Genomic DNA, 121,896 nt, shown 5'->3' on the forward strand with positions numbered 1-121,896 from the left:
TTGCTCATCAATTTCAAGCTTACGGGTCCTCCAAAGCAAGAGGTGTGGCCATCTTAATAGGTAAATCAGTCCAATTCACTTTTGAAAATTCCTCAATTGACCCTAGGGGTCGGTATATTTTTATCAATGGGGTCTTTAATGGTAGCCCTTATACTCTGGCATCGGTGTATGCTCCAAATGATGGACAAATTGCATTTATTAAAGATACGTTGTCACAACTTCAAACTTTTCATAAAGGGCCCATTATTTTGGGAGGAGATCTCAACTATGTTGTCAATCCTTCTTTAGATAGATCTCAAAAAAGCCTGCTACCTCTATCTGCCAATAAATGGTCTCAATCAAAAGATTCGAATGGCCAAAATGATTTAGCTCAAATCTTTCAATCCTATAATCTGTCAGACATTTGGAGAAGCAGGCATCCAAAAGAAAGAGATTATACCTTCTTTTCTTCTCGTCATCAAACTTATTCCAGAATAGATTTTCTTTTAGTTTCGGATTCTATTTCTAACCTTTTTTTTAAAGTAGACATTGGCCCAATGATTTGGTCTGATCATGCATGGTTGGAAGGTTATATGTCAGGAATCACTGAAAGATCTTTTTCTTTTAATTGGAGATTGGATAGTAAACTACTGTCTATGAAATCGGTTACAGATTCCATTGAAAAAGACATTAAAGAATTTTTTCAATTCAATACTGAGTGTGGAGTACCTCAGCATATAGTTTGGGACTCGTTTAAAGCTGTAATTCGTGGCAGATTTTTGGCTATTGCCTCTTCGTATAAAAAAGAAAAAGACAAAATTAGATCAGATTTGGTTGCCAACATTACCAAATTGGAAGAGAAATTTAAAAAATTTGGTAGCAAAAAAACTTATTCAAAACTTCTTATAGAAAGGAAAAAATTAGAATCTTTTGACGTCTCCAAGATTCAAAAACAAATGGCTTATATAAAACAAAAATATTGGTTTCGAACTCCTCAATCCCTTAAACTCCTATCATGGAAGGTTAAAAAGAGAATATCCTCAATGGCTATTTCTTCCATTCGTTCTAAATCCGGTACCTTGAAACATTCCACTAAGGATATTGTAGGAGTTTTTAAAAAATACTATTCATCTCTATATTCCTCCCAGCATCCAGCATCAGACCTTATTTCATCTTTTTTAGACACTCACTCAGTTATTAAGCCTGTTTCTCCTGAGGTTAAATCCCTTTTGGACAAACCTTTTACTGCACTTGAAATACAGGAGACTATCAAGTCTATGAAATCCAATAAATCTCCAGGCCGAGATGGCTTTATACCAGAATTTTATAAATTTTTTAATACTTTGTTGGCTCCCATCTTGGCGGACGCCTGTAATCAGTTTGTACAGTCTGGTTCTTTTCCAGTTACTTGGTCACAGGCAAAAATCATTCTTCTTCCAAAGAAAGACAAAGACTTGCTAGACCCTAGTTCATACAGGCCGATATCGCTCCTTAATTGCGATTACAAGATTTTTACAGCAGCCCTGGTGGCTAGGCTTAATACTTTTATAGGGAACTACATTCATCCTGACCAATCGGGCTTTATCCCACACCGTGAGTTAACGGACAATACTAGAATGGTCCTTGATGTTATTCAATACTGCCGGAAATTTAATATTGAGTCTTCCTTTATCTTGTCTATTGATTTTGAAAAAGCCTTTGATTCCGTTGAAGTTCCTTATCTTACAACCTTACTGCAGAAAATGAATTTTGGCCCGAATTTTCTGAAGATAATCCATTCTTTATATAAGTCGCCTTCTGCTATTCTTTCTATTAATAATTTGGATTCTGCTGAATTTAATCTTTTCAGAGGGACGAGGCAAGGTTGCCCCTTGTCTCCTCTGCTTTTTGCAATCGCAATTGAACCTCTTGCTAATGCTATCCGTAATACCAATATTATTGCTGGTATCCCTATTAGAAAGAAACAAATTAAGGTGTCTTTGTTTGCAGATGACCTAGTGCTTTTTGTTACAAAACCTAAGACTTCTTTACCAGCTGTCTTTGATTTATTATCTGTATTTTCTTCTATATCGGGTCTTCGAGTAAACCCATCTAAAACCATTCTTTATCCCATCACAATTTCAGATGCTCTCCAAGATTCCATCTACTCAAATTATCACTTCAAAAAAATGGATAGATATTGGACATATTTGGGGATCAATATACCTTTAAAATTGGGAGATATTTTTAAAGTCAATCATCATTTATTGATTAAGGACATTCTTACTATGCAAAAGAATAAAAATTCTTCACTCATTCCCTGGAATGAAAAAATTCAGATTATTAAATCTTTTATTTTTCCCAAATTTCTGTTTTTATTTCGAGCCATTCCTATTCTTATTCCTGAGGACTTATTTGTGGGTTGGCGTCGTTCGTTCTTAAGATACATTTGGAACAAGGGCTTATCTAGAATAGGGTATGCAACTCTTATTCGTTCTAAATCCTCAGGTGGTCTGGCTCTTCCGGATCTGCATAAATTTTATGAAGCTGCCATTTTAGGAGGCCTTGTCAGATACCATGATGCTGATTTAAATTCAGGCTGGAAGGTCCTAGAAGATACCTATCTAAATAACAAATCGTTTCAATCTACATTATGGGAAGTTCCAAAGAAGAGACCTCCTAATATCTCCTCCAACCTTTTCCTTAAAGCCATTTTTCAGATTTGGGACAAACGCCGCCTCTTTTTAGCCCCTCCTATGTCTCCACTATCTCATTTTATGGATGTTTCTTGGTTTCAACCGGGGTTTTTTTACAAGTCTTTTCCAATTTGGAAAAAATATAATCTTTATAGGTTTGTGGATATTTTGTCCAATGGAAAAGTGCTCGACAAAAAATCTTTAGAAGAGAAAACTGGTGGGACAAAAATCCCATGGTTTGAATACTTGCAAATTAACAACTTGGTGACATCACTCTCAAAGAAATACAATTTCAATCGACCTCTTACTTTCTTTGAATCCTTGCTACAATCTCCTTTTTTAAAGCGGAAGGGACTGATTTCATTTATCTATAAGGGTTTGCTAGACATTGATGCTGTTGATTTGTTATCCTATCAAGAAATTTGGCAAAGGAATAGTTCAATTAATTTTCAGGAGGATGTTTGGCAACAAATCTGGTCATCTCCTTCGTTTGTTTCAAAATCATTGAATATACAATTACAAACTCAAAAAATTTTGTTCCGGTGGTATTTAACACCTCAGAGATTAAGCCATATGGCGATAAATCAATCCTCCAAATGTTGGAAAAATTGTGGAGAGGTGGGCACATTTATACACTGCTGGTGGTCTTGCCCGAGGGTGCAGTCGTTTTGGGCAGTAATTGTGGCAAAAATCAAGGATATCACGGGCTATAGTTTACCCTTAAGATTGGAACTCATTTTGCTTGACTGTTGGAAAGGTATTTCTATTACTTCTCTCAATAAATCCCTGATATCCCTTTTACTAGCTGCTGCTAAAATGGTGTTAGCCCAATTTTGGAAATCTCCCAATATTCCTCCAGTTAAAGCCTGGTATGCTAAAATCTGGGAGGTCTATGCTATGGACAAGATAGCAGATAGTTTATGCAATATAAATAATTCAGAAGGTAACGATTCTCTGATGTACAAGTGGCTTCCATTTCTTAAATTTTCTTTTAGTCCTGTAGATCAGATGCGTACATGTATTCCTGGTAGATATTATGACATTATTAATTTGATGTAATTAACATATGGACAGAGTACTTATTTTTTAATTCAGCTGCCAAGTATGTATGTATGTGTGAATGTATGTATGTGTTGTTTTGTTTGTATTTTGTGTATATATATATATTCTGTTTTCTTCTGGTATGCTATGCTTATACACAAAGAATGATTGCAGATACAGTCATTGATTGCTTTATTTGTATGTTTACTAAATTCAATAAAAAAGTTTTTGGACATTAAAAAAAAAAAAAAAAAAAAAAAAAAAAGAGCCACACAATATGTATGGAAGATCCACTTGTGGCTCCCAAGCCACAGTTTGGCCACTCTTCCTCTAGGAGGTGGTTGGTAATCTCCTGGAATGACAATTGATCCACGGATGTCAGCCGCCAGGTGGGACCTGGGGATCCCCCGGAACTGCAGCTCATCTCCAAGCTACAAGCAGTTCCCCTGCAGAAAATGGGATGCCTTGGAGGGTGGACTGTACTGCATTATGCTCCACTGAGGTCCTGTCCTCCCCAGGCTCCGTCCCCAAATCTCCAGGAGTTTCCCAACCCAGAGTTGGCAACCTTACCCCCTCCATGCTCTGCCAGTGGCCAGGGGGGACCTGGCGACCCTAGATCTCAAGGTGACAAGAGATTAGTTCTCCTGGAGAAAACGGCCTCTTCAGAAGGTGGACACGATGGCATCCTACCCCCACTGAAATCCTCTTCCTTCACAGGCTCCACCTCACAAATCACCAGGTGTTTCCTAACCTGGAGCTGGCAGCCCATGATAACTCCTTGTACGGTTGCCAACTCTGGGTGAGAAAATTCTGGCGATTTGGGGGGTGGAGCCTGGGGAGGACAGAGACCTCAGTGGGGTAAAAAGGAAAAAGTAGTCCTCTGCGCAAGCACCAGTTGTTTCCAACTCTGGGGTGACGTGGTTTTCATGGCAGACTTTTTACGGGGTGGTTTACCATTGGCTTCCCCAGTCATCCACCCAGCAAGCTGGGGACTCATTTTACCGACCTTGGAAGGATGGAAGGCTGAGTCAACCATGAATCCAGTTTACTATCAGGATTGAACTCAGGTCATGAGCAGAGCTTGGACTGCAGTACTGCAGCTTACCACTCTGTACCACGGGGCCCATATCATATCAGTACGGTATGATGCCATAAAGTCCACCTTCCAAAACGTCCATTTTCTAGCCATGACCTGGATAGCCCGGGCAAGCCTGTTCTTGTCAGATTCCAGAAGCTAAGCAGGGTCAGCTCTGGTTAGTAGTTGGATTGGAGACCTCCTTGGAATACCCAGTTGCAAAGACAGGGGCAGGCTCTGTTCAGCCACCTCTCTGAATATCCTCCAGGCCCTCAGTAGGAGTCGGTCACCAGAGGTGCACAGAGCGCGACAGAGAGAGAGGGGTCATTTTATAGAAAAAGAGGTGCAGAGCTTGTAAGCACAACTTATTTGCATGACAAATTTGCATATGCCGCACACCCCTGACATCACCGGAAGGTGTACTAAATTATATCAGCTCAGCATCTACCTTAAAACACTTCTTGAATTATAATTGCCTTAATAAAACCTTACTCCCATCATTCTTTTCCAATGACTTTCTCCTCTGTGGCCACAGTGGCATGAGGGAGATTTCCATCTGTCTGCTTTATATAATTTTGGTTATTTCCCCATTTTTTGTGGGGAAAATATTAGAAAGTTTGTAAAATTCAGCAAAAGTCTCACCGGAGGGGGGGGGGGTTGAACTATGGAGCCCAGAAGCAAGTATGGGACGGGGAGGTAAGAAAGAAAGAGCACGATAACGTTTAGAAATTCTGGAGCTCTGGTCCTGTGAGCTCCTGCCCAAAATGAGGCCTTGCACACACAAAAAATATATACACAAAAATACCAAATAAATATATAAAAACATCAATTTTCTTTAGGGGAACTGATCTCTATAGTCTGGAGATAAGCTTCAATTCCAGGGGATTCCCAGGACCCACCTGGAGGTTGGCATCCCTAATTGTAGCTCTCTTGCTGACTTAACTCAGCATGACTCCCTGGAACTTGACCCTGCCTGCTTTCCACCATATGCCTCCGGCCCTTGTCCCGGCACTGCTGGCTCAGATTTCTGACCCTAGGTTGGATCACAGCCCCACTTCTTGCCTCTGGCCGAGTGGCCTTGAACTTCAGCCCGGCTCCTGACACATAGAATCTGAGGCTCTGAGTTTGAGCGCTGGTCAGTTCTGACACACGTCAAGCCCCAAGAACCACAGTCATCATCCATTTCTTTCCCAGCTGCATTCCTTCCTTCTGTCTCCAAGGTGGCACAGAGATTTGATTTAACCAGAATAATTGGAGAGAGAGAAACCCCCGGTCTGAAGTTGGCCACTGGAAAGAAGAAGAAGATAAGAAGAAGATATTGGATTTATATCCCGCCCTCCACTCCAAAGAGTCTCAGAGCGGCTCACAATCTCCTTTCCCTTCCTCCCCCACAACAGAGACCCTGTGAGGTGGGTGGGGCTGAGGGGGCTCTTACAGCAGCTGCCCTTTCAAGGACAACTTCTGCCAGAGCTATGGCTGACCCAAGGCCATTCCAGCAGGTGCAAGTGGAGGAGTGGGGAATCATACCCAGTTCTCCCAGATAAGAGTCCACACACTTAACCACTACACCAAACTGGCTCTGATATTGGATTTATATCCACTCTGAATCTCAGAGTCTCAGAGCAGTCACAGTCTTCTTTACCCCCCCCCCCACATAAACACCCTGTGAGGTAGGTGGGGTCGAGAGAGCTCTCCCAAAAGCTGCCCTTTCAAGGACAGAGTCTCAGAGTGGCCTACAATCTCCTTTCTCTTCCACCCCCGCAACAGACACCTTGTGAGGTGAGGTGGAGCTGAGAGAGCTCTCCCAGAAGCTGCCCTTTCAAGGACAGAGTCTCAGAGTGGCTTACAATCTCCTTTCACTTCCTCCCCCACAACAGACACCCTGTGAGGTGGGTGGGGCTGAGAGAGCTCTCCCAGAAGCTGCCTTTTCAAAGGCAATTCTGTGAGGGGTATGGCTGACCCAAGGCCATTCCAGCAGCTGCAAGTGAAGGAGTGGGGAATCATACCTGGCTCTCCCAGATAAGAGTCTGCGCACTTAACCACTACACCAAACTGGCCCAGAGGACCCAGCTCATCTGATCTTTTTCTCCTCCATTTTTTTTTCCTCATATAACACTGTAGTCATATAACACACCAGTCCCCAGGTGGTGACAGGGGATCTCCCAGTCTGGAGGCTCTCTCCCCTCTTCAGAAAGCAGGGCGGTGGTTCAATGACTGCTGGGCTCTCAATTATATCCTACGGAGACTGGTCCCTATAGGGTATAATGGAGAATCAACCCTTGGGTATTCTGGGGCTCTGGGGGGGCTGTTTTTTGAGGTAGAGGCACCATATTGTCAGCATAGCATCTGGTCCTTCTCCTCAAAATACTCTCCAAGTTTCAAAAGGATTGGACTAGGGGGTCCAATTCTGTGAGCCCGCAAAGAAGGTGCCCCTATCCTTCATTATTTCTAACGGAGGGAAGGCATTGAAAAGGTCTGCAGTCCCTTTAAATGTGATGGCCGGAACTCCCTTTGGAGTTCAATTGTACTTGCCACAACCTTGCTCCTGGCTTCACCCCCAAAAGCTCCTGGCTCCAACCCCAAAGTCCCCAGATATTTCCTGAGTCGGACCTGGCAACCCTATAACACTGTGTCCATACAACAGTGTGTCAATTATACATTGCTATAAACCGGGGGTGGCCAAATTGTGGCTCGGGGGCCACATGTGACTCTTTCACACAAATTGTGTGGCTCTCGAAGCCCCCACCGGCCCATCAGCTGATTTGGAGAAAGTATTTGTCTCTTTAAATCACTTCTGGAGAGCCAATTTGTCTCTTTAAATCACTTCTGGAGAGCCAGTTTGGTATAGTGGTTAAGTGTGGAAGAACCGGGTTTGATTCCCCACTCCTCCACTTGCACCTGCTGGAATGGCCTTGGGTCAGCCATAGCTCTGGCAGAGGTTGTCCTTGAAAGGGCAGCTGCTGTGAGAGCCCTATCAGCCCCACCCACCTCACAGGGTGTCTGTTGTGGGGGAGGAAGGTAAAGGAGATTGTGAGCCGCTCTGAGACTCTTCGGAGTGGAGGGCGGGATATAAATCCAATATCTTCTTCCTCTTCTCCAAGCCAAGCCAGCCAACAGCTTGGAGAATGCTTTTAAAGTTAACGTTGCTTTTTTTCTACCTTTCTCTCCCTTCCCACCATCTATTTGCCTTCCTTCCTTCCTTCCTTCCTTCCTTCCTTCCTTCCTTCCTTCCTTCCTTCCTTCCTTCCTTCCTTCCTTCCTTCCTTCCTTCCTTCCTTCCTCCCTCCCTTCCTTCCTTCCTCTGACTTTCATGTCTTGTGGCTCTCAAACATCTAATCTTTATTCTGTGTGGTTCTTATGTTAAGCAAGTTTGGCCACCCCTGCTATAAACCATTATAGTATACATTTACAATATAGGTAAGCCCAAGAGCAGTGAGTGATACTGACTGAGTTAAATAGCTCATCCTCTCTTTTAGCAGAGAACAGGTCCAATTTGCATCATCCCGCTTGGATCCTGCCCCCTCTCCGACTGAGCCCTGACACTGGGAGAGAAATGTCACCTCCAAGGTTGATCTATCAAGCGCACAAATAAATTACACTAGATAGAAGAGGGAAAATGATGAGAATCCATGAATATTCAGGAGGCAATTCAAACAACCCCAATTAATAAGGAAATTAATTACCAGAGTGATTGGGGCTGCCAGTTCCTTTTATCCGAAAAGTACCAACAATTGTCTCCACAGGATCCTTTTCGCTTGAGCATCGTAGGAGGAACACAGCCCCACAATTCCTTTCCTGTGTGGGCCATGTCAGAAGGTGGGTGAAAAGGTAGGCAGGGAAAGGGAAAGAAGTTTGGGGGCACCATTCAAAAGCAGGAAAGGGTCAATTGTTTTGTTTATGATTGTAATTTCTTAACCTCACTTGAGAAGGGCACCATTTGGAATGTCTGCTTCAGTCAACCCCTAAAACATCTTGAGCAGACCTCTGGAGTTATAGCTTTGTGGTATGAGAGATTATTGGCATTAGGGATGCTATAAATGGAAGGTCGCAAAAGGGAGCAAGTGTAACGCCCTCCCCATTTTGGAGCTATATATCATTTACCCTCAAGATGGCCAGTTATTGTAAGCAATTAAATGAGGCTGTACATGGCATATTCAGTGACGGCAGGAATTCCTTTGCATTTTTTAAAAACACCAATGACATCCTAATAACTGCTAGAACAGCCATTGCAACATGTTGGAAGGAAAAACATGCTCCCAAACTGGTTCCAAAAGATTTGGGACCACTATATTACGGCAAAAATTATTCACAATTTCACACAATTAGAGCCAGTTTGGCATAGTGGTTAAGTGTGCAGACTCTTGTCTGGGAGAACCGGGTTTGATTCTCCACTCCTCCACTTGCACCTGCTGGAATGGCCTTGGGTCAGCCATAGCTCTGGCAGAGGTTGTCCTTGAAAGGGCAGCTGCTGTGAGAACTCTCTCAGCCCCACCCACCTCACAGGGTGTCTGTTGTGGGGGAGGAAGATAAAGGAGATTGTGAGCCGCTCTGAGACTCTTCGGAGTGGAGGGCGGGATATAAATCCAATATCTTCTTCTTCTCTACACAGGACGACTTTGCTGTGATATTGTTTCCTCTTTTGGAGCATCTAATACGAGAAGATGTGCTTCCAAAAGAAATCGAGGATCTTCGTCTCTGGTCATTTATTTAAACAAATTTATATCCCACCCTCCCCTAATGGGCTGTAGCTACTATAATTCTCCTTTAATTTCCCACTAGATGTGGCACCTTTTGGATAAATCTTTTTATTATAACCAGTTGATTTCAATGTTGGGCGGTTCTTATATGAGTTAGGGTTGTATAAGTTGTTTGTAGTTTATCTGTTATTACTACAGATTAGCACAGTACGTTCATTATTGTTTGTATGGTCATCTAATTCTTACGGTGTTTCTCCCCAATGCTCAATGCTTTATATTTTAATAAAATGTTTAAATGGTGGGAGGAGACCAGTGATGTTTATTTATAGCAGCCTCATGGGATGCTATGACTATATATCTAAGAGCAGTCTTTTGAGCCTTCCTCCACAATGCACACAACGCAACACTGTTGCGGTTCAGAAGGGCTTTTTTGTAGCAGGAGCTCCTTTGAGTATTAGGTCACACACCCCTGATGTAGCCAATCCTCCTGGATCTTACAGTAGGCCCTGTACTAAGAGCCCTGTAAGCTCCAGGAGGATTGGCTACATTAGGGGATGTGGTCAAATATGTAAAGGAGTTCCTGCTACGAAAAAAGCCCTGCTTCAGCTTCAGGGGGCAGCCATGTTACTCTGCAGTGAAAGCTCCAGATTCGGGAGAGCGTGGACTCTATGGCATTGTACCTTGCTATGGCCTCTTGTTGGAATAGTCCTCTGTAGCTTAATCTGAATGGAACGAATAACTGCAGGTGGAAAGGGGGCTGATATATTGTGTGGTGTCTGTTTATCCCCTGCTGATGAACTGGCCCCTCCCTGCTGTGAGCGAACATTCTTTTCTGTCAGCTGGAGAAGTAACAAAACATGTCTTCCCTCTCACGATTTGCTTCACTGCATATAGTTAATAAACAATGTTCAATGTTACTTAAGCCAATGCATGTGCTGAGTGATATTACTTCACTACTCAACTACACACTCTGCTATAGAAGACGAGGTGGAATATCCTGTGCCTGGAGAGTAGGAGGAGGATTGCCAAGTCCAATTTAAGAAATATCTGGGGACTTTGGAGTGGAACCAGGAGCAAGGGTGTGACAAGCATAATTGAACTTCAAAGGGAGTTCTGGCTATCCCATTTAAAGAGATTCCACACCTTTTAAATTTTTTCCCTCCACTGGAAATAATGAAGGATAGGGACATCTCTTTTTGGGGGCTCATAGAACTGGACCCCCCGGGTCCAATCTTTTGAAAACTTGGAGGGTGTTTTGAGGAGAGGCAGCGGACGTGATGCTGCAAATATCTCAAAAAACAGCCCCCCCAGACACCCGCAGATCAATTCTCCATTATACCCTATGGGTATCGGTTTCCATAGGGAATAATGGAGTGTCCAGCAGACATTTCTCTCCACACACCCCCGCTTTCTGATGACTTTGAAGCTGGGGGAGGGCTTCAAAATCAGGGAATCCCCTGCCCCCATCTGGGAATTGGAAACTCTAGAGTGAAGGGATACTGCTGGATAAGGAGGATTAGTTGGCACATTTAAATACAGAATATATATACCTCCCTAACACCTCTCCTCTCCCCAAACCCAACCCTTTCCCAGATCCACCCCCAAAGTCTCCAGGTAACACAGATCTGGCAACCCTACATGGAGTCCACCCTCCAAAGCAGCGCTTTTCTCCCAAGGAACTCTCCGTCATCTGGAGAGAGTTCTAATTTCAGGAGATCCCTGGACTGCACTTAAAAGTTGGCAGGTTTGGTCTTACTACCTGCAGCTCCTCCCTCTTAGCCAGGAGAGACCCTTTGGAAACTCCCATCTTCAATGTTCCTTTAAGGACGCATCTCTAAACTACATCAATCGCTACAGGAGGGTTGTGGAATTGAGTGCTGCTCAGGGCATTTTTTTCGGTGGAAAAAGCCCAGCAGGACTTCATTTGCATGTTAGGCCACACCCCCTGACACCAAACCAGCCGGAACTGCGTTCTTGTGGGTTCCTGCTAAAAAAAAAAAAAAAAAAAAGCCTTGGTGCTGCCACTTAAAAGTAGCGTTTAACTCAGCTCACCTCCCCCTGGTGGCTACAGGAGAGCTTCCACCAGAAGCCACCTCACGCTTTATTGTGAAGAAAATGAGATTTATATTTTCGCCAGCAGTTGAGTGCAGGAACATATCAGAACCACGTAGGGCAGGGGTGGCCCAGCTGTGGTTTGAGAGCCACATGCGGTTCTTTCATACATATTGCGTGACTCTCGAAGCCCCCACTGCCTGTCAGCCAGCTTGGAGAAGGCACTTGTCTCTTTAAATCACTTCTCCAAGCCAAGCCAGCCAGCAGCTTGGAGAGTGCATTTAAAGTTAAACTTGCTTTCTTTCTACCTCTCCCTGCCTCTTCTCATTTCCCTCCCTCCCTTCCTCATGGCTCTCAAACATTTGATGTTCATGTCTTGCAGCTCTCAAACATCTGATGTTTATTCTGTGTGGCTCCTACGTTAAGCAATTTTGGCCACCTCTGACTGCTAACTCTCTGTTGGGAAATTACTGGAGGGGAGGGGCCTCAGCCGGGTATAATATCACAGAATTCGTCTGCCCAAGCACCCATTTTCTCCAATCTCTGTTGTCTGGAGAGCAGCTATAATTCTGGGGGGTCTCCAGGCACCCCCTGGAGGTCAGCAACCCAGCATCACATTGAAAGCAAAAAGCAGGCTGTCGAAAGGATGGGAGGGGGCAGCCAGAGAAGCCAGTCTGAAGACTAAATCAGGGCTGGGATTTGCAATCAAATACTGTCATACGGCCAATTAATATTGTCACATTTCCTGCCTCCGATTCAAAGGACTTCTGCCCTTCTTTATCGCTTTCATCTAAATGTGAACGAAGCATGTCCGGCTGATGTCTCACTACCACACTCCCTGGGAATTTTCTATGGCCCAGAAATATTCCACGCTCTGCCAATTACTCCCTCTCCCCCTTTTCTTTGGGGAGGAGGCTGTTCTGCAAGCTCGAGCATACATTATTCCAATCACGACGGAGAGAAATTAAAAGTTCAATTGCCAGAACTGAGGGAAGATTGATGTAGCCATGGCTAGAGAGCACGGATTTTGTGTGTTTTTTTTTAAAATATGCATTTATATTTATACCCTGCTTTATTGACTGCCGGGCTCCTCAAGGTGACTGGCGACAATAAAAGCTGACAGTTGAAATCGAATATCAAATGTTCCAGAAAGCTACGCAGTGACGTCGACCGTGTCATTAAACACCGTGACCCATAGTTTCCAGCACCAAATTTGCAACCAGATTCTCTTTTAACTGAGCCTAGAATTGGAAAAGGTCCAGAAATTTTTAAAGCTCTCCCTTGGGGTAGGATGACAGAAATGCTGGGGAAAATGGAAACCTATGCATTTCTTCCTTCTCGAACCTAAACTTATTTTACTACTTTAATGTCATAAAATTACACCATTTAGAATTTATCATACAAAAACCAAACTATTGGACACATTTATTAGATTTTAAAATATAGCCGCCACGGTTTTTTACAAGCAGTCCTGCAAAGGAACAGCAAATGGATAAACGTGATGCTACCTTAACGCATGTGTCTTATTCCAGGGGTTCCCGATGTTTTTGGGCCTTCTGGGACCTTCGGAATCCTGACACAGCGTGATGGGCGCAGCCGCAAAACGGCTGCCACAAAATGGCTGCTGAAGGAGGCGGACACAGCGTGATGGGCGCAGCCACAAAACGGCTGCCACAAAATGGCTGCTGAAGGAGGTGGAGTCAGCTACAGAATGGCTGTTGTGCCTTACCTGGTGCGTCACGTGGTGAAGATCCTTGTGTTGTGGTGGCAGCTGCTACCAAAGCAATTTTTTTGAAAATCTGTACAATCAAGTCCATCAGTTCATTATTGGCCAATCATTAGCTTTGCTGGGCAAAAGCTTTACCTGGGCCCACCCACTTTTTAAACGCACTTTGCAAGCACCAGGAAAAGTGTTAGCAGACGTCATGGTGACCGTGGGCACCCTTAGGGTGCAATCACATGAGCGATTTGGCCCGCCATAGCTGTGGCAGGATTTTTTTTGGGTTGAGTCTCTTATGAAACTGGCAACAAGACTTCTAAACTATCCAGCGCTATCATATTGCTAATATCAGGCACTTAGACTGAGCCTAGGCAGAGAATCTAGGTCAGTAGAAATTAAGTTAAAGTTGAAAGTTATTTCAAGACAGGAATGTCCTTATATGGTATGGGGAGGAATCAAGATAACCGCTGTCTGGATTTGCAGCTGCAGTAACTGGAATTCATAATATTAGATAAGGTAGAGATTAATTGATAAGGTTCTGGGGGGGTGGGATAAGGCTTTATACCCCCTGGGTTTTTGAACAGAAGCTGCTGGCCTGAATGAGAGACTGGGGGTCTTTCTGCTGGTCACACCAAGAAATTAGCAAGCCTTTGCTGATTTCAGCCTGGGCTGACTTGGATAGAGACAGGAGGATCTATGCTTGGCTGTAGAACTATGCTTTATGCTTGACTATCTTCTGCAACTGTGTAACTGTTTTCTGAAATGTACTAAAGTTTCTAAGCTGTTTTGCCTCTCTGCCTATATTTTAAGCCTTCTCTCTAAAAAGAGAAACCAGGGGCGTTTTCGCACTGACCTTAATCAGCAGCGACGCCCCTCTTCACCGCGCACGATCTGCGCGGATTTCGCACTAATTGCCGCGGAGCACCCGGAAGAGCCGGAAAGTCCCGCGGCTTTTGCGGCGCAAATGGAAACTGGTTTTTGGCGGTTTCCGTTTGCGCCGCAAAAGCCGCGGGACTTTCCGGCTCTTCCGGGTGCTCTGCGGCAATTAGTGCGAAATCCGCGCAGATCCTGCACGGTGAAGAGGGGGGTCGCTGCTGATTAAGGTGAGTGCGAAAACACCCTAGGAGTCTAATAAAGCCTATCTGTTATTAAGCGTGTATTAGCCTTCTGATAACTGCAGGTTGTTTTGTGTTTGGGTTACTGAAGATACAGTAAGGTGTACAAAAGTAATCCTGCGTCAATAGCCACTCCTCTCCGGATCAAACAAGCACAATCACACGCGCACATCTGGCCCCCATGCCACTCCCACCTCTTCCTCGTCCTGCGATGTCTCCCACATGTTTTAAATTTCTAAATTTAAATTTACTAAATTTAAATTTAGTAAATCACTGAAGGGCTTGCATGGTGCATTTCTGGGCTGCCTGAAAGGTTGGGGCACATGCGCATGACATGAGTGAGCTGAACGTTCTCATAAGCACACGTGTAGCCCTTGCTTGTGTCGAGCACACTCTGATTGTCTCTTTCTGGGACGCTTTTTTAAAGCTAAGAGACCACCGCGGCAAATTCCTGGTATGATCCCACTCTTAGTCTTTGCCATCTTGAGGAAGAAGTGGAAATAAAAGTTGGAAAGAGAAAACAAATTTTGAAGGAAGTTTATACTTTGAACCAGGGTTTTTTTGGATCAGGAACACCTAGGAACGCAGTTCCGGCTGGCTTGGTGTCAGGGGTGTGGCCTAATATGCAGATGAGTGCCTGCTTTTTGTTTAAAAAGCCCCGGGCGGAACAATGATGACATCAGGGGGTGTGGCCCAATATGCAAATGAGTTCCTGCTGGTCGCTTCCACAAAAGCCATCCCCCAAACAATGGTGGCATCAGGGGGTGTGGCTTAATATGCAAATGAGTTCCTTCTGGGCTTTTTCTACAAAAAAAGCCCTGCTTTGGACAGATACTGTCAGGCATAACAAGACTAGCAGTGTTTCTGCATATCAATTGGGGTTCCTGAACTTTTTGAGCCACAAAATTGTCACCTCGGAAGGTGAAGCCAGCCCTGTCATAAAACGGCACCTTAGGAGGAGAAGCCAACAATGCAGGGGGGTGGGGAATGCAAGGGATAATAATAATAATAATAATAATAATAATAATAATAATAATAATAATAATAATAATAATAATAATAATAATAATAATAATAATAATAATAATAATAATAATAATAATAATAATAATTTTTAAAAACCATGAAAGAGGAATGAGGGAGCGAATAAAACCAAGCCTCTGATGGTGGAAGTTGCCAGCACAGTGTTAATTTAATCCGAACAGCCAGTCAGAGTTCCACTGCCTAACTGGAAGCCCTGCTGGTTCCACCCACTTTCTAAAAACACTTCTTGGGTCCCAGGAAAAGTGCTGGAAGGGCCATGGTGCCCCCAGGGTCCACTTGGGGGGCTTTATAACATTGAACTAGGGTTGGCAGCCTCCTGGTGGGGCCTGGAGATCTCCCGCTTTTACAACTGATCTCCAGCTGGCAGAGACCAGCTCCCCTGGAGAAAATGGCTGCTTGTACCATGCTGAGGCCCCTCCCCTCCCCTCCCCAAACCCCGCCCTCTCCCAGATCCAGCCCCAAAGTCTCCAAGTATTTTCCGACCAACACAGACCTGGCAACCCTGCAGCATTATCATCATTTACATTATAGCTCATAAACGGTGTGCAAAATGAGTCACATTTAAATCGATCCTTAAAATATGGTGCCTCTCTCTACAGCACACAGAGAAATTACCATGATCTAACGCTGTCATTTCCCAACATAAACATTTTCACGCCACGCATTTCGAGTGAGTAAAACTTGTTTTAAAAAAGCATTTTACTCATTCAGAAAAGAAACCATTTCATGAGAGTGATTCCCCCCCCCATCTCTTCAACGATAATTTTTTTTTTTCTGTTGGAAAAAATGGGGTGGGGGGATAGTTCTGGGGGAAAAGGGAATTCCCCGAACGTTACTAGGCCTTCACGTCTTTAGCCAAGCCTGTCGAATCAAAAAGACCTTCACTTTAAATGTCAGCAGGGAGGGAGCCACGCTGCGAGTGAGTTCTGAGAAACAGAAAATGCCAGAAAAAAAAAAGGTAAGTAGACTCTCCCCATGTGCTGGAAACTGACTAGGACTGAGGGTGATTTGATGGGTAAGCTCACCCCTAGGTAGCCACACTACAAAACTTCTCTCTCATCAGTAGTAGCCAGATAGCGTTGCCAATCCCCAGGTGGGGGATCCCCCAGTTTGGAGGCCCTCCCCCTGCTTCAGGGTCATCAGAAAGCGGGGGGACAGAAGGGAAATGTCTTCTGGGAACTCTATTATTCCCTGTGGAGATTTATTCCCATAGGAAATAATGGAGACTTGATCCGTGAGTATCTGGGGCTCTGGGGGAGCTGTTGTTTGAGGTAGAGGCACCAAATTTTCAGAAAAGCATCCAGTGCCTCTCCCCAAAATACCCCTCAAGTTTCAAAAAGATTGGATCGGGGGTCCAATTCTATGAGCCCCCAAAAGAAGGTGACCCTATCCTTCATTATTTCCTATGGAAGGAAGGCGTTTAAAAAGCGTGTGGTCCCTTTAAATGTGATGGCCAGAACTCCCTTTGAAGTTCAATTATGATTGTCACACCCTTGCTCCTGGCTCCACCCCTAAAGTCCCCAGGTTGCCAATCCTCAAGTGGGTTTGAAGAAAAGCAACAGCTCCGTGTATAAAGTACCTCTTGTCCGACGATAAGTATTCACAAAATTTCTCAATAAAGATACTTTCTCCAATGAATGTAGAAATGTCAATTTTTTTACTGATATCAAAAAAGTTCATATACCATTTATAGAAATTCTGGATTAGCTCATTGTATGCCAAGGTAACTCAAATACATTTTCCAAGCACCATCAGCTTTCAGGCATATCTGGTCTGAACTCTTGTTTCGCATTACTGCTTTATCCAAGCTCGAATTTCATACCTATAAAATAATCATTTAATAAATATACATGGTACACAATACTCTTACATTTCAAAACATGCAGGAGGTGGAGCCAGGAGCAAGGCTGTAACAAGCATAATTGAACTCCAAAGGGAGTTCTGGCCATCACATTTAAAGGGACCGCACACCTTTTAAATGCCTTCCTTTCATTGGAAATAACGAAAGATAGGGGAACCTTCTTGGGGGGTTCATAGAATTGGACCCCCTTGCCCAATCTTTTTGAAACTTGGAGGGTATTTTGAAGAGAGGCACGGGATGCTATGCTGAAATGTGGTGCTTCTACCTCAAAAAACAGATAACCACAGATCAACTCACCATTATACTCAGCCTGGGGGAATCGGTCTCCATAGGGAATAATGGATATGTGCAAAGAATATATAAATAAATATGTGCAAAGAAGAAGACTGCAGATTTATACCCTGCCCTTCTCTCTGAAACAGCGACTCAGAGTGGCTTACAATCTCCTATACCTTCTCCTCCACAACAGACACCCTGTGAGGTGGGTGGGGCTGAGAGGTCTCTCACAGCAGCTGCCCTTTCAAGGACAACCTCTGCCAGAGCTATGGCTGGCCCAAGGCCATTCCAGCAGGTGCATGTGGAGGAGTAGCGAATCAAACCTGGTTCTCCCAGATAAGAGTCTGCACACTTAACCACTACGCCTAGCTTTCATCCAGGAATATCAGCCTGGGCAAATTTTGTACTTTTTCAGTTAACCTTTTTTAGAGGGAATCCCCTGTGCTCACCCTCACTGCCATGATGGCTGGGGGGGCCTAGGGCACCAGAAACCCTGGCACCGGACCTGGGTAAACCAAGAGTAGGAGGTAGGTGATGTTGTGGCACTGAAGGTAGACAGTGGTGGGAGCTTCAGCTTAGCGCGCTACACATGTGCCATGGGAAACAATGACACCATTTTGAGTTTGAAGGACGGTCTACTAGGGTTGCCAATCCCCAGGTGGGGACAGGGGATCCCCCGGTTTGGAGGCCCTCCCCCCGCTTCAGGGTCATCAGAAAGCAGGGGGGAGGGGAGGGAAATGTCTGCTGGGAACTCTGTTATTCCCTATGGAGATTTATTCCCATAGAAAATAATGGAGAATTGATCCGTGGGTATTTGGGGCTCTGGGGGGGGCTGTTTTTTGAGGTAGAGGCACCAAATTTTCAGTACAGCATCTAGTGCCCCTCCCCAAAATATACCCCAAGTTTCAAAACGATTGGACCAGGGGGTCCAATTCTATGAGCCCCAAAAGAAGGTGCCCCTATCCTTCTTTATTTCCTATGGAAGGAAGGCATTGAAAAGGTGTGCTGTCCCTTTAAATGTGATGGCCAGAACTCCCTTTGGAGTTCAATTATGCTTGTCACACCCTTGATCTTGGCTCCACCCCCAAAGTATCCTGGCTCCACCCCCAAAGTCCCCAGATATTTCTTAAATTGAACTTGGCAACCCTACGGTCTACAAATGCATGGCAGCAAACTCAAAAACCACACAAAGCAAAACCAGTAGGGGAATGATTCATCGATATAAGAGGATCCTTCAAGAGGCCTCAAACAATATGTGAAGGAGATCACTCAAGGGAAGGAGCCAGACCTCCCATGCGTACCTTCTATGTGCTCTCCTACATATAAAATTGGCATTCACAGGTCCTCATTTATCAGGGTTCACTTATATATAAATGGCCTTCTTCATACAGATTATGTGGAAAGCCGCTCTTTGATTTAAAAGCTAGTTCTAGTCAAACTATAAAAGTAAAAAAAGAACAGCCTTCCTCTTTAGGTGGGCATCTACGGGAAATCTGTGCAATGAGCAATTAACGTTTTCCAGGGAAAGCAGTTTATAAACACATGCATTAAGCTATCTTCTACAGAATCAGAATCTTGGTCCATCAAAGTCAGTATTGCCTACTCACATTGGCAGGGTCTTTCCCATCATCTACTACCAGATGCTTTCAACTGGAGATGCTGGGGATTGAACCAGGGACCTTCATGCCAAGAAGATGCTCTCTGTGGAGAAACGCCATCTGAGAGTGTTGGTGCTTCATCCAAAAAGGCAGGGATCAGTAAATCCATTCAGCCGGCTTTGTAGCCTTCCCCTCACTCCCCCCCTCCCTTCCAGAGCCAAACCAACAACGCTAGGGGGAAAGTCTCCTAGAGAGGCAGGAAGGGCTGTTGTTCTTGCCATGTGCTAGGCAGGAAGAGTTTTTCTCAGTTTTGCAGCAGGCGCTCGGGAAGGGAGGCTGCTGGCCTGTGGGCTCCGGCCTGTGGGGGAGGCCTGCTCAGGAAAATGAGGCCTCCAGGCAGTAAGACAAAGTAAGTCATTCTCTTAGGCAGATCAAGTATAGACCAGGGACAATACGATGCGTTTAAAAACCATCTTTATTTTGTTATGCTGTTTGCTGTGCTTTGCTGTGCTGGGCTGGGCTGTGCTAATTTGGTAGATGCAACTGTTTTTGTTTTGTGTTTTTCTTTTCCTATCTGTTTCTCTTTTTAAATAAATATATTTTTACTGTTTAAATGCTGGCAATCAATCTCTGTACCACCTAGACCCCCAGACCGCTTTAGACCACGCTGTTTTTGAGAAGGGGGCCCCGGGGAGGGAGGAAGGCATGCAGTTGGATAAGGTGCCAATCCTCCAGGGGTGCCCCAAAGAAGCGCTGAGGTCTCTGTGAAACCCAAGTGCAGGGTGGCAGAGGACCTTGAGGCCTGGCCTCATAGCTGGAGAGGGGGATTGGGAGTCCTGTTCCTCTCAATCTGAACCCCGGGACTGAGCAGGTGGTGGCAGCGCGCCCAAGGGGCAGGAGGAGACATAGCTCCCTCCAGGAGTTGGCGACTCCGTAGGGAGCTGACGGGACCGGGTCTGAAGGCAGAATCGGGCCGGTTCCGCCACACTTGGCGGCAGCGGTGGGATAAGAACAAACAGAGAACTTGATTGGCCAGGCATTTTTGTTTTTTTTATACGTGCAAGCACCCAGAGAAAGCAACAGCGGTTTTGTTTTATTTTCGGGTCAACTGGAGTAGGGAAAGTTTAGTTAGTTAGGATGGAGCGTGCTAAGAGGCTGGAAATCCTGGAGATGACAAAGCCACAGCTCCAGGAAGAGTGTGCAAAGCACAAGCTGGAGTGTGACAACATGACTGTAGTAGATATGCAAGACCTCCTGTTGGAGTATCATCAGCATGCAGGGGCACTTGCAAAAGTGTTCCCCACCCAGTCAGAAGAACTCTTGCGGCTACGGTTGGAACTGGCAAGAATACGTACCAAGGCGTACCAAGAGCGCAGACAGGAGGAACGAGAGAGAGAGGAACGACAAGCAGAGAGGGATGCGATCCGCAGACAGGAAGAAGCAGAGATCCACAGACGGGAGCGGGAAGAGCAACGTCGCCATGAGCTTGAGGTGCTACGTCTGGAAGCTGAACTAAGCAAAGAGATCCAAGTCACCCCCAAGGACTTTGCAGTGTACCAAGAGGGAGAAGACCCCTCCATATACCTCTCCAACTTTGAGAGGGCAGCCAAACAGTGGGGGATTGCAGAGGAGGACTATATGTCTTACCTCTGTAGCAACCTGACTGGAGAGCTTTCAGCCATCTATTACAGCATGCCTATGGAAGATGGGGGGATAACTTTTGCGGCCTATAAGGCCACTGTATTTAAAAGGTTTAAACTGGGGCCAGACCACTCCCGAAAGCAGTTCAGGGGTTTGGCTCCACAAGAAGGTAAATCCTATTCTGAATGTGGGGTAATGAAGGAACAAACAGTTCCAGTGTTATTGGGCCGGGATTTGGTGGTTGGCCAGTACCCTATCAAGGCTGTACCCCGCAGCCAAACCCCCAGGGGAAGGTGGGAGGAGGAAGGCAACTTTAAGGAAGCCGCCTCACCACCAACCAGGGAGGGGGAAATAGCCCAGGTTACTGAGGACGAAGAGAGGGCAGTCACCCGGGAGGGGGAGGACCAGCCTATCTCAAGCCCTGGAGTAGGGTGTTCCCAAGGGGAAGAGGGGTGTAGCTTTCCCCAAGTGCAGCAAGAGGCTGTGGATGTTCCTAGCGAGGAAGGGAACCTGTCTAGCGTAAAGGATGTGCAAGCTGAAGAGACCGAGGTGGAGAGTGGAGATTTCACAGGAGGTTCTGAGAGCAGCAAGGCTAATGTGGGCTCAGAGGAGCACATAGCTGAAGGCTTGGGGGAACGGGAGCGGTTCCAGGAGGGGGTCCGGAGCGGCCTTAGGTTGGAACCGGTTCACCAAGTAGCTGTGGATCAGGAAGTGGGATCGTCCGAGACGCTCTCAAAACAGGTCGTCTTGAAGCAGGGCAGACAGGAGTCCTGGGAAGCTGTGGGACCTTCCAGGCAAGAGGGGGGTCAGTTTGGTAGTGCTGAAAAACCAACCGAGGGGACTGAGAACCCAAGCCAAACCCTCAGGGGCAGGTGGGGGGAGGAGGGCAACTTTAGGGAAGCCACCTCACCACCAACCAGGGAGGGGGAGGACCAGCCTGTTTCAAACCCTGCAGGAGGGTGTGCCCAATGGGAAGAGGGGTGCCAATTTCCGCAAGGGCCGCAGGATGCTGTGGAGCGTTCCAGGCAGGAAGGAGCTCAGTTGGCTGACACTGAAAAACCAACTGAGGGGGCGGAGAACCCAGATCAAACGTTGGCTGGGTGTTCTGGAAACAGTGGGACTAGGGGTGGCTTGAAGGAACAGATGATAGGAAGTCTGGGGCAGCCAGAAATGTTCCTGTCTGAGGTTCAAAGTGACCCGAGGCTGGAACCACTGTGTGAGTTGGCAAGGGACCAGGAAGTGGAGTTCTCAGAAGTTGAGACAGGGGATAGGGTGATGGTTTTCCTGCCCCTTCATACTGGTGAATGGAAAGTGGAATGGGAGGGACCCCATATGATTGTGGATGATCTAGACGATGCTAACTGTGTGGTGGCTATGGAGAAAATGGGAAAGGCAGTTCAAGTGGTGCAGGTGAATGTACCACAGCCAGTCTCTGCGAGGTCCATGGTGTTGCACATAGGTAGGAAGGAAGGAGACAAAAAGAAGCTGGGACAGCAATTGGTTGCAGCACCAGAGGTAGTTTTCTGGGAGGACAGAGTGGACAGAGGGAACATTCCACCAATGAGGGATAAAGAAGAAGCAACTGTGTGGGAACTGGGCAGTTTCCAACTTCAGATGTGGGGCCAGGAATTTGCTCCTTTGATGGGCCACTCACCCCAGCCACAGCAGCAACGGAGGGAGAGCACCAAACTCCAGAGGTGGTCCTGGGAGACGGAGGAGTACATCTTAAAGACTGGACATTCCTTCTGAATGCAGCATGCAACGTGTTGTCCAGAAAGGACATGAGCACCTAGGGTGCTGGACTTTGTGTATTATTGGAGAAATACCTGAATGTTTGTGTAATGTTTGTGTAATATTTTGGTTAATGGGTTTCTCCTTGTTTGTTTGGATTCTGCTACGGGGTCACCTCTGTAGGAGGCAACCCCTCCGGCTCAGAATTTAAGGAGGGGGACGTGTGGAGAAACGCCATCTGAGAGTGTTGGTGCTTCATCCAAAAAGGCAGGGATCAGTAAATCCATTCAGCCGGCTTTGTAGCCTTCCCCTCACTCCCCCCCTCCCTTCCAGAGCCAAACCAACAACGCTAGGGGGAAAGTCTCCTAGAGAGGCAGGAAGGGCTGTTGTTCTTGCCATGTGCTAGGCAGGAAGAGTTTTTCTCAGTTTTGCAGCAGGCGCTCGGGAAGGGAGGCTGCTGGCCTGTGGGCTCCGGCCTGTGGGGGAGGCCTGCTCAGGAAAATGAGGCCTCCAGGCAGTAAGACAAAGTAAGTCATTCTCTTAGGCAGATCAAGTATAGACCAGGGACAATACGATGCGTTTAAAAACCATCTTTATTTTGTTATGCTGTTTGCTGTGCTTTGCTGTGCTGGGCTGGGCTGTGCTAATTTGGTAGATGCAACTGTTTTTGTTTTGTGTTTTTCTTTTCCTATCTGTTTCTCTTTTTAAATAAATATATTTTTACTGTTTAAATGCTGGCAATCAATCTCTGTACCACCTAGACCCCCAGACCGCTTTAGACCACGCTGTTTTTGAGAAGGGGGCCCCGGGGAGGGAGGAAGGCATGCAGTTGGATAAGGTGCCAATCCTCCAGGGGTGCCCCAAAGAAGCGCTGAGGTCTCTGTGAAACCCAAGTGCAGGGTGGCAGAGGACCTTGAGGCCTGGCCTCATAGCTGGAGAGGGGGATTGGGAGTCCTGTTCCTCTCAATCTGAACCCCGGGACTGAGCAGGTGGTGGCAGCGCGCCCAAGGGGCAGGAGGAGAAATAGCTCCCTCCAGGAGTTGGCGACTCAATAGGGAGCAGACGGGACCGGGTCTGAAGGTAGAATCGGGCCGGTTCCGCCACACTCTCTACCACTGAGAAGAAGAGATTGGATTTGTACACCACCTTTTACTTGGGAATCTCAGAATGGCTTACAACCTCCTTTTTGCGTATTGTTGGAATTTTCTGTCTGGGGCAAGTGATGCTCTGTATTCTTGGTGCTTGGGAGGGACAACAGTGTGAGGACTTCTAATGCCCTGGCCCCGCTGATGGACCTCCTGATGGCAACCTGGGTTTTTTTGCCACTGTGTGACACAGCGTGTTGGACTGGATGGGCCATGGCCTGATCCAACATGGCTTCTCTTATGTTCTTATTTTCCCTTCCTGGCTCCACAACAGACAACCTGTGAGGTAGGTGGGATTGGGAGAGCTGTCCAAGTAGTGCTCTTGAGCAGAACAGCTCTGAGAGAGTTATGGCTGACCCAACAGCTGCAAGTGGAGGAGTGGGGAATCAAACCCAGTTCTCCCAGATGAGAGTCCGTGTACTTAACCACTACACCAAACTGGCTCTCCACAGCCCTGCCCAAAATGGGAGTTTACATGGAGTCTTCTATGACAAACTACCAAGAGAATACATTACCACTAACCTAATTAGTGCAGTTGACTGGGAAAGCCAAAACATTTCTCACTGTTATCACATAGAAGAAAGGAAAGGAAAGGTCCCCTGTGCAAGCACCAGTCGTTTCTGACTCTGGGGTGACATTGCTTTCACAATGTTTTCATGGTAGACTTTTTACGGGGTGGTTTGCCATTGCCTTCCCCAGTCATCTACAAGCTGGGGACTCATTTTACCGACCTTGGAAGGATGGAAGGCTGAGTCAACCTTGGGCCAGCTACCTGAATCCAGCTTCCGCCGGAATCGAACTCAGGCCATGAGCAGAGAGTTCAGACCACAGTACTGCAGTACTGCTGCTTTACCACTCTGCGCTACAGGGCCGCATGTAGAGGGGTATCATTAAAGTCACCCTAGTTTCAAGACCAGTATGTTCATTTGTCCCTAACCTGACCAGCCCAGCCTGACCCAATCTTATCAGATTTCAGAAGCTAAGCAAGGCTGGCCCTAGTTAGCACTTGGTTGGGAGATGACCAAGAAAGTCCAGGATAGCTAAGCAGAGGGAGGCAATGGCAAACCCACCTCTGAATGCTTCTTGCCTTGAAAACCCCACAGGGTCACTGAAAGTCAGCTGTGACCGATGTCCCCTTTAAGCTGTGGAGTCTTGTGAGCAAAAATTGCACATTGTGAGCTACTGGCATTAAAATTCTGAGCTACTGGCATTAAAGTTGGGGGCCACTGCATAAATTTGCTTGCGCTAGGGTCATTTTTCCTGAGCTGAGACAAAAATGTGTGAGCTGGAGGCGAAAATATTGTGAGCTAGCTCACACTAACTGAGAGCCAGTTTGGCGTAGTGGTTAAGTGGGCAGACTCTTAGAAGAAGAAGAAGAAGAGTCTCAGAGCGGCTCACAATCTCCTTTACCTTCCTCCCCCACAACAGACACCCTGTGAGGTGGGTGGGGCTGGAGAGGGCTCTCACAGCAGTTGCCCTTTCAAGGACAACCCCTGCCAGAGCTATGGCTGACCCAAAGCCATGCTAGCGGGTGCAAATGGAGGAGTGGGGAATCAAACCCAGTTCTCCCAGATAAGAGTCCACATACTTAACCACTACACCAAACTGGCTCTGGGAGAACTGGGTTTGATTCCCCACTTGCACCTGCTAGAATGGCCGTGAGTTAGCCATAGCTCTGGCAGCTGCTGTGAGAGTCCTCTCAGCCCCACCCACCTCACAGGGTGTCTGCTGTAGGGGAAGAAGATAAAGGAGACTGTGAGCTGCTCTGAGCCTCTGAGATTCAGAAGGGGGGGCGGGATATAAATCCAATATCATCTTCTTATAACTCAGTTTAGAGGGAACACTGTCTGTGAGCAGTGTTCCCTTTAAGCTGAGTTAGCGTGAGCTAGCACACAGATTTCTAGTCTTCAGCACACACATTTTTGTCTTAGCTCAGAAAGGATGACCCCAGAGCACACTAATTTATGCAGTAGCTCACAACTTTAATGCCAGTAGCTCACAAGGTAGAATTTTTGCTCACAAGACTCTGCAGCTTAGAGGGAACATTGGCTGTGAGAACCAGTATGGTATGAGATTTCCGAACAACAACTAAGCACTTTGACCTGCTGAGTGAAAAAAGTCCAAACTGATAACGGGATGGCACTGTTCACTGCCCCCAATCTGAGGGCACATCTACACCACAGACTGAATCAGGTTTCAAACTAATTCCCTCTTCACAGAGAACTGGCTTGGATTCTTCACGGTATACCGAGTTTCCTCAGTAAACCACACCTCACAAGAACCAGGTCGGGGTGTGCGGGAATGCCACTTGAACTGGTGTAAGAGCAAAGATAAACATGTGGCATAGAGATACAATCTGAGTGGATTTATCAGCAAAGGTACATGACAAAACAGGCAGAACCTCGCTCAGAGATTTTTTCCTGGGAGAAAATGCATACAAGATGAGAAATTGTGACCAAAGTTTTTTTGTGTAAATCCTTCAATACAAATAGCTTCCCATTTCCCCTTGACTACTATTGTACAGAACGTCAATGGAACTTGCCATTGTGGATGCTATTGATAATACCTAACATGCCATCCTAGGTTTGGGGTTTTAAATGAGCTTTTCCCTCCCATAGAAGTACGTTAAAAAAAAAAAACTCAGCAGTTTCTTTTATGAGAACAATATCGGTTGATGCGCTTTGGGTAACTTTAAAGACATAGATCAGGGGTGTCAGACATGCAGCCCAGGGGCTGAATCAGGCCCCCGGAGGGCTCCTATCAGACCCCCGAGCATCTGGCTGTCATCTGCTTCCTTTTCCCTCTCTCTTGCTTCCTTCTGCATCGCAGCTTGCTTTGCCAGGCTTGCTCAATTGCACAGGAGCTACAGAACAAAGCCTCTATTTTCTCCATTGGCTGAGGCTCCTCCCTTGGGGAGGAAGGGGGGGGAGGAATAGCTTGCTTTGCCAGACTCTCTCAATCCCACAGCAGAGCTACTGAGTCAAACCTCTCTTCCTTCTATTGGCTGAGGCTCCCCCCCTCCAGTTCCCTGGGGAAGGAAGAAAGAGCCCCAGCTTCTTTTGCCCAGTTCTCTAAATCATACAGGAGAGATACAAACAAAGCGCCTTTAAGACCAAGGAAAGCTAATGTTTCAAGCATGTTTTACTTTAATTTTTTTAAAATAATCTTTGTGTTTGTCCGTGTCCTTTACAATGTTTATATCTCTGCTACCTAATGGGCCGGCTCGACAAAGTCTCGTTTATGTCATATCTGGCCCTCATAACAAATGAATTTAACGCCCTGATAAATATTTGCATTTTTATCCTTTCCTTTGCAAAGCACGTAGGCTGACCACATCGTTCTTTGTCTGTAAATGCTTAATAAGACCAACTTTACTATTTATCATTTGATTTTTGAGTATGAGTTGTCTGCCCAATAATAATACACAAATAAATTCGACTGCCAATTAGGAAAAAGCCTCTAAACCGATTCACAGTCTGTACGTAAGGGGTTCCTCATGTTTATTTTGTGCAGTTAAAACATATCAGCTGTTTGCTTTTAAGCTGCCACGTGCGTGCCTTTTTTCTCTTCGCTGTCTCTTCTGTGTTTGTTATAGCCAAGCCGAAAGTATTACAATATTGATGATGACAGCCCTGGAAGTAATCCCATGGGAACGTTCCTTCTGAGTACTCATCATCTTTTGGCTTGGGCTCCAAAGAGATCCGTTTCCTCAGTCATTTTTCTCCCATCTAACTGCTGATACCACCATTAGTCATACCAAGAGATCAAATATTTCCCCCACACACACACACTTTCTCCCTAGCTGTTGGCCTCACTTGTCACAAGATAAACACACCTTTTATGAAGAAGCATTTGTTGGTATCATTTTCTCCTTCTGAATTTATCACAGAGATCATTGGGAAAAGTCAACATGCCAACACTGCTTTTCATGGCCCATATATTCCACTGCAAACTTCTTTTACCCTGTCAATTTATCAACATTTTGCTTTTTTTTTTTGCATTTCATTCAGTCATTTCCTGCCGCTTTGTAGACTTGGGGTTTCCCAAAAGCTTTCAGGCGAGATACCTCAACAGACTCCTGAGCAAGCGGAGTAGTCATAGATTAAAAATGGGTTAAATAGCAGGAAGCAGAGAGTAGGAATAAATGGGCAGTTCTCGAAATGAAGGGAGGTGAGTAGGCTTCCCAACCCTCCCGCCCTGGCGGGGGACCCCAGATTTTGCAGCCTCTTCCCCCGCTCCCCAAAAAAACGGAAGCGGGGGGAGGGGGGGAAATGGTGCCAAGGAGTTTGGCGAGCTGCCTCTTCTCCGCTTCACCGTAGCTGCTCCTCCAAGATGGGCTCAGGCTGAGCCCATCTCGGAGGAGCAGCTACGGTGAAGCGGAGAAGAGGCGGCAGCAACGCAGCGGCGTTGCCCGCTCCGCTCCTGAGGTCAAATCAGAGAAGGGGAGGGTGGAGAGAAGGAAGACATTTGAAAGGTGTGCAGTCCCTTTAAGTATGATGGCCAAAACTCCCGTTGGGCTTCAGTGATGCTTGTCACACCCTTGCTCCTAGCTCCACCCCAGTGTCTCCTGGCTCCACCCCCAAAGTCCCCAGATATTTCTGGAATTGGACTTGGCAACCCTAGAGGTGAGCCATGGGGTCCCATGAGAAGTGGTACTGGGGACAGCACTATTGAATTTGTTCACAACAATGCAGAGTTGGGGCTGAGCAGTGCAGTGGCTGAGTTTGCAGACGACGCTGTATTATTCAAGATGGCAAAAACCCAGGTACGTTGTGAAGAGCTAAAAGAGGCTCTTTGTAATTGGGTGAGTAACTAAGGCTAACAATATAGGTAACAAAGTTCAAGTTGGAAAAGTGCAAGCCAATGACCACGGAAACAAACAAAAAAATCCTAGTTTTCAATATATCAGCTGCTTGGAAAAGGCAGAAATTGAATGTTTTAACATGTAACCCTGTGGGGGTTCGCCCTCTACTGGAGTTGTGGGGGGTCAGGGCTTTTTTTGTAGCAGGAACTCCTTGGCATATTAGACCACACCCCTCTTATGTAGCCAATCCTCCAAGATCTTACAGTAGACCCCGGAAGAAGAGCCCTGTAATCTCTTAAAGAATTGGCTACATCAGGGGTGTGTGGTCTAATATGCAAAGGAGTTCCTGTTACAAGAAGAAGAAGAAGAAGAAAACTGAGTGGTAGAAACTTTCAGAGGGCTGCAGAGAGATGGTAAAAAAACTCTCATCACTTCCATAGTTCCAATTTTAAGTCATGTTGTCTAAATCTGAGTTTTGTATATGTTTGTCCTGCTCTTCTCCTTCTTTGTAGAATTAAATCCTGCTTCTGTTTTAATTTCTACTTGTGTTTGGTTCTAAGTGAGCGGAGAGGTGGGGGGAGGGTCTGGGAGTTGTATTTAAAATTTTTTATCCTTTTTTTGCCTGTCATCTCTCTTGTTAGGAAGCAGAGGCCAGTGGGCTGGAGACACCTCTGCTTTCTTTATTGTCACCCCCTCTATTAACAAAAGGAGCCCCGTGGTGAAGAGTGTTAAAGCTGCAGTACTGCAGTCCTAAGCTCTGCTCACGACCTGAGTTTGATCCCCAGTGGAAGCTGGGTTCAAGTAGCCGGCCCGAGGTTGACTCAGCCTTCCATCCTTCCGAGGTCAGTAAAAAAAGTACCCAGCTTGCTGGGGAGAAAGTGTAGATGACTGAGGAAGGCAATGGCAAACCACCTGTAAAAAGTCTGCCATGAAAACGTTGTGAAAGCTACATCACCCCAGAGTCGGAAACGACTGGTGCTTGCACAGGGGATCTTTCCTTTTCCTTATTAACAAACCAAGAACCCTTAATTTCTTCCCTAAACTAGGGTTGGTGGGAGAAACTGAGGTTACAAGCAGAAGGATGGTAGTCTTGGAGACTCAGACCCTCCGGCAGAAAGGTTACTAAAATGGCTATATTTTGTGTACCAGGCTATTATCTTTCACAGTGGCTCGTGCCAATCGACATACATTGGTCATCAGGTTCACGTAAATGCTATCCAGACCAAATGTTCTTTCAATTTATTAATTTCACTATTTTACCATTGGATTCTAACTTTGTACCACTTTGCATTCTGAACCACTGCCCGCCAGCTAGATGTATCTCTGTTCACTGTACCCCATTCCATTCTCTGATGACGTGTGCATGCACACGAAAGCTTTCAGTCTGAATCAAACTTTGTTGGTCTTAAAGGTGCTACGGGACTCCTACTTTGTTTTATTGCTTCAGACCAACATGGCTGCCCACCTGGACACTTGTTGGTTCCTAACACTTAAAGCTGTCTGGTGCTGTCAGGGTGGTGGTTGATCAAAGTCAGTATTATCTGCCTGAGTTCCCTGTCAACCATGCTGGAAGCAGCAGAGGGCACATGAGGGCCCTTCTTTTCCACACCACCAAAGCATCCTGTATTTCAGCCCAGGATGCTTGCCTCCCTAGACATCCCTCAGCAGGTTTTGCCTTTTCTCCCTTCCATCGCTCCCACCCTTTGTCTCTTCTCTCATTCCCTTTGCTGCCCTCTCATTTCTGCCTTGGCCCACTTCTTTTTACTCCCCAGATGTTACAATCGCTATTTTTTTAGCAGGAGCTCCTGTGCATATTAGGCCATGCCGGCTGATGTAGCCAGTGCTCATGGAGCTTACAGTAGGCCCTGTACTAAGAGCCCTCTCAGCTCTCGGAGGATTGGCTACATCAGGGGGGGCGTGGCCTAATATGCACAGGAGCTCCTGCTAGAAAAAGAGCCCTAGTTAAATAGACACGGGGATGCAGAGTTGTTCCCTCCCCCCCCCACACACCAAGAGCACGAACTATACCACCAAACTGTGTGGGTTGGGGGCAGGATCATATGAAACAGCTGCCTGGGCTATTGAGGTGAAATCTCATCTTTTCTGACTGGTATCAGCTCTCTGGGGTTTCAGATCAGTGTCTTCTGTGTCACCAGCTCCTTTTAAGTGGGGTGCCAAGGACCTTCTGCAAGCAAAACCTGGGACCTTCTGCAAGCAAAACAGGTGCCCTGCCACCGATCCCATGCCTGCCACTCTTTGAAAGGGATTCCCGTGAAGGTGTCTTACCCTGAGTAACACAGAGCCTTAGGCTTTCTCTCTGGTTGTCCTTTCCGTGTGACTCATTTGCTTCTTACCCTGAGTCACAACAGGTGTTTCTCCCATTTTGTCGAGTTCGCTCTGAGACGTAGCAGCTCTCCAGGGTCTTGGGTGGAGGCCTTTCGCCTCACTTCCTACCTGATCCTTTGAACTGAAGAGGCTGGGGGCTGAAGCCCTGCAGGGACCTGTGTCCATTTGTCCCACCGCTAGAAAACAGCAAGGATAGGGCCCAGGTGAATTTCCCCTAAGAAGCAGTCCCACCAGACCAGAAAAGGCCACTTGCCTGCCCTCCAGAGACAGTTCTTTTGCCTCCACCATTCCAAGAGGTTCCTTTCAACGTTCCCTCGAAGCTGCAGAGTCTTGTGAGCAAAAATTCTACTTTGTGAGCTCCTGCATACATTAGTGTGCTCTGGGGTCATCCTTCCTGAGCTAAGACAAAAATGTATGACCTGGAGGCTAAAAATCGGTGAGCTAGCTCACACTAACTCAGCTTAGAGGGAACATTCATTCTTTCCCCTTTCTTTCCTCCAGACTTTACCAGCTGTTTTCTGTTTTCCTGGCGGTCCGTCCCCCTTCAATCTCTGGGCTCCTGAATCAGGAATGCCCTCCCTTGGCCTCCATCGGGTTTTGCCTTCTTTCCTCTCGACGATTCCCCTTTCCTCTAATGAGTCCTGCCTTTTCTTCCCCCAACCCTCTTCACCTGCCCAAGTTGTACATTTCTTTTTAGCTATCCCACCTTTCTGCCCTCACAAGGGCCACCAAGGAGGCTAACTGTTTAAAACATTCATCAAACCACATGTTAACCCTTTGCATGCATTTGCGCTTCCCCTTTCTTGCCCATCTTGGATTCCACCCCCCACCCATCTTCTGCAGCATGAATCCGTTTCCCCCCAGGGACTTACAGCAGGGGTGGCCAAATTTGCTTAATGCAAGAGCCACATAGAATAAATGTCAGATGTTTGAGAGCCACAAGACACGAACATCAGATGTTGGAGAGCTGCAAGACAGGAAAGAAGGGGGGCAAATAGATGGGGGAGGGGGGAGGGAGAGCGAGTGGAAAGAAAGCAACTTTAAATGCATTCTCTAAGCCTCCAGCTTGTTTTGCAAAGTGATTTAAAGAGACTTTAAATGACTTTTCCAAGCCAGCCAATGGGGCAGCGGGGACTTCCAAGAGCCACACAATATGTGTGAAATAGCCACAGTTTGGCCACCCCTGACTTAGAGCCTCAGACTAGGACTGAGGAGATCTGGCTCAGACCCCTCCACCCAATCATGGCCACTGGTAGTTGCCTTAGGGTCAGCCATTCTGTCTTAGCCCAGTCTCCCTTGCAAGGTTGTTGTGAGAATCAATACAGAAAGGATCATAAATGCTGGCCTGGGGCGCAGTTCGTCTCAGTGGGGCTGGTGCCAGGCAGCTCCCCAGTATGTTGCGCCCTTCATTTCCACAGGACTGGCCGCTGCTCTTCAGTGAGAGTCAAGCAGCTACCTTCCTCTGTCTAAAGCAGGGGTGGCCAAACTGTGGCTCAGGAGCCACATGTGGCTCTTTTGCACGAATTGTGCGGCTCTCAAAGCCCCCCACTGCCCCATTGGCTGGCTTGGAGAAGGCATTTGTTTCTTTAAATGCATTCCCCAAGCCAAGCTAGCCAGCAGCCTGGAGAATGTGTTTAAAGTTGCTTTCTTTCCATCTCCCCCTCCCACCATCTCTTTTCCTTCCATCCCTTGACTCTCAAACATCTGCCGTTCATGTCTTATGGCTCTCAAACACCTGATGTTTATTCTGTGTGGCTCTTACATTAAGCAAGTTTGGCCAGCCCTGATCTAAAGCATCCCTTTATTCTATAAAACTGCTCTACGGTGTACTAGCATCTGTGTAGATCTACTCCTTTATTTTTTGCATTTACCCTGATTTCCCCCTTTCCATGCCCTCCATGTATGAATTTGCTCTCACGGGGCTTTTTTTTTTGGTGGCAGGAATTCCTTTGCATATTAGGCTACACCCCCCCCCCCGATGCAGCCAATCTTCCAGGAGCTTACAGGACTCTTCTTACAGGGCCTACTGTAAGCTCCAGGGGGATTGGCTACATCAGGGGTGTGTGGCCTAATACGCAAAGGAGTTCCTGCTACCAAAAAATGTCCCGTTGCTTCGTCATATAAACTGATCAAAATTATATAAAGGGAAGGTATGAAGATACCCTGGTAACTTCTTTTTTTGGAGCAGACTTTCCTGGGATTCTAAAAGCATTTGATGTCTTGTATTCACCTGAATAATCTGATCCCATCAGGGTAATCAGCCCCTCGTGCAAGAATTCTATCACATCTTCACTCTTGACTTTGCCAATTAGTCCTCTTATTTTAAGATTCTTCTGTCTCGTCTTAATCTCCCTTCTTGCCTTTCGTTTCACGAGAATATCAACCTGACCTTTTCCCATCGGGAGGTTTTCTCAGGACCACACCCTATAATTCCTGCTGTTTTACTAAATCTTCCCTTCCTTTGTAAACTTCCATGATCCTGGTGGCCTATTTGCAAGGCAGTTGCTTCTTTCTCAGCCTTTTCTATTCGGATATTTATTTTATGCATTATCATAAAATGGTGTAGAATTGTTTTCTGTGGTCCCAGAAGGTAGGACCAGAACCAAAGGGTTGAAATTAAATCAAAAGAGTTCCGGCTCAACATTAGGAAGAACTTCCTGACCGTTTGAGTGGTTCTTCAGTGGAACAGACTTCCTCGGGAGGTGGTGGGCTCTCCTTCCTTGGAGGGTTTTAAACAGAGGCTAGATGGCCATCCTGACAGCAATGAAGATCCTGTGAATTTGGGGGGAGGCATTTGTGAGTTTCCTGCATTGTGCAGGGGGTTGTGTCAGAACTGGAAGAACTCCAAACGAGGCCCAAGACTTTGTTGCAAAAGTATAGGCGTTTATTGAGAACTACAGAGCTGAAGGTACAGGATACTGAAAGTTAGCATTGGTTACATTTTATGCGGTTATGGTGACAACAATAAAACAATCTTTCACACGGCCAGAGACAACTGTCTGTTTCTCAGGGTCTGTTATCAGTAAGGGAGGATGGAGTCCTGCTGAGAAAGCCCGACCGGCCCGGCTTCAAAGGCCACCTGCAGATGTTGACTAGCGGCTATCTGCCACCCTTCAGTGATCACAGTTTGTTTGAAATGCACAAGAATGCTGGTTAGTTGCTGAAGCAAGGTTGCATGGGTTAGTGTCTGGTTACAATATGGAGTCACATATGCTAACAGCATCTAGGAAAGTTACAAGTTCTGACAGGTTGAACTAGATGACCCTGGAGGTTCCTTCCAACTCTACGATTCTACGATTTCATAGCAACCCTTCCTTTCGTCCAGAATCTCCTGATCTGCTCTCAATTCCAGCTCTAAAACTTGTTGTCCTCTGCTCCCTTCTCATTCTTTGGATCAGAGCTGCCTTTCTTGGCTCCCAGTCCCAGACATTTTACACTCGGAGTCATTTGCTACCCATACCCTGAAATGAAAATGCCAGACGAAAAGGCATGGGTTTAACTAGGATTTATTCATTCCAATCTGAATTTAGTGCGCATGCAATGGACTCCCCAAACAAGGAGGGCTCCCAAAGAGGCCGACCCTTGGGTTTGCCAGCATTCGGACAATCCCCTCAAGCGTCAATGTCCAACGCTGAGGGGTTAACCCTCACCAGCCCTCAGGGACTGCGAAGTCACCAGTGGCTGGCTTGGGTGAAGCATCCGTGGATGCTGCAGGGTGCTTGCGCCTCAAAGAAAGCCAAAAACCCCTCATTGGCCAAATGCTGCCAATCCGTCTAGATCGGTCCACTTCCTTTCACCCGACCCTTCGGCAACGAATGTGAAGCAGGAGAAAAAATGTCCCAATCCCAGCCAATCAGACAGGGACCCCAAAAATTTCTGCTTGGCCCTGAAGCGACCGGCTAATCCCAAATGGTTGCCACAGCGAGGGTAGGGTGGGGAGCTGCGCAGAAGGAATGGCATGAAAGAACGGCGCAAAGGTGATGGGTGGAGCAGGGCAAGAATGACGGGTGTGCCCCACAGAAGGCAGGGGCAGGTGGCGCAGGGTGATAGAGGGGGCAGTGCTAGAGTGATGGGTGGGGCAGCGCAAGAATGATGGGTGTGACCCGCAGACAGCAGGGGGCAGGCGGCGCAGGGTGACGGGTGGGACGGTGTAAGAATGACAGGTGGGGCATTGCAAAAACAATGGGTGGGATTGCACAAGAATGACGGGTGTGCCCCACAGGTGGGGAGCGGGCAGCGCAAGGGCGACGGATGGGGTGGCGCAAGAACGACGGATGTACCCCGCATAAGGCGGGGGCAGGCAGCACAAGGGTGACAGGTGGGGAGGCGCAAAAGTGATGGGTCGAGAGGCGCAAGAATGACAGGTGTGTCCCGCAAAGGTGGGGGCGGGAGACACAAGGGCAAAGGGTGAGGTGTCGCAAGAGCGACGGGTGTGTCCCGCAGAAGGCAGGGGGTAGGTGACGGCGCTCTGTGTGTGCCTGCCCCCTCCGAAGGACCGGCTGGGAGGGTGATGATGCTCTGTGGGCACCTGCCCCCCAGAAGCCCAGTGGGGGGCATGATGGCGCACTGTGGGTGCCTGCCCCCTCGGAAGGCCGGCTGGGGTGACAGCGCTCTGTGGGTGCCTGCCCCAAGAAGGCCGGCCAGGGGGGTGACGGCGCTCCTTGGGCCCCTGCCCCAAGAAGGTCAACAAGGGGAGGTGACAACGCTCCATGGGCGCCTGTCCACCCAGTAGCTTTGCAAGGCAATGTTAGGTTGAGAGGCTCCCACCCAGTTGCAAGCTGAGCAACCAGCTGCCCAGACAGAAGCTTTGTGATGTCACAAAGGTGGGTGTGTCCCTTTGACCCTGGCCCCTCGCTGGACATTGGCACAACCATCTGAATCCCCACATGCCCTTTGCCAGAAATTGCCGGAAACCTTCTCCACGTTTGCCTCAGAGACGCCCTTTGTTTTGCGGGCTTCGAGATCGCAGAAAGTGGCAATGATTTGCCCCCCCACCAGATTCCTTTGATTTAAACACCTGACATTGTTTTCAAAAGAGTTACTTCATATGTCTATTGAAAACATTCATTTCCTGGCTTTCCTAATCGCTCAAGGCAGCTTACCGTCAGTTAAAACCAAATAAAAGGTAACGGTACTCCCCTGTGCAAGCACCAGTCGTTTCCGACTCTGGGGTGATGTCGTATCACGGCGTTTTAACAGCAGACTTTTTCTAGGGTGGTTTGCCATTGCCTTCCCCAGTCATCTACACTTCCCTCCCAGCAAGCTGGGTATTCTGGAACACGCTCCCCCCCCAGAAGCCATCAGGGCCCGGCGGGACTTACCAGAGTTTTGCAGGACTTGCAAGACAACTGTTTCGGATGGCATAGAACATCTAACGGAGAGGGCTGCTACCGCATCTAGATCTATTGCACCAGTACTAACTGCCTAGGATCTGCATGCGTTGAGAAAGGAAAATATTAAATGATCTGCCTGAATAGATGAAGTAGCACCATTGCAGTTTTGATTGTTTTAATATTGCTTATTGTGTATTTTATGTTGTTAGCCGCCTTGAGTCTGCATAGAAGGGGCGGGATATAAATATAACGTAAATAAACAAAATACTCCTTTTACCGGCCTTGGAAGGATGGTTGAGTCAACCTCGAGCCTGCTACCTGATCCCAGCTTCCGCTTGAACTCCAGTCAGTAGCAGAGCTTAGGACTGCAGTACTTTAGCTTTACCACTCTGCGCCCTTGAAAAGTCATCTTTCAACACGGCTGATGAATCCAGAAGGCCCCTGGCTTGTCTTTGGTTGCCTCCTGGAGGAAGGATCTCTTCAGGCTTGAGCCATGAAGGAAGGAGTCAGACGCAGAGAGGAGGAGAGAATAGGACAGGGGTATCAAACATGCGGCCCTATCAGGATTGCCCATGGAAGGTGGACTCCTATCAGTTCCTCGCCCCGCCCCCCGAGCAACTGGCTGTCATCTGCTTCCTTCTCCCTCTCTCTTGCTTCCTTCTGCATAACACCTTGCTTTGCAAGGCTTGTTCAATTACACAGAAGCAAAGCCTCTATTCCTTCTATTGGCTGAGACTCCTCCCTCCCCTGTCCCCTGGGGAAGGAAGGAAAGAGCCAGAGCTTCTTTTGACCAGTTCCCCAGATCCCATGGGAGAAATACAAAGAAGGCACCTTTAAGACCAATGAGTGCTAATGTTTTAAACATGTTTTAAGGTTTTTAATTTAAAAAAAAATTATTTATGGTTCTTAGGTAAACATATATAGAAGTAAGTATATACTACGTTTTTTAAAAAAAACAGAAACAAATCATAGCAGAGAATAGTGCTTTCAGCTACCAAAAAGCCATAATAAACCAATAGCAATTAGAAATATTGCATTTGAGCATACAATGGGTTATGTGGAACTGTTCCTTGTGTTGCCAAGTATTCCACTATAGGAAACCAAATAGAAATAACTTTTGCCCCATGTTAGTCTATAGATGATATAACCCATCGAACAAGAAAATTTTGCCATAACAAAATGTTCCCACAGGCGTTATTGCTACTCAACCATCGTCAGTTTGGAATTAGATACTCATTTTTCTGCAATAGTAGTGCGAGCTACTGATAACAGTGTGTGTATCCTCACATTAGTACTAAAATAATTACCTGGGCCTGACCATTTACTTAGGGTCTTAAGGTAGTAAAATATTAGTAATTTGCTGTATTTCTGTTATTTGTCTCCAAAAGTTTGAATACACATAGAAGCTTACCAAGAAAAAAAAAAGTCTCCCTTGAGCCCACTTTTTTGTGCAATGAGAATCTATGCTTGTGTTTAAATGAGCCGTAATGCTTGAAGGTATATACTACCTTGTGATGAGTTTTGGCATTTGGAACTTAATATTAAAAACCCTAGAAGTATAGCAAGTATTAAGGTGTTTTTAAGGTGTTTGTGTCCTTTATAAAGTTGATATCTCTGCTGCCTAATCTTAAATAGATACGCACATGGCCCAGCCCATCAAAGTCTCATTTATGTCAGATCTGGCCCTCATAACAAATGAGTTCAACACCCCTGCATTATACCCCATTGAAACCCCTCCCCAAACCCAGCCCTCTTCAGGCTCCACCCACAAAATTTCCAGGTATTTCCCAACCTGGAGTTGGCAACCCTAAGAGTCATGAAAAAGAATTGCTGTAATAGCACCTAATAAACTTTTTAACACCAATTCACATGTGTCATTATTTTTTTTCCTCCAAGTATATTTTCATAACACAGTCATTCAAGTATACAAAACCTAAACCCCACTGGATCTTGAAATGTCACAAGGTTTACAAAGCACTTAAGTACATTACATCACTGAAAAATTATTATATTATGTCTTTGGGGAGGGATGGTGGCTCAGTGGTGGAGCATCTGCTTGGGATAGGGTTGCCAAGTCCCATTCAATAAATATCTGGGGACTTTGGGGGGGGGGGGGAGCCAGGAGCAAGGTCATGACAAGAATAATTGAACTCCAAAGGGAGTTCTGGCCATCACATCTTTAAAATGCCTTCCCTCCATTGGAAATAACGGATAGGGGCACCTTCTTTGGGGACTCATAGAATTGGACTCCAAAGTCCAATCTTTTTGAAATTTGGAGGGTGTTTTGAGGAGAGGTCCTGCATGCTATGCTGCAGATTTGGTGCCTCTATTTCAAAAAACAGTGTCCCCCCCAACCCGGATTCCCAGATACCTAGGGATCAATTCTCCGCTATACCCTATGTATGGGAATCGGTCTCTATAGGGAATAATGGAGTGACCAGTAGACCTCCCATCACCCCGCTTCCTGATGACCCTGAAGCAGGGCGGGGAGGGCCTCCAAACTGGGGGTTCCCCTGCCCTCACCTAGGGAAAGGTCCCAGGTTCAATCCCCGGCATCTCCAACTAAAAGGGTCCAGGCGAGTAGGCGTAAAAAACCTCAGCTGGAGACCCTGGAGAGCCGCTGCCAGTCTGAGCAGACAATACTGACTTTGATGGACAGAGGATCTGATTCAGTATAAGGCAGCGTCATATGTTCAATTATTTAGAAGCAAGGCAACCTCCATAATGCCCCCCCCCCCCCCGAGCGAAGCTAAACGGCTCCAGTGTGGTTCTAAGAGTCAGCCAGCCCAGACTGAATCACTCGGGAGTTTTTGGAAGAGGCGGTGAGGTGACGTCACCAGGCGGCGGAACCCGCCCTTCTCGGCCACGCCAGACTCCGCTCGGTGCCTACGAACTGCGGCCCTTCCAGCACCCGGTCCCCCTTCTCCACGCGCTCCAGCCTTTCGAACGCTCCGTCCTGGCCGCCACACGCGTCGCTTCCGGTGACGCCTTCCCTCCCGGGCTCGCGACCCGGAAGCGTTCGCCGAGGCGCCGCCTCCCGACCTCGGAAGTGGCTCCCAGCTCCCTTTTCCGGTGAGGAGGAGGCTGCCGTTGCCGCCAGTGGGGCTGGAGCTGGGGGGCTGTCTCCGGGGGCCGGGTGGGGGCCGGGGCATGGGCAGCGGGCGAGGGAACATGAGCGGGTGTCTTCGGCAAGGGTCGCTTCCGGGGTTGAGTCACCCGGAAGCGGAAGAGGACAAGGGCTGTCTCCTGTCCGCCTGGCTGTCTGGGGGAGCGGCGTCGGCGGGAGGCGGCGGAGGTGGCGTCGTCGGCGGCCCCGGGGCCGGCCCCTCGCAGCTGGTGGCCCGAGCGCCGCTGGACTCCGCGTCGGCGCGGCCCTTGTTCCCCGCCTCAGCCCGGACGGGGCGGAGAGTGAGGGGCCGCGGGCGGGGTCAGTGTGAGCCGAGGGATGCGAGGGCTGGGAGGGGGAGGGCGCCCCTGAGGGCCCTGGGGCTGGCCTAGGCGGGAGGGGGCGCGAAGGGCTTCCCCTTCCCCGCTTTAATCTCTCCCCCCACCCCATCCTCAATAGCTGAAAAGCGGCCTCTGGGAAGGGGAAGGGAGGACGGGTCGACCCCAAGGCCAGTGACAGGCGGGAGACTCAGCGAGTTAGTGCTTTGCCCAGCTGGCCCGAGGAACTCCCTGACCAGGGGTGGCCAAACTTGCTTAATGTAAGAGCCACATAGAATAAATGCCAGATATCTGAGAGCCACAAGCCACGAACGTCAGATGTCGGAGAGCCGCAAGACGTGAGCATCAGATGTTTGAGAGCTGCAGGACAGGGAGGGAGGAAGGAAAGCAACTAGATGGGGGAGGGAGAGGTAGAAAGAAAGCAGCTTTTAAATGCATTCTCCAAGCTGCCAGCTGGCTTGGCTTGGGCAAACTGTCCGACAGGTCAGTGGGGGTTTCAAGAGCCACACAGTATCTGTAAAAGAGCCACAATTTGGCCACCCCTGTTCCTGGCACAAGAGGTCGTTGACGGCTACTGGACTGCGTGGGTTTAAAGGGGGACAGACCCCTTCATGGAGGAGGACAGTGTCCTGGTTGGTTGTTCTCCAGAATAACGAAATGGAAACTCCAGAGTGTAGGGTCTGTGTGTCACTGAATAGTAGATACCCCTTGGGAGGGAGAGAGCAGCAGTTTGGGGCTAGTGGGCTTCCCAGAAGCATCCGTTTGACTGCTTTAGGAAATGGGATGCAGAGGCAGGCTTTGATCTAACAGAGCTTAAAATGAAATAGCTCACCTGGTAGATTCCCCCTCACCTTTCTCTGTATTAGGTCTATATCCATGACTTGTCAGTCACTTTAAGCATGATAGAGGATGTTACAGGCCACCCTGGAGATCCCAAAGGGGAGGTGACAAAACCTTTCTGGATGCGTTACAAAGTATAGCTTTTCAAAATATCGGTAGTATCTCCCAGGTAGATGAAAAGGAGGAGTACTGGGAGAGATTAGACACACACACACAAAAGTTCTCAAAGTTCCATGGGAGGAGAGAATAGTTCAGCATGTAGAACCCTCACATGCGCACATACAGACAAATGATTATGTTCTTCCAGTAAGAACTGGTGTTTTATTCTAATGATGTTTCCCTGTGTGTGGTTTTTCGAGGGAGAGGAAGAAGAAGCTCTGATATGCTTTTAATTACTGGTGTGTTGGATAAGCATGTAGGAGTCATAGGTCACGCATCCTTTATTATCTGGCTACACACGAGCGTTGGTGTGTTTCTTTACACATATTTTTCAGAGTTTATTCTGGAGTTTGCTTCTCCCACTTTGTCCTCTGAATTTCTTCAAAAGTGTAGTTTTTTGTTCGGAAATTGTAACTTGTATCCCACTGTAGTAGAGAGCATCTCTCTTTTGGCATGTGGCATTTGAGAGTTCGATTTCACACAGTGCCTTAGAAGGTGCTGTTCTGTCCTGTGTGGCATTTATTGGGTACTTTGATGCTTTAGCTGAATGTGTTTTGATTCATCCCTTGGTGGCAAAATAAACGATAGTTGTTTCTTAACTGATTTTCTGTTTCTCCAAACTGATCCTTAACAGTCTGACAGAAACCTGATCCTTCCTGGGTGGTGCCAATTGGGCCTGTTTTGAATTAAGTGTTAGTAATATGTGTTTTCTCATCTTTCCTTGCATATTTGCTGTTGGCTGTTACTACATACTTTCATCTGCTATCGCATCTGAAGTTCGTCAGATCTGTTTCCCCCTGAAATGAGAAGTGGGCCGTGCGTGGTGATATTCCTTCTGCAGATTGTTTATGAATGACCTGTTTTTGCCACTGCATACACATTTTGGCTTTGAAATTGTTGGGGTTTTTTTGCTTTAGAGCTGCACTGATTGCTTTTGGTAATAGGTTTGGAGGCGAGAAGAAGGCTTAAAGCTGCCCTGGTCACTCCTGATAGTAGGCTGGAGATGAGAAAGAGGTTTGTTTGGTTTGTCTCTGATAACCTTTTTTCTTTCCTCCTGCAAGAAGTTGCATAATCATAGTGAAGTGATTCTAAACTTTGTGCAGCTCCCATTCTCTGCGTGTTTACCTGGGAGCAAGTCCTGTGTCTAAGGGGACCTACTCCTGAGAAAGTGTGCAAAGAGTTGTAGCCACTGTTGGATAGTCTTTAAGAGGTTAGTCTTGGTGTTGTGACACTAGGAGCGATACATGCAGTAGCTTTTATAAGTCTGCATCTCACTTTGTAAAGGCTTACATGGTCAGCTGAAACCTGAATACTCCAGATCCTAAATCTTGCTTTGCCACTGTAAGTTCCTTCTGCTAGATTTCCGTTCTGCAGAAATGTGCTCTCTCACTATATGTGTAGATTTTTGGGGAAATATGTCTGGCTCTTATGTTAGGCTTCTTTTTAAAGATCAACAGAAGACATGTAGGGCTTGCATGGTTCCACGCATGCTCTCTAGAGATTTTATCTGGAGTGAGTGAACATAGGGAGACTGAAGTAGAGACTCAAGAGTAGGGATGGGCACGAATTGAAGCACAAATCATGATTCTTGCCTAAAATAGCGGATTTGTGGGTCATTCCACATCAGTTGCGTACTCGTGTTACGCACATCTGACTAAACAAAGCGGCTTGTTTATTGAGTGGTTTGTCTGTGTCGTTTTGGGCAGGGGGTTCTCCTTGTGCGCCATGATGTGCCCAGCATGACGTCACCCGGAAGTGTCGTTATCGCACCGGGCGCATTGTGCGCAGGGAAAGACAATTTGTTACTTGGGGAAAAAACCTTATTTATTTATTTATATTGGGATTTATATTGGGATTTGGCGATGTGCCTTTATATTGGGATTATGGCGATGTGCCTGGCGTGGTAATGTCACTTCCAGGTGACATCATCACGCTGGGCATGTCGTGGCGTGCCTGTGCATTCTAGCCCTCTCGCATTCCATGCATTCTGGAACCAATAAACTACAGTTCGTTCAGAAATTTTTTTAAAAACCCATAAACCGAACCACCAAACCAGGCAGATCAACAAACCACAAAACGAACCATCATTTTTGCATTCTTAAAAGCTCTCTTGCACATAAGGGAGAGGAAAAGGGAAAATAGTTCCAGGAAAAGAAAGTGATCCAGAAGATTCAAAACCCTTTGTTCTGTGTTCTATAAAAATAGGGTTGAACTGGGTTTAGGCAGGTGGCCTGTCATTTGAACCCACAGCTGAGTTTGCCTCATTACTTCCCAGTCATCTGAAGCAAATCAAACTCCGTGTTGTAAACTCCTGGCATTCAAGGATCACAAATATTCTTGTAGCCTGAAGAATTATGGCTATAGTTATGCCATCAACTTTTCTGCAGGAGTTAAGATGCAAGCTTTATTTTTTGAAGGGAGGTCACTCAGCGCTGCCTTGTTATCTCTGCTCTGCTGCTGTGTTTTGTTGCAGGGCGTGGGCAGCGTGGTAGTGTAAGGAAGCCCATCCAGGCTCTTGTTCCCTTTGGTTTCAAATTGCACAGTATCCTTTTGGTCTTTCTGTGAAGACTGCACAGACCCAGCGGGTGCATTTCACACACACACTGAATAATGCGCTTTGCAACTGGATTTTTACTGTGTAAGAATGGCAAAAATCCACTTGCAAACTGTCGCCCTGTGAAGGCGCCCAGTGCCTGTCCTCTGAAAAGTTGACACTGGAATTCAGATAGCGATTTGAGCTTTGGGAGCTTTGGAACATCAGGGTGCATATCTGCAGAATCCCCGTGTGCTTTACAGGCTGAAGAAATCCCACTAGTAGAGTTGAGACTGGGTTTAAGATAGGAAAGGGACCGTCCCTTAAGAACAGTGAATAAAAGTTCTCTTGACATCCGGCCCTTGTGTCTCTTTCTCTCCCCAGCTAGAATGGAAGAATCTCACTTCAACTCCTCTCCGTATTTCTGGCCTGGGGTGCCCACGGTCTCTGGACAGGTGAGGCGAGCCCCTCCCTCTTTAACGTCCTTTTCTGAAGAGGTGACCTGCCGCTATGCTAAACGGCCTCTCTTTCCCCCCTTCGCTCCAGATTGACAACAGCATGTTCATCAACAAGATGAAGGAGCAGCTGTTGCCCGCAGAGAAAGGCTGCGGCCTGGCTCCCCCCCACTATCCTGCCCTGTTGACCGTCCCCACCTCCGTGGCCCTGCCGACCAGCATCTCCATGGAGTCCGACACCAAGCCGGAGCAGCTCACCCCGCACAGCCAAGCCCCCGTGACGCAGAACATCACGGTGGTGCCTGTGCAGTCGGCCGGGCTCATGACAACAGGTGAGAAGCTTGAGAGGAGGCAGGAGGGAGAGTCGGTGGAGGGATGCCTCTAGAAGGGTTGCTGGATCCTCGCAGAAGAAAGGTACAGGGTGACCAACATTCCCTCTAAGCTGCAGAGTCTTGTGAGCAAAAATTCTACTTTGTGAGCTGCTGGCGTTAAAGTTGCGAGCTGCTGGCATAAAGGGGAGGGACGGTGGCTCAGTGGTAGAGCATCTGCTTGGGAAGCAGAAGGTCCCAGGTTCAATCCCTGGCATCTCCAATGAAAAAGGGTCCAGGCAAATAGGTGTGAAAAAGCCTCAGCTTGAGACCCTGGAGAGCCGCTGCCAGTCTGAGAAGACAAGACTGACTTTGATGGACCAAGGGTCTGATTCAGTAGAAGGCAGCTTCATATGTTCATGTTCAAGTTTCGAGCTACTGCATAAATTAGTGTGCTCTGGGGTCATCCTTAGCTGGAGGCTAAGAATCTGTGAGCGAGCTCACGCTTATTCAGCTTAGAGGGAACACTGGGGGCGACAGAATGGAAGAGGGCTGGAACGAAATGTGACCCGAATGACGCTGAATGACAGTAAACCATTCGCTGTCTGCCATTGTGATGGCATCATGAAGAAACCCTCAAGGAAGAGTAAGGAGTGGTGTTGTCAGGGAATCTTATCTGAACTTAGGGGTATCCAAGTGGCCACAGGATCAACTTGCTTCTGAAAGTAGGGGAACCTCACTCAGCATGCCTGCCAGGTGATATTTATGCCAGGAGGCTGTTTCCAGGGCTTTTTTTGTAGCAGGGACTCTTTTGCATATTAGGCCACACCCCCTGATGTAGCCAATCCTCCTGGAGCTTACAGTAGGCTGTGTAAGCTGTTAGAGGATTGACTGCATCAGGAGTGTGTGACCTACTATGCAAAGGAATCCCTGCTACAAAAAACCCCCTGGCTGTGCATAAGAGGGCTAATAAAAACAGGAAGAGGAAGGAGCAGCAGTTGGGGTTCGTTAGAGCTGCTGGAAATTATTGCTGTAAGAAGCCCCCAGCAACTGAAGGGACATGAGGATCATTACATTGTTTCGTGTTCTGCAGTTGCAGTATATCTGGGCCACAGCGCCTTGCCTTGTTGAGCTTTCTTTGACCACCCAAATCCACTAGGAAGACCCCTTGCCTCAGGCAAGGAAATGGCCTCCGGCATAACAACCATCTAGCCGAAAGTGTGTGATATTCCAGTCCTGTACCTCTGGGAATGCGAGAATTCTCTTATCGGTTAATATTTTAAGGAACAAGTTCTGCTTCTCTCAGTACATAGACGTTCTCTGGGGCTTACGTCTGACCTGCCTCTCTCCTCTTGCTGCAGGCCCTGGTCTGGTGATCACTTCTCCCTCTGGATCGTTGGTGACCACAGCTTCCTCCGTGCAAACCTTCCCCATCTCGGCGCCAATGATCGTCTCGGCCCTCCCGCCCGGTTCCCAGGCCGCCCTCCAGGTCGTCCCTGACCTTTCCAAGAAGGGGGGCGCCGCCCTTGCCGAGGGAGGGGCAGCCAGCGGGGCCGGAGGCATCACTCCCAAAGCGCCTCGAGGTCGGAAAAAGAAGCGCCTGCAGGAGTCCGGCTTGCCTGAGATGAGCGATCCTTTTGTGCTGTCGAATGAGGACGACGACGACCAGCACAAAGATGGCAAGACCTACAGGTGGGTCTTGAGTGCTGCTTTAACTGTAGCCAGCATCGTTGTCGTTTTCCGTTGAGAAGATGTCATGTGTGTGAGTATATGTTTTGACTAGGTTCGACTAGATGACCCCGGAGGGGCCCCTTCCAACTCTGCGAGTCTATGAGATGCTGGAAATCGTTTCTGTAAGAGCTAGCATTTGTTTTGCCGCGTAAGGGGATAGTTTTGTTAAATTGCGTGGTGTTCTGGTTCACTGGGCCTCTTTGGTTCCACTTCAAACATGGAACGGGCTGGAAAGAAGCGTGTAGTTGAACTGCAGGCGGATGAGGAACACACAAAGAGCTCATTCTGAGGCAGGGGTGGCCAAACTGGCTTAATGTAAGAGCCACATAGAGTAAATGAGTCGGATGTTTGTGAGCCAGAAGGAAGGTTGGCGGACAGGCAAATAGACAGGGGAGGGAGGAGAGGTGGAAAGAAAGCAACTTCAATGGCATTCGCCAAGTTGTTGGCTGGCTTGGCTTGGAAAAGCAATTTAAAGAGAGAAATGCCTTCTCTGAGCCAGCTGGCGGGGCAGTGGGGGCCTTTTGAGAACCATATAATATGTGTGAAAGAGCCCCATGTGGCTCCCCACTGCTCTGTGGGGAGCCAGTTTGGTGTAGTGGTTGAGTGTGCGGACTCTTATCTGGGAGAACCAGGTTTGATTCCCCACTCCACTTGCACCTGCTGGAATGGCCTTGGGTCAGCCATAGCTCTGGCAGAGGTTGTCCTTGAAAGGGCAGCTGCTGTGAGAGCCCTCTCAGCCCCACCCACCTCACAGGGTGTCTTGTGGGGGAAGAAAATATAGGAGATCGTAAGCCACTCTGAGTCTCTGATTCAGAGAGAAGGGCGAGGTATAAATCTGCAGTCTCCTCCTCCCCCCCCACCCCCAGCCGCAGTTTGGTCACCCCTGTTCTAGCGTGTCTTGAGCTGAGCTCAGTATCTCACCATTGCAGAAGGAAACGTGGTTGAGGAAAACCTGATTTCGCAGTCAGCTGGTGACCATGCAGCTGCAGGCTGTGAAGTTTTAGGGGGCAGCTCATTCTATCCAGTAGGCCTAAACCCATCGCTGGTGCCTCAGACCTGAAGCTGAGAACGGTCAGTCCTAGTTAGTACTCAGGAGACCATGGGGGAAGTCCAGGTTTGCTGTGCAGAGGCAGGCAACAGCAAGCCACCTCTGCTCGCCTCTCACCTTGACGAACCTACTGAGTTGCCATAAGTCATCTATGACTTGACAGCACTTTTCAACAGCTGTGGATAATGCAGCTCCACCCACCCTGATTGTGTTGGAACTTCCCTGGCTTTAGGGTGTTCCAGAGATGTTGGTCTACCGCTTGTTAACAAGCTTTGACCTTCTATTCCCAAAATTTTATTCCTGTATTATTGTTAGTGGGTAAGATAAAGGCCGTTATGTGGTGAGAGCATCTTTTGCTGTGTGACTGGAAGGAATTAGACACGCAGAGCAGGGACCGGATAATCATTCCTTCAGGGTCCAGGTGCAGATTCTGTTATCTTTGGATGCCGGTTGCTTACAGTTGCCTCGTACTGACATAACTGGGCTGACTGTCGGTCTGACTGTCTCTTCACACTTCTGTGTCTTTGCAATGGCGGCCCCTGCGTCTGGTCGTTCTGAGCTCCGTGACTTGGCTGGGAAGCTTAGGTTTGCAAGACAATACTTTCGGCATCTGTTGTGTTTCTTAATTTCCTCCAGTTCAAGACTCTCGGGCGCTTTGTTATCTGCTGACCGGCATGAGCCAATTTCCTCAAGTCCATCGTCCTTAGGGTGCAAGTCAAGTTTATTTTGTATCTGGGTATGGCTTGGTTGTGTTCTGTTTTGTTGAGTGGACTGAAGCAGATGTTGTGGTCCCACCCCGCCCACCCCTTGCTTTTTGTTCCTTATGTGGTGCGTACTATCCGTTCATCTGGAGTCCAGTCTCAGCCTTCACTGTATTAAGAGCTGGATCCAGCTGGACAGCCGTGTTGGCCTGAAGCAACAGAACAAAGTCGGAGTCCAGTAGCACCTTTAAGACCAACAAAATGTACGCTTTCATGTGCACACACACTTCTCCAAATGAGGAATGAGGTACAGTGAGCAGGGTGTCTGTTGTGTCTTCGCAGGGTGTCTGTTGTGCGGAGGAGAAGGTTATGGAGATTGTGAGCTAGTCTGAGACTCAGAGTATAGGGCAGGGTATAAAGCCAATATCTTCTATCCATTTTCTCATGGACTTGGAGAAATGCTGCTGTTTCTTAGCCCTGCAGCCCTCCCTAGAGAGGAGTTATGGGCTGCGTTGTCAGTCATGGACGCTTGTTTTCGTTAGGGATTTCTGTCCGAAATTCTGTTTCTTTATCTCAAACAGTGCGATGGATCACTGGATCAAATAATCATTGAGAGGCATTTACCATGAAAAAGCAAAAACATATTTATTTCTACAGGGAAAGGGTACTGGGAAGTGAAAGCAGCAAACACTATAGAACTGCATGCTTACACTAGAAGATCATGTGCTTAATGGAGGCTACTTCCTCTTCCTTCTTGACCTCTCTGCCTGAACAAAGGAAGTCACCTGACTAACTGACCAAACAGACAAAACATGTTTTCCCAGCTTCTAGGCCTTGATTGACAGCAGTCAGTATGTTCTTCCCGGGTCATGCAGACAACGGAATCAGGCACAGTGTTAACCCTATAATGACTGGAACTTTAGAACATCGCAAAGGACATACAGAACAGATATATATTTCCAATAGTTTTCTTAAAGGCTGCTGGTTTCAGCCTCCCCTATAATTGGGTATCTGGGTGTTGGGGGATTCTTCTGCCTCCTGCTTGGATAAGGGAGCCGCTGGTTGTCATGGAGGTGTTAAGCCTCCCCTTGGGATCTCCATTAAGTATCCAGTACAGGCAGATGCACGGTAGGTTCACGACTGGAATGGGCAACAAATGGAGAGTTACTGAAACAAGTTCTCAGTCTGCTGGAGACCAAGACTGCAGCAAGTTGAGGAATGTTCTTAACATCCAGGCAACCCACTAAGGTTGCTGTCAGCATTAAGCGGTCAGGTAAGCCGCAATAGCACCACTCAAGACCGTGTTGTATTCTGTTGCTATGGAGTCCCTTTCTCCTTCCCACATGGTCCCAGGTGAAGCCTGTTCTCTCCCTTTCAGTTGTGTGTAGGGGTGGTTTTTTTTTGCAGCAGGAGCTCCTTTGCATATTAGGCCACACCCTCCCTGACGTAGCCAATCCTGCTGGAGCTTACAGTAGGCCCTGTACTAAGAGCCCTGGAAGCTCCAGGAGGATTGGCTACATTAGGGAGGTGTGGTGTAATATGCAAAGGAGTTCCTGCTACCAAATAGCCCTGGTTGTGTGGATGTTGGACAGATGCCTGTCTACAAAGAGAGAGAAAGGATACTTTATAATGGAGCTCACAGCAATTCCTAGTGAACCCTCTAAGGGAGAGTACTTGTACCCAAGGAGGCTTCATTTCATGTTGCCGGAGGGCCCAGTTTATCAGAGGGCAAACCTGCTAGGGGCAAGAAGGACATCGCAAAGGGCAGCTTGCTGAAGGCTCCAAAAATGTCTGATTATCTGGCTGCATGCTAAGGAAGAAGAAGAGTGTGTGCGTGTCAAGATCTTACCGTTTGCTCCCAGCAGTTTGCCGTTGTATCTGAGTCGAGTCTCCAGCCCCTGCTCTGAAATAGGGAGGCGATAACTGGTCTCTCTCCTAGAACAGTTCAAAGGATTTATTTGCGTGACTGCTTAGATCCAGATCTCCAATCTGGTACCTGTAGGGCACCATACGGCCTGCTGAGTGCTTTTAGGAGTGGGTGGAGCCTTCGTCCAGCAGGCCTTCTGATTGGCTGGGCGCATTAAAAAGTATCCTGTTAAACAGAGCTTCTGCTTGAAACACTGAAGAGTTACTGTGTTAGAGTTGTGTGTGGTCGGCTACAACTTCAGCAACAGCCGGTCTGTGGTTGCACCCACCACCCTGTCTTAGGATTCCAAAGGTGCCTGCAGGCTGATCACGGTTGGGAACCCCCGGCTTCAACGCTGAAAAGATGCTTCCCTTTCCCAGTTCAGCACTAGCATTCTTCTTCTTGGGCTTTGGTTTTTCTTTGGCATCTGACCTAGCCGCGAGCAGTGTTCCCTCTAAGCTGAGTTAGTGTGAGCTAACTCTCCTCCTTTTAGCTCTGGCTCACACATTTGTGTCTTAGCTCAGGAGGAATGGCCCCAGAGCAAGCTGATGGATGCAGCAGCTCACAACTTGAATGCCAGTAAGCTCACAAAGTGAAATTGTTTGTCACAAGACTCTACACCTTAGAGGGAGTACTGGCCACAAGCAAGGACTAATAAATTCCTGCAGGTTCAACAGCTGCATGTGCCATACTCTCTCTATGCACAGCGGCACGATTCCTGGCTTTCCACAGCTGGCACAGGCATCTCCGAGTGCTGGCAAGTTTTCCATGGGCATGTGATGCTGCCTTACCTTTTGTCAGACTACTAGTCCATCCAGCCCATCCATATGGTGTAGTGGTTAAGTGTGCAGACTCGTATCTGGGAGAACCGGGTTTTGATTCCCCACTCCTCCATTTGCAGCTGCTGGAATGATCTTGGGTCAGCCGTAGCTCTCGCAAGAGTCGCCCTTGAAAGGGCAGCTTCTGGGAGAGCACTCTCAGCCCCACCTACCTCATAGGGTGTCTGTTGTGAGGGAGGAAGGTAAAGGATATTGTAAGCTCCTCTGAGATTCGGAGTGGAGGGTGGGATATAAATCCAATGTTGTCATCATCATCATCAGTTCAGGGTTGTCTTCTGGCTGGAAGCAGCTTCCGAGCGGCAAAGAGAGGCCTTTTCCAGCCCTGCTACCTGGCTCCTTGTCACCAGCACTGCAGGGAACTGAGCCTGCAAGATATCAGCTCTCCCGCTAAGCCTTAACTTCTTCAACCCAACCAATCAGTGCGTTTTATAGCTGGACTGTCCTTTGCTGCAAGAGCCCCGTGGCGCAGAGTGTTAAAACTGCAGTCCTAAGCTCTTCTTATGGCCTGAGTTCAATCCCCGGCAGAAGCTGGGTTTTCAGGAAGCCAGCTTCAGGTTGACTCAGCCTTCCATCCTTCCGAGGTTGGTAAAAAAGAGTACCCAGCTTGCTGGGGGGGAAGTGTAGAGGACTGGGGAAGGCAATGGCAAACCACACCATAAAAAGTCTGCCGTGAAAACGTTGTGAAAACAACGTCACCCCAGAGGTGGAAACGACTGGTGCTTGCACAGGGGACCTTTCCTTTTCTTTGCTGCACCTCTCTTTTTTTCTCTCTCCTCCTTTCCGTGTCTTGTGTGCTCAGTGAAGGTGGCCAGGGCTTTTTTTGTAGCAGGAACTCCTTTGCCTATTAGGCCACACACCCCTGATGTAGGCAATCCTCCAAGAGTTTACAGAAGGCCCTGTACTAAGAACCCTGTAAGCTCTTGGAGGATTGGCTACTTCAGGGGTGTGTGGCTACAAAAAAAGGTGCCTTAAGGTTTGTTTCGAGGTTTATGTCTCCAAATGCTGGCTGAGTGTAAAGCTACACATTTTCAGTTTTGGTCTTGAGGGTATGGCTGGAGATCAACGTTAACATGACCGCTCCTTGAGTTTATGCATAAAATATCTGCAGAGCCCAGTCAGCTGCCAGTAGAAGTCTGCCTTACTAAGTTGCCCCCGGACCACAAGAGGCGCTCTGCCTTGTTCTTGTCCCCGAGGCCCTCTGCCTTGCCATTCTGCCTCAGAGTGCTCTGCTCTCGGAAGCTGATCTTGAGTTCGTTCTCCGCATGGGACTGTTCTCGGCCAGGCAGCCCTGGTTTTGTCGATGCAAGAATTTATTTATTTCATTTATTGATTTGATTTGATTTATATCCTGCCCTCCCCGCCGAAGCAGGCTCAGGGCGGCTCACGGCATAAAATCCCAACAGACAGTTAAAATCAATAAGTATTAAAATTACACATTCAACAGTAAAACAAGGGATTCAATAGTTAAAACAATTAAGAACAGAATATCAGTTCGGTGCTCTTTCCGTGGTGACGTCATTTCTTCCAATTCCCTGAAATACAGGCGCCGCGTCAGTTAAACGCCAGCCGGAAGAGAACAGTCTTGCAGACCCCTGCGGAACTGGCGGTGGGAAGTGGTGGGCTCTCCTTCCGTGGAGGTTTTTAAACAGAGGCTAGATGGCCATCTGAATTTGGATGAGATCCGCAGATGAGAATGCAAAGCAGGGGTGGGGGGAACGGCATGAAGGGATGGTGGGGCACTGAAGGAGATGCTGTGACGCTTGGGTGCCTGCAGCCCCATGTGAGAAATCTGAAACCACACTCTCTGCTTTAAAAAACAGATGTGTAATAGTGCGTTCTTTTCCACTGACAGTCGTAAACATGTTGGCTTTGCCTTGGTGAACGTCTGCTGTCCCGATCTCTGTCAAAGCACGGGGCACGACTAGCCACTTGTTCTGCCTCCCTTTTTGCTGTCCTCGCCACCACCTCAGGTTGTGCTGTAGCATCCCAAGCAGACGGGCAGCTGGGTGAGGACTTGTGCAGGTTCTCCGGTTAAGCAGACTTTATTTCCACAAGGCACAAACTCAGGGTGCTGCAGAAGGACAGAATCTAGGTGCGCAAAGCGAAATGAACAAAAGGACAGTCACTGATTAAGTTACTTACAATCTGGGATGTGTCTGGCCTTAGAGTTGCAGGAGGCCCCTGTCCATGATGCATCTGCAGCTTTCTTTAGAAGATGATGATGATGATATTGGATTTATATCCCGCCTTAAACTCTGAATGTCAGAGTCTCAGAGCAGTCACAATCTCCTTTACCTTCCTTCCCCACAACAGACGTACCGTGAGGTAGGTGCAGTTGAGAGAGCTCTCACAGAAGTTGCCCGTTCAAGGACAGTTCCGTGAGAGCTATGGCTGACCCAAGGCCATTCCAGCAGCTGCAAGTGGAGGAGTGGGGAATCAAACCCGGTTCTCCCAGATAAGATTCCGCTCACTTAACCACTACACCAAACCAGCCTATGTCTAAATGTTGATGATGATAATTGGACTTATTTTCCGCCCTCCACTCCAAATCTCAGAGCGGCTCACAATCTTCTTTACCTTCCTCCCCCGCAACAGACACCCTATGAGGTAGATGGGGCTTAGAGAGCTCTCCCAGAAGCTGCCCTTTCAAGGACAACTCCTGCAGATAGCTATGGCTGACCCAGGGTTATTCCAGCAGCTGCAAGTGGAGGAATGAGGGATCAAACCCGGTTCTCCCAGATAAGAGCAGCATTCTCCTATGTCACCAGACGCATGACTGCAGGCACTCCTGCAGTGGATGCAAAAGAAGAAGAAGAAGAAGAAGATGATATTGGATTTATATCCCGCCCTCCACTCCGAAGAGTCTCAGAGCGGCTCACAATCTCCTTTACCTTCCTCCCCCACAACAGACACCCTGTGAGGTGGGTGAGGCTGGAGAGGGCTCTCCCAGCAGCTGCCCTTTAAAGGACAACCTCTGCCAGAGCTATGGCTGACCCAAGGCCATTCCAGCAGGTGCAAGTGGAGGAGTGGGGAATCAAACCCGTTTCTCCCAGAGAAGAGTCCACACACTTAACCACTACACCAAACTGGCTCTCCAAGAGCTCTGTAAGCAAAGGAACCACTCCCCTTTTCAGACCCCCCCCTAGTGTTCTTGGTCCTTCACCCAATACGGTTGGGGTTCAATCCTGCCAAATCTGGACCCCCCCCAATCAAGAGGTGTGACAACATCCGACTAGGGTGTTTTCTCTCTCCGTTGGAAAAAGGATGCTCTCTATCCAGGAAGCGAACCTTCTCCCCTTCTTCCCAGCCACAGAACCACTTGGCCTCCTTTCTGTCACCATAAGGGCCCCAGCATGTCTTGCCCCTCTGCCCATCATCTCGTTACAGCTTCCAGGGCTTTTTTTTGTAGCAGCAACACCTTTGCATATTAGGCCACACACCCCTGATGGAGCCAGACCTCCAAGAGCTTACAGGGTTCTCTCCTTACAGGGCCTACTGAAAGCTCTTGGAGGATTGGCTACATCAGGGAGGGTGAGGCATAATATGCGAAGGAGTTCCTGCTACAAAAAAAAAAGCCTTGACAGCTGCTATTAAAAGTGAAAACTTTTTGTGTGTGTGAGACTTCCTCTCCTCATGGTTTGTTCTGTGGGTTGCAGTATAAGAATTTTTAGGGAGGTTCTTTGACTCAGTGGAAGAGCCTCTGCTTTGCATGCAGGAGGTCCCAGGTTCAATCCCCAGCATCTCCAGTTAAAAGCACCAGGCAGTAGATGATGTGAAAGACCTGTGCTTGAGGCCCTGGAGAGCTGCTACCAGTCAGAGTAGACCAGGGGTTCCCAACCCCTGGGCCGTGGACCAGCACCGGTCCGTGGCCTGTTAGCAACCGGGCCATGGAGTGAGGCAGACGCACCACACTGCCCCTTGTGCCCGCCTGGGTCCCGGGCGGACGAAAGAGGCAGCGTAGCCTCACTCTGAAGCACCACCTCTTTCATTCACCCAGGCAGGCAGAAGGGGCAGTGCGGCAGTGACCTTCGCCTACCCCTCATTTAAAGACATGGAGGGCAGGGATGGGGTGTGGGGGCAGCAAAAACCCCAGTAGCCCCACCCCCACTGGTACTTGGAAGAATTGTCTTCCACAAAACCGGTCCCTGGTGCCAAAAAGGTTGGGGGCCACTGGAATAGACGATACTGTTGCTTGCTCAGGCTGGCAGTAGCTCGTCTTCATCAACGGCAGCCGTTGATTCACTGGAGTCGGACTGCGTATCGTCGCTCAGACGGTCTCCGTCGAATCCTCGAGGCAGCTTTTCTAGAAAAGGACAAGACAAAGCTTTGTAAATGCCGAGCGAAGACAGGTGGGATTTTAAGTCCCGCTTTTGAGTAAAGGGTGTTAAACGAAAATAAATATCAGGGAGGAGGCGGTGAGAGAAACTTCAGCCTGAAACCTTCCCGTTCGGCGATGCATCTAGTTCTCTCTTGCCTCCTCTTGCGGAATGGCTGCGGTTTCGGCCACCTTCATTTCAGGGGGGTGTTGCTGAGGGTTTGTTGTGAGGGTTTGGAAAGGGAACATGAGTTAACCGCTGAGCTATGGCAAGAATCCCCCTCTCTCCCGCAAATCCAGCTTTGAGGTCTTTTTTTTTTGCTCCGACCTGGAGTGTGAGCGTCTGCAGTGTCCTCATTTAAACAAACAAAAAGGGGAATTTTTTTGGCTTAATCAAAACCACCTGTTGAGGACTGCCAGACATGAGTTAGGATTTTGCAAAAAAAACCCACCCCGAACCAAAACAGTCTGGAAAACTGAAACCTGGCACAGTGTGCTGGTGGCACTCAGTCGTTCCTTGGAAAAAGCTGCAGCCATCTTTTTAAAATGTGGAGGGCGCCCCGCCTTAGTTGCAGGAGAAAGACGGAGCTTGCCAGTGAATGAATTCTTTAAAAATAGTTGAGCTTACCCAGAAGGCATGTGGTGGGGTCCATTGGCAGAAACAGAGGGAATACAACGAGCCTTTGTCCTTTTTATAAAGGCCAGATGCCCAGAGATTGGCTGCGGTGTGTTGTTAGGATGGTGTTCTCTTAAGGGATGTGGAAGGAAGCAAGCATAACTCGCCACGCTGCAGCCCGTTGAAGTATATGCGATGGTTTTTCCACATCACCAGGGATTGAGAATGGAGACAAGTATGGGGTCAGAGTCGACGAGGGGTACCTGCAAGGTTTACAGGATGGGTTGCATGGATGAAACCTTGTATTCTAGACTGCGTGTAGTTTTGCGCTAAATCCCCATGCTGAGAAAACCTACCCCTCAGTGATCTGAAAGAATGGCACAAAGAAGATTCCTTATAGTCTCAGTTGGGACAACGTCGGCAGTGTTTTCTGTAACTCTGGCCTTGCTGTTCGCGAGGAGGAGCTGGGGCACTGCAGAAGGAGGGAAGCGGTCTCTTCTCTCTTCTACAGGAATGGCTCACTTGGGATTACTCCCAAGGAGCAGGCCAGCGGGAAGGCTGGTTCTATATCGTCTCCTTGCCCAGTGACTCCGCTCAGCACCAACTCTGGCATTACCCGAAGAGGAAGAGATCGAGCCACACACTTCCTTCACTCATCCCAAGCCCTCCAAAGCCCATTTGAACGTCTCGCAAGGAGGGAAGATGTGAAGAGCTCAGATTGGCTCAGGGAAATAGTGAGGACTGTGCATTTTAGGGTAGAGATTTTGGCCTTCCCCAGGGGTCGTTTTGTAGAAAAATAGGTGGCGGAGCTCATTAGGATAACTCAGTAGCATATGCCCCCCCCCCCCAGCCAAAAGCAACATGATGCAAGAACGGAGAACCCTGGTTGAGTGAGGCCTGCTTGGGCTGGCTAAAGATCCAGCCAGCCCAAGCAGGCCTCACTTGCACGGGGCTCTCCTGGGTCCCCCGCCTCCCCCAGTCAAAAGACCAGCAAACCACCCACCACCCAAAATCACATAAGTGGAGAAAGAGTGGCGCGGGCTTCTCCAGGGGTTAATGAGGGCTGCTGGGGGCGTGGCAAAGACCCTGGTGGCTGGCTGACTGCCTGCTCTCCTAATCCAGGGATTGTTATGCAGCTGCACCTACTATTCAGTGGGTAAGGTAGGTGGGGAGGAAGAGGGGAAACCCTCAGAAAGGTTTAGGAGCTGTGCTCCTGTGAGCTTCTGCTGAATCTGAGGCCTGGCCTTCCCCCTTACCTTTTTAATCAAGGAAGGCCTTTTCTCCCTCTGCCATGCCCTCTGGCCATACCTCCTGGTTACTTTGTTTGCATAGAAATAGTAGGGTTTTTAAAATAAAATTGTGTGTTTGCGCATGTGCGTGCATGCCTGGAAGACATGGTGACTTCCAGCAACCCCTACTGGGGCGTGGAGGATATTCAGAGAAGTGGCTTCATACAGCCCACCTCTGCACGCCGGCCCTGGTGTACCTTGGATGCCTCCCATCCAAGTACTTTCCAGGGCTGGCCCTGCTTAGCTTCTGAAATCTGACAAGATTGACTTTCCTGGGCTAGCCAGGTCAGGGAAATAGCAGGTTGAAAAAAAAAAAAAGGGTCCATGATCCCCTGCTCTGTCATATTTATTTATTATTATTTATTACATTAAATTTCTATCCCGCTCTCTCCGCAAGCGGACTCAGGGCGGCTCACAACATTCGTTTTCACAAGTTAAAAACCAATAAAACATGGATTGCAAATGGAAAAATTTCCAAAAGAAGATAGAACTCTAATTTTGTACTTGCTCTCAGCTGCTAGGACATTGTATGCGCAGTTGTGGAAGCAAGAAAAAATACCAGAGAAATGGGATTGGATCGTGAAAGTTTTATCGTGGAGTGAGATGGACAAACTAACAAGAACTTTTAAGAGACTATGATTTGGAAGTGTTTAAAAGGGAGTGGAAGAAATTTAGAGGATATATAGAGAAAGAGTGGAATGTAAAAAGACATTGGACAATTTTTTAATAATGAATATGAGAAAAGGGAGAAATTGAACTATGATTGGTTAAGGGTACCTTTATAAGTGAACTCAAGTATATAATTTCGGCGGGAGTCTAGTAACGGAGGGAGGGGGGATTAGAAAATATCATATGGGTTAGGGATAGTAATGATATAAACAGACATTGTTACCATATGTTATTAATAAAATTGTTTAAAACACAAAAAAAAACCCAATAAGGGTTTGGGGGGAGTCAGGGAGTCTGCTGGTTGCCTTTTACCGTAGTTCCATTGAGAGCATTTTATCTTATTGCCTCTGCGTGTGGTTTGGGAGCTGCACGGAAGCAGAGAGAAGGGTGCTCCAAAGAGTGATGGTAAGAGCACAGAAGATTTGTGGATGTTCTCTCCCCTCATTGGTGGATCTGTATAATATGGGATGTAAAAGGAAGATACAAATGATCTTAAGGGACCCTTCACATCCGGGCCACTTGCTATTTGAGATGTTACCGTCAGGTAGGCGATATAGAGTGTTGAATGCTAAGACAAATAGATTCAAGGGCAGCTTCTACCCAAATGCCGTGGTTAGGCTAAATGCAGGGGTATGAATGGTTATTTGTTTTCAGATGCATTTAAATGGTCTATGTATATGTCCTTTTTGGGGGGGGTGTTGATGTGTTGGTATGTTTGTGGAAGAGCACCTCATTTCGTTGCTCTCATTTTCTTTTTTTGAGAACAATGACTATCTATCTATCTATCTATCTATCTATCTATCTATCTATCTATCTATCTATCTATCTATCTATCGTATCTATCTGTCATCTATCTGTCATCTATCTATCATCTATCTAATAAAACATAATAACAATTCTAAACTAAAAAAAAAAACCCAACCAAACAAAAAAACTTGAGCATCTAACTTAGCTTCAGCTTGAGCATCTAACTTAGAGTCAAACAACAAGTTTGCTGTTGGGGTTCTGCAGCTTAACTTTGAAGCTGGCAGTCCCATATTGTGTGTGGCTCTATTTCCATGGCCCTGAAAAGAAGAAGAAGAAGACCATAGAGTTATACCCTACCCTTCTCTCTGAATCAGTCTCAGAGCTGCTTACAATCTCCTATATCTTCTTCCTCCACAACAAACACCCTGTGAGGTGGGTGGGGCTGGGAGGGCTCTCACAGCAGCTGCCCTTTCAAGGACAGCTCCGTGAGAGCTATGGCTGACCCAAGGCCATTCCGGCAGCTGCAAGTGGAGGAGCGGGGAATCAAATCCGGCCCTCTCAGATAAGAGTCCGTGCACCAAACTGGCTCTCCATGAAGTGGTCATGGGGAAGAAGGGGGCTTCAGCTTTCTCTCCTATGCAGTTTTCCTGACCCAAAATGGCCCTTTGGGGGCACTGTTTTGTCATGTTGGGGGTCAGCACAAGGACTGATGGGCTACAGATTACAGCTCTTCCCATTGGGGCAAACAGTACCCTCCAAGACTGTTTTGGGTTAGGAAAGCAGGGGGGGCTGATGTTCTTTCTTCCGCTGCCCAGATAGTCATGATCCGAATCGGGGCCCTTGTGGCTTGAGGAACAAATTCCTTTAAATGTGGCGTGGGAATCTCCGAAGCAAAGTCACTCTGGGGAAACCCAGACAGTAGCCCTCAAAAAAATCAAGGACGACAGCTTTTCTTTCTTCTTCTGGTTCCTTTTAAGTTAATTTTTTTCCCCCTTTCAACCTCTAATGACATTTTTACAAAAAAAATTACTTCTTGATTAGACTGGAATAGAATTGTTTGTTGTTGGAAGAGGCAAGCAGTATACTTGACCGGAGGGAAAACTTCCTTAAGTATCCGTGAAGTCCCTCGGGGTGCCCGGCCTGCTGCAGCACATTCACTTATTCATCAAACTAATTAGCACAGAAGTGCCCCCAAAGCAGCTTACAGTACCACAGAATCTTAATAAAAATCCATTAAAAAACACTAAAGCATTATATTAAAAAAAAGAAAAGAAAGATGCTGTAATACCAGAACAAACAGGTCTGTAACTCTGGATAAAAGCACAGCAGATATTAATAAATAAACCACTGCAGAGCGGCGGGAAACAAACCAATCCACCCAGCAGCCAAACAGCAGGTTCACACAAGCCTCTGCCCTAAAGAGGTGTTTTTGCTATCCTCCTGAAAGCCAAGAAGAAGAAGACCGTAGATTTATCCCCTACCCTTCTCTCTGAATCAGTCTCAGAACAGCCTTATCTTCTTCCCCCACCCTGTGAGGTGGGTGGGGCTGGGAGAGCTCTCACAGCAGCTGCCCTTTCAAGGACAACTCCTACAAGAGCTGACCTAAGGCCATTCCGGCAGCTGCAAGATCCCCATGGCGCAGAGTGTTAAAGCTGCAGTACTGCAGTCCTAAGCTCTGCTAATGACCTGAGTTCGATCCCTGGTGGAAGCTGGGTTTTCAGGTAGCCGGCTTGAGGTTGACTCAGCCTTCCATTCTTCTGAGGTCGGTAAAATGAGTACCCAGTGTGCTGGGGGGGGGGGAAGTGTAGATGACTGAGGAAGGCAATGGCAAGCCACCCCATAAAAAGTCTGCCGTGAAAACGTTGTGAAAGCAACGTCACCCCAGAGTCTGAAATGACTGGTGCTTGCACAGGGGACCTTTCCTTTCCCTTCTCCTAGGACAGCAAAGCAGCCAGCGTGCATGGCTCTTGCCCACTGGCTGAGCAACCGTGGAGAAAGGGGCGAGTGCCTGGCAAGCGAGAGGGGAGGAACTTCCGTCCAGTACTTTAGACTGCGCGCCTTGGATTCTGGGTTCCTCTCATCTTGGTGCTGCTGCCGAAGAGGGCCCTGCCAGATATTGCCGCTGTCCATAGGCTTAATTGCCACGACACTCAAAATAGGGCCTCACCTGGGGACGTCTGTGTCCAGGTAGGTTTGTGCCAGAGAAGAGAGCATGCTGTTCTCAAACTATTCAGGGCTTCGAAGGTCGAGCACAGCTCTTTGAGTTGGGTCTGGAAATGAATCGGAAGCCATGAGAGAGCCAGCAGGAGGGCCAGTTTGGTGTGGTGGTTAAGTTGCAGACTGTTATCTGGGAGAACCGGGTTTGATTCCGCGCTCCTGCACTTGCAGCTGCTGGAATGGCCTTGGGTCAGCCATAGCTCTGGAAGAGGTTGTCCTTGAAAGAGCAGCTGCTGTGAGAGCCCTCTCCAGCCCCACCCACCTCACAGGGTGTTTGTTGTGGGGGAAGAAGATGCCGCTCTGAGACTCTGATTCGGAGAGAAGGGTGGGGTATAAATCTATGGTGTTCTTCTCCTCCTCCTCATGAGCAAGTATGGTTTACCCCCAGACAACTGGTAGATGGTTGCATTTTAGAGCAGTTGACATTGCTGAGGCCTTCCTTTTCAAAGGCTGCTCTGTGGAGTCAGTGTGTGGTCCAGTCTCGGAGCTAGCAGGGCGTGCATGAGTGCAGCTAATGGGAGGATTCGCTGTTGGGAAAATAGCTTCCACGGGCGGAAAAGCAGCTGCCGCCCGGCCATCAAGAAAGCAAGGCTGGGTCCAGAATACCACCAAGGTACAGGATGGGGGTCCTTAAGGGGGTGTGGAGCTACAGCCCCTGCAGAGCAGTTGAACATCACTTGAGTAGCAGCCCAATCCTCACTTACAGCAGCTCTTTCTTACCCAGTTTAGGCATTGTTTGTTGTTGACCGTCGTTCAGCCCATCATTTTTATTTATTTACTTGCTTCGTCTGTAGCCCACCTTTCTCATCAGGGAACCCCAAGCAACTTTCATCGTTCATCTCTCCTCCATTTTATCCTCAGGACAGCCCTGTGAGGCAAGAGAGGTCATTATGATCCACGGCAGTGTGTGTAGTATAGCCAGGAGACTCTAAGACTGTCCGGCAGTTAGAATTTCTGGCTCCTTTAGTGTCATGCACCGCAAGGTGGTGAGCTAGACTTGTTTTTAAGGCAAGAGACATTTCAGAGGTTGTTTGCCGTTGCCTGCCTCTGCGTCCTGCCCCTGGTATTCCTTGGAGGTCAGCCATCAAAATACTAGCCTGGGTTGACCCTGCTTAGCTTCTGAGATCTGATGATCATAAGAACATAAGGGAAGAAGATGACTGCAGATTTATACCCTGCCCTTCTCTTTGAATCAGAGACTCAGAGTGGCTTACAATCTCCTATATCTTCTCTACCCCCCCACAACATACACCCCGTGAGGTGGGTGGGGCTGAGAGAGCTCTCCCAGAAGCTGCCCTTTCAAGGACAACTCCTGCGAGAGCTATGGCTAACCCAAGGCCGTTCCTGCAGCAGCAAGTGGAGGAGTGGGGAATGAAACCTGGCTCTCCTATATAAGAGTCCACACACTTAACCGCTACACCAAGCCACGTTGGATCAGACCAATGGCCCATCCAGTCCAACACCCTGTGTCACACAGTGGCCAAAAAAACAGGTGCCATCAGGAGGTCCATCAGAGGGGCCAGGACACAAGCCCTCCCACTGTTGCCCCAACCTCCCCAAGCACCAAGCATGCAGAGCATCACTGCCCCAGACAGAGTTCCATCAATACCCCGTGGCTAATAGCCACTAATCAACCTCTGCTCCATATGTTTGGGGAGGGACGGTGGCTCAGTGGTAGAGCATCTGCTTGGGAAGCAGAAGGTCCCAGGTTCAATCCCTGGCATCTCCAAAAAAGGGTCCAGGCAAATAGGTGTGAAAAACCTCAGCTTGAGACCCTGGAGAGCTGCTGCCAGTCTGAGAAGACAATACTGACTTTGATGGACCAAGGGTCTGATTCAGTGTAAGGCAGCTTCATATGTTCATGTTTATCCAGTCCCCTCTTGAAGCTGTCTATGCTTGCAGCCGCCACCACCTCCTGTGGCAGTGAATTCCATGTGTTAGTCACCCTTTGAGTAAAGAAGTGCTTTATCAGTTCTAACCTGACTGCTCAGCAATTTCATTGAATGTCCATGAGTTCTCGTATTGTGAGAAAGGGAGAAAAGTACTTCTTTCTCTACCTTCTCTATCCCATGCGTAATCCTGTAAACCTCTATCATGTATCTTGTAAACCTCTATCATGTAAGGCAAGATAGGCTAAAGGCGTGTGACTGGCGCAAGGTCACCCAGCAAACTTCCTTAGCAGAATGGGAATGCAGACCTTGGGTTATCCAGAATGACTCCAACTCTCTAATCACAACACCACACCATATGTCCCCAAACAATAGTTTGGCGCTGCCTCCTGTCTGAAGCAAGAGAACTGGGTGCCACCTTAATACCGGTAACAGCGTTGCTCACATTTTCGAATGGCCTCTTTCAGCAGCTTCATGGAGATGTTGAACAGAACAGAGGGGCCAAAGGGAAGCACAATCAGTCCTCCGTTGCATCTTCAGTTTGGTGCAGAGCCAGTTTGGTGTAGTGGTTTAGTGTGAGGACTCTTATCTGGGAGAACCGGGTTTGATTCCCCACTCCTCCACTTGCACCTGCTAGCATGGCCTTGGGTCAGCCATAGCTCTGGCAGAGGTTGTCCTTGAATGGGAAGCTGCTGTGAGAGCCCTTTCAGCCCCACCCACCTCACAGGGTGCCTGTGTGTGGGGGAAGATTGTGAGCCACTCTGATTCGGAGCAGAGGGCGGGATATAAATCCAATATCTTCGTCTATCTTCTGGCTGTTCATCCTGTGGAGGGGCCATGGCATGCCGAAGGTCCCGAGTTCAATCCCCAGCATCTCCGGTTAGAACCTGGCACAGGTGAAGGGAAAAGCATCTGCCTGAGAACTTGGAGAACAGCCGCCAGCCAGCATCAGTGAGCTGACCTTGCTGGACCAAGGGTCAGACCTGCCATAAGGCGGCTTCATGTATTCATGCACAGTGGTCCCACTAAGAAACCCTTTCTGGCTGTTCGATTCTTTTTGAAGCAGAAAGGATTGGAATCGCTGATGCGTTTACCCACATGGATGCTCACGCACTTTGCAAGACCATCCCAGAAGATAGTGTGGCTGATAGGACTGAAAGCTACTGAGAGATCCCAGAAAAATTAACAGGAAAGCACTCCTCACCCCTGACCCCCTGTTAGCTTTCCAGTTAAGGCAAAGGTAAGTAGCCAAGGCCGATTTCAGTAGCGAAAGCCAGGTCTCAAGCCGAATTCATTGAAAGGTGGCATCTTAGGGATTAATAGTGTTGGCGGCAGCCTGTAGGGTAATAGCAAAGTGTAGGTACTCTGCAGAATTTTTAACATTACATTACTGGTATGCTGAGTTAAGGCAAATAGCTATGGCAGTAAAACTGACATATCAGAGTAGTCAGAGAGATAAAGTTAAAATGTCAGATTTTTATGAAACGTGGCATTATTTTATTTCATATACAAAAGGTATTCAACGTCTATCCAAGCCTTTCCTCGAATTACGGGAAGCAAATGAATCCTGAAATCCAGCTAATCGGAGCATAGCATGGGTGTCAGAAAGCGGTTGTTGCTCCTGAAGTGCTTTTAAGTAACTCCCAGCTGCTGTAGAAATAATAATAAGACCGGCTCTGCCCCGTGGGCTTGCAATCTAATTTGCACGAAAATAAAAACTTCCAAACATTTGAGGGGAGGAGAAAGCTAGATATCATTAGGCATTGGTTGGCTGAACGGGATGAGTCTTAAGGCATTTCTTAGAAAGAGGAAGAGAATCAATTAAATGACTAATTGGTTGGCGAAGAGCTGCCCGAAGAGAGCGCCAAACAGAAGGGGAAACAGCAAAGAGCTGGAGAAATGCACAGGTGGGGAAAGAAGCCTGGAGAGAGGAGCGTCATACCTGCCGCAACGTGGCAGGGAAGCTCAAGCGGGTCCCTGTGCTGTAAGGTTGCCATTCTCCAGGTGGGGGCAGGGGAAAGCGGGGGGAGGTGGGGCGAGATGTCTTCTGGGCACTCCATTATTCCCTTTGGAGACTGATTCCCATAGGGTATAACGGAGAATTGATGTGTGGCTATCTGGGGCTCCGGGAAGGCTGTTTTTTGGGTGGTTTTTTGAGTTAGAGGTACCAAATTTTCAGCATAGCACCCAGTGCCTCTCCCCAAAATACCCTCCAAGTTTCAAAAAGATTGCACCGGAGAGTCCAATTCTATGAGCCCCCAAATAAGGTGCCCCTATCCATTATTTCCAGGCATTTAAAAGGTGTATGGTCCTTTAAATGTGATGGCCAGAACTCCCTCTGGAGTTCAATTATGCTTGTCACAAGCTTGTTCCTGGCTCCACCCCCAAAGTCCTCAGATATTTCTTGAATTGGACTTGGCAACCCTACTGTGGTGCCGCTCACTTCTTGACCTAGCCTTGCTCTCAACAGCAGAACTCTCCCTTTGTTGTTCCCAGTAAGCCTCTTTCCTTCAAGGGCCAGTGGGCTTCTTGTCTACTTACTCGCTTTCTAAAAAACTCTGGCCCAGGGCTTTTTTTTGTAGCAAAAACTCCTTTGCATATTAGGCCACACACCCCTGATGTAGCCAATCTCCCAAGAGCTTGCAGGGCTCTTCATACAGGGCCTACTGTAAGCTCCAGGAGGATTGGCTACATCAGGGGGCATGGCCTAATATGCAAAGGAACTCCTGCTAGAATTCCATCCCTGGGCCACACACCCCTGATGTAGCCAATCTCCCAAGAGCTTGCAGGGCTCTTAGTACAGGGCCTACTGTAAGCTCCAGCAGGCTTGGCTACATCAGGGAGGGTGTGGCCTAATATGCAAAGCAGTTCCTGCTAAAAAAAGAAGAAGAAGCCCTGCTTTGGCCTAAGAAGAAATAAGAAGTACACTTTTTGTTTTTTAATGAGCTGTTATCGACTCTTGATTCCTGCTTCCTTCCTAGTTTTATTTACTTGTATAATTTAACTCTGAACCATGTTGTTAGCCGCCCTGAGCCTGCTCCGGCGGGGAGGGCGGGATACAAATAAAATTTGTTGTTGTTGTTGTTCCACGCAAGGAGTTAAAGCAGAGGCGCTGAACTCATTTGTTACAAGGGCCAGATCGGACATAAATGTCACTTTGTCGGGTGGGGCATGCGTGCCATAAAACGCAATGCCCGGTAGGGGAGGTATAAACTTCATAAAGGACACGGGCAAAGCAATGATATTCTTTAATTCAATTACAAACGTGCTTTAAATGTTAACACTCTTGCAGTATTTCCTAAAGGTATTTCTCTGATACCCAGCCTCCCACTTCTATTGTCCATTACTCCTTAGCATTGGGACAGTATGCAGAGACATAATGCACGGTTTATCTCATCTTGCAATAAAGGTAATGGCCAGTTGCTCATGCACTGGATAAGAGCCCGGGACGGGGCTATACGTTTGACACCTCTGAGTTAAAGGAATGGGTGAGCGGTAGGAGGAGTGTGTATCCATTACTGGAACGTCAGCCATGTGATGGTAACCAGACATGAGGTCCATTCCCCCCCAGTCATCCTAGGGGTCTTCTGTCCACACATGGGGTGCCTGATTTCTTCCCAGAAAGCAAAGTGAGAAGCGGCTATGTCCTGTACTTCCCAGGGCCGTAGCCAGGATTTTAGATGTCAGGGAGCACCCTTTCCTATCCCCTGTGGGGCTTGCTGCTTCTCAGCTTTCTGGGTAGGGGCAAAAGCTGGAGGCTCTGAATGTGGCCAAGTCGAGGCAGCCAACCCTAAAACTTTGGAGTCAAGACCTTAAGTGCAAGCAGGGGGATTTCCTTCTACCTCCCTCTCCCCACCCCACTTTGCTGTCAGCAGCTCCATCCATTCCCGCCCCCCTCCCCTGGCCCATTCCTCATGGCTTCCTCCACCTCCTCTTCTAACCTCCCTCTTCCCCACCTGCTGCAGTGCAATTGCCCTGCTCAGCTTTCCCATCTCCAGCTGCCGCTGATGATGCTTCGCTGGTTCAGCCGTGGCAAAAAATAAAAGAAGAAAGCAGGCTGTGACCCCGGAGGGCCCCTGGGGGTCAGGGAACCCCACGTACAGGGGGCTGTTCCCCCACAGGCCCGGTGCTTCTATGACCGAATGTGAGCTGTTTTATAAGAAACACAGAGATCTTCTTCGTGGTCTCTGTGCAGTCCCACACATGGGTCTTGCCGCAGGCAATGAATCCATTCCTCGGAGTTCCAATAGCTCGCCTATAGCGCTTTTGGCGCGCTCCCCTCCCGCTCTGGGGAGCAGGCAGCGACCGCGCATGCCTGGAGCGGGGGGGGGGAGCGCCCATTCCACTCAGTTTCTTCCTTTCCGCCGCCCGGACAACACCTTCCTCGCTGCGCTCTTCCTCAGCTCGTCTTCTCCTTGGACTTCGCTCTCTACTTCGTTTGGTATCACTTTCTCTTTTCCCCTTTATTCGTCCTAAAAAAAAAAAAAAAAAGAAAATACACCGTTTCTGCGCTTTTCTCTTCCTTTTCCAACCCTTCCCCCTTCCCTTCCCCCCCCACACCGTCCGGAGCGTATGGAAGGGAAAGTTACTTTCAAAAAGTGTAGGCACTGTGGAGCTAAAATCCCCACCACAGACGGCCACAGTCACTGCCTTTTCTGCCTCGGGGAAGGCCATCGAGTCGACACTTGCCCGTATTGTGCGAACTTCGGCAAGCAGGCACGCAAAAACCGCGCTGCACGACTACAGGCTTTCCTCTTAGAACGGTCCTTGTGGGCTATGCCCACTTCCGACTTGCCGCTTCCCCCACTTCGAGCGGGAGATTCGGCTTCCCCGGCCACGCCTCAGTCTCAAAAGACGCACAAGTCCGGGAAACGACCTCCGAAGCACGCCGAAACTGGCCATAAGTCTTCGAAAAAACTGCGTCATTCCGAATCGGAGTCGGCGCCTAAGAAGCCTCGTCATTCGGATTCGGCGCCGAAGAAACCTCACCATTCCGAATCGGCTCGCCATTCCGAATCGGCAGACTCGGCGCCCATTAAGCCCCGTGACACTACAGCCTCGACCTCCATGGCTTCGACTGCTCAATCGAGTTCAGCTCAACCACTCCTGCCGCCCGAATTGTCGACTCCTGTAGATGTCATCACCGACATGCCTCGGCTTACACCTCACACCTCCACGGCTGTGGAGGTGATTCCAATTCGGTCTCGGTCGCCCTCCGTCCACAGCGTGGTACCTTCAGAGATCCTTGAACCCGACCGTACCACCGACCCGACACAGGCCTACCTACGCCCATCTCTACGACCTGATTCCTTCCAAGATGTTGCGGTTTCCCCGCTGTACCGTGAATCGGCAACTCAAGTCTCCTCCCACCGGATTAGAATCCGATCACGCTCTCCGCGTAGCCGCCACGACTCCGGTTCTTCCGTCTATTTTGAGCAACAAGACTACTATTCCAGACGGCGATATGAATACTCTCCTTTCTCCAGATCGCCTTCACCGAGACAAGGCCGATCTCGCCACCATTCCGGTTCGTACTCCGATTGGGACGTCCATCATAGATACCAGGAGTCCGACCCTTACCCCCATCGTGATGCCGCTACTCCACGGATCCGCTATGGAGGTTCGCCTCGGCCTCGCTACGCGCGCCCAACTCGACGCGAAGACTCACCTCAACTCCATTTTGACCGCCCCTCTCGACTTCGTGACCCTCGAAGTCATTTCGAGTACTCACCCAGACTCCTTAACCGCCTCCTATCATCGGAACAAGAGGCTGGCCCCTCGCGTCAACGCCGGGAGCTTCCTCGGTACCGAGACGTGGCTAAATCTCGTACTGCTTCTGCCACTGTATCCGTGGCCCCGGATTCTCGACTTCGGTCCCCTTCCAAGACTTCGGAGCCTACAGCTCCCATCTCGGAACCGATCATTCCTCCACCCTCTCCCTCCACGGCAGCCTCCTCCTCGGGCGGAGAGTCCCCAGCTTCTTCGGATTCGGAAGACCACTCTCCATCTCTTCCTTCCGATCCTGCACAACAGCTCCGGCTCTCTCCTTCGGATGCATCCAAGGCGTACCTCAACCTAATTACTTCGATGGCTGAGGCACTGAAAATACCGCTCCAGGCGGACTCCCCCAAGGTGTCGGACATGGTACATGACTTGGTGCAGTCCGACTTTCCGCCCGGGTCCTTGCTTCCAATGCTGCCGGTGCACTTGGAGGGCCTTCAGGAGGCCTGGGACAAACCTGCCTCAGTACCCCCCACTTCAAAGAGGCTGGACTCCCTCTATCGCGTCCATGCCCCCGATGCTAAGTTCCTAGCCTCACATCCGGCTCCGAACTCTATTATTGTTCATTCGGCCATGAAGACCAAACCCTCCAGACATCCCACGCCTCCGGATCGTGAGGGAAGAAAATTAGACACTTTGGCAAGAAAAATCTTTACTCTAGCTTCCACCAACTCGAAGCTTAACAACTACCTAGCATACTTCGCTGCTTATACCTTTAATCTGGCGAACCAATTTACACCACTCATATCCTCGCTTCCTGATTCCTCTCAGAGAACAGCCTCAACTCTGGTTTCTGAACTCTCCAGGGTCTCCAAACAACAAATTAATTCAATTCGCCATGCGGTCTCCTGTTCCTCCCGCGTCTTCGCCTCCTCAGTTGCCTTGCGTCGTCACGCCTGGCTTAGATCCACTAATCTGCAACCCGACATCAAGCAGAAGATAGAGGATCTTCCCTTCGACGGCCTGGGCCTCTTTCATGCCTCCACCGATGAGGTCTTGTCTTCCGTTGACGACGGTCGTAAAAGGGCCAAGCGCCTAGGAGTATCCCAACCAGCTTCACAACCGTTCATTCGCAAACAACCTTGGAAACCATCTTTCCAAAGACGCCAACGTTCTCCTAAGCAGACTGAATACTGGAAAAGAAGACCTGCACAACAAAAGCCTTCTTTCCAACAAAGGCAACGCTCTCAGCAGACCAAAAAATCATCCCTCCCTACCAAGCAGTCTCTTTGACTTCCCCATTCAGTCGCCCTACCCCACGCGTCTCTCCCCATTCTACAGGACTTGGAGCTCAATTACGACCGACTCCTGGGTACTCACCATCGTACGCCTGGGGTACGCAATCGAGTTCGCTTCACTACCTCGCCACCACTACTTTGTCACTACCCCCCCATCCCATCACCTCCATCAGGAGATTCTGGACTTGCTCCAGAAAAAAGCCATAGAGCCTGTTCCCCCCCAACATCGGGGAACGGGGTTCTACTCAAGGTACTTCCTGGTCCCCAAGAGGGATGGAGGCAAGCGTCCTATTCTAGATCTTCGGAAGCTAAACAAATTCATCGAGTACAGGAAATTCAGAATGATCTCGCTGCAGTCCATCTTGCCCTTGATCCCAAAGAATTCCTGGATGGCTTCCCTAGATCTTCAGGATGCTTACTTCCATGTAACAATCCGACCTCAACATCGGAGATATCTCCGGTTTGCGATGGGCCAACATCATTACCAGTATGTCTCTCTACCATTCGGCCTCTCCACTGCACCCAGGGTTTTCACCAAGTGCATGGCGGTGGTGGCAGCTGCTCTACGGATCCGAAACATCACAGTCTTCCCTTACATAGACGGCTGGCTCCTCATTGCACCAACACCAAATCAGCTCGAGTCCAATCTCCACGCAGCACTTCTCCTCCTGTCTTCTCTAGGCCTGAAGGTGAATGTCACCAAATCGCACTTCACCCCCACTCAGCATCTCAACTTCATTGGGGCCCATCTCCGCACCTCTATACACCGTGCCTTCCTCCCAGAGGACCGCGCTCTGACAATCATCAGCCTTGCCAGGCTGGTCCAGCTACAACCTATCCAATCGGCCCTAACTATCCAACGCCTTCTAGGCCTGATGGCCGCTACTACAGCAGTCCTACTCTTCGCCAGGCTACGAATGAGACCACTTCAGCTCTGGTTTGTACGTGCCTACCGTCCTCATGTGCAACCTCAGAGCACCCTGCTCACCGTTCCCAGGAGAGTCCTTCCTTCTCTCACTTGGTGGACCGTCCTCGACAACCTCCTCGAGGGCATGCCGTTCCTACCAACTACTCCAACGGCTACCGTGACAACAGATGCCTCCATGTGGGGATGGGGAGCCCACTTAGAAGGCAAGACTGTCAGAGGTCTCTGGACCCCTCAGGAGAGGACCTTGCACATAAACTGTTTAGAGCTGATTGCTGTACACAGAGCTCTCCAATCTTTCCTCCCTCTCATCGGGGGTCGCCACATCCAGATCTCCACAGACAATATGGCAACAGTCTTCTATGTAAACAAGCAGGGAGGCACCAGATCTCTTCGACTGTGCCGCATAGCCATACTGCTCTGGGAATGGTGCATCAAACACAACATCCATATGACTGCCATCCACCTCCCAGGTGTAGAGAATGTTCTGGCCGACTCACTAAGCAGGCTACGCATAGACGACCACGAATGGTCCATCAATCTGACCTACCTTCGTCGGATCTTCACGTGCTTCGGCACTCCCAAAGTGGACGTCTTTGCCTCCAGGGACAATGCCAAATGTCATCGCTTCTACTGCAGGAAGGGCAACGATGCCTTCCTACATCTCTGGAGAGGTCCCCTTCACTACATTTTTCCTCCAACCCCCCTACTGACACGGGTTTTGACAAAGGTCGCACGGGATGGCACGGACTGCATCCTTATCGCACCGTGGTGGCCACGGCAACCGTGGTTCACCAGACTTCTGCAAATGTCACAACACACTTACCGCCGCCTGCCGATCGTGGGAGATCTCCTATCGCAGGCGAACGGCCAGGTACTTCATCACAACCCTCGGGTTCTGGCCCTCACTGCCTGGAGAATACATTCGCCTGCCTCTCCACCGAGGTAACCAATATCCTTCTAAACGCAAGAAAGCCTTCCACCAGACTTTCCTACCAACGCAAATGGAAGCGCTTTTGCTCCTTCATCGCACCCTATCAGTTAAGACCAGAATCAACACCTCTAAACCTGGTTCTAGATTATCTCTTATCCCTGCAAAAATCAGGCCTGTGCTACTCTTCGCTTAAAGTACACCTCTCTGCCATCTCGGCGTCCCATGACACCATTGATGGCAAGACGGTTTTTTCTCACCCCTTATCCAAATCCTTCCTCAAGGGAATGCTGCACCTACATCCACCTGTTAAACCGTTTGTTCCAACGTGGAGTTTATCTTTTGTTCTTTCCTGTCTAATGAAGACACCCTTTGAACCCATGGCGACAATACAGCTCAACCTTCTTTCCTGGAAGACAGCATTACTAATAGCCCTTACCTCTGGTAAGCGGGCAAGTGACTTATGTGCCTTCCGACATGACCCTCCCTACACCATCTTCCATAGGGACAAGGTTGTCTTACGACCAGATCCTACATTCCTCCCTAAAGTTGTCTCCAAGTTTCATCTGTCTACTTCCACCTCGCTACCAACGTTTTTCCCTAACCCATCAGACCAAGGGCAGCGATCACTACATTCTCTGGATGTCAGAAGGGCGTTAGCCTTCTATCTGAATCGTACACAACCTTTCCGTAAGGACCCTAACCTGTTTGTGGCCTACGGTAAACCTCGCAAAGGACACAAAATTTCTACCCAGAGACTATCCAAATGGGTAGTTAGTGCCATCAGGTTGTGTTACGAACTGGCTAAACAGCCTCCTCCCGAAGGCCTTAAGGCTCACTCTACTAGAGCGGTCTCGACGTCTTCGGCCTTTCTACAAGGCGTCTCTCTAGAGGACATCTGTGTGGCTGCATCGTGGTCCTCTCCTTCCATGTTCGTCTCCCATTATGCTTTGGACGTTCGTGCGAGACGAGACGCTTCCTTCGGCCAAGCAGTCCTCCGATCCATCTTCCACTGAAGTATGGTGAGTGCTTTTGCTTCTGCCCTAGATCTTGGTGTATGATGTGGTATTTTTATGTGACTAACTATCTTCTTTTACCAGCACCCTCCTCCAGGTTACTCAGCTGGCTAGTCACCCATGTGTGGGACTGCACAGAGACCACGAAGAAGATAAACAGGTTGCTTACCTGTAACTGATGATCTTCGAGTGGTCATCTGTGCAGTCACACACGCCCACCCAGCCTTCCCCGCTGCTGGCCTCTGGTGATTGTTATATAACTTTGTACAGTGTCTGTGTCAGCGACGGCTGGAAGAAACTGAGTGGAATGGGCGCTCCCCCCCCGCTCCAGGCATGCGCGGTCGCTGCCTGCTCCCCAGAGCGGGAGGGGAGCGCGCCAAAAGCGCTATAGGCGAGCTATTGGAACTCCGAGGAATGGATTCATTGCCTGCGGCAAGACCCATGTGTGTGACTGCACAGATGACCACTCGAAGATCATCAGTTACAGGTAAGCAACCTGTTTTTTCTTCTCAGGATTCGGTCTCAAAAGTTTAACCGAGAGTTGTGGCAGAGTTATGAACTGGGGGATCTCCCCTCTTTTTTGAGCTCCTTGGACAGACTTAGGCAAGGCATTCTTCTTTATTTAGTTCATTTATAGCCTGCCTTTCTCCCCAGTGGGGAAAGTATGAGTACAGGGGCGCCTTTGAGACCAGCAAAGTTTTATCCGAGGTATGAGCTTCCATGTGCTTGCACATTTCTCAAGTACGATGAAATGGAATTAGAAATAACAGTCATATATAGAGAGAGCAGGGGTGGCCAAACTCTGCCTCGGGAGCCACACGTGGCTCTCAAAGCCCCCACTGCCCTGTTGGCTGGCCTGGAGAATGTATTTGTCCCTTGAAATCACTTCTCCCAGTCAAGCCAGCCTGCAGCTTGGAGAATGCATTTAAAGTTGCTATCTTTCCACCTCTCTCTCCCTCCCCCATTTATTTGACTTCCTTCCTGTCTTGCAGCTTTCAAACATCTGATGTTCATGTCTTGCGGCTCTCAAACATCTGGCATTTATTCTATGTGGCTCATAGGTTAAGCAAGTTTGGCCACCGCTGATATACAGGGTGGTGACTTGTTCTTGTATCCATTTCATTGTATCTGAGGAAGTGGGCGTGCGCACGAAAGCTTATTTATTGAAGAAAACTTAATTGGTCTTAAAGGTGCCTCTGGATTCTAACTTTGTTGTGTTGCTTTGGACCAACACGGCAGCCCACCTGGATGGGAATTAAAGCAGATTATACCATTCTTTTTTCCTCCGTTTTATCCTCACAACAACCCTGTGAGGTAAGTTAGGCTGAATGCCTGCTCATAGAATCATAGAGTTGGGAGGGACCTCCAGGGTCATCTAGTCCAACCCCCTGCACAATGCAGGAAACTCACAAACACTTCCCCCTAAATTTACAGGATCTTCATTGCTGTCAGATGGCCATCTAGCCTCTGTTTAAAAACCTCCAAGGATGGAGAGCCCACCACCTCCCGAGGAAGCCTGTTCCACTGAGGAACTGCTGTAATGGTCAGGAAGTTCTTCCTAATGTTGAGCCGGAAACTCTTTTGATTTAATTTCAACCCATTGGTTCTGGTCCTACCTTCTGGGGCCACAGAAAACAATTCCACACCATCCTCTAGATGACAGCCCTTCAAGTGCTTGAAGATGGTGATCATATCACCTCTCAGCCGCCTCCTCTCCAGGCTAAACATGCCCGGATCCTTCAACCTTTCTTCATAGGACTTGGTCTCCAGACCGCTCACCATCTTCATCGCCCTCCTCTGGACCCGTTCCAGCTTGTCTATATCCTTAAAATGTTCATGATTAGCTCAAGTAACTTCCATGGCAGAGTGGGGATTTGAATCTGCATCTCCCAGATCCATTTTGGCTCTCCGTCTTTGGGTCAACTTTACAAATGTTGGGGACACCTCACAGAGTTTTTACAATGGGGTAATGTATGCGAAGTGCTTTAGAACCGGGGCTTTTTTTTTTTAGCAGAAGTGCAGTTCTGGCTGGCTTGGCATCAGGGGGTGTGGCCTAATATGCAAGTGAGTTCCTCCAGGGCGTTTCTAACTATTTTGAAAATGAGTTCCTCCAGCTGATATCAAGGGGGCGTGGCCTAATGTGTAAATGAATTCCTGCTGGGCTTTTTCTACCAAAAAAGCCCTGCTTGGAACACTTGAAAGAGCTGCGTTAATGTCAAAGAGAGGCTCCTTGCTGGGTGATTTCTGCAAGCGTACCTCGTTGCCCTGTTCCTTGTGAATGCAGCGTACAAGGGCCACTGCATGTGTAATCTGTACAAGGGTACACCTGAGCTTCAGACAGGAGGGATTTGACAATGAAGGATGAAATCCTTCCATTCTTGCCCGTCACTATGGCATGTTTTCCCCTGAAGTCGAGGTTCTTATCCTTTTTAATCCACCACTACCCACCGGGCATGCAGCATGCAGCATAATCATCAAGCTGTCTCTCCGAGCTGCGATATAAAGCAGCACGCCCGGGAAAGCCGTTTTACTTCCATAGGTATCTTTATGACAAAGGCGTACGAGACACGGATGTCAGATGTACATTCAGCGAGATCTTTTTTTTGCGCCTGGCGGCTGTCAGCCAGCGGTTTCTTAACGTCAGGCTCGATTTCTTCTATGCCATGTGCCAATTCTGTTTTAAGGGCCTGCGGGAGAAATTGAGGATCTGGGGTTTTATCTTTCAGGCGAGCTGAGCGATATAAAACAACTCTCTTCCTTCGGCTGTCTGAAGTCATTGCGAGTGGGGAGAAGGGGCCTCTGAGAATTTCGGATCAGTTCCCCCCCCCCCCCATTTGCCCCCAGAAGTTCTGTCCGTCACCCTGTTGATTAAAGTTGCAAACCGCCACATCCGGCCCATGCAAAGAACAAGAAACACAGTGGCTTTTATTGGGGTCGCCCGAGGTGACGCAAAACGCTGTGGAAGCTGTTAAACTTGTCAGAACTCTTCTCCAGGCTAGAAGGAGACTTCTGACAAGCTCAAAAGTTTGCATAATGTTTTGTGTCATTTCGATTGGCCCTGACAAAACGATTTTGTATCCCGTTGGCTGCCCAGGGTAGATTGGGCGGTTGCTTACTGTTCCACATGCGCCTCTCCTGGAATTGTCTGCTTGTGTGGATTGCCCCTGTTAAAAGAACCATCACAAGGGAGGTGAGTGTATGACCTGGCTCCCTCAGCATTGTAATTCATAACACGCAGGGCTTTTTGTGTAGCAGGAGCTCCATTGCATATTAGGCCACACCTCCCTGATGTAGCCAGTCCTCCAAGAGCTTACATGACTCTATTTACAGGACCTACTGTAAGCTCTTGGAGGATTGGCTACATCGGGGAGGTGTGGCCTAACATGCAAAGGAGCTCCTACTACAAAATAAAGCCCTGATTCATGACGTGGGAAAGGCCATCAAGCCTGAAAGACCCAGATAGAACTGATTTGCTGCTGCACACGTAAAATAGGCTTTTAGGGCTCCTGGGATGGAATGGGGAACCATGGGGAAGCTAGAGCCCTGGTTATGACTCTCCACCAATACTCCCTCTGAGCTGAGTGTAGAGCCTTGTGAGCAAAAATTCTACTTCATGAACTACTGCCATTGAAGTTGCAAGTGAGTGATTTGGCTATTGTGTAAATTAGTTTGCTCTGGGGCCATTTTTCCAGAGCGAAGACAAAAATGTGTGAGCCACAGGCTAAAAACTGGTGAGCTAGCTCACACTAAGCTCAGCTTTGAGGGAACACTGCTCTCCACACACACAGCCTTCCTTCCGTGATTCGCAAGAGCTCAGCAGGATCGCCTCGGTCTGCACTTAAGGGCTAATAGCTTTTAACGAAAAGAGGGGAAACTGTGTGTTCAGTCAGGTATCCTGTTCCGTTCTGTTCCCATGCTCCTGCGCCACATGCCTCATATTATCGTCTTTATATGCCGTTCTTCCTCCAAAGGGCAGTGTTCCCTTTGTCTTTTTAAAAAAAAATTGTATGCACAACAACCCTGTGAGGTTGGGTCAGCTGAGAGACAGTGACTTGCCCCGGGTCAAGCAGCAGACTTCGTTGCGGCGTGTGCCTTTGAACCTAGGCTTCTCTGGCACTTTTAACCGCCACATTGGCTTTTTTCCCAGGCATTTCATCGAAACGGAATGTCTCCCATTCAGTAATATGCACGTCCTTTTGGGCGGCGGAGGGTCTCTTTTGAAGAGATCTTTAAAAGGCAGTCCGTGTTGCGAGCGGGTGCTTCACACCAATTTTTTTTTCCCTCCGAAAAAGGAACGGCGCTTTGGAGCTCTTAATTGGGAAAGCGAAAGGCCTACGGGGACAGGAGCTGGCTTCCTCCACGGTGGCCCTCTCTCCTCTGGAAGTTCATTTTCAATTATGTAAAGCCGAAGGCGGGGATGCGTGCCTCGGCAGCCGAACCTGGCTTTGGAATTGATAGCCCCCCGGAGGGCTTGCCGCCTCTTGCTCTCTCTGACTCCCACAGACGGACGGGCGTCTATGTCGGGGGACAGCCCCTTTATGAGGATTCTGCCAACTGACTGCCCAGGAAGGAAGCGTCAGCTTGCTGATGAGCCGCTCCTGGACCGAAGGCATTGATGAGGCTGGCCGCTCTTAATGGGAACAGAAGCCAAGCTCAGACAGCATGAAGGAGGAAAGAGACAGACTGCCCTCATACTCCGCAGACGGGGGCTTTAGAATCTCTTATCTTAATTTGATGCAAATCAGCCATTTACATACACTTTTTGTTCCTCGGCCGTCTCGGATTTTCATGCAAGGGCTACCCCATGCCTGTGTTCAGAATGTGGAGTGGTTGGGCTTGCCCTTGAAAGGGGAATGGGCAATTTCTTGAAGCCAGCAACAGGCACGTTCATATTTGTTTTATATCCTGCCATTCTCCCCAATGGAGACCCAAAGTGGATTACGTCGTCCTCCTCTGCTCTTTTTTATGCTCACAACAGCCCTGTGAGGAAGGTAAGGCTGGGAATGTGTGACTGGCCCAGGGTCATCCAGCAAGCTTCCATGGCAGAATGGGGATTCGAACCTGGGTTTCCCAGATCCTAGTCCAACATGGTATAGAAGCAGAAGAAGAACACAGATTTATACCCCGCCCTTCTTTCTGAATCAGAGACTCCCGAGCGGCTTATCATCTCTTATATCTTCTCTCCCCACAACAAACACCCTGTAAGTTGGGTGGGGCTGAGAGGGCTCTCACAGCAGCTGCCCTTTCAAGGACAACCTCTGCCAGAGCTATGGCTGACCCAAGGCCATGCCAGCAGCTGCAAGTGGAGGAGTGGGGAATCAAACCCAGATAAGAGTCTGCACAGTTAACCACCAGGCCGAGCTAATAGAAATAACGTTCACAATTGTATCATCCCAAAACAATCCCCCCCCCCCCCCAAACCCGTCCCTGGCAAAATTGTCTTCCACAAAACTGGCCCCTGGTGCCAAAAAGGTTGGGGACCGCTGGTTTAACACCCTCCAAAGAAGGAGAGCTCACCGCCTCCCAATGAAGCCTGTTCTACTGGGAAACCATTCTTACTGTCAGGTGCTTAATGGAAAACTCTTTTGATTGAATTTCAATCTGTTGGCTCTGGTCCACCTTTCTGGAGCAACAGAAAACAACTCTGCACCATCCTCTATATGTCAGTCCTTCAGGTACTTGAAGATAGTCATCATACCACCTTTCAGTCATCTCTTCTCCAGGCTAACCTTACCCAGCTCCTTCAGCCTTTCCTCATAGGACTTGGTCTCCAGACGCCTCGCCGTCTTTCTCGCCGTCCTGTGGACACATTCCAGATTATCTGTATTTTAAATTATGGTGCCCAAAACTGCACACAATACTCTAGGTGAGGTCTAACCAGAGCAGAGTAAAGCTGCCTGCAGCTTGTGCATCATCTTTATCCTTCATGCAGGGCAGGCCCTGCCACTGGGCAAGCTGGGCAATTGCCTAGGGTGCTGGCCTTTGGGGGCACCAAGTTGGGCACCCCCATGTTACTTGGTGCAGGGGGGCACTTAGCGGAAATTGCCTGGGGATGCTAGACAGCCGAGGGCCAGCTCTGCCTTCAGACACAAGACATCAGTCTATAGGAAACTGAAAGTAATTCTTGGCAATGTGACATGGCTTCTATTCTATGGAGATCTCAACACTTTGCTTATGGGGGCGTCATACTTTTTTCACTGTGTTTGATGGGTTGTTGACTCTTGGCCTTTTTTCTAGTTTTGGTCTCCAGTAACGCATCTTGTATATCTTTGTATTAATTAAACTGAAATAGGCCTAATCCTGTGACCAGTTTGTTACGGATTTAGTAGCCCATCACTGGAAGTCCTCCCTTGCTAACTCCATTCTTCATTTATATGCTTTCTGTCCCAAAAGATTCTAATGGATGCAGCCCTGGGCATTTACACACAGCATGGGAACCAACTGGTAGAGTTCTTTCTGCATCGGGCCACTGTGGGCTGAGTGCTCTGCCATAAAGGGGGTGGGGAGAGGACTCCCTAAACTTAGAAAACTAACAAAGAGAAGAGTTCAGACCCAGCAGCTTGGGGAATGCATTTAAAGTTAACGTTGCTTTCTTTCCACCTCTCCCTGCCCATATATTTCCCTCCTTCCCCTCCCTCCTCCCTTCCCTCTGGCTCCCAAACTTCTGACATTTATTGTATCTGGCGCTTACATTAGGCATGTTTGGCCACCCCTGATATTGGGGAATCCTGTTTTGTGGCTTGCTTCGGGAGCATTTTTTTAATGCAACCTCCTCCCTTCTGTGCTGCAGTGGTACAGTCCAGGAGGGACTGTTCACAATATCGCTTGGGCTAACCCTTAGTTTAAGTCTGCCTGTTCAGCTCGCTTTAGAAAGCTCTATTGTCACCACGCCTTTGAGTTCAAAGAGTCTTTCTTTTCCCCCTCTGAGAGAAGCCTTAGCGGAGATTGAATCTTCCTGGTTAATCTATATCCGGTGTTGACTTGCCAGGCTTCTACAGATACTACCTCAAACTGTGACCAGATAATAAGGGGTGTTACGCCAGACAAAGTTGGTCCATTATCAACCCAGGGCTTCTGTTGAGCAGGAGCACAGTTCCGACTGGCTTGGTGTCAGGGGGTGTGGCCTAATATGCAAACAAGTCCCTGCTGGCCTTAGTCTAAAAAAAAAAAAAAGCCCTGTATCAGTCCATGTATTTAGAGGTCCACTGGACTTGTGCGGGGTAAAAAGAATGCCGAAGTATCTGAAACAAACAAAAAGTATAATAGAGATGTGGCCTGCGTTCAGTAAAGTCATCCTTCCAAACCAACGTGTATCTTATCACAGTTTGAGAGATGTGGGCTCTGGTTGGCGCAGCGGTTGGAGTATCCCACTCGAGTCTGGGAGAGCCGGGTTTGAATCCCCACTCTACCATTAGAACTGGCTGAGTGGTTTGGGGGCCAGTAACACCCACTCAGCCTAGTTTACCTTCACAGGGTCGTTGCAAGGACAAGACAGAGAGGAGAATGATGTCAAGTGGTTTTGGGTCCATGCTGAGATGAACATGGGGTGGAAACAAAGCAAGTAAATAAATAATGTTGGTCTTCGTCAGGGGTTGTTTTGTAGAAAGATAGGTGGTGGAGCTCATTAGCATACCTTATTGGCATATGCGCCCCCCCCCAGCCGAAAGCAACTTGATGCAAGAAAGGAGAGCCCCGGGCAAGCAAGGCCTGCTTGGGCTGGCTAGAGATCCAGCCAGCCCAAGCAGGCCTCGCTCACCTGGGGCTCTCTCTGGCCACCCCCCCTCCATAGTCAAAAAGCCAGCTAGCCACCCACCACCCCAAATCACATAAGAAGTGGAGAAAAGGTAGTGCGGGCTTTTCCAGGGGTTATTGAGGGCTGCTGGTGGCTGGCTGACTGCCCCCTCTCCTAATCCAGAGATTGTTATGCAGCTGCACCTACTGTTCAATGGACCGAGTAGGTGGGTAGGGGGAGGGGGGACCATCAAAAAGGTTCAGGAACTGTGCGCCTGTGAGCTCCTGCTGCATTCAAGGCCTGGTCTTCACTATGACTGCCCAAGATCCCTCAAAAGCGACAGAGTCTGCATTCATCTTGAACCCTTGCTCCAGTCTGAGAGTTCAAGTGCGCCTAGACATTTCACAGGACTACGTGTCCATTCCATCGGCAGGCGGAGAGAGACACTTCCATTTCACCGCACTTTGTATGGTTAGCGGCCCTCTGTTTTGTCTGACTTTACTCTTGGGAAGCCGGCAAGCCTCGGGCAGTTTTCGCCAAGCTTTGTCGACGCCGTCTCGGACCTGCCAATCACAGCAGAGGAGAAGATCTTCGCCCGCCGAGAGCGTGTGCGGCAGCCAATAACGTTGTAGCGTTCTGAGAAACCTTGGGCCAGCCGATGCACCTTTTGGCTTCTGCGTCTTAGCTGTTTGTTTCATTTACAATCTACCTTCCGCTCTGAGGCTCAAGGCACATTACCAAATATCAGAGTCCATTTAATCAAAACAACGCCGGCAGGACTCAGATTATGGCAATGGAAAACAGCCTTTTCTGCCTCCCCTAAAATACTAGAACTTGAGGGTCTCCACTGAAGCTGGTGGGCAGTAGATTCAGGATAAGAAAGCACTACTTTTAAGAGAGCCCCATGGCGCAGAGTGGTAAAGCTGCAGTACTGCAGTCCTAAACTCTGCTCACAACCTGAGTTAGATCCCAGCGGAAGCTGGTTCAGGTAGCTGGCTTGAGGTTGATTCAGCCTTCCATCCTTCCAAGGTCGGTAAAATGAGTACCCAGCTTGCTGGGGGGAAAGTGTAGATGACTGGGGAAGGCAATGGCAAACCACCCCGTAAAAAGTCTGCTGTGAAAACGTTGTGAAAGCAACATCACCCCAGAGTCAAAAATGACTGGTGCTTGCACCTTTACCTTTATGCAGTTGTATACGATAGCCATCACTTCATTGTCCAAAGATACTGGATGCCATCCAACATCCCGTATTCTGGGCACCACATAACCCATTTAGGCTGCAGAGAGCTTCCTGGGCTGCATGTGGACATCACTGGGGAGTGTGCTGTCATTGTGTAGATGCAGTTTCTTGCACCTCTTTTTTCCTGCATCCTGTAGCACTCAATGCCTAGTGTAGTACGCCATCTAACAATCTTTGGGAAAGGCCCTGAGAGTCAGTTTGGTGTGGTGGCTAAGTGTGCGGACTCTTATCTAGGAGAACCGGGTTTGATTCCCCACTACTCCCCCTGCAACTGCTGGAATGGCCTTGGGTCAGCCATAGCTATCGCAGGAGTTGTCCTTGAAAGGGCAGCTTCTGGGAGAGCCCTCTCAGCCCCCCTCACCTCACAGGGTGGGTGTTGTGGGGGAAGAAGATAAAGGAGATTGTAAGCCGCTCTGAGTCTCTGATTTAGAGAGAAGGGTGGGATATAAATCTGCAATTCTTCTATGTTAAGATGGTACAGTCTCAAAGGCTGGGCTTCAAGCAGGTGCTCCACTGGCAACGTCTTTCTTCCCCACCCCTTTCCATTTTCTGCCCCTCGTTCTTCTTTGCTTGCTTTGTTTAAGATGCTTTCACACATGCTGAATGTTACAGTTTCAATCCAGCGACCATTTGGAAGTGAATTTTGCCATTTCACACCGTAAAATTCTGCTGCTAATTGCATTGAAAGTGGGCGGAAAGTGCATTTTTCAGCGTGCGTGGAAGCACCCTTATGCTCCACCTTTCTCACTCAGAGCAGCGTACGCCATTCTCCTCTCCTCTGATCCTACCCTCATGACAGTCCTGCGAGGTCGGCTGGGCTGAGTGGGTGTGGCCGGCCCGAGGTCAACAGCAAGCTTGGAAGGCAGAGTGGGGATTCTAGTCTGACACCCGCCAGTTATCAGGCACAACGGACCCCGGGGCATGCTTTGGCGGGTAAATTTACAACCCGTTGGTGGAAAGGAAACTCTCAACACGCAGTGCAAATTTACGTCTTCACATTTAATCAATTTTTTTAAAAAATCAAACTCTCAGGATGCATATGCAGTGGAAAGCTGCTGCATACGCCCGGGAGGTCGTTACGTTCGGCCTCCAACATCGGTTGGCTGCCCCGGCCCAAAAGACGCCCACCTTGCCTCAATTAGGGCCAGGGCTTTTTCAGTCCTGGCCCTGACCTGGTGGAATCAGCTCCCTACAGAGATCGGGGCTCTACCTGGCTTATTAGAAGAAGAAGAGGAATTGCAGATTTATACCCCGCCCTTCTCTCTGAATCAGAGACTCAGAGCGGCTTACAATCTCCCATATCTTCTCCTCCCCACAACAGACACCCTGTGAGGTGGGTGAGGCTGAGAGGGCTCTCACAGCAGCTGCCCTTTCAAGGACAACCTCTGCGAAGGCTATGGCTGACCCAAGGCCATTCCAGCAGCTGCAAGTGGAGGAGTGGGGACTCAAACCCGGTTCTCCCACATAAGAGTCCACACACTTAACCACTACACCAAACTGGCTCTTCCGTAGCTTTCTGTAGGGCCTGTAAACAGAGCTGTTCCAGCAGGCTTTTAGTTGAGGCTGCGGGCGTCTATTCTTGCTCTGGTTCGCCTCCCCTGCCAGCACTATCGCCTGTGCTATAAACGGAATAATATCTCCCATCTCTAAGGGATATCATGATGTGAGATGGCCAGGCTGGGCAATATGTGATTATGGTTTCTTTTCTGAGTGCTGTTGAGTTGGCTGTTTTTAAAACGTATTTATTGTGTTTCAGGGGTGGCCAATGATAGCTCTCCAGATGTTTTTTTGCCTACAAAAAAGCTGCAGTTCCATACAGGATAAGCGCTCACAACAAGCTCCGGGGCAAAGTCACCATAGAATGGAAGTCCCTTCCATCTTTGTGGATGGTTTGTCACCTCACCTGTAAACATACTCTGGTCCCTCCTGCAGAGTTAGCAGAAATGCTATACACAGGCCCCCGCGGAGGGTGAGGGCGACATTGCTGGTGCGTTGTGTCTCTGCCTTGGAGCACACGCGCTGCCCGATTGCCATTGCTTTCAGCTCCGAGGCGCAGGAGATGTGCTGCTGCGCTCACAGGTGGGCCTAAATCAGTCCCCCCTCCCAGGTCAGGCTCTAGGCAGTCACCTGGGGCTGCCTAATGGACGGGTCGGCCTTGGCTATGCAGAACCTCAAAAGGAGGGAAAAAGATAAAGCCTTTAGACTACTGCTGCTCCCTTTAGGTAGGTGAACCTTGCGGCTGCTAGCTACTATCACAACCAAGCTATATCTCCCTGCCCCCCCCCCTTCCCCAAGGCTGGATCCTGCCAAACTTATGACTCTTTCCCAATCACCGGGCTTATCAAATTATAGGCTTATTCAACCCTTATCAATTACACCGCTGCACACCACTGGCGAGACAGTGTGCAACTGCAATAAAAAAGGCCAATGCCGTGCTAGAAATTATTAGGAAGGGAATTGAAAACAAATCAGCCAGTCTCATAATGCCCCTGTATAAATCGATGGTGAGGTCTCATTTGGAGTACTGTGTACAATTCTGGTCACCATACCTCAAAGAAGATATAGCATTGGGAAAGGTCCAGAAAAGGGCAACTAGAATGATTAAAGGATCGGAACACTTTGCCTATGAAGAAAGATTACTTGTGGCAATTTAACTTGGAGAAATGTCAACTGAGGGATGGCATGATAGAGGATTACAAGATTTTGCATGGGATAGAGAAGGTAGAGAAAGAAAGACTTTTCTCCCTTTCTCGCAATACGAGAACGCGTGGACGTTCAATGAAATTGCTGAGCAGTCGGGTTAGAACTGATAAAAGGAAGTCCTTCTTCACCCAAACAAGGGTGATTAACCCATGGAATTTGCTGCCACAGGAGGTGGTGGCAGCTACAAGCATAGACAGCTTCAAGAGGGGATTGGATAAAACTGGTAGAGCCAGTTTGGTGTAGTGGTTAAGTGTGTAGACTTTGTGGATGGTTTGAGACAACCAGGTTTGATTCCCCAGTCCTCCACTTGCACCTGCTGGAATGGCTTTGGGTCAGCCATAACTCTGGCAGAGGTTTTCCTTGAAAGGGCAGCTGCTGTGAGAGCCCTCTCACAGGGTGTCTGTTGTGCTGGGAGGAAGATAAAGGAGATTGTGAGCCACTCTGAGATTCGGAGTGGGGGGGGGCAGGATATACAATTTCTTTTTGTTTGCAGAGGTCCATCAGTGGCTATTAGCCACAGCATATTGTTGGAACTCTGTCTGGGGCAAGTGGTGCTCTGTATTCTTGGTGCTTGTGGGGAGCACAGTGGGAGGGCTTTCAGTGTCCTGGCCCCACTGATGGACCTCCTGATGGCACCTAGTTTTGGCCACTGTGTGACACAGGGTGTTGGACTGGATTGGCCATTGGCCTGATCCAACATGGCTTCTCTTCTGTTCTTATGGCTCTGTACCTTTAGAGGAAACCCACCAAGCTCTCAAGGGCACTTTACTGTTTTGTGGTTAACAGTTGATCCTAATATCTCTCTTTCTGAAGTGTATATGTGTTAAAAAAAAAACAGACATGGGTTTGAAGCAGCAAAGCATTAGAAGCAGCCTGGGTTAGAAGCAGCTCTGTAGCTCAGTGGCAGAGCATCTACTTGGCATGCAGAAGGTCCCCGGTTCAATCCCCGGCATCTTCAGTTATAAAAGGATCAGGGAGAGCACGCCATGCGAAAGACCTCTGCCCGAGACCCTGGAGACCTGCTGCCAGTCTGAGTAAACAGTGTTGACCTTGGTAGTTCAAAGGTCTGATGCAGTATAAGGCTGCTTTGTGTGTTCGGTGCGCATGAGAATGACCGCTTGCAATGGGGAAGAGTGATTTGTGAGAATCTAAAGCTTTTGCGAGGCAGCAGCATCCTCTGTAATGCAAGTTTTATAGACTAAGGGTCGAGTGAGCATAATCATGGTATCGCAGCAGCCTCAGGCATCGTGGAAAGGTGGGATAGAAATGTTTTTAATTAGCCCTGCCCTGGATAGGCCAGGCAAGCCCAGTCTCGTCAGATCTTGGAAGCTAAGCAGGGTCAGCCATGGAAAGCACTCGGGCGGGAGACCTCTGAGGAATACCAGGGCCAGGACACAGAGGCAGGCAATGGCAACATCCTAGCTCCACCAGAGGTCACCGTGACTTCCGGGCATGCAAGCCTGCACGCACACGCACACACACACACACACACAACTTAAAAAAAAATGTTAGCTATGTTGCATTACTTCAATGCAAGCTGTGCGCAAATCACAAAATTCCGAAAGCAAAGTTATGTCTGTCCCTCCCCCCTCCTCCCCCCCAAAAATGCTTGCCCGTCATGAATACGCAGGTTTCCCTGGTTCAACTGCAGAACAATTAAGGTTTGCACGGCATCCTTTCTATCACTGAGATCCCGGGGACTGAGACGTTGGCCTTCTGAAACGGGGCAACGGGTTGGCAGAAGATGGCAGTCCAAGGGGGCAGCAGGTGCTGATGATCTCAGGTGTCTTCCGCTGAGCGAGGTGGCGTAGTGGTGGGAGCGGAGCTTGCTGAGTTGAGCGCTCTTGCCCCACCTACCTGAGGGGGTGGGGTTGGGAGGATAAAATGGGGGATGGGAGAGCCATCTTTGCTACCCTGAGCTCCTTGGAAGCAGGGCAGGGTGAAAATGTACTGTATAAATGTACTATATAACTGAATAAGCTGCAAATCGCTTCTTCCTTTGCTCGAAAAAGTGCACGGCTGTACTCCGTAGGCTTTTGGATTGCATGGTTATTACTGTAAACGTGGCCTTGAATTTGAGGGTAAAGAAGGCTGTTGCTCACAATTGTTGGGTCCAACAAGATCTGGATGTGGCAGGATGTTCCCTGTGTTTCCCTTTTCTTCTTGCACGTTTCTCTCTCTCTCTCTCTCTCTTTTTTGCTTGTACGGATCCCACGACTTCAGCTATCCGTTTTGCAGGGGTTAAAAGGGACTGTTCCGGAAAGAGGGATTTGTGGGGGGGGAATTAAACCCAGGGCCCAAATGATACACTTAATAATGTACTTTCAGTCCACTTTCCAAGTGCATTTTACTGTGTGAACTGGCAAAATCCAGTTGGAATCCAGTCAGAAAGTGCATTATTTAGTGCGTGAAACCACAGCCTCAGTGTCTCTCTGGCCGTGTTCACTGGGCTTTTGCCAGCCACGGTTCCTTTTGCTTATAGGATGATGGGCATCCGGTGCTCCCTCTGAGCTGTGGAGTCTTGTGAGCAAAAATTCTACTTTGTGAGCTACTGGCATTAAAGTTGCAAGCTGCTGCATCAATTAAGTTTGCTCTGGGGCCATCCTTCCTGAGCTAAGACAAAAATGTGCGAACCGGAGGCTAAAAAAACTGTGAGCTAGCTCACACTAACTCAGCACTACGGACATCTATCTGAATGGAATAATAGCTGCCCTCTGTGTGTTCTGTGTATCCTGACCTGGATGGCCCATGTTGGCCTGCTCTCATCAGGTCTTGGGAGCTAAGTAGGGTCAACTCTGGTTAGTTCTTGGACGGGAGGACCACCAAGGGAGTCCAGAGTTGCTGTGCAGAGGCAGGCAGTGGCAAGCCCCGTCCCTGTTCCTCTCTTGCCTTAAAAACCCCACAGAGTCGCTGTAAACGCTGATGCTAATCAAGACCACTCAGTAATTCATCCAGGGTGTAGGAGCATATGAAAGCTGCCTTTTACTGAATCAGACCCCGGGTCCATCAAAGTCAGTATTGTCTACTCAGGCTGGCAGCAGCTCTCCAGGGTCTCAAGCTGAGGTTTTTCACGCCTACTTCCCTGGACCCTTTTTAGTTGGAGATGCCAGGGATTGAACCTGGGGCCTTCTGCTTACCAAGCAGATGCTCTACCACTGAGCCACCGTCCCTTCCGGGGGTGCTTTCGAACAAAGGATCGGGCTGTTGTAGCACCTGATGGCCAGGCAAAGACTCAGTTTGTCTGTAGAGCTTGGCCCTGGTATAGGGTTGCTGGATACAGGTTGAGAAGCTCCCTGGAGATTTGGGAATGGAGCATGGGGAGGACAGGGATCTCAGTGGGGTACAATGCCATGGAGTTCACCCTCCCGAGCATCCGTTTCCTCCAGGGAAACTGCTCTCTGTAGTCTGGAAATTAACTGTAATTCCAGGGGATCCTCCGGTTCCACCTGAAAGCTGGCATCCCTATCACTATGTGTTCTGTGCAGCAGGTGCCCTGCTGGAATTTATTCCAGGAAACAGCAGCAAGCCATAGCACCTTGGAGTTGGGCGATGTCCCAGGAACGGGGATAGTCTCTGCCCTGGAGTGGTGCCTTCCCTTGATCTGCCACAGGTGGCGCCAGAGAGCACCGAATTGCCCTGCTGCCCCCCGCATGATTCTCTCTTCCTCCTTTCCAGGTGCCGGATGTGTTCCCTGACCTTCTACTCCAAGTCGGAGATGCAGATCCACTCCAAATCCCACACGGAGGCCAAGCCGCACAAGTGCCCCCACTGCTCCAAGAGCTTCGCCAACAGCTCCTACCTGGCCCAGCACATTCGTATCCACTCGGGGGCCAAGCCCTACACCTGCAGCTACTGCCAGAAAGCGTTCCGCCAGCTCTCCCACCTACAGCAGCACACACGGTAAGGGCCGCGGAGGCGGGGGCAGGCCGGGGGAAGAACGCCATCCGCAGCGCATGCCCGCTGGCCTCTCAGCTTGGGGAGACTGCTCGGGGCGGTTCTCTCCGTTCGCCGCAGGTGGTGGTCTCCCTTAGATGGCGTGGTGGGTCAGGGCGCCCCTTCCCTTGTTGCGTGCTCGCAGCCCCTCCCCCCCGTTGGTGGGAAGGTGCAAGGTCAGGGACTGCCCCAGATAAGCCGAGAAGGGCTGTTTAGCTGTCGGAGGCAGGGGTCTGTCAAATCGAGAGTTGCAGGATCGGCAGCTTCTTCCCACCCCTTCCAAACTTATAGCGCAGCATCCTTCCCTGCAGCTCTGGCCCTAGATTCCCCCTTGCACACACTTCTGCCACTGCTACACCTCCTCTCTCTGGCACCCCATGGTCTAGTCGGGTCTTGCCCTTTCTCTCCCTTCTGGGGAAGCTCAAAGAGGCCCGACCTGGGTTTTTTCTCCGGGCGTCCCCCGACAGCATGGTGCCGTTCATCATGTTGTCTTTGCCAGCCGGCTGGCGGTCGTGTCCAACTGCTGCCCCTGCTCCTCCTCCTCCTCTTCGGCAGGATCCACTCCAAGCTCCACACAGCGATTGTCAAGCCACACAAGTGCCCTCACTGCTCCAAGAGCTTCGCCAACACGTCCTACCTGGCCCAGCACCTCCGCATCCACTCGGGGGTCAAACCCTACACGTGCCGTTACTGCCAGAAGGCGTTCCGCCAGCTCTCCCACCTGCAGCAGCACACACGGTAAGGGCCAAGGAGGCTGGGGGCCCAGCCTGGCCCCCCGTGCCGTCAGCATGCACCTTTTTGGAGCACGCGCGCCCAGCATGCAGGGGGGGGACGGGCGGGCGGGGAAGGCGACTGGCTGTGTCGGACCGGAAGGAGGCGGGGCCCGCCTGAGAAGATGGAGTGGGGGCCGCAGAGGAGACACGTACCATGCCAGGGCTGAGGTGGGCATGTTGTAGCCCCAGGATCCCTTGTCATTCCCCCGCCCCCAGAGAGCCCCTCAGAGAAAGAGAGAGAGGCAGGCACGGGTGATAGGGATCCCACTCAACAGGGAGGCAGAGGGGTAGCAGGAGGTGGAGCTTGCAGAAGCTTCCATTGACATTGTGGGGCAGGGTGGGTGGGTGTGGGAGTAGAAAGGCAAATGGTATTTCCTTGAACAGTTTCAGCCTTGTAGGGGAGTGTGGGAGGCTTTTGGTGCTGGGAAGGGAGAAAGCAGGCGAACCATGGGAGAAAGCAGGCGAACTGTGGGGTCGTCCTTTTTGGTCTTGTCATGGAGGGCCGTATAAAACCACCCCACTAGTTCCGCTCGGGGTCGGAGGTCCTCCTCCTCCAGTCCCCTCCCTCAGCAGCACCGCAAATGACTTGTGACGATCCTGAGCTTCCCTCTTGCTTGTGAACCGCTGATCCCTCCACTCGCCTCTTTTTTGCACCGCCCAGCACACTTTTCACTCTTAGCGAACCAAATTAAGCTGGAGGAGGGATGCGGGGCTGCTCCGAGGTGAGGCTGGGCTGGTGGAGGGTCGTATCTCTCCCGCTTGTTGGGTCTCGGGGGCTTTTGCGGCTTCGCGTCCGGGAGTGGGCTTCGGTGCCGGTTTCTTCCCTTCTTGTAATCCTTGCTCTGGTGCTCTTTTTCTCCCCCCCTGCGGTAGGATCCATACTGGAGACCGGCCCTACAAATGCGCTCACCCGGGGTGTGAGAAGGCTTTCACACAGCTCTCCAATCTGCAGGTAAGAGCCCATGTTCGCTGCTTGCTGCCTCCTGGGAAAGCAGGGTGATGCCCCTCCAGAATCTCTGAAGCAATAGCTGGAAAGAACATGATTGCTACCGAGGGAGCCATTACTCGCTTTCAGGCAAGGGGCAGGCGAAGAGTGGCATTGCTGCTCTCGCTGAATCCTGATTTGCCCTCGAGGTTGTTCATTCGTGTCCTGGAACTGAAAGTGCAGAAAAGGAGAAAGTCTGGCAGGGCACAATCATGGGGCAAAGCCCGGGGTGGTGGGCAGAGAATTGCTTTATGCAAGAAGAAGCTGACAAAGGTTTAGAAAGAATCCTGGCCGTGTTTCCTGCAGTCTGTGGAATGAGAAACGAACTCTTCGCTCGTTGTCGTCAGGCTGTTGCTATTAGCGTTGCATGTTTATGATCGATAACGGTTTGTTGTGCAGCAAATAAAACGGCAGTCTTGTTCTGCCGTGGGCTTCCTGCTTTGTCATAAGAGTTCCTTCAGGCTCTTTGCTTTCAGGGAACCGTCGAAGGCTTTAAGACGCGCGTCTCTCTTAAAGAGCAAACAAAAACGCTCCTGTGTGGGTGTTTTCTGTTATTGCGGTGCAGTTTGGCCTAGCGTTTAATTTCATGCATTGTTGCGAGAGGGTTGATAATAGTTGATAAGACGCTGCCCCAGTAGATAGCCCAGAACAGCTCTGCACAGTTTAGGGGGAATGATACCTAACACAGGTGTGAATCGTGGCACTTTGGTGTAGTGGTTAAGTGTGCGGGAGCCAGTTTGGTGTAGTGTTTAAGTGCGTGGACTCTTATCTGGGAGAACCAGGTTTGATTCCCCACTCCTCCACTCGCAGCTGCTGGAATGGCCTTGGGTCAGCCATAGCTCTCGCAGCGGTGGTCCTTGAAAGGGCAACTTCTGGGAGAGCTCTCTCAGCCCCACCCACCTTGCATTGTTTTTGTTGTGGGGGGGGGGGGAAGGTAAAGGGAATTGTGAGCCTCTCTGAGACTCAGAGTGAAGGGCGGGATATAAATCCAGTTTCTTCTTCTTGAGCCAGTTTGGTGTAGTGGTTAAGTGCGCAGACTCTTATCTGGGAGAACCGGGTTTGATTCCCACTCCTCCACTTGCAGCTGCTGGAATGGCCTTGGGTCAGCCATAGCTCTGGCAGAGGTTGTCCTTGAAAGGGCAGCTGCTGTGAGAGCCCTCTCCAGCCCCACCCACCTCACAGGGTGTCTGTTGTGGGGGAGGAAGGTAAAGGAGATTGTGAGCCGCTCTGAGACTCTTCGGAGTGGAGGGCGGGATATAAATCCAATATCTTTTTCTTCTTCTTGACCGGCCACAAAGTCAGAGCAGTCGCTCCCGCTTCACTGGGCATCAGGAAGGGGAAGGAATATCTGTTACCATTAGTCTGTGCACAGGTGTTCAGCATGTGATGAAGAGTAATGCTGTCTTGTTAGCACATTTAGGTTTTCACTTGAGGATTTTGGAGAGGGAAACAAGCTGTAGGAGGGGCGTTTTTTTGCATCCTTTTGGGCAGATCCATTTGAGGTGTAAGGTGAGATTCTAGCAGAGAGCTGGGGAAGGATGGGAAAGGAGCAACAAAAATGGCCAGAACGGGAAGAGAAATTGGTAGGAGGGTTTTGTCAGAGCGCTTTTGATAGCAGTACAGCTGATAGAACATGGGGGGGGGGGTGGGAAGCTAAAACTAGGGCAGGGCTCCTTATGATTCCCAATTAAAAGCAGGAGTTATAAAAGAGTAACCCAGTGGAACATATTTATTTATTTAGTCGATTTGTATTCCGCCCTTTCCCCAGAATGGGCTCAGGGCGGATAACATCGTTTTAAAATAACAGTTTTAAATAATACAGCTGGAAACAAATAAAATAGCAGCATATCAAGCAATACACGTTATAAACCAAATTGTCGACGGCAAAACGTCGGGTGGAAAGCTATAGCGCAGTATGAAAGCGTGACGTGTGTCGCGTGCATAAAATTATCAGCCCTTTTTGCAATAAACCGGTAGAACACAACCGATCTGGGTCAACAATGAAGTATCCAGCAAAGAAAGGCCCTGCTGGATCAGACCAATGGTCCATCTTCAGCATCCTGTGTGGTTAAAGTGAAAGAGGACTCAAAGGAACCATTATTAACACGAAAGTTCGTAAAAGCTGGCTTTTATGAACTTTCATGCTAATAACGGTTCCTTTGGGTCCTCTTTTGCTTTGTTAAAATCACTGTTATTCCTTCGTTTTGAGGGTTGTCACACGATGGCCAACCAGTTCCTCTGGAGGGCCAACAACAGGGCATAGAGGCTGAGGCCTTCCCTTGACGTTGTCTCCTTGCACTGGGGTTCAGAGGTTAACTGCCTCTGAATGTGGAGGTCCCCCTCAGTCTCCATGGCTAGTAGCCACTGATAGACCTAAAGTAAAGGTAGTCCCCTGTGCAAGCACCGAGTTGTTACCGCGGCTACAAGCATAGCCGGCTTCAAGAGGGAATTGGATAAAAATACGGAGCAGAGGTCCATCAGTGGCTATTGGTCACAGCATATTGTTGGAACTGTCTGGGGCCGTGATGCTCTGTATTCTGGGTGCTTGCAGGGGCGGGGGGGGGGTGGCAAAGTGGAAGGGCTTCTAGCCCCACTTATGAACCTCTTGATGGCACTTGGGGTTTTTTTGTCCACTGCGTGACACAGAGTGTTGGACTGGATGGGCCATTGGCCTGATTCAACATGGCTTCTCTTATGTTCTTATGCTCATAGAGTGATGTCACATCATGACGTTTTCTTGGCAGACTTTTTATGGGGTGGTTTGCCATTGCTTTCCCCAGTTATCTGCATTTTACGCCCAGCAAGCTGGGTACTCCTTTTACTGACCTCGGAAGGATGGAAGGCTGAGTCAACCTTGAGTCAGCTACTTGAACCCAGCTTCCGCCGGGATCAAATTCAGGTCATGAGCAGAGCTTGGATTTCAGTACTGCAGCTTATCACTGCGCCACGGGGCTCCTTGAATCTATCTAGCCCCTTTTAAAGCTGTCTGTTCTTGTGGCCATCACTATATCCTCTGGCAGCAAATTCCACATTTTATTCACTCGCCATGTGAAGAAGTATTTCCTTTTGCCCATCCGTACCCAGTAGCAGATTATTCGCAATTAATAGAAATGTGTGCGGTGGAATATTCAGGATATTTATTTCATTTAATTTAAGATAATATGAGATCCTGGGTAAAAAAAAAAAAAAGTGTTTCGTTATCCCTCCGATACCTTCTTTGGATTGAACGAAGAATATAAGACCGTGTCTGTACTGTTACCCATAGTAACAGAAGCTGCAGAAGTCATAACAGTGTCCGTGGCTCATAATAATCTGCGTAGCGATCTTACGGATGTGAAGGTGGGAAAGCAATAATGAAAGCATTAAATTGCAGAGGATCTAACAGGCCAGGAACTGTACTCAGTCCTGAAATCAATGCCTCACACGCATAACGCGGGCTCGTACAGAGTCAAATCCATCGGTCCTTGTTAGCCCAGTATTACCACACTGCATCAGTCACTTTTTCTGGTGGCCCTTGAACTGAAGACTCTAGAGGTTGTTAGCAAGGCCAATTGTGCTGGAGGCCATGCGCAGCCGCCGCCACATCCTTCTCTGCTAGGAGCCCAGCACATAGCAAGGAGGGCTGGAAGATCTTTGGAGAACCCACACCTTATTTGTACGGCTTCGGTACGCGTTATCTTTTGGGTGGCTCTCCAGCCGCAGATGATAAATTCTATATATAGACGCATGAACTGGCCCCTTAATTATAATCTTTCCGTTGTCACTGCTGTGGAGAGTAGCATAAGACTGCTGTGGAGAGTAGCATAAGAGTAGCATAAGCCGTGGAGTGCATTGTGACTTCGGTATGTTCAGCCCATGCCATGTCGGGAATCCCAAATGTCTAGGAGGGGCCTTTGCGAACTGGAGTAGTGAACTGTGGCTTCTGATTTCTGAGTCCAGAGTCAGGCCAGGGACAGTGCCCGGAGGCATCAGTCGCTCTGACCTCTCTCTCCTCTCCTTGTCTCTCGCAGTCACACAGACGGCAACACAACAAAGACAAACCATTCAAGTGCCACAACTGCCACCGTGCATACACAGACGCCACCTCGCTGGAGGTTCACCTGGCCACTCACACAGTGAAGCACGCCAAGATCTACAACTGCTCTATGTGCAATCGGGCCTACACCTCAGTAAGAAAGACTGGCCCTGTGCTGGAGGAGGAGGAGGAGGAGGGGAGCACTGCTGAACTGAAGTAGCCCTGGGAGAGGCGGGTTCTTGCTAGGTCGCCCGTCCGGGTTTATTTGTCTGACTCTCTGATTGTCTTTTCCTTTCCTTTCCTTTCCTTTCCTTTCCTTTCCTTTCCTTTCCTTTCCTTTCCTTTCCTTTCCTTTCCTTTCCTTTCCTTTCCTTTCCTTTCCTTTCCTTTCCTTTCCTTTCCTTTCCTTTCTTTTCCTTTCCTTTCCTTTCCTTTCCTTTCCTTTCCTTTCCTCCTCCTCCCCTTCCCCTCCCTCCCTTCCTCCCTTCCTTCCTTCCTTCTTTCTTTTTTTCTTTTTTTTCCTTCCTTCCTTCCTTCCTTCCTTTCCTCCCTCCCCCCTCCCTCCTTCCCCCCTCCCTCCCTCCCTCCCTCCTTCCTTCCTTCCCTCCCTCCCTCCCCCCTCCCTCCTTCCCCCTTCCTTCCTTCCTTCCTTCCTTCCTTCTTCCTTCCTTCCTTCCTTCCTTCCTTCCTTCCTTCCTTCCTTCCTTCCTTCCTTCCTTCCTTCCTTCCTTCCTCCCTTCCTCCCTTCCTCACCTCCCTCCCTCCCTCCCTCCCTCCCTCCTCCCTCCCTCCCTCCTTCCCTTCCCTCCTTCCCTTCCCTTCCCTTCCCTTCCCTTCCCTTCCCTTTCCCTTCCCTTCCCTTCCCTTCCCTTCCCTCCCTTTCCTTCCGTCCCTTCCTTTCCCGTCCCTTCCCTCCCTCCTTCCCTCCCTCCCTCCCTCTTCTATTACAGGAGACATACCTGATGAAGCACAAGCGGAAACACAACATCCCGGACCCCCAGCAGCAGGTGGCCCAGGTGCAGGCGCAAGTGCAGGCCCAGGTGCAGGCGCAGGTGCAGGCGCAGGTGCAAGCTCAAACGCAGGCAATCACAGCAGCAGCAACAGCAGCAGCAACAGCAGCACTTCCAGTCACAGGGGGGCGGGGCGGCGGGGGGCCCGTCTGGGGACAACAACCCTCCCAACCCCCCGCCCCAGTGTTCCTTTGACCTTTCCCCTTACAAGACTTCTGAGCACCACAAGGACATCTGCCTCACAGTTAGCACCAGCGCCATCCAAGTGGAACACCTTTCTAGCTCCTAGAGACCTTGGCAGAAAGGAGCAGAAAACTTGTGGTGCAGAGCCCGTGCTCAAGGGGGGCATTTCTCATGTGATGGCCTCTTCTCATGCAACAGCCTTTGGCCCTCTTCTATCACAGTTTCCCTCTGGGGGAGGGGAACGGGCGGGTTAGATCCGTTTAATGGCCTCTCCCCTCTCAGCAGCGACCCCTTAACGCCTGTGGGGCACTGTGGTGGGCTTGAATGGGGAAAGGAGCTCCCTTTTTGTCGGGAGGGGTCCTTTCCTTCGGCAAGCATCTTTGGTTTGTCAAAGAAGGCCTCCCCCCCATTTCTTTCTCCTTTTTTTAAGGTGAAAGCGCCCCCATCTCCCTTCTGGTACCTGATGAGGAACGAGGGGTGGCTAACGGACGGGAGGGACTTCAACTTTGGCTGGTTGCTGAGTACCGAGGGCACGCAACAGGGAGACTCCTGAAGGGTGTCGAGTGGAGAAAATTGGCTCTCTCTCTCTCTCTCTCTCTCGTTTTTATATCCCCCTCCCTTCTTTATGAGGAGGAGGAGGAGGAGTTATCGCTCCGGGGCCACGCACCAGATGTACCCATTGCGCAGAACCACGGGGACAAAGGAAATGAGGGATATTGCTGGGGCTGGAGGTCCGCCTGGACTCGTGTCGGCCTTCTCTACTGTTGCGGAGGGGTGTGTTGGGTCTGCCGCCCCCCACCCAGCCGCCTCCACGAGGACTCGGAGGGGGGGAGGGAGAGACTGCAGCTCTCGCACCTTTTTTTTTTTTTTGCAGCTTCTGCACCATCTCAATACCACAAAATTCCAACCAAAAAAACAAAAAAAAAAGCGGCCAGTGGTAACGAGTGCCAAAACGAACGTGGTCTCCTCTCTCTCGCTTTCTCTCCCGGAGAGAGGGGCAGAAGTGGTGGTCCTCCCATCTCCCCCCCCGCCAGGCTGCTGCCCCTTCCTACCCCGCGGCAGCTAACTGGAGATCGTTTCGTGGGGCCAGCGGGGAAGGATACTGTTGAGCTGCTCCTCTCCTCTCGCAGCATGGTGCTCCAGATGCTTCCTTTGCTTTCTACGTCGCCGAGGCAGACAGGACTCGTGAGGGGGGGGCCACGGTGGTCCCCTTGGACAGCAGGAGCCTGTGGACCTCCCCCCCCCCCCGGAGGGCGGATGCTGGCAGAAAGCGGACGCAAAAGTGGTCTCTCCTGCCCTTCGCAGAGACCAATGACAAGGGGAGGGAACATAAAAAGCAAAAGACTCAAGCCCTCCACCCCCATTGAATTGATATATATCTATAGATATATAAATATATATAGATATCTATTCACACCCCTACTCTACCCAGCCTGATCTTGTTTCCTTGCAGTAATTGTTTCTATCTGTGTTTATAAAACGCATTATCTTTGAATTTTTTTTTTAAAAAAAATATTCAATCCTTCATTTTTAAAGCCCCTCTTCATGAAGTTATGTCCCCTGATGATTTTTTTTTTTTGCTCTTCTCCCCTCCCTCACCTTGCTCCCCCCCCCCATTTTTAATATTGTGGCTCCCTATACCAATCATTTCAATATTCTGCATCTCTCTTGGATGACAGAGGGCAGAAAACGAGGACAGGAAAACAAACCTAATTGAGTTTATAAGGCGAGTAAAAGTAATAAAATAAATAAAAGATCCCCAGCGAGCATACAAATGCCAGGAGGGAGGGGGGGGATGTTTAATATTGGTGCATCCAAATAAATGGGATCCGATATGTATATGCTGTTTGAATGGTATTTGGCAGAATCTGTGTGTACTCGAGGCAAGAAGGGTGAGGAATTGCATGTTCTTTTCCACTCCCCATCCACTGGAGGGTCAGCCCCATAGGGGCGCGTCGTCCACCTTCTGTACACACTGCACTGCTGGCCCGGGTGCTGAAAACAGCTGGTAAGCAAGGACAGAGTTCCATAAGCAACTGGGAGTCCCATGTTCTCAGGCTGGCTCAAGACTGGTTGTCACTTACCTCCGGCGTCTTGCCCCTAACTCCTCCTACCACCCACACTTAGCTCCACTGAAATTAAAAGGGATAGGTCCTTAAATATCTCATAATGGTTGTTTGACTATGGAGTGTGTGTGAATTATGCGCGTGTCAGGCACGGGTACGAGTATTACGAAGCGTCTCTAGCTTCATCGATGGGTACGCGCACGTCTGCCGAAATCCCACGCTCCCATTTATCTTCAGTTGTGAATTACCCAGCCTCCGAGGTAACTTTGTGTCTACTCATGCACATTTGGGAGTTGCAGGGATTACCCTGTCCTCTTTCCTTTTGGAGTGGAGCGATTGGGAGGGACTTGTCAGGATTTTGCAAGGCATCCATCCGCCATTTAGCGCACGACTCGGCTCGCACATTCCCAGCTTCTCCTGGCAGCAGATGTTGGGGGTCAGGAGAATCCGCCGTACCGCCTAAGCAGAATGGCAAGGTTCTCCCTTTCATCTCAAAGGACAGGGTGAGGGCTTAGTGAGCTGTGGACTACACCATAGCAAATGGTCTTTCCGTGATAGGGTAGGGAAGCTCTCAAACTGTGTGCAGAGGATGGTTAGATCCCGTGGGTCTATTCCTGAGAGCCAGTTTGGTGTAGTGGTTAAGTGTGCGAACTCTTATCTGGGAGAACCAGGTTTGATTCCCCACTCCTCCACTTGCGGCTGCTGGAATGGCCTTGGGTCAGCCATAGCTCTGGCAGAGGTTGTCCTTGAAAGGGCAGCTGCTGTGAGAGCCCTCTCAGCCCCACCCACTTCACAGGGTGTCTGTTGTGGGGGAAGAAGACATAGGAGATTGTAGGCCGCTCTGAGTCTCTGATTCAGGGAGAAGGGCGGGTATAAATCTGCAGTCTTCTTCTTCTGCCAGCAATGGTGCTTTTCTCCAGTGTGTCAAGGCAAGGGAAGGTGCTTCCATTAGTGGAATATACTGACCCAACCAGATGACTTTCAAAGCCTGTAAATGCAAGAACCATTTGTGGGTGTGGGGACATGTTCCCTTTCTCTTATTTGATACAGTCCTGGGCCAAACTGGTTTTTTAATCTCCCAGCTTGCTGGGGGTAAAGTGTAGATGACTGGGGAAGGGAATGGCAAACCACCCCATAAAAGTCTGCCAAGAAAACGTGATGCAACGTCACCCCATGGGTCAGTAACGACTCGGTGCTTGCACAGGGGAATACTTTTTTACGGGGGCAAAGGGGGGGTGGAATTCTGTGTGCGTGTATCACAGGCATCGGTAGAGCTCATCCTGATTATTTCAGAGATTTGAAGAAGGTATCGGCTGTTGTGCCGCTTCCTGTAGCCACCCGGTTTTTTTAAAAGTACACATTGTCTGGGGTGGTCACCCACGTGTGAGGAATATGAGGATGCCCGCTATCCTGTGAACCGCAAGCCTTTTGAGGCTTTCTCTGTAACGGTGACTTGTCACCAGCAGATGCATCCCTTGTCTCGTGCGAGGTCGTCGTGGCTGAGAATATTGTGCTCTAGGCATTGAGGTAACGGGATCTTGAATCTGGTGTGAGGATTGCACCTTCCTTTAGATCAGGGATGGCCAACAGTAGCTCTCCAGATGTTTTTTTGGCCTACAACTTCCATCAGCCCCAGTCAACATGGTCAATGGCTGGTGCTGCTGGAGTTGTAGGCAAAAAAAAATCTGGAGAGCTACTATTGGCCGCTCCTGCATTAGACGTTAAGAGACTGGTGGTCCCAACTTGCAAATCTTGAAGGCCAGCCAAGGTTGTGAGTCACGCTTGCCTTGCATGGCTGTTGAAATGTGAGAGCTGCTGTTGGAGTGCCACAGTCCGTCAGACCCGTTCGGATGTGGACTTTGAAGATGCTTTGCCTGTGTGTGAAAATCTTTTTTTTTTTGGTGTCCACTTGCTCCCTCCTCCTAAATCTTTTCAAGATCCCTCTACACACACACACATCTCTGAGCTGTGCCAAACATGGAAGAGATTTGAGGAAAACAGATTGTGGAGTCTGGAGGTAAGAGAACACAGATTTCTTTATGCGGGGTAGCACTGCTCCCCAGATATAGTATTAAGATGGCCAACGAAAGCACACCATGTCGAGAAATACTAAACCTTTACGGCATTGAGTGATTTTAGTGCATTATTGGATTCCACCAGTGAAAAGGAAGCACGCCAGCAGAATTTAGGTTGCTACACATTAAGCGATTTCCTGTTTGCACACGCTTTTTGAAATCGCGTCAGTAACTTTCAGCTAATCCACAAATCTTTCTTGCATCTCCCAGGCGAGAGATGGGGGAGGGGAAAAGGGGATGTTTTAAATTTCCAGCCTTGATATTGCATTAGGATTTTTTTTTTGGTATTTAATTACATTCCTTAAAAAAGAATAAACTTCAAACGCCCTCAACTCTCATGGAACTGGGGTTGTGTGTGAATTTTCTTGAACAGATAAGCAAGGCTAGATGGGCCGAGACATCTTTAGCCTGGAGAGGAGGCGGCTGAGAGGTGATATGATCCCCATCTTCAGATGCTTGAAGGGCTGTCATATAGAGGAGGGTGTGGATTTGTTTTCTGTGGCCCCAGAAGGTAGGACCAGAACCAATGGGTTGAAATTAGAAGAGTTTCCGGCTCAACATTAGGAGGGACGTCCTGACAGAGCGATTCCTCAGTGGAACAGGCTTCCTTGGGGTGGTGGGCTCTCCTTCCTTGGAGGTTTTTAAAGAGGCTAGATGGCCACCTGACAGCAATGAAGATCCTGGGAATTTAGGGGGAGGTATTTGTGAGCTTCCTGCGTTGTGCAGGGGGTTGGACTAGATGACCTTGGAGGTCCCTTCCAACTCTGATTCTATCTGCATTTAGCAATGTCTGAAAGTAGAAAAAAATGGTGCCAGAATCCTGCTCTTAGGGTTCTTGCTTGGGGAGGGGGGGTGGCAAATGTCTGACCAGGTCTAATCGTGTCTTTTATATTTCTTTTAGTGTCTGTGCATAACAAAGTTAAGGGTGGCAGTTGGGCCATGTATATGTCTCTGGAGTGTTTTCTCTTGAATGGCTTGCATCTCTCCCCCCCACCCCACCCGTCCCTTTGATCCATTGCAGGAGTCTCAGGACCTTCTTAGCCGCTTCCCTAAGAAATACTCTTGTTTTGGGCGCATGCTGCATGTGACAGAGTTCTTTGCCTAACCCATCCAAGAAGAGCTTAATTTAAATGATGTATAAATTATAAGAACCCGTGTAATTCTGCAGTTTTACTGTGTTAATGTTTGTTCAGGAGCTAATTCGAGGGAGTGGCAAAGAGCCCCCTTCTTTGCGGTTTGCTTTTTCAAACCCTTGGAGCTACTTGGCGTCTGAGAATTCGGGCAGGCCTGGCCTTTGTATTTCGAAGCATCTCTCTACAGGTGTAAGAGGCGAAAGCTTGGTTTTGTTTGAAACGAAAGCAAAGCTTTTGGGGAAGGTGAATTCGACGTCTAGGACAGCATTTTACATTCTCTCCTCTCTTTCTTTTAAACGGGAAGCATTCGGGCTGATCATGAAAACAACACCTAGAAATGTGTGATGGTGACAGAGGGAGCTAACATGAAGCCTGTTCTTGGTAGGACAGGTGGAAATGACCCATGTTTCCAGGCCTCGGATTCTGCGGGGGCTCACAGCAGCACAGCTCCTGAACCTTTCTGACAGTTCCACCTCCTCCTTCCCACCTTGTCCACTGAATAGTAGGTACAGCTGCATAACAATCCCTGGATGAGCTCCACTACCTATTTTTCTACAAAACGACCCCTGCATGTTCCCCCCTGTTCTGCTTCTTGCAGGCCAGCGCAACACACTAAGCATCTTCTGGAACGTATTTGCCAAGCCCATGGCTTCTCCCCCCCCCCCCCATTTTTAACTGCCTTGTTAATTCAAATATGTACCCATCTGTCATTTTCTCAGTTCATTTCCTGTAAGCAACATGGAACATGGCATCTATTTACTACACAAGCCAGTGTGGTGTAGCGGTTAGAGTTTATGAATATGGTTTATGGGAGGCTCAGGTTCGAATCCTCTCTCTGCCATGGAAAGCTTGCTGGGTGACGTTGGGCCAGTCACATGTTCTCAGCCTAACCACCTCTCATGGGTGTCGTGAGGAGAGTGAAGAACGGTCAGCCGCTTGGGGATCTCACTGGGGGAAAAGGATATAACTGAAGTAAATAAATTTATACCTTGTCTTTCCCCAAAATGAGGTTCCAAAGCATCTTGCATTGTTCCCCTCCGGTTTAGTGTAGTGGTTAAGTGTTTGGTGTAGTGGTTAAGCGTGTGGACTCTTATCTGGGAGAACCGGGTTTGATTCCTCACTCCTCCACTTGCAGCTGCTGGAATGGCCTTGGGTTACCCATAGCTCTGGCAGAGGTTGTCTTGAAAGGGCAGCTGTTGTGAGAGCCCTCTCAGTCCCACCCACCTCACAGGGTGTCTGCTGTGGGGGAGGAAGATAAAGGAGATTGTGAGCTGCTCTGAGATTTGGAGTGGAGGGCAGAATGTAAATCCAATGTCGTCCTCTTCTCCATTTTATTTTTTTATTGTCTTCACTTGGTTTGCAGTTTACTTTGTTTGCAAGTAATTTAAAAGTTGCTGCCACAAAAAGTGTCACGTCATTTGGCAACAGCTGCTTGAAATTTTGCCACGTGCGGTGGTAGTTTGTTTGTCTTAGTCTCTAAGCAGGGCTTTTTTGTGGGAAAAGCCCAGCAGGAACTTATTTGCATATTAAAACACACCCCCTGATGCCAAGACAGCCAGAACTGCATTCCTGCTCCTAAAAAGCCTTGTCTCTAAGTAACCAGGATGGTGTCCCTTTCCAGAGAGAGGAAATTAAATAAAGGGCAAATCAATTCGTCTCTTAGAGCTGAAAATCTGGGGCAGTCAAGTGAAATATGATCCACAAAGTCAATTTTATTGCCTTAATTAACGGTTATTTTATTATCCTTCCAACACCCCTGCAAGGGATGTTAGGTCAAGTATAGATGACTGGCCCAAGATCACCCAACAAGTGTCTGTGGCAGAGGGGAGATTCGAACCTGGGTTACAGAGGTGAGATTTGAACCTGGGTTACTAGGGCATGGCTGAAGGTATCCTTGCAGCCCACGAACGGGCTGCATTCCATGGATCAAAGAGAATCTTGCCTCAGCAGATGTACAGTATCTAACTCTATGTTTTCATAGCTGCTGCAAGGAAGCGCCTCTGAACTTTCCTTCGACATCTTGGGTCACGTCACGTAGGAATGCTTTCGGTGCAAAAAGGAAAGCCAGCCCTTCCGCTGGAACCGAGGGGCGCTGCCTCGAAACAAAGGAGATTTAAACTTCAGCACGAAAGCTGTTGTAGCTTCACCTTCGGAAGCCGGAGTCACGGTCGTAAACACACTGGTAAAAGCACAGAAATAATAAAATAAGTCATTTCAGTCCCGCAGACAGCACTGGCCGCCCGTGGGCTTTCGAGCGAAGAAAGATCTGAGCCGCGTCGTGGGCCAAAAAGGTTGCATCGAACTTCAGAAACAAAGAAACCTCGGATTTTTGCCTCTGATCAAAGTCAGCCGCTATAGCAGTAACACCTTTATTAGGGCTAACTGCGATCCGCAGAGTGGGAACTTGGAAGCTAGCTTTCAACTGTAATGGCTTGCAGGGGGTGCCACGGATGAACAGGAAAGATGTTCTCAGTACAGGTCCCGGCAGGGGCCACTCTGCAATACAGGACAGGCTTCAGGTGGTGTTTCGAGCGGCTCTTTGCAGATTAATTAGCTTGGTGTCTTTCATCACAAAAGATCTGAGGTTGCACCAAAGCGTGTGGGAATAGAAAGGCAATCAATGCTCCCCCGCCCCTCCCCTCTTTTAAGAATCTTATTTTAAAAGGAAGCATCCAGATCAGACTAGGGCACAATGAGTGAGCCGTTCTGCAGGGAGCAGAAGTAAAAACAAACCATCAGCTTAACAAAGATGAAGGATGATTGTTATTTTTTTGGATGATGCACTGTGTATAAAAACCGAAGTAGGGGCTCTGAGTCAGTTGGAGGAGGACATTTTGTTTCCTGCGGAGATGCAAACTCAGCATTAGATACCAAAAATGCCCCTTCGGTTCTGTTTCCAGGTCGTAGGATTACCAATCTCCAGGTGTAGCCTGGGGATCTGGAATTATAGCTCATTTCCAGACTGCAGAGATCGGTTCCCTAGGGGAGGGGGGGGATGGCTGCTCTGGAGGGGCACTGGTGTATCCCACTGAGGTCCCTGTCCTCCCCAGTCTATACCCCTAAATCTCCAGGAATTTCCCAACCTGGAGGTGGCAACTCTACACCCCTCCTCACCAGTGGCCAGGGGGGAACCTGATAACCCTCGTTTCCCTTCGGGGAACTAAGTTCACTGTTTGAACAAAGGTAGTTTCAGAGAGCCTTAATAGTCCAGACGAGCTTGATCTCATCAGAGCTCTGAAGCTAATCAATGTTGATACTTAGGTATCAGACCATCAAGGAAGATGGGGGGCTGGAGGCAAAGGAAGGCCATGGCCACCTCTGTTCACCCTTTGCTTTGAAAACCTCATGAGGTGGAACTTAACGGGGTCACCACCAATGTTCCCTCTAAGCTGTGGAGTCTTGTGAGCAGAAATTCTACTTTGTGAGCTAATAGCATTACAGTTGTGAGCTACTGCATGAATTACTTTGCTCTGGGGCCATTTTTTGTGAGCTAAGGCAAAAATGTGTGAGCTAGCTCACACTAACTCAGCTTAGAGGGAACACTGGTCGCCACAGAGTCAGTTGGAACAGCATGTTTTGCTTTCTTAGTTTCAAAAAGATCCACTGTGAGTCTACAGCTCATCTCCCTGAGGTTCTAAATAAAAGGTCCTTCTATGAGAGGGTTGCTAGGCCACCAGCAGGAGAACAGAGCAGGGTAGAGTTGCCAGACCCAAGTTGGAAATCAAACAGTCGGAAGGGACCTCCAGGGTCATCAAGTCCAACCCCCGGCACAATGCTGGAAATTCACAAATACCGCCCCTCCACACATCCCTAGTGACCAGTGTTCCCTCTAAGCTGAGTTAGCATGAGCTAGCTCACAGCTTTTTTAGCTTTTGGCTCACACATTTTTGTTTTAGCTCTGAAAAAATGGCCCCAGAGCAAACTAATCTGTGCAGTAAGCAAATTACTCGCTCACAACTTTAGCACCAAACTGATTGACTGTTTCTCTGTTTTACCTTTTTAATTTTTGTAAATTGTTTAATGTATTTTACTATTTATTAAGCCGATTGTTGAATTTTATGTTGTGAGCCGCCCTGAGCCCGCCTCGGTGGGGAGGGCGGGATATAAATCGAATAAATAAATACATGCCAGTAGCTCACAAAGTAGAATTTTTGGTCACAAGACTCCACAGTTTAGAGGGAACATTGCCAGTGACCCCCCTGCTCCATGCCCAGAAGATTGCAAAACCCTCCAGGATCCCTGGCCAAACTGGCCTGGAAAAAAATTGCTGCCTCACCCCAAAGTGTCAATCAGCATTCCCCTGGGTGCGTAAGAAAGGGTCATGAGAACTAAGCACTGATGCAGCCCTCCTTGCCCTCCTCCTCATGATTTGCCTAATTCTCAGAATCAGCATTGCTGACAGATGGCCATCTAGGCTCTGCTTAAAAACCTCCAAAGAAAGGAGAAGATCCTAGAAATCTGGGGATGGAGCCTGGGGAGAACAGGGACCCCAGTAGGGCACTATGTCACAGAGTCCACCTTCCAAAGCATCCAATTTTTTTTTTAACAGATTAATTGATCTCTGTAATCTGGAGAGGAACTAATTCTGGGAGGTCCCCGGGTCCCACCTGGAAGCTGGCAACTCTAGCAACTGCCTTGAAAAGTATGACCCCTCAAATCATAACCGCCAGCATGAGTATCCCTGCATCTGAAACGTTAAGAAGAATCACTTCTAAAAGGCAAAAAACCCAACAGAACTAGAGAAAGTATTATGGACTTGTTCTCCCTTTTAACTCATCCTAGCTCAATGGAGCAACCGGGTGTTGTTGTTTTTTTTTGTAGCAGGAACTCCTTTGCATATTAGGCCGCACTCCTCCTGATGTAGCCAATCCTGGAGCTTACAGGAGGCCCAGTACGAAGAGCCCTGTAAGGAATTCTAGTAGGACACCTTTGCCTATTAGGCCACCCCCCCCCCCCCCTGATGTAGCCAATCCTCCTGGAGCTTACAGTCGGCCCTGTACTAAGAGCCCTGTAAGCTCTTAGAGGATTGGCTACATCAGGGGTTGTGTGGCCTAATAGGCAAAGGTGTTCCTGCTACAAAAAAAGCCTTGAGTGACCAAAAACTAGAGTGGGGGATGCAGGGAAACCTCTGTCTCTACCTATACCTCAGCTGTTCCCATCTCAAAGCATATTAAAGCACACTCGGTATCTAATCAAAATAGACATTGAAAAAAGTTAAGAAAACACCTGCACAAGGGGGGGGGGACCCAAACCTGCCAAGGCAGCTCTATTGAGGCAAGACAAAACAGCCTGCAGGAACTGGTCCAAAGAGATAAATAAAAGAAAATAACAAAAAGGCACAGCTCTTCAGAGAGCACAGCAAAACAACGCTGTGCTGGAAAATGGAAGTATCCCCGTGACAAGGTACTAAGGAACAGAACTAAAATATCCTAATTAAAAATTCAATTAAAGTAAAAAGAAGATGTCCCGTTATACGTGTCCTTCTGTGACCTACTGTTCTTTCTCACGCTGTTCACAAGATGTCCCAACTGCAAATATGCTGACTTTCATAGACGCAGAGGAAGGCATTGTGTTTTCTTTTTAAAAATTATTATATTTACACAAAACCGAGGGGAAAATTCACAGAAAAACAACCCCAGTAGATCTACAGTTGCAACATCAATTATTGTAGTTCAGTAGCATCCATCCGATTAGTCATTTCTTTCTAGATGGCTTTAGATTGCGGTTTTTAATGATGGGTTGTTGTTTTTTTTGAGGGATAATCACAACACCCAGCAACCTGTACGCTTTCAAACTGTTGCTCTTCCCAATTTGGGCCTGAGCACGCTGCCTAATTTTTAAGGTGCCCGACTGGAGGAGGGGCAGAAATTATTCCCACCAAAATTAGTTTATTTTCCTGACTGAAAATAATGGGCTGGCTGCTTCTTGTGTTTATCACCTCTGAATTATAGCCCCCCCTTCTCAGCGTTGTTATGGCAACCTGCTACAGATGCTGTCCTCTGAAGACACTCAACGGAGGCAGCATATGGGGTCAGGAGACAAGATTGGTGAAGTGAATAGAGGGTTCCTGGATCTGTGGCATGCCGCCCACCCGCATGCAGACAAACGACTGCAGAGAGCAGAAACGAAAACAATTCCAGAGGAGAAAAGACAGGAAAACTGGACCAGGATGGGGGCAAGATAAATTGGGGCGTCAACTGGATCAGCAATAATTGCACTCCGGACCATGTAAGCAAGTTTTTCTTCTCAAAGTAGTACTTTCTGAGGCCAGCTTCTTAGGTTTTGAATTTCTTTGGCGTCTGTTCATTGATGCTCAGGTGGGCCATAGACTGTCTGGTACCCTAGGCAAGGCTAACTCCTACCTCCCCAAGCAAACTGATAATGTCACTGCAAAAGATGATATTGGATTTATATCCCACCCTATACTCTGAATCTCAGAGTGGTCACAATCTCCTTTACCTCCCCCCCCCCACAAACAAACATCCTGTGAGGTAGGTGGGGCTGAGAGAGCTATCCCAGAAGCTGCCCTTTCAAGAACAACTCCTACAAGAGCTATGGCTGGCCCAAGGCCATTCCAGTAGCTGCAAGTGGAGGAGTGGGGAATCAAACCCACTTCTCACAGGTAAGAGTCCACACACTTCACCACTACACCAAACTAGCTTGGGAAAAGGAAAGGAAAGGTCCCCTGTGCAAGCACCAGTCGTTTCCGACTCTGGGGTGATGTTGCTTTCACAACGTTTTCATGGCAGACTTTTTACAGAGTGGTTTGCCATTGCCTCCCTCAGTCATCTACACTTTCCCCCCAGCAAGCTGGGTACTCATTTTACCGACCTCGGAAAGATGGAAGGCTGAGTCAACCTCGAGCCAGCTACCTGAAAACCCAGCTTCCGCCAGCGATCGAACAGAGCAGAGCTTAGGACTGCAGTACTGCAGCTTTAACACACTGCGCCACGGGGCTCAATCTAGCTCGAGGGGTGCCCAAGTTGTCACCCCCATAAGGCTGGCGTTCTAGGCAATCACCTAGTTTGCCTAGCGGCAGGGCCAACCCTGGGTATGCCAAACTATTCATCACAGTTGCCTAATAATGGTCTCTTTGTTTCTGTAAAAAGCCAGTGGAATCAGATCAAAGGCTATGCTAATCAAGCATCCAAGCTAAGCAGATGCCTCTGAGATGCTCCATTGCCGGCTATGAAGGCTTTATCCAGTAGCGACAGTAATAAGGGTAGTTATGAACATGTGCACAGTGCATTCCCCTGACAGCCAAATGACCACAACCAGTGGTCACTCCTTGGAAGCAGGGCTCTCCAATTGGAGGCAAGGATTTGTCATGCAGAGGGGAGGTGGGAGCAGTCCAAGTACATTAGCCGAAACAGGATTCCTCCTTTCGTCGGCGAGTGTCAGACTTCATTGCTTCTTCTGTCTAAGTTGATTCCTAAATTTCATGCATACGCACATGCGCAAATGCAGCTTTGTGTATAACAGGAGTGGCCGAAGTTGTTTAACATAAGAGCCTCATAAAGTGCACATCAGATGTTTGAGAGCCGCAAGAGACGAACAAATATTACACACGCATCTTTATTAAAACTCTTAATGTTTGGGGTTTTTTTGCACAGAAAGATACAATACATATGTATGCACTTTACAACATGACCATGCTAGGGGAAGCCTCAGCCAATAGAAGGAAGAGAGGCTTGGCTCAGTAGCTCTGCTGTGCAACTCAGAGAGCCTGGCAAAACAAGCTTTTCCTCCCCCCTCCTTCCTCCCCAAGGGAGGTGCCTCAGCCAATGGAGAAAATAGAGGTTTTGCTCTGCAGTTTGTGTGCTATTGAGCAAGCCTGGCAAAGCAAGCTGTGATGCAGAAGGAAGCAGGGGAGAGGGAGAAGGAAGCAGATGACAGCCAGTTGCTCGGAGGCCTGCTTGGAGCCCTCCGGGGGCCTGATTCAGCCCCCAAACTGCATGTTTGACACCCCTGGGTTAGGGAATTACGTTTTGGCATCAATGGGAGAAAGAAAGAAATACATATGTACCATATAGATCACTGACCACCATTTGCATCATCATACATCTCTCTCTGCCTTGACACCTAGGTTAGTAAATTCAGCTCCTACAAGAACTATGAAACTAACATGGAACCCTGTGCTGCCCTCTTTAATTCCATCCCTCCTTCCAGTGGCTCCCTCAGCTCTTGCACTCTCTTTCCCTGCTCCAGGTCTCTGGTTGACCTCTGTGGTGGAGTAGATGAGTTTGCAAGCCCGCCTTTCCACCCCTCCTTCCCCGTTTCACACACGGTGGAAGTAGACAAGCTGGAATGGGTCCAGAGGTGGGCGACGAAGATGGTGAGGGGTCTGGAGACCAAGTCATATCAGGAAAGGCTGAAGGAGCTGGGGATGTTTAGCCTGGAGAGGAGGCGGCTGAGAGGTGATATGATCACCATCTTCAAGTACTTGAAGGGCTGTCCTATAGAGGAGGGTGTGGAATTGTTTTCTGTAGCCCCAGAAGGTAGGACCAGAGACAATGGGTTGAAATTAAATCAAAAGAGTTTCCAGCTCAACATTAGAAAGAACTTCCTGACCACTAGAGCGATTCCTCAGTGGAACAGGCTTCCTCGGGAGGTGGTGGGCTCTCCTTCCTTGGAGGTTTTTAAACAGAGGCTAGATGGCCATCTGACGGCAATGAGGATCCTGTGAATTTAGGGGGAAGTGTTTGTGAGTTTCCTGCATTGTGCAGGAGGTTGGACTAGATGACCCTGGAGGTCCCTTCCAACTCTATGCTTCTACCTATGGGTCAGCGCTCAGAGATTGACTGAGGTCCCAATGCTAAGCATGTTTACTTGAGAGTAAGCCTGCATTAAGTTCTTCCTTAACCTCTGTGCTGAATGTGGCTCCCGAGCAGCAGTTTGGCCTCCCCTGGTGAGGTTGGCAAAATTGAAGTCAACCAGAAAGAGAGCCTTCTCGACTGCTGCTCCCTGTTGGTGTAATCAGCTGCCGGAAGAAGTTAGGGCCTTGTGGGACCTCACCCAGTTCCGCAAGGCCTATAAGAGGACACTATTGAACATATGAACATATGAAGTTGCCTTCTACTGAATCAGACCCTTGGTCCATCAACGTCGGTATTGTCTACTCAGACTGGCAGCAGCTCTCCAGGGTCTCAAGCTGAGGTTTTTCACACCTATTTGCCTGGACCCTTTTTCATTGGAGATGCCAGGGATTGAACCTGGGACCTTCTGCTTCCCAAGCAGATGCTTTACCAGTGAGCCACCGTCCCTCCCTCCATGTTGGCTGGCCTTTAATTGATCTGGAGTGACTGATATGGTAACAAGGAATGACACTTAAAATATATTGACCGCCATCTGAAATGAAACAATGTCAAACGATATTAGCACCAGGCTGTTTTAACTGTTTTAATTCTTTGATTTTAACTTAGGATGTAAGTAATATGAGTGAATTGCTTGATTTTACTGGTTGTGAGCCACCCTGAGCCTGCTTTGGCAGGGAGGGTCGGATATAAATCCAATAAACCTATAAGGAGAGCCCTGCAGGATTATACCAAAGATCCCCAGTCCAGGATGCTGCCTCAACAGGTTAGTGGAACACACCACAGGGAAGTCCAGAGGCAGACTGACTGAAGAACTCTGCTATTCTCACCCCACAGCAACAGATATACTGCCTCCCTTCATCGAGGCTCTGCTTAGCCATTGTACATTTTATCCAAATTCCTGTAAACACAGTCTAGGTTGGAGGCCTTCCATATATCTTGGATCTAACCAGCCTTTCTGCTCTTGGAAAGGGAAGGAGCAGGAGGGGGGGATGTTTTCCCTTGGATCACCTCCAAAAGGCTATTTTCGGGATCAGCCTTGGGAACTGCATGAACAGAAGCCATGTGGAATGGGATGGGGGGGGGGGGGTTGTAGTGAGGAGAATAATTGGGCAAGACTGAGCGATAAAATTGGCTGGATCCAACCCACTGTGTTAAGGGCAATATGGTTTAGCTATCCCTGTGACATTAAACCCTTCCCCCAGTCATCAGAGGAGAGGAAGTCAGCAAGTTGCTAACGTACTGGAGAATTCTTAGCTCTGGAAACACTAATGGGCAGAAACGCAGCCAAATTTAAACCCTGTATGCTGTGGTGGAAGCATTGGGTACAATGGGACTTGAAAAGGCTTGATTCTGTCGAAATTCTACCCAGTGTATGTCTGTGCGCACACATGTGTGTATGTTCTTGCTTTAAAAGTGATCCAGATGTATTCTCTGTTCTTTAGTTTGTGTTCTCTGCTTTTTAGCGTCTCTTTCCTTGGAAGAAATTTGGGTGTCCTGATGCTAACGGTCGCTGAGCACCACCTGCTGGTTACCATGAAGATGACACCAACCAATCAGCAAGCAGGAGGACAGTCCCACGGTCCAATTAAGATGGCTGCTTGCACTGCAGTCACTTGGGGAGAGCCACTTCCTCCCAGACAAAAACAGAGGTAGAAATTTAACAGTGACGCTCCCATGGAGGCCTAACCAGCTCTGTGACCCTCCAATGACCACAGTTATTCTCACTAGCTATGCGCCTGCTGCATCTCCCATCTATGGAAGTCATAGGTCATAGGCCAAGATGCGTCAACAGTGGAAACATCAAAATGGTGTCAATACCCTTTTCCCCCACACAAAGGACACCAAAAAGGGGCCACAGAACCTTGCCTAGGCCAATGGATACGGTGGCATCAGCTCACCCAAGCCCTCTGACGATGATTCAAGTCCCTCGGAACTGTGTTTTGCCAGAGGAAAAATCTGGGAAGAAACCTGGAAAGAAAAGGAACTGGACTTACCTATTGAATTGTGAGCTGTATTTCTGTTGTCTGTACTTGATTAAGAAATTTTTAGTACACACGAAGTACACACGGACAGTACACACGGAGGCTTAGCTTCTCTCCTGCCCACCTGGCAACCCTAAAGCAGTCTGAGACTTCACTGACGGAACACAATGCTGATATGGGGGGCTTGTGGGATTTGAGGAGGGGGGCAGACTTCAGCAGCTTGTCCTCGAGTCCACCTTCCAAAGCAGCTGTTCTTCTCCAGGGGAACTGATGTTTGTAGTCTGGAGATCTGTTGTAATTCTGGGACAGCTCCAGGCCCCACCTTGGCAACCCAGTATTGGCAGCTGATAACATTTTAACATTCCTGATAACATTCCTGTAAACCCCTGACAACTTGTATTCTGCTGCTCCACTTGGGCAAGTCAGAGCCTTATGAGGAAAAAGGATCAGAATATAGGCCGCTGACCTATTTTGTTTTACACTGTTGTTTGGTTCTGTCTTGCCCCCTTCGTATCTCCCGCTGCTGAGGAAGAGGTCAAGGCTGAAGCTCCCCAAAAGTGGGGTTCTTTTCCTAGCTTCTGCTCCTTTCCACAAAGCACTCCCCCCCACCCACCCCAGCTCTGAAGAACAGGGCAGGGGGCTGCCTGATATTACCCTGGCAACCCTTCAAAGCAGAGCAGAGGGTCCGATTGTTCTCTTTCAATAAAACGGTGTTGGCATTTGGAATCTTGCAGCCCACCCCAAGCCCGGACACCACACATGCTCCCCCCTCAAAAAAAGGCCCACATACACCATCTGTTCCTCTCATTTCCATCTCAATCACTTCTCCCCTCCACACACACACACACCAGCCCTTTCTCTATTCAAACCCTTCTTGCTTCTCTTAGCATCTTTATCCCTAAAGGAGCAGCTGGCTGGTCTGAAATGAAATCCCCTTTTAAAATTCCCTCCTGGCTCTCTGCCCCTCAGTTCATTGGAGTAGACAGCACTCTCCCCTATGTAGCCCACCCCTCCCTGAGAAAAACCCTCCCCAAAGAAAGGAAAAAAATAGCTGCCAATTGGTTGCCTCTATTGAGGGGGGGAGAGAAAGGCAGAAAAGATTCGCAGACAGCGGTGACAGCTGTCCCCTGAGGGTGCCCTATAAAGGAACGGGGAGGTGAGACGGAGGGAAATTTGAAAAGAGTCAAGACGCAAAAATGAGCCTCCGGAGAGCTCAGTGTAAGGCTTCAGTGACAGGAACACAAGTGCTGAGGGGGTACGGCTGGAGGAGGCCGCAGCTGGAACCGTCCAAACGTCTGGTCTACAAGAAGGTAAGGAGTGTGTGTGTGTGTGGGGGGGGGGACCTATTTGCTAGGGTTAGAATCATGGAAGGGACCTCCACGGCCATCTAGTCCAGGGGTGTCGAACTCATTTGTTATGGGGGCCGGATCTGACATAAATGAGACCTTGTCAGGCTGGGCCATATGAACATATGAAGCTGCCTTATACTGAATCAGACCCTCGGTCCATCAAAGTCAGTATTGTCTTCTCAGACTGGCAGCAGCTCTCCAGGGTCTCAAGCTGAGGTTTTTCACACCTATTTGCCTGGATCCTTTTTTGGAGATGCCAGGGATTGAACCTGGGACCTTCTGCTTCCCAAACAGATGCTCTACCACTGAGCCACCGTCCTTCCCTCCATGTTGGGCCGGGCCATATGTGTACCTATTTAAGATTAGATAGCAGAGATATAAACTTTATAAAGGACACAGAAAAACACAATTTTTTAAAAAAACATACCTTAAAACATACTTAAAACATTAGCACTCACTGGTCTTAAAGATGCCTGCTTTGCATTTCTCCCACGGGATCCTGGGAACTGGGCAAAGGAAATTCTGGCTATTTCCTTCCCCAAGGGATGGGGGGGGGGAGCCTCAGCCAACAGAAGGAAGAGAGGCTTGGCTCAGTAGTTCTGTTGTGCGATTGTGATAGCCTAGCAAAGCAAGCTCTTTCTCCCCCCTTCCTTCCCAAGGGAGGAGCCTCAGCCAATTGAAAAAATAGAGGTTTTGCTCTGTAGCTCCTGTGTGATTGTGCAAGCCTTGCAAAGCAAGCTGTGACACAGAAGGAAGCAAGAAAGAAGGAGAAGGAAGCAGATGACAGCCAGTTGCTTTGGGGGGCTGATAGGAGCCCTCTGGGGGCCTGATTCAGCCCTGGCCAGATGTTTGATAGCCCTGATCTAGCCCAACCCCCTGCCCAATGCAGGAAACTCACAAATACCTCCCTCTCCCCCCCCCCCCACAACCATTGACCGCTGCTCCATGCCCAAAAGATGGCAAAAACCTTCCAGGATCCCTGTCCAAACTAGTCTGGAGGAAAATTGCTGCCTGACCCCCAAAATGATAAACAGCATTTCCCTCGGCATGTAAGAAGGGACCAAGAGAACTAAGCACTCTAGGTTGAAAAATGCCTGGAGGCAGGGCCTGAGAATGCAAAGATTTGAGGAGGGAAAGGCCCTCAGTGGGCGATAAGACCAAAGTAGCAAAATGCATAGTCGTTCCTGGAGATCCCCAGGCCCCATCTGGAGGTTGGCAACACCACTTATGTGCAAGAAGGCACAATTGGGCTGGAAGGATGGGACAACTTCCGCAAGGTAGAGCCAAGCACCTGCCTCAATGAATCCTGTTAATGGAACGACCACTGGAACTATCCAGGGGAAAATTCTCCTGCTCAAGTCCCATGGAAAAGACAAGCTGATGTTCTGTACAACACCCGTATCTTTCAATGAGGCCTGCGTGGAAGAATTCCACATAGGATTGCCCCCCATGTCAGTCAGTCAGCGAGACTGGCAGATGTACTGCTTGAGTTTCTAACTCGGGGTAAGAAAACAGCCTCCAGGTGGTACCATGTTAAAAGAGTTGTCATACAATGGCTATATATGAAAAAAATAAAACTATTACTAAGTTTAGCATTCATTTATATTCAGGGGTGGAATTCTAGCAGGAGCTCCTTTGCATATTAGGCCACACACCCTGATGTAGCCAATCCTCCAAGAGAGGCTCTTTTTTTGTAAGCTCTTGGAGGATTGGCTACATCAGGGGTGTGTGGCCTAATATGCAAAGGAGCTCCTGCTAGAATTCCACCCCTACGATATATTCAAATGGAGATATTAATAATAAGTTTGCACAAAACCAAATTGCCAAAGAAAGTGGATGTATTCACAGTTGTATTTTTTCATATATATAGCCTCCAGATAATGACTAGAGATCTCCTGGGATTCCAACTGATCTCCAAACTGAAGAGATCATTTCCCCAGGAGAAAATGGCTGCTTTGGAGGCCGGGCTCTGTGGAGTTATACCCTCCTGGAGACCCTCTTCTCCGCAAACTCACTGGTAGATAATTCACTGAAAATGTCGAGACGGTGCAACTGCAATAAAAAAGGCCAACGCTGGGAATTATTAGGAAGGGAATTGAAAACAAATTGGCCAGTCTCATAATGCCCCTGTATAAATCAATGGTGTGACCTCATTTGGAATACTGTGTACAATTCTGGTCACCGCACCTCAAAAAAGATATAGCTTTGGGAAAAGTGCAGAAAAGAGCAACTAGAATGATTCAAGGGCTGGAACACTTTCCCTACTAAGAAAGGTTAAAACGCTTGGGGCTCTTCACCTTGGAGAAACGTCGACTGAGGGGTGACATGATCGAGGTTTACAAGATTATGCATGAGGTAGAGAAGGTAGAGAAAGAAGTACTTTTATCCCTTTCTCACAATACGAGAACTCGTGGACATTCAATGAAATTGCTGAGCAGTCGGGTTAGAACTGATAAAAGGAAGTGCATCTTCACCCAAAGTGTGATTAACACATGGAATTCACTGCCACAGCGGGTGGCAGTGGCTACAAGCATAGACAGCTTCAAGCAGAGGTCCATCAGTGGCTATTAGCCACAGCTTATCGTTGGAACTCTCTGTCTGTGGCAAATGATGCTCTGTATTGTGGGTGCTTGGGGGGGTACAGTGGGAGTGTTTCTAGTATCCTGGCCTCACTGGTGGACCTCCTGATGGCACTTGGGTTTTTTGGCCACTGTATGACACAGAGTGTTGGACTGGATGGGCCATTGACCTGATCCAACATAGCTTCTCTTATGTTCTTATGTAAATCCAACCCTCCCTGGGCTTCACTCCCAAATCTCCGGGAATTCCCCAACGCAGACCTACTGGGCCAATTGTGGCTAATGGTTCCCTCTTCACCATTGGCTTGAACCAGTATGACAAACAGCCTCTCAGTCTGTTCCAGTACTGATGCAGAAGGCCCTTTTGTGTAGATTATCAAACCGCTAATGGAGAAAAGGCGATGGGACCGTATTGCCCAGTGTCTGAGACAGCTGAAGACTCTACTTGTAGATGACCCCGGACAAAGTCACAAGGTAAGGACCGTACGCAGCTTCTCTACCAGACTTTCCACAAAGGATTCTGGGAACTATAGCTGTGCAAGAATCCTGATAATTTCTTAGGAGAGATTCCCCAGTTTCTTCACAGAACTAAAGCTTCCAATGTGCCCAAGAGATGGGACCTCATAGGGTTGCCAATCCCCAGCTGGGGGCAGGGGATTCCCTGGTTTAGAGGCCCTCCCCTTACTTCAGGGTTTTCAGAAAGTGTGTGTGTGGGGGATGAATGCCTGCTGGGCACTCCATTATACCCTATAGAGACTGGTCCCCATTGGGTATAATGGAGAATCAATCTATGGGTATCTGGGGCTCCACAGGGGCTATTTTTTGAGATAGAGGCACCAAATTTTTAGCATAGGATCTGGTGCCTATCCTCAAACCCTTTCACAAGTTTCAAAACGATTGGAGCAAGGGGTCCAATTCTATGAGTCCCTAAAGAAGGTGCTCCCATCCTCCATTATTCCAATGAAGGGAAGGCATTAAAAAGGAATGCAGTCCCTTGAAATGTGACAGCCAGAACTCTCTTCGCAGTTTAATCATGCTTCCCACAATCATGTTCCTGGCCCCACCCCCAGAGTCCCCCGATGTTACCTGAGTTGGACCTGGCAACCCTACTGTGGGTACATGAAACGTCAGCCCAGGTATCTGTATGAAATGTTGCTATTTTGCAACATTTGAACTCTGTGAGTGCTCAGAGGCTAACAAAACTACCTTACTAGGCAGACAAAAATTGAAGAACTCCCCCTACCCTTTTAATTTTCAGGAGAGTAATTTTTAACCTGGAGAAAAGCGGGAGTGCCTGAGGAGGGGACCAGGCTACCAGACAAATGCACTTCTGATCATTGGCCTGGTGGTGGCAGCAAAGAGTCCTCCCAGTTGTACTGGGGCGGAGCTATTAAGCTGGAAAGGCAAGCTCCTTGCTGAGGTCTAGCGGCTTGAGATCTGGACCGGCAGAGTAAACTTTGCATTCCTTGTGACCGAACTGGTATCTGCTAGGGCTTTTATACTACAGCAATGTTATGAATTGTTAACGTTAATGAATTATGAATGTTAAAGGGATTTTTAAATGTTTAAATAAATTGGTGGTGTGGTGAGTAGGCCGCCCCTGAGTCTCAGTAATGTTTCTTGGCTGAGCCTGTGATCAGTAGAATCTCTCCTGTCTTCTGGTTCCTAATCTCCTCCTCAGGGTCGACCTTAGACTGTCTGGTACCCTAAGCAAGACTAACTTCTGCCCCCTTCCTGCACTGATAACATCACTGAGTCACATGGGGGTGTCCAATATGGTGCCCCGAGAAGGCTTGCGCGCTAGGCAGTCACCTAGTTTGTCTAGTGGTAGAGACGGCCCTGCTCCTCCCCCGCCCCCACCCAGTGGTCACACCTTGCCAGATCCCAGTCTGTCCGACATCATTCTGTTTTTTTCTCCCTTTAGCGTCTTCCTAATTCTCGTATGGACAAAGCAGCTGTCTTGGAAATGACCGTGCAGCGGATCCAAACCCTGCAACTGGCAGGTGAGAGTTTTACCCGTGAGAGACCCCAACAGCATTCCGCATTAACATCTTTGGGAGGGGGGGTGGAACCTATGACTTACCTAGGGTTGCCAAGTCCAATTCAAGAAATATCTGGGGACTTTGGGGGTGGAGCCAGGAGACATTGGGGGTGGAGCCAGGAGCAAGGGTGTGACAAGCATAATTGAACTCCAAGAGAGTTCTGGCCATCACATTTAAAGGGACAGCACACTTTTTAAAATGTCTTCCTTCCATAGGAAATAATGAAGGATAAGGGTGCCTTCTTTTGGGGCTCAAAGAATTGGACCCCCTGGTCCAATCTTTTTGAAACTTGGGGGGTATTTTGGGGAGAGGTACTAGATGCTAATGAAAAATTGGTGTTTCTACCCCAAAAAACAGCTCCCCCAGAGCTCCAGATACCCGTGGATCAAGTCTCCATGATTTTCTATGGGAATAAATCTCCATAGGGGAATAAGTTCCCAGAAGGCATTTCCCTCCCTCCCCCTCCCCCCCCCACTTTCTGATGACCCTGAAGCGGTGGGAGGGCCTCCAAACCGGGGGATCCCCTGCCCCCACCTGGGGATTGGCAACCCTAGACTTACCTTGTCTGAGGTTGCTGGACTTCAGAGGGGAAACTCCTATTGGGCTGGCTCATTTCGTATTCCCACCTTTTCCCAAAAGGTGTCAGCTGACGCAGGCAAAAGATTCTTTTGATTCCATAACCGGTTAGACCAGGAGTGTCAAACTAATTTGTGATGAGGGCCAGATCTGACATAAATGAGACCTTGTTGGGCCGGGCCATGTAGGGGTGGGCCAAGTCATTTCAGGCCAGGCCATGTGTTTTAAGATTTAGGTATTTAAGATTAGGTAGCAGAGATATAAATTTTATACAGAAAAACACAAATATATATATTTTAAAACTCAAAACATGCTTAAAACGCTAGCCCTCATTGGTCTTAAAGATGCTTTCTTTGTATTTCTCCCATGGGAACCAGGGAACTGGGCAAAGGAAGCTCTGGCTCTTTCCTTTCTTCCCCAGGGGATTGCAGGGGGGGGGAGCCTCAGCCAATAGAAGGAAGAGAGTCTTGGCTCAGTAGCTCTGCGGTGCAATTGAGAGAGTCTGGCAAAACAAGCTATTCCTCCCCCTTCCGCCCCAACAGAGGAGCCTCAGCCAATGGAGAAAATAGAGGTTTTGCTCTGTAGCTCCTGTGCAATCGAGCAAGCCTTGCAAAGCAAGCTGTAATGCAGAAGGAAGCGAGATATAGGGAGAAGGAAGCAGATGACAGCCAGTTGTTCAGGGGCCTGATAGAACCCTCCGGGAGCCTGATTCAGCCCCCAAACTGCATGCTTGACACCCCTGAGTTAGACTTTTGGACAGAGGAATAGTGACATCAGTTGCAGGACTCTTCTCTCCCAGGTAGGAGGATGATAATATAAGGAACTTCCTGACAGAGCAGTTCCTCAGTGGAATGGGCTTCCTTGGGAGGTGGTGGGCTCTCCTCCTTTGGAGGTTTTTAAGCAGAGGCTAGATGGCCATCTGACAGCAATGCTGGTTCTGTGAACTTACGTAGATCATGAGAAGGAGGGCAGGAAGGGCTGCATCAGTGCTTAGTTCTCCTGGCCTTTCCTTCTTACACGCCCAGGGTAATGCTGATGGCCAGTTTGGGGTCAGGCAGCAATTTTTTTCCAGGCCAGTTTGGGCAGGGATCCTGGAGGCTTTTGCCATCTTCTGGGCATGGAGCAGGGGTCCTTGAGGGTGTGTGAGGGGAGGTATTTGTGAATTTCCTGCATTGTGCAGGGGGTTGGACTAGATGACCCTGGAGGTCCCTTCCAACTCTATGATCCTGTCACTGCCTCTTAAAAAACAGTAGGATTCAGGGCTACCTGTCCAGGTAAGGGGAGGGATCCTATGGGCGCTACCCACTTCATTTGAATATATGCCTATTCCATATTGCTCTGCTAAAATGTCAAGCCCCAGTTACAATTCGTTTGGCCACATGAGAGAGCTGCCTGAGAGCCAATGTGGTGTATGGGTTACAAGAAGCCCCTGAATTCAGCAGGAGCTCACCGGAGCGCAGCTCCTGAACCTTTCTGATGCCCCCCACTCCTCCCCACCTACCTTGTCCATTTAGTAGTAGGTGCAGCTGCATAATAATCCCTGGATTAGAAGAGTGGGCGGGCAGCCAGCCACCAGGAGCTTTGCCACACCCCCAGCAACCCTCATTAGCCCCTGGAGAAGCCCGTGCCACCCTTCCTCCACTTCTTATTGATTTTGGGTGGTAGATGGCTTGCTGGCCTTTTGACTGGGAGATTGGGCAGGGAGAGCCCCAGGTGAGCGAGGCCTGCTTGGACTGGGCTGGATCTCTAGCTAGCCCAAGCAGGCCTCGCTCACCCAGGGCTCTCCTTTCTTGTGTCGGGTTGCTTTGGCTGGTGGGGGGGCAGGCGGCATATGCTAATGAGTTATGCTAATGAGCTCTACCACCTATTTTTCTATAAAACGACCCCTGGTTTTGAGTGTTGGACTAGTATCTGGGAGGCCCATGTTTGAATCCCTGCATATGCCATGGATGACCCTGGGCCAGCCACACCTTCTCAGACTAATCTCCACCCTCACAGAGCTGTTGCCAGGATACAGTAGAGGAGAGGAGAGCCATGGAAGCTGCTTGGGATCCTTCCTTGGGAGATGGATGAGGTAGACGTGTAGTAAAATAAATAAATACATGTATGAGGAGGCAGATAGCTGCAGAAGTAACCACAAGGTGAATTTCCCTCCCCCGGGGGGGGGGCTCCTTTCCACACAGATATGCAAGCTATTTGGATGCTTAACTCGGGGAGGGATGGTGGCTCAGTGGTAGAGCATCTGCTTGGTAAGCAGGTCCCAGGTTCAATCCCCGGCACCCCCAACTAAAAAGAGTCCAGGCAGATAGGTGTGAAAAACCTCAACCTGAGACCCTGGAGAGCCACTGCCAGTCTGAGTAGACAGGGTCTGATTCAGTATAGGAAAGGAAAGGTTCCCTGTGCAAGCACCAGTCATTTCCGACTCTGGGGTGACATCGCAGACTTTTTACGGGGTGGTTTGCCATTGCCTTCCCCAGTCATCTACACTTTCTCTCCAGTAAGCTGGGTACTAATTTTACCAACCTCAGAAGGATGGAAGGGTGAGGCAACCTGGAGCCAGCTACCTCAAAACCCAGTAAAAGGCAGCTTCATATGTTCATGCATATAATACGTGTGTGTATGTGTTCATATATGACTGGGTTTCCTTTTCTGTAGGACTTGCCGAAGTGTCCTTTGGTGCGTGCTCTTCCTCCTCCACCGCAGCAGAGGACAAGGCCTTCCACGCTGGCTACTCGTACTGTGCCTCTCTCGCTCGAGCGTTCCTCTTCTCTGAAACAGGGCAGCAGCCAGAACCTCTCCATGCATCAGCCTTAGCATCCAGCGCCAGTCGTGAGACCACCCCTCCGGCACCCTCAAAGCCAGAAGAGATCTCCCAAGGGATTGAAGACACTCTGGGTTCGGCTGGCCTCAGATGTTTGGCAAGGTCTGTCTGGCCCTCGATTCCAAACACAGCCAGGCCTCAATTCTTCTGGAGACCTTGGTCCACCTAATGCTTTAAATGGCGGCGGGGGTGGGTGGGTGTTGTTACAGAAAACATCCTCTGGGAGATTTTTGGATCTGGAGCTTGGGGAGGGGAGGGAAAGGACCTAAGCAGGTTATAATGCCATAGAGTCCAACCTCCAACGCAGCCATTTTCCAGGGAACTGACCTTGGTCATCTTCTTGACAACCCTTCCTGAGTATTTATTTAGCACTGAGAAAATATTTTTGGGGAAGTGTGTGTGTTGGTGTCTGTTCATGTTGGTGTGTGAAGGAATATGTTTGGTTTTTTTTAAAAGAACAATTCTGCTACTCCTCTCCTCCCTCCTCTCTCAAGGTCCTTTCCCCGCTGTGCGCATAAGCAGCTTTCTCCACATTTCCTTGCCTGGTTCTGTTTCACACTCTACTTCCTATCGCTTGCAGGTTTTGAAGTGTTGACAGAGATGGGGGGAGGGAAAGATTGTAAATAAATTCTTCAACCTCATGTGTGAGCATTTTCAGTGTTCGGTCTTTTCCGCAGTGTGGTCACAGAACACCCAAATGAACAGAAGTGCAAGAATGTTCATTTCTTGAACATGTCACCTCAGAGCAGTGAGAGAATTTGTTTAGGAGGGTAGCCATGTTGGTCTGGAGTAACTTAGTAACCAACAGACTGTCCAATTAAGGGAAGCCAGTCTGGTGTATTGGTTAAGTGTGCAGACTCTTATCTGGGAGAACCGGGTTTGATTCCTCACTCCTCCACTTGCAGCTGCTGGAATGGCCTTGGGTCAGCCATAGCTCTCACAGAATTGTCCTTGAAAGGGCACTGCGGCAAGAGCTCTCTCAGCCTCACCTACCTCACAGGGTGTCAGTTGAAGGTGGGGGAGGGGAAGGTGAAGGAGATTGTGACTGCTCTGAGACTCTGAGATTCAGAATACAGGGTGGGATATAAATCCAATATCTTCTTTTGGGGAGGGATGGTGGCTCAGTGGTAGAGCATCTGCTTGGTAAGCAGAAGGTCCCAGGCTCAATCCCCAGCTTCTCCAACTAAAAAGGCAAACAGACATGAAAAACCTCAGCTTGCAACCCTGGAGAGCCACTGCCAGTCTGAGTGGACAATACTGACTTTGATGGACCGAGGGTCTGATTCAGTATATGGCTGCTTCAGATGTTCAATTAGTGCTTTGTGTTTCCTGACTGTCCACATTTCCATCCTGCCTGAAATGAAGTGTTTGTCTCCCCTCACAGAAAGTCTGCCAGGTTCCTAGTGAAGGGACAACCTGCACGTCTCACAGACAACCTGCTGAGGGATTAGGCTAGACTTGCCAGCTACAGGTTGGGAAATACCTGGATATTTTTGGAGTGGAGCCTGAGGAGGGTAGGACTTGGGGAGGGGTGGGACTGCAATAGGGTATAATGCCACAGATTCCGCCTTCCAAAGCAGCCATTTTCTTCAGGTGAACTGATCTCTGCCACCTGAAGATCAACTGTAATCCCAGGAGACCTCCAGCCATTTCCTTAAGATTGGCAACCCGAGATCAGGCTAAGGTTGTCCATTTTGATGGAGTGAGCACCTAAAACATGACTTGTTCCCAGGGCTTTTTTTGTAGCAGGAACTCCTTTGCATATTAGGCCACACACCCCTGATAGAGCCAGTTTGGTGTAGTGGTTAAGTGTGCGGGCTCTTATCTGGGAGAACCGGGTTTGATTCCCCACTCCTCCACTTGCACCTGCTGGAATGGCCTTGGGTCAGCCATAGCTCTGGCAGAGGTTGTCCTTGAAAGGGCAGCTGCTGTGAGAGCCCTCTCCAGCCCCACCCACCTCACAGGGTGTCTGTTGTGGGGGAGGAAGGTAAAGGAGATTGTGAGCCGCTCTGAGACTCTTCGGAGTGGAGGGCGGGATATAAATCCAATATCATCTTCTTCTTCAATCCTCCAAGAGCTTACAGGGCTCTTCTTACTGAAAGAACTTGGAGGATTGGCTACATCAAGGGGAGGGGTAGTCTAATATGCAAAGG

The 121,896-nt window shown here is 48.9% G+C and overlaps 2 protein-coding genes across 2 annotated transcripts; both read left to right on the forward strand.

The window, feature by feature from the left end:
* Nucleotides 1-39,261: 39,261 nt before the first annotated feature.
* Nucleotides 39,262-96,143, forward strand: ZNF384 (zinc finger protein 384). Its single transcript, XM_060236898.1, is given in 10 exon segments — nucleotides 39,262-39,560; nucleotides 43,494-43,564; nucleotides 43,656-43,896; nucleotides 45,234-45,564; nucleotides 87,081-87,305; nucleotides 87,894-88,076; nucleotides 88,985-89,063; nucleotides 93,107-93,265; nucleotides 94,062-94,186; nucleotides 94,188-96,143. Coding segments are annotated over 10 exon segments (1,914 nt in total). The 5' UTR covers nucleotides 39,262-39,283; the 3' UTR covers nucleotides 94,411-96,143.
* A 15,429-nt stretch (nucleotides 96,144-111,572) lies between these two features.
* On the forward strand, nucleotides 111,573-120,384 carry LOC132570048 (transcription factor HES-7.1-like). The gene is made up of 4 exons (XM_060236489.1): nucleotides 111,573-111,686; nucleotides 114,677-114,778; nucleotides 116,229-116,307; nucleotides 119,578-120,384. The coding sequence occupies exons 1-4, from the start codon at nucleotides 111,573-111,575 to the stop codon at nucleotides 119,910-119,912; spliced, it is 630 nt and encodes a 209-aa protein (XP_060092472.1). The 3' UTR covers nucleotides 119,913-120,384.
* The last annotated feature ends 1,512 nt before the right edge of the window (nucleotides 120,385-121,896 follow it).

Source organism: Heteronotia binoei, chromosome 4 (genome assembly GCF_032191835.1).
Source record: "Heteronotia binoei isolate CCM8104 ecotype False Entrance Well chromosome 4, APGP_CSIRO_Hbin_v1, whole genome shotgun sequence".
Lineage (NCBI taxonomy): Eukaryota > Metazoa > Chordata > Lepidosauria > Squamata > Gekkonidae > Heteronotia > Heteronotia binoei.

Bases quoted from the DNA above. Each gene is read 5' to 3' on its own strand.
- LOC132570048 (XM_060236489.1), top strand. From the start codon at position 111,573: ATGAGCCTCCGGAGAGCTCAGTGTAAGGCTTCAGTGACAGGAACACAA. The intron at 111,687-114,676 runs GTAAGGAGTGTG...CCTTTTGTGTAG, and splicing joins AACGTCTGGTCTACAAGAAG to ATTATCAAACCGCTAATGGA. The intron at 114,779-116,228 runs GTAAGGACCGTA...TTCTCCCTTTAG, and splicing joins ACCCCGGACAAAGTCACAAG to CGTCTTCCTAATTCTCGTAT.